At 34.5% G+C, this 131,345-nt stretch overlaps 9 protein-coding genes and 2 long non-coding RNA genes across 19 annotated transcripts; 5 read left to right on the plus strand and 6 right to left on the minus strand.

The window, feature by feature from the left end:
* Window positions 1-14,926: 14,926 nt before the first annotated feature.
* On the minus strand, window positions 14,927-18,446 carry LOC120276450 (WD repeat-containing protein 44-like). 4 transcript variants are annotated; one of them, XM_039283201.1, is made up of 8 exons: window positions 18,209-18,446; window positions 16,937-17,917; window positions 16,762-16,852; window positions 16,366-16,523; window positions 16,216-16,270; window positions 16,055-16,131; window positions 15,865-15,955; window positions 14,927-15,722 (listed from the first exon to the last, which is right to left on the minus strand). In XM_039283201.1, the coding sequence occupies exons 1-8, from the start codon at window positions 18,242-18,244 to the stop codon at window positions 15,241-15,243; spliced, it is 1,971 nt and encodes a 656-aa protein (XP_039139135.1). In that variant the 5' UTR covers window positions 18,245-18,446; the 3' UTR covers window positions 14,927-15,240. The 4 variants fall into 4 exon arrangements, with proteins under 4 accessions (XP_039139135.1, XP_039139134.1, XP_039139136.1 ...); XM_039283200.1 differs by having other exon boundaries at window positions 16,216-16,267; window positions 18,206-18,446; XM_039283202.1 differs by having other exon boundaries at window positions 14,927-15,710; window positions 18,206-18,446.
* A 17,769-nt stretch (window positions 18,447-36,215) lies between these two features.
* LOC120276338 lies at window positions 36,216-38,053 on the minus strand. 2 transcript variants are annotated; one of them, XR_005541215.1, is made up of 4 exons: window positions 37,842-38,053; window positions 37,702-37,753; window positions 36,501-36,602; window positions 36,216-36,409 (listed from the first exon to the last, which is right to left on the minus strand). It is a non-coding gene; the product is annotated as an uncharacterized LOC120276338 (long non-coding RNA). The 2 variants fall into 2 exon arrangements; XR_005541214.1 differs by having other exon boundaries at window positions 36,294-36,602.
* A 10,907-nt stretch (window positions 38,054-48,960) lies between these two features.
* Window positions 48,961-51,159, minus strand: LOC120275998 (putative pentatricopeptide repeat-containing protein At3g15130). The gene has a single exon (XM_039282738.1). It carries the CDS (start codon window positions 51,085-51,087, stop codon window positions 49,030-49,032), a length of 2,058 nt encoding a protein of 685 aa, XP_039138672.1. The 5' UTR covers window positions 51,088-51,159; the 3' UTR covers window positions 48,961-49,029.
* A 10,244-nt stretch (window positions 51,160-61,403) lies between these two features.
* On the plus strand, window positions 61,404-64,536 carry LOC120276441 (actin-like). Its single transcript, XM_039283184.1, has 5 exons — window positions 61,404-61,482; window positions 62,802-62,870; window positions 62,968-63,361; window positions 63,444-64,057; window positions 64,157-64,536. Exons 2-5 carry the CDS (start codon window positions 62,811-62,813, stop codon window positions 64,220-64,222), a joined length of 1,134 nt encoding a protein of 377 aa, XP_039139118.1. The 5' UTR covers window positions 61,404-61,482; window positions 62,802-62,810; the 3' UTR covers window positions 64,223-64,536.
* Window positions 64,537-66,864: 2,328 nt separating this feature from the next.
* On the minus strand, window positions 66,865-67,609 carry LOC120276442 (protein BOLA2). The gene is made up of 3 exons (XM_039283185.1): window positions 67,462-67,609; window positions 67,337-67,359; window positions 66,865-67,262 (listed from the first exon to the last, which is right to left on the minus strand). Exons 1-3 carry the CDS (start codon window positions 67,522-67,524, stop codon window positions 67,079-67,081), a joined length of 270 nt encoding a protein of 89 aa, XP_039139119.1. The 5' UTR covers window positions 67,525-67,609; the 3' UTR covers window positions 66,865-67,078.
* Window positions 67,610-82,989: 15,380 nt separating this feature from the next.
* Window positions 82,990-84,599, plus strand: LOC120276060. The gene is made up of 3 exons (XM_039282801.1): window positions 82,990-83,635; window positions 83,831-84,099; window positions 84,192-84,599. Exons 1-3 carry the CDS (start codon window positions 82,990-82,992, stop codon window positions 84,597-84,599), a joined length of 1,323 nt encoding a protein of 440 aa, XP_039138735.1.
* A 2,589-nt stretch (window positions 84,600-87,188) lies between these two features.
* Window positions 87,189-91,290, plus strand: LOC120276061. Its single transcript, XM_039282803.1, has 5 exons — window positions 87,189-87,384; window positions 87,775-87,943; window positions 89,103-89,284; window positions 90,309-90,583; window positions 91,063-91,290. Exons 1-5 carry the CDS (start codon window positions 87,189-87,191, stop codon window positions 91,288-91,290), a joined length of 1,050 nt encoding a protein of 349 aa, XP_039138737.1.
* Window positions 91,291-93,373: 2,083 nt separating this feature from the next.
* LOC120275452 lies at window positions 93,374-94,392 on the plus strand. Its single transcript, XR_005541108.1, has 3 exons — window positions 93,374-93,410; window positions 94,170-94,267; window positions 94,360-94,392. It is a non-coding gene; the product is annotated as an uncharacterized LOC120275452 (long non-coding RNA).
* Window positions 94,393-100,288: 5,896 nt separating this feature from the next.
* On the plus strand, window positions 100,289-102,540 carry LOC120275919. Of its 2 annotated transcripts, none has more exons than XM_039282650.1 (2): window positions 100,289-100,663; window positions 100,852-102,540. In XM_039282650.1, exon 2 carries the CDS (start codon window positions 100,920-100,922, stop codon window positions 102,264-102,266), a length of 1,347 nt encoding a protein of 448 aa, XP_039138584.1. In that variant the 5' UTR covers window positions 100,289-100,663; window positions 100,852-100,919; the 3' UTR covers window positions 102,267-102,540. The 2 variants fall into 2 exon arrangements, with proteins under 2 accessions (XP_039138584.1, XP_039138585.1); XM_039282651.1 differs by having other exon boundaries at window positions 100,858-102,540.
* A 2,384-nt stretch (window positions 102,541-104,924) lies between these two features.
* Window positions 104,925-107,188, minus strand: LOC120275402 (WAT1-related protein At5g64700-like). 3 transcript variants are annotated; one of them, XM_039281958.1, is made up of 7 exons: window positions 106,918-107,188; window positions 106,781-106,843; window positions 106,566-106,682; window positions 106,186-106,441; window positions 105,951-106,109; window positions 105,684-105,799; window positions 104,925-105,508 (listed from the first exon to the last, which is right to left on the minus strand). In XM_039281958.1, exons 1-7 carry the CDS (start codon window positions 107,097-107,099, stop codon window positions 105,358-105,360), a joined length of 1,044 nt encoding a protein of 347 aa, XP_039137892.1. In that variant the 5' UTR covers window positions 107,100-107,188; the 3' UTR covers window positions 104,925-105,357. The 3 variants fall into 3 exon arrangements, with proteins under 3 accessions (XP_039137892.1, XP_039137891.1, XP_039137894.1); XM_039281957.1 differs by having other exon boundaries at window positions 105,684-105,835; window positions 106,918-107,187; XM_039281960.1 differs by having other exon boundaries at window positions 105,684-105,835; window positions 106,816-106,843; window positions 106,918-106,967.
* A 9,990-nt stretch (window positions 107,189-117,178) lies between these two features.
* LOC120276486 lies at window positions 117,179-118,346 on the minus strand. 2 transcript variants are annotated; one of them, XM_039283245.1, is made up of 4 exons: window positions 118,069-118,346; window positions 117,761-117,965; window positions 117,509-117,679; window positions 117,179-117,417 (listed from the first exon to the last, which is right to left on the minus strand). In XM_039283245.1, exons 2-4 carry the CDS (start codon window positions 117,963-117,965, stop codon window positions 117,308-117,310), a joined length of 486 nt encoding a protein of 161 aa, XP_039139179.1. In that variant the 5' UTR covers window positions 118,069-118,346; the 3' UTR covers window positions 117,179-117,307. The 2 variants fall into 2 exon arrangements, with proteins under 2 accessions (XP_039139179.1, XP_039139178.1); XM_039283244.1 differs by having other exon boundaries at window positions 117,179-117,426.
* Window positions 118,347-131,345: the final 12,999 nt, after the last annotated feature.

Raw genomic sequence — 131,345 nt, forward strand, 5'->3', positions numbered from 1 at the left:
AACTAATATATTACAACTTTTAATATTATTTATTTTAATTTGTACTCTTAAAAATACTACATATTATCTATGCACTTTATATTATGTTACTTATTTTCATCTTTAACTTTGGCAAGAACTCTGGTAGTTTGTGATTTTAAATCCATAAATTTTATATATAAGAAAGTTAAGCAAAAGCTTTAAAATTTTGAATTGATGGAAATACAATTAATCTCAATGATGCACTGACAATTAGAAATAAACCTACTGGAATAAAAGAAATTTTGAAAAAGGTTCTTTGATGGTCATATAAATTGACCAATGGTTTAGAAGAAGAGGAATAAATTAAAATGAATCAACAGAAGATCTCAAGCTTCGTTCAAGAAAAACCAAACATGTGGTAATTTATATTGATAATGATAAAAAAAAACTGGAGCATCTTACCTTTTTTTTTATCTAATGCCAAATCCAAGACATATCTACAAAAAAAAAAAGGAATTTTTTGGTTTGAAAAAAAGGAAAATTATAAAGGAATTTTTTTAATATGTAGTTATATATATATATATATATATATATATATATATATATATATATATATATATATATGCATGTATGTATTAGATTGCTTCTATTTGAATGTATGCGTGTATATATATATATATATATATATTAAAAAGTCTTTTGTATTTAATTGTTGTGGCAAAAATTTACACTCTCCAATAAAAATGCCATATTATTACTTTGTAAGAGTTTTTTTAAAAAATATAAATAAATTAAAATCTCATGCTACTTGATAATATGGTTGGATAATGAAGCCATTTCTCATGCTCATATGCAATTCCATCACTCCCTATATGAAAAATTCTTTGAGAGACCTCCACCCTTCGACCAAGTCAAGACAGTCTTGATGACTAAGTGGCCAGACTTTGGGTAAGTTTTGATCTCAGACCTCCCCAATGGATTTCTGATGATTAGATGCACTTCCCATCATGTGATTCAGTGTCTTCTTTTGGAGGGGCCATGGTGCATCAATGGCAACCTTCTTAAGGTGGACAATCTCACCATATCACTTTCCAAATCCAAGTTCGCTCGGGTTTGTATCGAGATCGACCTATCCAAAGCCCTGAGTAAGGTCTTTTGGATTGGTGACAATAAGCACCAAGTATTTGTTGTTGCAATGTACGAGAGGTTGCCTATCTTTTGCTATTCTTGTGGAGTAGTTAGGCATGGATCCAACACTTGTACCTGAAAGTCGAAAACCAAGAATGGAGGAACCTCTCCACCCCCATAATCCAAGGGGGGTAGGCGGTTGGTTCAAGCTAGGCCTAGGATGTCACTATTAGGTCTACAAGATTTGTTGGTCCTTGCTTGGACCTTCCAATGCAGGAAGTCCTGATTGTTTTGTCATCCCCTCTTCTCGATTCAGAGTATGGGCCCTGGATGCTTGTCTCTCACTGGTGAGGCCGTGTACGAGGTCTCAACAGCAACGCTTACACTGGTTACATAACCTTGACACAATAGTTGTGGGTAGTTCCTTTCTCCTCATGCCACTCATGCGATACTATTGATTATGACTCGACAGCTCTGACAGCTGATCCTAATCCTCCAAATCTTACCGTTGATCCTCCTGCTTTTGTAACTCCTCGGGACCCTACTACATCCAATAGTTGTGAGGCTAGACTCTGCTTCACTTATCCTTCATTCTTCCATTATGGTGGTTCCTCCACTTTCTTCTAAAATCCCTAAAAGCTCTCATCTCATGATCCTGGATAAAGTGTCGGCAACCCATGATTAGGATCTATGGAGGACAGCAATGACCAAGATGATGATGTCTTGGAGGAGTCTGATGAAGATGGCCTCGATAACATGATGATGCTAGACCAATACTAGTAGGAAGTCCGTAGAGAAGTGTTAATCATAAAAGGCTCACATGCAGGAGTTTCTTCCCAAAAAAAGGGGAAAAGTTGAGATCAGAGAGACTAGCTCCTGATCTTTCTTTTCCTCCTTTTTCTTGGTCTCTCCTTTTTGTTTCTTCTGTTCAGGGAGTCATATCTTTCCCTTCATCTCTCAATCCCCTACTTTCCCTTTTATTTATGATGTATGCTAAAATTATTTGCTGGAATTGCAGAGGGATTACCAATCAGGATACCTTTACTCAGATTTTTCATCTTATCGGTCATCATAAGTCTGTCCTTGTCTGCCTTATTGAAACTAGAGGCAACTTCGATAACAGATTTTCCACTATGCTTCCTTGGAATTGGGAGTGGCTGCTATCCTGGCAAATGGCTACTCTGGTGCCATCTTCCTCTGTTGGAACAAGTTTATCGAACATGTGACCCTTATTGTTGTTTCTCACCATGTTCTTTCATATCATTATTTCTCAGGATTCTTATAAAAATTCTATTATTTCAATTGTTTATAACTCTAACCGGTTTCGTTCTCAATGCTCTATGTGGCATGAATTATCTAAAATGTCTTCTTTCCATCTTCCCTAGCTCATTATCAGAAATTTTAATGTTGTTCTTTCCCGCAATGAGCACAGAGGTGGATTGTTTTCTTACTATTCTCATAAAGGTCGGTTTTTCTTGAATTTTATTGAAAACAATAATCTTTTAGATTTAATTTTTTTTGGTCCTACGTTCACTTGGTGTAGTAACCAGTGTGGTTCTGCTTGCCGTTGGGCCAGGCTAGATCTCTATCTTGTAAACCTGGATTGGAATCCAATACTTGTACTTTGGAGATTTCTAATTCTTCTTCTAATTCCCACCATTCTCTTTTAGACAAGTATGCTAAGCTTGCTTCTCTTTAACACCAACTTTCCATCAAATGGGCCCAGCGTGCCCGGTTCCTTTGGGTCATTGATGGGGATAAAAATACTAGTTTTTTTATCATAACAAGGCCCATATTTGTTCTCATTATAATTTTATCTCGCAAGTTTCTGATCTTAACGTAAATATTTTTAGTGATTGTCCTGATATCGACCAAGCTTTTTTAAATTTTTATTCTAATTTACGACCAATTCGACTTCTTTAAAAAATAATTTTATTGAAATCTCAATGCTTTTCCAAATGATCTTTCGAGGATTTCTAATTTGGATGGCTAGCTCCTTACCTGGGAGGTTACTCTTTAGGAAGTTTACCTCACTTTCCTTAATCTCCCCACAAGTAAATCCTCAAGCTCAGATGGTTTACACTGATTTCTATCATTTTTTTACCAATTATTGGAGAGTACTTTTTTTCTGCAATCAATTTTTTTTTTTCCAATTTTGTGCTTCCTTCCTCTGGGGGTAAGACTTTCATTACCCTTGTCCCCAGGAAGGAGAATCCGATATTGGTCTCTAATTATTGCCTTATCTCACTTTGCAACGTTTGCTTCAAAATTGATTCCAAAATTCTTACAAGTCGTCTTAAAATTGTTCTTCCTCACCTTATTGGCAAAGAACAAGCTATTTTTGTTTTTTATCGCAGTACTTTTGATAATATTATAGCTATGACACCTTAAGCTAGACTACAATTCTATTTTATTGCAGTACTTTTTATCACAATACTTTTGTTTTTTATATTGAAAAGGCCTATGACACCTTAAGCTGGACTACAATTCTTACCACCCTAACTAAAATGAATTTCCCTAACAATTGGATTTCTAGGATTAAAACTTTCCTTAATTCCAGCTCTTTTTCTCTCCTTATTAATGGGATTCTCACTCCTTGGTTCACCTCCTTCAGAGGAGTTTGTCAGAGAGATCCTATTTCCTCCTATCTTTTCATTCTAATTTCGCAGAATTTAACTTCAATGCTAAATTTTGCTCTTAGACATAACTTGATACCTGGCTTTAACAGTAATAATCATTATAACTTCAACCATTTAATGTTTGTTGATGATCTTGTTCTTGTCACCCGAGCTTCTAGATGAGCAGCTCAGAACATTAAACTATGTCTTTCCATCTATGCTCAGTTGACAGGTCAGAACTCTAATTTCTCTGTCTTAGATTTATTTTCCTTTCTGGTTTAATAAGAGAGTTTCAAGGAGCATTTGTTCTATTCTCAGCTTCAACCCTTCTTCTTTCCCCTTTATTTATCTAGGTATTTTAATCTCTTGCAAAAGATTAGTTGTGGCTTCCTTCAATTCCATGCATGGTTGGCAAGATTCGAGGAATCTGCTCCAGATGGAAACATTTTAAATTGTCTATGGCAACTAAATCTATTCCGATCAACTCTTCTCTTCTCTCTATCCCATCCTACTGTCTTTCTATCTACCTTGTCCCAAATACTATCCTTAATGAAATCAATAAAATCGTTATGGCCTTCTTTTGGTATAAGGTGGTAATGGAAAGGACATCCACATTGTTGCTTGGAATTATATAACTGATGATAAGACTGAAGAGGGCCTTGGGCTTAGAAAACTTGCTCTATAAAAGCACTCAATTATGGCAAAAAAAAAACGTTTTAAGTTTCTCAATTTTGTTGATGCTATTTGGGTGGATATTGTGCATTTCAAGTATGGTAATTTGAATTTCTAAATTGATTCTGTTCCTCCAAATTGCTTTTGGTTTTTTGTAGTCTTTGTAAGTCTGCTTCTATTTTGAACCTTTTTACTGGATTAGTTCCGTTAATCCTTATTGCACCTTCCTCTTTTTTTATCCTTGGCTCTATTAAATTCCTCTTGCTTTCAAACCTATGTTTTTAAATGTGAATCCAGATTTAGAAATGCTTTCTTTGTCAGACTTGATTTTGAATGGCACTTGGAACATTCACAGTTTGAGGAACCTTTTTGTGGAGAACTTGATTTATCTTACGCCTAACCTTGGTCTTATTAATGCAATTGGAAATAATCATTGGGTATGGTACTCTAAATCTCAAAGCATTAATACTTTCTCAGAGGTGTATCAGCATTTGAATCATAATATAGCCCCACAAGCTCATTGAATTGGTTGGGCCAAGCTTTGGAGAATTAAAGTAGCACCTCATGTTAAATACTTTCTCTAACTTATCTTTCATGGGAGACTTATAACCAGCGACTATCTCCACAGCATTAATATGGATCCTAGAAGCTTGTGCATCTTTTGTAATAATGAGGTTGAGTCTGTTGAACACTTGTTTCTCCATTGCAACAAGGCCCAAATGATTTGGAACCTTCTTAGCTCAAAACTTGGCATGATCCTTTCCTTTCCTAACGGGATTAGCTCTGGCTCCTGGATTAGTGATTATAGTTATCCTATGTTTACCATTTCAGCCATCGCAACAACTGTATGGCTCATTTGGAAAGCACGTTGTGAAGCTACCTTTAAAAATACTTATCCCATGTGGACCCCGCCCTTAATTAGAGCTTGCCTTAGTTGCTAATCATACTTACCTTACCCCTTAATCTTTTTTTTGGTTGGTTGCTTTGAAAAGCTTGCAAAGGAGGAAAACATGGAGGGATTCCAGGATTTCAGTCCCATCTTTGTCTCCTGGCATTATTTCCTCATCCCTTGCATTATCACTACCCTTCCTTGCTTCCTTCCACCCTCTAACCTCACTCCCCTCTCCATTGAAGCCTTAAGAGTGAAGCACCTCACCGAATCACTGTAGCGGCGACGATCAAACCGGGGAGGAGCTCTTCATTTCGTCATCAACCTAGAGGTATTTGTTGTAGGTTGCTCATGTTGTCCGGAAGATAACTTCTCTTTCTTGAATGTTGGTTGTTAGCTTGCTTCTTATGTTTGCATGGGTTGTTGTTTGAAATTTTTTTTGGTGCTTATCCTTGCATGAAAACTCTCTCTTTATGCATGCTAAAACTTGCTCTTGTGCCTCTTGAAGATCCTTAGTTCTTGGCCTCCAAGCTACATAAGTATTTACTCATGGAACTATCTTTATGTTTATGCATGGATGCTTAAAACCCAAGCCAAAATTCTAGGTTTTTGCTTGCCAAATGAATGTTCAGTTTTGTAGTTTTGGCATGTGTGTTGGGCCTTGAAATTCCTGCACCCTTGGCATGACCTTCTAAGGCATTTGTATTTTTTTGGTTACCAGAAATACCAGTAAACTTGATCCCTCTCTTGAGCTTTGCATCCCTACTTGTTTGCATGAAAAACAAAAGACTAGAAGCCTCCAAGATGTGGCCTGGTTGCATGTCATGCTTTGATTATTTAAGCATCAAGTATAGTATATATATTTACATACACATTGACTCTTTGGCAGCCTTCTTAATATGGTAGTATATATATATCCACACATGTAGGTCCTGCTACCTTAATTAATGTGATAATATATATGCATGCATGCATTGATTTGTTACTTGTGCTAGAAGATTTATTTCCATCCTTGTTTCTCTCACCTATTGTCCTTGTTCCTATTAATCATTCTATGTTCCCTTCCCACATCATTGTTATTACCACTAGTATTAGTATTATGTTAGATCTACTTGTAGACACTTTCAAATTGTTGTTGTTTTAATGGGGTATTTTTAGACTAGCTTAGCATGAACTTTTGTGCTTGAACTCTTCCAAGTATTCATGTATATTTGGTTGGTTTTCCCATGGATTTTAGGACCACCTTGAGCATCATCTTGGATTTCTTTTGAATTTAGGATCACCAAGTAAGTAATCCCTTAAACTCTTGTATTTAAATTTTGTTGTTTTGGTTTATTTTCATGTAAAATTTCTGAAATTTTGTTTGCATTTATTCTTTTAAAAAAATTATTGTGGGAATGCCATCTATTTATGTCTTGTGTTTTTTTAGAGGAAGAGAAGTTTCTATACTTAGTTGGAACCATAGTGCTATTATTTGCCAAAAACTTATATATGTTATTTCCTTGTTACTTCCAACTATTTGGCAAAAGTAATTATCCTTTTTGTAACCTTGTTTATTCCCAATAGCAAAAACTTAAGATTTATTAAGTGCTTGAATCCTTGGTCCACCTAACATCAACTTGAATTACCTATATATTATTTGGGTTATACATTTATCCCTTAAATGTCCACTTGCCTTTATGTCCTTGCCTATCTCCTTCCTAAAATTTTTAAAATCCTTGTTTTGACAATATTTCCTTTGAAATTATTTTTCTAGCTATTTTGATTTTAGGTGGGCCATTTTTCTTCAATTGATGAGATACATTAGACCTCGTATTATTACAAATTTTAGTATATTATTGTATTAATGCATTTCTTCCTTGAGATTGGTCGAATAATTATTTATTGGTTTCACTATTATTTATACTTGTGATATTTTATTTCCTTTTTTTTTTGGTAAATCTTTTATTTTCTTGAATTTTGGGAAAATATTTGTGAAATGTTGTTATTATTTCTCCAAAGTGAGAACCAGGGCTTAGGCTTGGAAAAAGTGAGTATTTCCTTTTTACATTATTTATTTATCTGTTTATTTAATTATTTACTTTATTTTTATTAGATGAATTTTTTTGGAAAAATACTTGTGAATATTCCGTATTCATGGCTTGGAATTGTATCTCGAATTTTTTTGGTCTCCAAATGAACAATATGCAACCCCATCGATGTGGGGGTTAAACCCACGACCTTGTCGACAAGTAATTTTTGGAAAAATGAGACTGCAGCTTGCACCGTGTCCGTTCGGTGAAATAATCAACGACCACTGTTATTCGGGTCTCGGGTCACCGAGGGTAAATAAATGATTTCAGTTATTTCGGCTCGGGTCTGTCACCGAGGGTAAACAAATGACCTTTGGCACTTTCAGTGAATTTGGAGTCATACTTTGGATATTGTATTTATTGTTTTACCTTTGATTTTGTTTACACTATTTTGTGCTATTGCATTATTTTTTTTGTGTGTGCAAATTTCAGACCTGAACTTTTGCTTTCAGTTTGTTTTGGATTACTTACTGGGCTAGTGAGCTCATGGATTTACTTTAAATCCTTTTCAGATCAGGAGCAGTAGACCCAGGGATCTTAGAAGGCTTCCAGTAGATGTCTTCTTTGGGATTTATGCCTTAAGACTTATGTCTTTGTATCAGTTGTATTATTGTTTAAAAACCTCCTTGTAGGTCATGCTGTATTTTCATTTACCTTGTATTCGAGTTGGTTGTAAACCTTAAGTTGTACTCTTATTTAGTATTTTGTCAGTTATTTTCTACTCCTAGTCTGTGTTTAGATTTTGAGGCCTTGCAGGTTCACTGGGCACCGCCTTGTGGGTCTGCGGTCGTTTGTCAGCGCACCAGGTTCGGGGCGTGACATCCCAATTACCCCATTATTGCATATAGAGCTCTTGCTCATATGAAGTAATTCATTTAGGCTAATGAAGATCTTGATGCAAGCCCCTTATTCTTAATAATTACTCTAAGGCTAAAGGCCTTTTCTTGTTCTCCTCTGCAAATTGGAACTACGCTAGAGAGGTAGGTAGCACCAGCTTCTTTATTTCTAACTAATTACTTCATCTCTATTGTAGGCTGTTGCACTCACACTGCTGATATAAATCTTGCTGTTGATCTTCATGCACTGGTCATTGCTCTATGCAATTCAATTGATAACTGCTTTCATATCTAGCATGTTTTCATCACCAATCTAAAGATTTTTTATCTGATTAAGCTGTATGATAATCCAGTTGCCTGGTGCATAACTCTGTGGGCTTTCCATCTCAAGCTTCTTCTTGAGTTTGCAGGGATCTCCTCCATTCATGTCATTCCTAGAAAGTGGATGGATCAGCATGCTTTTAAGTTAGTAGATCTGGGAGCCAATTTGCATGTTTTAAATCTTTTTCATCTTGGTTGTGATCTTCCTAGATGGATTATGAAGAGGTTCTCTAATGCTGGGTTAATCTTTTAGTTGTTCTACTTCCCTTCTTTTTTCTGGTTTTCTTGTTAGTTATGGTCTTTTCTATTTGTAATTTCTTTTTATTTCAATAAATTAGCTCCCATGGGTTCTTTATTTCGAAATAATAATAATAACAATAATAATAATAATAATAATAACAACAACAACAACAATAACAATAAAACAAAACTACCATACATAGCTCAATATCAAGGTCATCGCCAAAATAATTAGTGATTGGTATAGATCTATTACAAATGATCATGAAAAACTTTGGTAAAGATAAAATTATCTATTCTAAATCATTGTAAAAGTTTATACCTAGGGTTGCTTCACTACAAGTGGAGATGTCAAGATTTCACTCACACATAGAATAATGAGCTTGAAACATGCCCTGGATATTTACAATTTTAACATTGAGCTCATTCCCAGAGATTGGATCACTCTTCCAAAATAAGCTAGTAGTCTATGGTAGGTAGTCTCATGTATTATCTTTAGTTCATCAAGGTCTGGATTCCCTACATTGGATTATAAAAGCTGCCAAAAGCTCTGGATATTATTTGTAAGTTGTGTTTCCTTGTTCATAGGTTTAATGGTTCCTTTGCCTTGTCTATTCTCCTTTAAACTCTTTGTATTTTGCTTTGCTTTAATAAAATAGCTACTAATATGGCTAACTCCAAAAGAAAAGATCACAGTAAAAAGTGCTTAGTTTATTGTTTTTGATTATTTTTTTAATAAATTTCTCTAAGTGAGTCAAGCGATGATTTTTTTTAATGTGTTAAGATGTATATGATGCATTTTAAGATTACAAATCATCATTAAGAACATTTAAAATATATAATTAAACTTTATTTGTGTAAATCTATATGAATTAATCCTCAAGGAATATATTAACATCTTAATACTCTAGAAAAAGATAGCCGATGAAATGGAAAGTATAAAGAAAAACTTTGGTAGAAAAAACAAATTGTGGCTTTTTGTTTATTACAAGGATAAAGTATAATAGTTTATTATTGTCAAGAGTATTTTGATAAAAAAATAATTGAGGTGAAGAATTCTTTTTATATTGAACTAAGTGGAGAAGGTAAAGAATTCTTTTCAATGATTGCAACCTCCCGTGAATAACAATAAGACAATTTTCCCAAATTGAGGTATCTCAAGTACGATTATTTCGAACAGCTACTTTAACAAATCTTCTACCGCTTTTAGCATCCCTACCAGACTGCTCTACTGAACAGGAGGATGTCTACACTTGGACACTGGACTCCAATGGAAATTTCACGATTAAATCTTACTATAAGTTTCTAATAATGGAGGCACTTGTAGCCCGTTACATTCCAAATTCTGGAAAGTCAAATGTCCAAGTAAAATTACTCTATTTTGTTGGCTAGCATGGGACAACAAAATTCTAACACTCACGAACCTATTCAAAAAAGGTTAAAACTCTCAGAATGCCACAGATACTTGTGTTCTTTGCCACAAAGCCTCAGAATCAATAGAACACCTCTTCATCAATTGTGATTTCTCGAAACGGATTTGGTCCCTCTTTTAACAAATCTTAGAATTCCAGACACCTCTACCTTCAATTGCTACACTTTGGACCTCCTAGATACCATCTTTAAACTCTCAGATTCAATCTCTCTGGGACCTTACTTCAAGAGCAATAGTTTGGAACATCTGGCTTGAAAGAAATAATCAGATTTTTAATTTATCTGTTTTACCTATTAATTCGATTATTTGTAATATTGCTAATATGATCTTTTCTTGGTTATCTACAATTTTTTATCCTCAACATCAGCCGCCAAGTGAAGCTACACAGAGGATTAAGCGCTCCCTCAACTTAAGCGCCAAGGCTTCGAATCTCATAGGTAAGATGATCCAAGATGCTACCTCGAAGTAGGTTACTCCATGTTTAGATTAGGCAGACCTATGTTACTGGACGGTGACTTCGTCAGCCTTTCTGCTTTCCTTTCCCTTTCTATTCCTGGTTGTTTTTTTATTTACCTAAAGAGTGCTTCACCTCTGATGAGAGCCTCTATGTTAAGTTTGTGTTGTTTTTTTTTTATTTACCAAAAGAGTGCTTCACCTCTGGTGAAAGCCTCTATGTTAAGTTTGTGCTGTTTTTTCTTTTCTACTTCTATCTTCTTGTTTGGTTCCTTTTTATTCAATAAATAGTGGTTTATCCACTTTTATCAAAATAATAATAATAATAATAATAATAATAATAATAATAATAATAATAATATTAATAATAATAAAAGGTGAAGAAAAACTCAAATAGGGGGAAAACTTATAATTTTATGTTGATATATAAAGGCATAAAAGTACTAGTGGATTTGAAGAATATTTTGATCGTAATCATTCAACCCAAGTTTCTTTTTTCACCTTTAAAATTGGTTTTCATTAACACCAATTTAGTAATTTTTTAAAATACACTAAAATTGTTATTATTAATTTTATAAAAGTGAATATAGATATGTCAATTTAGCCAAAGCAACATAGTTTAAGTAATTAGCAGCACCAATCCAAATCATTGAGAGGATAAAAAGGACAACACAAGTTTGAATCTTACATAGAAAAAATAAATTCGCGAAAGTTTGGGTTCTCGATTCAGACAATATTAATACAAAATGAGAGCACATGAGACATTAACTCTGCATATATTCCTTGAGTTTTGTCACTTGTCACTATTCTTTAAAATAATAAAGAAAAACTTGTAAATTTAGACCCATAAATGTTGAATTCATGAGAAATGCACTTCTAGATAGATAAAAAATTGAATCCAAACGGGCTATAATCCTTTGCGCAATCAAGCCCTTGAAGAAGCAAATTAGGAACAAAGAAAGCATCTCTCCACAATGAAAATATCTATACATATATTTAAAGTAGATGTAGAATCCGCTTCGAGAGGGTTTTAGGGAAAAGTTTAATTGTTTTTAAGAATTTCTCCAATTACATTTAAGTTTTGGTTTGTATTAAATGTGATATTAGTAATGGGAGATATTTAAATGATTTTATTTGTTTGCATCAAATGTTCCATTATATATAAAGTAGATGTATAATGTGCTTGCTTCAAGAGGGTTTTAAGGAAAAGTTTAAATTTTTAAGAATTTCTCAGATTATACTTAACTTTTGGTTTATATTAAACTAGCCATTTTTCCCGGCTTCTCATCAGAGTTTTTAAAATTTTTTGAGGAGCTTTGAGATAATATCATATATAAAATAATTTAATTAAACAACTCCTACCATAGAAACTATTTTAACCTTAGATTTCAAAAGTCTTATGGCCATTTATTGCATAAATAATCAAGTGTAATTAATGTTTTTCAATTATTAACATTATAAGTAGTATAAATAAAAATTTAAATGTTATAAAAAAAATTAAATTATTCTTTGAAACGCTCTTGGAGTAGATTATACATCTACGTATGTATAGATGTGATATTAGTAATGGGAGATATTTACTTCAATTTATTTGTTTGCATTAAATGTTCCATTATATGTTTTAAATAAATTATGATTATTAAAAAATATTTTTATTTAATGGAGAAAATATATTGATAGTTTGCAAAATGTTGCAGTATAGTTATTAGAACCAATTCAAATATCATGCTCTAGGTATTAGATTAAATAGTTCAATCTTTGGGTCATTCGGGTTTGTTAGGTTAATAATAATGTTTTTAAATATTATTTTAGAATTATAAACTAATTTAATTATCTGATATATAATATATTATTTATTATAAAATAAATAATTTGAACAAAAACTAGCTTGTTAATACTTAATTGTAACTATAAATTAACAAAAAAAATTCTTCATAAAGAAAAGATTCAACCATAGTTATTAAGAAAAGAAATAAACTAAGCACTTTTTTTTACAATTTATAAAATTAATTAAAATTAAGTCTTAATTTTCTTTTTACATAAAAAATAAATATAATGAAAGATTAAAAAATTTAATTAAAAAAAAACAAAATTTTGCTCACTCGGGTCACAGAAATCTCAAAAATGGGTTTGGTTGGTTCAAGGTGGTCAAGATGGGTTACATTGGGTTACATTTGGTTAATTACATAAGTGACTCAAATTAGAGATCTACAATAATTTTAGGTACCAAGTCACCAGGTCAATCAATTTGGGTTTAATAGCTATATGAAAACAAGATGTTGGAGTTTGTGGGTTGTATATTTAAATTAATGGTGGACATTGATTGTTTTTTGGTTTTATGGAAAATGACTAGGGCGATAGTTGAAAATTCAAAAATATCCGAGTGTAGAAAAATTATAGAGAGAGAAATATGAGAAATCAAATAATGGAAGGTGTTGGAATTTCATAAATATATTAAGTTTCTTAACAAAGTGTATTATCAAAAATTTAATGATGAAGAACAATAGTATAATTTAGAGCCTGTTAGTTCCGGATGGGTAGTTGTGTGTTAATTTTTAGCTCAACTCACTAGTGATGAAAGCACAAACACACAATCAAGCTTGCAAGAAAGAGACACACGATATGGTTACCCAGTTCGGCACACCCTTGCCTACATCTGGGGGGCAAAGCCCAGAGAAACAATTCCACTAAAAGTGGTTAGGAATGAAAAGTACACACACATTCTCTCACTCACACAATGACAAAAAAATCCCTCCTAAGATTGTCCGATGCCCACTCTCCTCAACCCACACACCTTGGGGTTTCTCACGCGTGGCTCATCCTAAATCTTCAAGCAGGGTATCTTATATAAATGCACCAACGGCCCAATAGATCCTCCTCTTTTAGACTTCTCCGCGGCTTCCGAACTTGGACATCTTCCAAAGTTAGATGTTGCAACACCCAGTTGCAACACTGCCAACCTTGGTGAACATGACTGAGTTCTAGCCTAGTTGTAACTGAACTTGCGACACCTTCAACCCTCCTGGTTCCTTCAGTTTGCTTCATAGCAGTTGACTCGTCCCAAACTCTTCCTGCCTACAATCGCTTCCTTCTTTATGTTATTTCAGTATGCCCCTCTCCCGAGGATCACACCCACCAAGGCAGGAACAACCATCTCAGTAAAGATGGTCACCAAAGATCTCCAGATCTTCTTCCAAACTTACCCCACGTTTGGTCTTCAATCATGATCTTCAATTGCTCCATAATATATATTGTTGCTAAACTTGATCTTCTTTTATCCAAGTTTAGCCTTCAACATCTCTCAAGCATGATCTTCAATCATCCATGCTTGGGTCTTCAAATCTTCAATCAAATTGCACATATATGATATGTATCCTTGATTAGCTCCACCCATAATTAGGCTTCTTATTATCTTATGCTCCATGATTTTTTCTCAATAAAGAATAATTCCTCTCTCTTTAAAATATATCTCTCGTTAAAGGAGTTTACCAAAAATATAATTTATCATTTTAGATCTGACCAAAGATACATAAAATCATACCTAAGATAAACTTGCTCTTTAATAGAGATCCTTTTACCTTTATGCTCCTTCCAAAAATAGTTATTCCTCAATTGAACCAATGAGAGGAAAAACTCTAAATATAATCTTTCATCATGATCTTCTAGCCCACATCTCTTCATGTGCCATGTCATCACACGTTTGGCCACGTCATTCTCCTTGTCACCTCTCTTTTTTGCCAAGTCATCATTGTCAAGTCACATTCATTTGTCATGTCATCTCTTGGCTTGTCACATAATGTCAATCCAAGTCTTGAGTCCGAACAGAGCCTGTTCGTTGATCATATGATTTAATGCTCAAAATAATAATTATTAATGTATTTTTACAAAAGTTGTGAAATATATTATTGCTTAATTACATTTATTTTACTCTTTCATTCCTCTTCTAAATATTATTTTCATTTTAGTTTTGCTACTATGTATTGTTTCATTTGTAGTTACTTTGTTAATTTTATCCTACATACTCTATGTATAATATTATAATTTAGTTTATTGGATTACTTTGTTTATATTTTGAATTATATGTCTATATATAATATTGCTAGAATTCTATGTCAATATTGTTTAGTTTTTAATTGTTTTGTTACTATTTACTTGCATCATTTTATTAAATTATTAATTGGGAAATTTTCGGATTAATAATATTAAGAAAATTCTATTAAAATTTGTGTCACAAATAAAAATACATATCCCAAAATTATTACAATTGCAAAAATCCGACACATAGCTAGGGAATTTATCTAATCTAGTGGAATAAACAATGCTTGTAATTAATAAGGAAAAAATATATACACAAGCTTGTTCTTCTCTTCCTATTTATTCAACTTTCTGTGTGACGAATACTTTAAAAAAAAAATAGCAACAACTGCTACTAGAAAGAAAAACAACAGAGATACATAGTGATGATCAATGTCAAGGCTCCAATGTCAAAAAACTGCCTAGTTAGCAATGGAAAAAAGATTAACCTGACCTGAAACCAGGAAACCATGCCAACCAGATCCAAATGACAGGAAAACTAATGAAATCACCACCGACAACTCCTCAAACTGTTAATCATATACTAGCAGGCCGGCCATCTACGATTCAGTAAAGTCTTAATTACTCCATCATAACTTGCAATCAATATCACAAGATTTGATGGTTTCTTGAAACCATTATGTTGATGATTCTGGTTTTCATCTTGCAGCATTTCCTCCGGCCATGTGACCGATTTGCTTTGTACATCGGGGAAGAAGCATGCGCCAAAAGAAAACTGGTCTTGATCAACATGTTTCTGTTCTAAAGAAGTCTGTGCATAGCTTTTGGTCATGTTTTCATAGCTCAGGTGCATTCCTGGCCATGGTAGCGCAACCGAAACGCCTTCTGAATGGAATGTATTACAAGGACATGTCAATTTAATACCTCTAGATGACAATGACTTTGATTTCTCATAGTTCCATAGGTAGACTTGAGAATCCTTGTTCACCGAGACGATGTATTTTCCATTTGAAGTGAATGATGCAGTTGATTTGCCTCTTGCCTTCAGACGAGCTGAAACAGACACTGAAAAATAAATGCTAAGGGGTGATTTCTTGTCTCACATTGTAAGCTGCCTAATAGATATTTATTTGTATATGAGTTTTAAGAGATAAAACATCAAACAAGTAGGCCAAGGTGAAAGATAAATTAATGAATGATGGTCTACCATGAAATTTCTTTGCATCAACCCCATCCAAAATGTGAACTGTGGAATCTGCTGATGTGATCATTAAGTTTTGAGAATTATCAGGCGCAAACTGCAATAGAAAAATCCAAGAGCTGATAATTGGCAATTTGTTTACTGAAGGACTACTTTTCACAGAAATGGCAATCTATCATCATTCAAGCACTCTAACCTGCAAGCCAGTAATTCGTTTTCCCAGCTTCTTTCGACTCTGTGCACAAAGTTTTCTGCCTAATTGTAGATTGTCACCTAGAAATTGCATATCTCAGGCATTGTACAAGAAGGTGATGTAATTGTAAAATGCATTACATATAATAAGTAGTAAATTTTTACCTGAATAACTGTAAATCTGACAGTTTCCTTCTATGGAACCTACAACAATTCCCTGCTAAAATAAATCAAATTCAACTTAAGAAAGGATATAAGAGTTCATTTATAATATAAAAAAAAAAAAAAACTTGATAAACTATATTAGAAGAGGACCTCTCCATTGGGCTGGTAACAAACAGCTGTAACTATATCTCGGTTATCCACCCACTCAACTACATGGTTTTCAGTTATTCCCCATATCCGAATTTTTCCGTCTATGGAGCCACTGACAAAGTATTGATCATTAGTGGGATTGAATTGGATGCAAGTCACTGTTCTTCATCCAACAAAGACGTAAAAAAAAAAAAAAGTTATTAGACATAAAGGCCAAAGTTTACAAAACAAGAGTTCACTTTCAATTACGTCATTCATACAGAGTTCTAATAATGGGACTCTTGTGCATACTACCAGCTGAAATAGAGACACATATTTCTTGCACCATTTATTTAACAGACATAACATTAAATCATTGATTATATTTAAGAATTTTGGAGTCAGTTATGTGTTTACCGTAGTTTTTGTGCTGAAAAACACGAAGACATCCGGTAGAACCAACTTTCCACAATCGAACTGTTTTGTCCTTTGAAGATGAGAGAAGATACTGCATACAAAAGTGAAAATTTTCGATATAAAATAAATACTTACATCAGAAAAAAAAAATGCCTTGATTCTTTGGAAAACTTACATCTGATTTAGACCAACACAAGTCCAAAATATCACTGGAATGCCCATGAAATTCTTGAAAAGCTACTTCATCAATCTTGAACTCCTTTTCAGCAATAGCAACATGTGCTGAAGAATCCGAAACTTTTCTGGTAAACTTCAGCACATCTCCTTTAACCTCATTAGCATTTTGACAATTAATCAAGACATCGAATTCAACTTGCCAAATCCGAACAATACAATCCTCACCACCACTTGCAAGATATGAGCCTGATGAATTGAATTTCATAGTCCTAATAATACCCTTGTGAGCTTGAATTTCTTGTGCCAAATGTAAAGCTTCAAAACCTTTACACCTTTTACTATGAAACTGAACCTTTATTTGATTAGTATCAGGTGACATTTTGCCATCTTTGATAGAAACATCATATTTGCACATTGAAAAGCTTCTCCACCATCTTCTTGATTTACTAATTCTTGAATCAAAAGTCACATTGCGCTTTTCTTCCATCTTCCGGACAGCATACAACTCAGTGGATAATGATGCACAATAATCATTTTGCGGAATAAAACAGTCATGGTCCTCAGGGTAGGATGACAAAATACGATCCAAATCATTGTGCTCTGGCATCCTATTGAATACGGTTTCTTCCGGTCTTGGAGAAACACCAAGCTTAATAGAGGTAAATTCATCAAAACCCATGCCAGATATGAAATTGCGTCGCCTTTCATGAATGCTCATCAATTCCTTAGTCCAAGGTTCATATTGTAGCGCTCGTAAATTGGTTTCCATACATTCACTTCCAACCATACCTTCTTCTGATGATGCAGAGTCACTAGGAGGATGAATATAATCATATGAATCAAAGAAGACATCCTCTTCATCCTGAATCAAGCTTGATGCACTCATTGCCAAAGAAAAACTATTCCCCCAAATAATTACAACAGTGAACTCTTCATTTCTTTGAAAAGAATGGATGTTTGCACAGAATTTAAACACTTCCTACATAATGAAAACATGAGTGCAATTGAACCACAAGCACAAAGATAAACAAATTTCATTAAAACATCAACATAGCAATTGAACCACAAACTAGAGTTAGGAGACAATAAACTCAATTTTAAAGAAAATGAAAAGATTGAAAACAATGACAGAAAGTCCAAAGGCTCTGAACCAGAGTAGATTCACCACGATAGAGCACATATAATAAAAGATAGAGAAACACCAACAAAGGTAGCAACTTTGGATGAGTTTTCTTTTCATAAAGGTAAAAAGAGCAAGAAAAATTACAACTTTGGAACAGTAAGAGTCCATGTGGAGGCAGTGCATTTCTCCAAAAACACCATTGCATTGCTTGCAGACCTTGTGAACTGGTTCAACACCGAGAGAGAGAGAGAGAGAGAGAGAGAGAGAGGGGGGGAGTAATGAATTTAGAGAGGATGTGAGATCTGGGTGTGCCAAACAGAGATCAAGAGGAAGGAGAAATAAATTCTTTGAAGTTTACTTTGAGAGCACTCTTTGGACAAAGGAATTGTCATAATGATGCTAAACAATACCAAACGGTCCAAACTAAATAATTTTAAACTAGAATCACAAGCAAAAGGGATTTATTTAAATTTTTATTTAAATTTATTTTATATTATTAATTTGTTTTATTTGGGAGCAAAATATTACATGAATTCATTGGTGTTGATACATTAATTATATGAATTTATTTATTTATTTTAATCCATCACCTCCTATTAAATTAAATTTTTGGGTCGTGATCTTTAATTGTCAAAACTAGTTGATTATGATCTTTAATTGTGAAATTAGACATCTAGCATTTTGCTTATTCAAATTGCTATTATATATCCTTATTTTCGTATATCATCTATGCAACAAAGATTGTCTGTATAAATGTTGTATCCGATAAAATTTTTAAACATCACCTTGACATGGCATCTAATTACATTAGATGCATGAGAATATTCATCTTTTAACTTCAGAGTAAAAATGAATAATGATACAAATTTTAAGCCTATATTGATATTTATTTCTTGAGAGAAAAAACCAAAAATTAATTTTTCTTATATGATATTCTTTTAAATTTCAAATAATTTTGCAACTCGGAGCTTACATTCAACCGATCCTCAATGAGATATCTACATTGTTCTGGTTGAACCGTTGGTGTAATAATAATATACCAAAAGATAGTTAGCCCAATTTATTTTCAATGTCATAGTTCCCATATATCTTGGTCAGAAATTTTTTATTAAAACCCATACTTCCAACTTTGCTATTCTCTTGGAGCTCGAAATGAACATTCTTAGACTTTCACCTGGGGCAGACAACTTTAAAGCCTAGAGCCGGGTAAAAATTTTGGGTGCTCACTGAACTTTGCCCGATTTCAAGTGTGCTCACCGAATTTCAATTTGTATCAGACTGCTCACTGAATTTTAATTTAGTTCCACCGACGAGTCACTCGATCGCTTTCGGTGAATTTTTTTGATGACGTGGCGCGGAATTACATGTCGACAAAATAAAAAAATATTTTTTTAAGCCACGTTGCCAAGCCCACCTCGAGCACTTTGGTCGACGGGCTTTTAAGTTGCCAACTCACCCTCCATGTCACCCTCCCTTTCTTCTTCTACCCATCCACCCTCTTCCCTAACCCGAGCCCCTAACTCCCAAGCCGAGCCCTAAATCACTCCGGATTAAGCAAAGTTCCAGAAGTGCGGATCCTTCACCGGGAAGGGAATCGGTGCAGTCCACTGTCCGACACGAGCCTCCGAGAAGCTAGGAAAGCTGGCAGTTTCATCCATTAGGGAAGACATGAGCATTGAAGAAGAAGGCACTGTTTATGCTGGGTTTTTTTTAGTTGTATTTGTTATTGTTTTCAGACAATGTTTATGTTTCTTTCGAATGTAAATTTGTAAGAGATTAATGTATCAGAAAAAAAATCTATAAGGAAGTGTCTGTTTCATTATGGGGTTAACTGTAAATTGGATGTTTGAAATTTCAAAGAGATTAATTTTACATGAAAAAAATACGATAGAATTTGCAATAAATTAAAAGTGCAGTATGCAAAACTTGTATACATTTTGTTTTCCTTGCAGGTTTCCCAAACAAAATAAAGCTCACAAGATTTCATTGGATAAACATTAAAGTTCATCTCCTACAAAGTGTAGTTCGTATGGGGCATAAAAAAGGGAAAAAAAAAAGAAGTACAAAACTTGAAGCTTCACTTCCTTTGGGGCTGAGTTTTATGGTCTTGTAGATCCATTATCACCTCCAGGTCCTGGTGGAAGCCATGCCTTCCTTTTTTGCCCACCGCCCAGTTTTGTGTTATCTTCAGAAATGTTCTCGACCACTGATCTCCGCAGAATAGGAGGCCGGGCAGGAAATTGCTTTCTTGCTTGGTTTTTGCATCGCTTTCTATCTCCAAATGCTTGCAAACTCGACATCTTTGAGAGAGCCCCAACTGCTTTTGCCACATCAACCTCAACTGACTTTGAAACTGGAACTAAAGAGCTGGAAGTAGCTTGACCAACTCTGACATTAACCTGGAGTTTTGAAAGTAATAAAGTAGTTACTGTCCAAATGCTTTACGCCGATGAAATGGAACTCCCGTATAAATCCTTCGGCCTAGCTTCTCGGAGGCTCGTGTCGGACAGTGGACTGCAGCGATCCCCTCTCCTGTGAAGGATTTGGAGTGATTTAGGGCTCCATTTGTTGGGAATTAGGGCTCGTGGATGGGTAGAAGAAGAAAGGGAGGGTGACATGGAGGGTGAGTTGGCAACTTAAAGCCCAGTCAGCCAAAGTGCTGAGGTGGGCTTGGCAACGTGGCTTAAAAAAATATTTTTATTTTGCTGACATGTAATTCCGGCGGCCACGTCATCAAAAATTCACCTGAAACGATCGAGTGACCTGTCGGTGGAACTAAATTAAAATTCAGTGAGCAGTTTGATACAAATTGAAATTCGGTGAGCACACTTGAAATCGGGCAAAGTTCAGTGAGCACCCAAAATTTTTACCCGCCTAGAGCCTAGAAAGTAAGGGTATCTTTGATATTAGGTTTTTTACCACTTCCTCCATGATGACAGTATAAAATGCCCCTTAGGTTTGAGGGATGGGGAAGGGATTGCACCTTTCAAAAATTAAAATCCTCAACTAGTTGGTTTGGAATAATAAAATTTGTATACTCGATAACATATTCAATTGAGGTTGTAATAAGCTTTTGATCACAATATGTATACTTTGTCACACTATAGAGGAATCTTCTAATCACATATTCCTTAGCTATGTTTTTGCCTTTCGCATATGACAACACTTCTAACACATATTAGGTCTCTCACTATTCTAACCACCATAAAAGAAGTGTGGCCCTTTTGGAGCCTTAATCGTAGGAATCTCCTTCAATGCACTTAACTTTTAGTCCAAGCAATATTTTGGAACATTAATTAGCTTGAGTATGAACGCAACAATCGCATTTTTAATTATAAAACCTTTTCGTTGATTAAATTATTCACATGCTAATCTAGATTTCTACGGCATCAGAGGCGAAAGACTCAAGCTTAAGGATTTCACTTTGATAATCAAATATAGCATACAATTTCTTAGTTCTCTTGACAAAATTATCTCTAGGGAAATAATAAATAACATCGAAACCAGCTAAAGTGTGCAATCCCTAAAGTTTTGCTAATGTCATCTAGGATCGGTGTTTCATTCATTGATCACATTTTGTTTCTTTTTTTCTTTTGTTTATTTTTGATCATCATATTTACTTTTGGTGGATGTTGAGATTTTTTTCGGTTTTATTGGCTCTATTGCCTTATGCTTTGTTCTCATTTATATCTTTGTATAAATTTTTTTTTATATATATATAAAAATTTAGGTTTATTTACTATTATTATATAAATGAATAAATAATCTTACAACTAAGAAATAAAAGAAGAAGTAGGTCTGAGCCATTAGGCACTTGATTTTTGTCTGTATTTGGGGTGTATTGTCCACATTATTAAAAAAAACTAAGATTTAAAATGCCTCCTCTATTGCATGAATTATTATGGGTTTTCACATAACTTTTATTGTGTCTACAACTATACATGCATGAACAATCTTCACCTAAAGTCCTAGTTTTAATTAAACATATATATATATATATATATATATATATATGCAGGGGAAATATTTTTGTTGAAACGGAATGTAGGAGAGTTGTGAAAGTTCTGAAAATGCATAACTCCCACATTGGTCCTTTGTTTTCCTAGCTCGCACACTCAGCAACAATTTTTTAGGCTTTTTTGTTTTATTTTCTTTACTCCGTCTTTTTCCTTACTTCCCTTTATCATTTTTTTTTCAGCTCCCATCTCATGGTTTTATCTTTTTTTTCCTTGTTTAGATTTTGAAGTCTAGACTTTATTTTGAGAATTAAAAAGCCATGCAATTAAAAAATATAGATCAAGGGCAAAATTGAGAATTAAAATAATTTGCAAGGAAAGTATGTTCATACTAAAAAGTTAAATTAACTTTACATGTATTTTAATTATAACTTTCATTGGGCATAACAAACATTGCAATCTTATTTTGTAGGAAAAACTTTGCAAGGAAAGTTTTTACTGCAAACCACCAAATGCAGGGAGCTTTATGTGTGTTTTATCCTATTGTCAAAATCCCATTTATTTTATATTAATTTATGAGTTATAATTATTCAAAATATCCAAACTATTATTTAAAAAAATTTAAAAAGAACTACACCATAATTACTTCTCTACCTTAATTTGTTTTGTTGTTGTTTTCTTTTATAATATGGACAAGCTACTTTATAAAAAACAAATTTTGACAAGTAGTACGAAAAAGTTGAACCGTTAATCTCTTGCTTGGAAGAATAAGTTACCACGATTCCATTGAGGAGGTGGTTATTCTTTTATTTTCAATCATTACAATTTCGGCAAAATTGATTTCAAAATTTTAAAAATAATAACGACAGAATTATTCTGAAGACTAAGGTTATTTTCATAATATCACATACGCCTATTGGTTGATTTGAAATGGGACAAAAAGCAAGTAGTTATATGAAAAAAGAAACCAGGTGATTATTATTTTTAAATATAATTATGATAGAAACCATATATAACTAAAAGTAAAATAACATTTAAACACAAAACATAAAGGATGAAAAGATCTAACCTCTGTGGTGAAAGTTCTGAAAATGCAAAACTCCCACATTGGTCCTTTGTTTTTCTAACTCGCACACTCGGCAACAATTTTTTAGGCTTTTTGTTTCATTTTCTTTACTCCATCTTTTTCCTTACTTCCATTTTTCATTTCTTCTTTTCAGCTCTCATCACATGTTTTTATCTTTCTTTTCCTTGTTTAGATTTTTGGATAAATGTGGATAAACCACAGATTTATTAAGAAAAAGACAACAGTACAAGGAGAAACAAAGAAACAGGGGAAGAGTCATCACTCACCAGAGGTGAGGAGAAACAAAGAAAGCGAAAACAGTAAAAAAACAGACAGAGTAAGAGCTTAGGAGACGGAAGATGTCGTCTGACATCTCAGGCCTACTAAGACGAGCAACAGGAGCATCTACTCCTAAGCAGTACCGATGTCTTGATCACCAGCGGAGGTGGATTCTCTAGCGCTGAGGAAGTTGAGTGCGCGCTTGATTTTCTGGGTCGCTTCGTTGAGGGGTTGTTGGTGCCTATCAGCTGCTGTAGAAAACCAAGAAAGAGTCATATTAGCAGACTTAAAAATAATGTTGAAATGCGGTAAAGCTTTCATTTGAAAAATGCGAGCATTTCTTTCTATCCAGATATTCCACAGAATAGAGCGGGAGATGAGATCCCAGAGAATACGGTGCTGGAGGGTAAGGGAAGGCAGCCAAGAGGTCCAAAGTGAGGGGGTTGAGTGTGGTAGAGAATTAAAGTCTAATGCATGAGAGAAGAAAGCCCAAATGTGTTTAGAGAATTCGCAATTAAGAAAAAGATGATTCAGGCTTTCGGTAGCGTTGTGGCATAGGACACAGGTATCAGAGATATTAAGAGAGATACACCCTTTTTTGAACAGATTTGTAAGGGTAAGAATTTTGTCCTCCCCAGCAAGCCAGCAAAAAATAGAAATTTTGCTAGGGCAACGAATCTTCCAGAAAAGAGGGTAATGCGAACTTCTTAATCCACCGTCAATAAGGTATTTGTAGAAAGATTTGACAGTGAAGATACCATTTTTATCTGGGGTCCAATAGGTGATGTCGTCCTGATAAAGGGAACAGTCGGGAAAAATTTCCATAAGCGATGAAAGCATATTAGATGAGACTGAGGAGAACAAAATCTCCGGATTGTTTAGATGTTGGGAAAATTGTCTGATAGTTATCCAAGGAGATGTGCATTGCGAAAATAAATTCGGCCAAAGATCTTTGAGGAGAATCCCAGAGTGCCAGCGGTCATGCTAGAGAAAGGAATGTGAGCCATTTCTGATAGATTTATTGATGCATGAGCGAAAGCAGGTAAAATGGAGGTCGCGCCAGCCCAAAAGTATGATTTATTTCTTGGTGGTGAATGGTGGAGGATTCCGGCTGTAGAGAAGATGGAGTAATTGGCTTGAAAGATTTTGGCCAAACAACTGTTCGGGTTGGAAGATAGTTTCGATCACCACTTCCCGAGAAGAGCTTTGTTGAAATCATGGAGGTTGAGAATTCCCCAACCTCCCATGTCCCGGGGCCTAGTGATCCTGTTCCAGGCGATCAGTCTGATTCCGTTGGGTCCTAAATCAGGACCTTTCCAAAGAAAATCTCTTCGGAATTTATCGATTTCATTAATAACCCAAATACGAAGTTTGAAAACTGACATCCAGTAGACTGGAACAGTAGAGAGAACTGAGTTAATGAGAGAAAGGCGGCCTCCAATAGACAGGTACTTAGCTTTCCAAGGATTGAGTCTAGAGCGAACCATGTTAGTTAGCTTAGACCAGTCTGAACGTCTAGGTCTTCTGCCGGAGAGAGGAATTCCTAAATAAGTGATAGGGAGGCAATTCCTGGAGCAATTAAGAATTCTAGCAGAAGAAAGATGTGGTTGGAAGCCAAAGTTTGTAGAATAAAGACAGCTTTTTGTGTAATTGATGGACAAGCTAGAAGATCCCTCAAAAAGATAGAGGATAAGTTTAATGATTATAAGGTCTTCTTGTCCTCCAGCAGAAAAGATTAAGAGGTCGTCCGCATATTGGAAATGACAGATGTTGAACGACTGATCTAGAGGAACACCCACAAGAACTTTAGAATTGAGTGCGTGAAAGAACATAGCGCTCAAAACGTCGGCTGCAAGGGCAAAGAGCAAGGGGGATAAAGGGTCACCTTGTCTCAGGCCCCTCTTACATCTAATATATCCCTGAGTACTCCCATTAATGATAAATTGAGATTTGGCAGTACTAAGGATAACACGGATCCAAGAGAGCCATTTGGGTCCAAATCCTCTAGCAGTAAGAACTTCAAGGAGGAAATCCCAATCTAGAGAGTCAAAGGCCTTTGCAAAGTCAACTTTGAAAGCATATCCAAGGGTTTTCCGTTTCCGCAAGTTGAAAATGATTTCCTGGGCTCCAACAATATTGTCTGCAATACATCTACCTTTGATAAACCCAGATTGGGAGTCATCCACCAGAACGTTGATGACAGAGCTAAGTCGGTTGGCGAGGATTTTGGAAAGAATTTTGCAAGTAGAGTTGATTAGACTGATAGGCCTAAAATCCGTGACTTTACCAGGAGAATTATTCTTGGCAATTAGAGCGATGTTTATCCAATTTAGACGCTCTAGATTTAAAGAACCTACAAAAAAAATCTCCACAGAGTTTGACTAGGGAATCCTGAAGGAGGTTCCAGTGCTTTTGAAAGAAGAAGATAGGGAAACCGTCGGGTCCTGGGGATTTATCAGGATTGAGGTCGAAGACAGCTTGCTTGATTTCCTCGAGAGTAAAAGGAATTTCCAGATGAGAGAGATCAACTCTTTCTTTGTGGTCAAAGAGGAAATGCCAGTCGCAAAGAAATCTGCTAGAGATAGGGGTACCAAGGAGGGAGCGAAAATGATCAGTGAAAATTTTACCAATATGGTAATTTCCATCAATCCACCTGTCTACGTGAAAGATGCGAGGAATGTGGTTAAGGTTTTTCCTGCCGTTAGCAAACTGATGGAAAAATTTAGTATTGGCATCTCCTTCTCTAAGCCAAGTAATCCTGGATCTTTGTTTCCAATAGATTTCCTCCCGATTAAGGATAGAAGATATCTCAATTTTGACTTGGGATAAACGAGTGGATTCATCCTCAGAAAGGGTTCTACTTTCACTAGTAATATCAAAAGAGTTTAGTTCGGAAAGCAGACGGTTTTTTATGATTTTGGAAGCCCTGAAAGTGTTCTTAGACCAGAAACGAAGTTTGGACTTGAGATAAGAGAGTTTCTTGGAAAGGATAAATGCACCACAACCAATTGGGTTAATTTCCATCCACCAATCTTGGATGTGGGAAATAATCTGGGAGTCAGTGTACCAGAATTTCTCGAGTTTGAAATGTCGGGGACGAGTAATGTGATCACCAAAATCAAGACAGATAGGGGAGTGGTCCGAACCAATTCTGGGAAGAACGAATTGAGTAGTTCTAGGAAAAGAAGTGGTCCAAGAATAAGAATGAATAAAGTGATCAAGTCTAACCCAAGTAGGGTTGGATTGACCATTGGTCCAGGTAAATCTTCTCCCACTGAGGGGTGGATCAATTAGGTCGAGTTCACAAAGGAAATTTTGGGATGCAGATAAGTCACTTGGGTTAAAAATCCCATTATTTTTTATCTTCAATAGAGAATACAGTATTAAAATCACCGCAAATAACCCAAGGAAGAGAAATAAGATTCCTTAAATCTCGTAGTTCGTTCCAGAAATCAAATCTAGTGGTGCGGGAGTTTGGGCCATACACACTTGTACAGGCCCAAGAGGAGTTATTAAAACGACAAGTGAAATTAATGGAAATAGAGAAGGTTCCCTTATGAAAAAGGTTACCTAGTACTTTTGAGCCATCCCAGGCAATAATAATGCCTCCCACAGAACCCTGGGCAGGGAGAAATTCAAAGGAATCAAAAATATTCCCTCCAATTAAGCGCCAGAGAGAGATGTGAATATCCTGGAGTTTAGATTCTTGTAGACACACAATGTCCGCTTTAGAGTTTAAAATGATGTCCATAACTAGGTGGCATTTTGAAGGTTTGCCAAGACCTCTAACATTCCAGCAAAAGATTTTCATGGAAAACAGTTAGGTTCTGTTCTTGGATCTGGGAGAAGATCCAGGTGACTGAAGAGACTTGGATGCTCTTTCAGATTCAAGTAAACGAATTTTATCTAGGCATTTAAATTTATGAGAAGGCGACCCTAGGAATTTAATGCCACAAGAATTACTGTAATTAAGGAATTGTGCATCAGACCAAGAAGAAAATACAGTATTAACAGGGTTAGGCGTACCTTCTCTTGGGTCATCCGGAATTTTTTTCTTAGTGGATCTCGGGGGAAGGGGAACAAAACCTGCTTCTTCGTTCCAGCGCCCGGATGGTTTCTTTGCTCTATCACTCCATCTGATTTGCTTAGGTTCGAATGGAGGGATTTTAGGTAAGGATATGTTGGAAGTGATGACAGCAGTGGAGCATTCAGTTATGACATCAGTCAATTGAGCATCAACAAGTTCAAAAGAGTTCGGAACTTGTTCAGAGGTGTTGAGACATTCAACCACATGGAATGTATCGTCTTCTGCCAATTCATTACCTGAGAGTTCCTCATCTTCACCCCAGTCAAGAAGTTCTTCATCAGATTGGTCTTCTAGTGGTGAGCTCTGGAGAGTGGAGTCTAGAGCATAAAATTTCTCTGAATTTATGCTCGCGACCAGAGTCCATCCATCATGAACAAAAATCCATTTGTATCCGTCTGGGATAGGAATTGAAGGTGGAAGGGGTTTGAGGTGAGTAGGTAAATTCCCCTGATCAAGAGGTATAGATGAGTCCTGAATAGGTTTAATAGGAACAATAATACTAGTTGCAGGAGCATCATCATTAGATAATAACACAAAGTTTTGAGTAGAATCATGTTGTTTATTGTCTTGGGGAATTAAGTTGCTATCAGATGGTGGATCAGGGTGATGTGGATCACGAGATAAGCTAATCAAATGAGGTGATGAAGAGGCGGTGAGCTTATCTCTAGGCGCTTGATCAGCCAACGGATCCAATGGGATATTAGAATCAATGTTATCATAGGGTGAGGGATCATCTCGAGGCAGAGTGAGGGTATCAATGGCTTTGCAGGAATCTAGTGAATCACGATCACGAGGCAGATGAGCCGGGGGCAAGGTTCCAAAAATAATTGGAGTGTGCTCATCCCGAGGCGATTCAACGGCCTGTGAGAGAGGGGCCATCACGTTGCCACTGCGTGGCAACAGTTTGTCCCCTTTCTTGGGATTCTTCCGTGGATTCACCGGGAATTCAGCCAGCCCGTCAAGTTGCCGGGTCGGCGGTACGAGGGAGACCGCTGGTGATTTCTCTCGTCGGTTGGCCGAGACCGGAGCTGAGCTCAACAGTCTCGCCAACAATGGGATCAGCGAGAGAAGGGTTAAGAATTCCTTTGCCCTTGTTCTGTATGGAATCGGAAGCAAGGTTGCGAGTAGCCAGAGCGGAGGGAATAGAATCCGGGCCTTGAATGATCTTGGATCTAAGTATGTGGGCATCATCGTCTTCCAACTTGACAATGAAGCTTCTTACACCAACGTCGACGGTGATCTCTAGCGGGAAGAGAATAGAAGGTTTCAGTCTAACAAGGGTACGGAGGTGTTCGAGCGAGATGTGCTCCTTTTTTTGGACGTAAATCAGATCGCCGATCGGACGAAGGACCTCGACAATGGAATCCCAATTCCAACAGTGAAGAGGGAGGTTGGTGATGCGGATCCAGTTGTAGTTCCCGGCAGCGATCGCATGCGATACGAATTCCGCAGTCCAGTGAGAAAGAATGATGCTACAGGGGCCGATCGGGGAAGAAAGAGATAGTGGGCTTCTCTTCACAACCAAAGCTGTGTCTCTCGCAGTAGCCATCGTGAGAACAAAGTCGTTGTTGAAGGGAGTGATGTGCTCACATGAATCAGGGTCTAAACATTGAGAAAGAGAAGAGTGAAGTGATCTAACACTTGCATTCCCAGAGATGACCTTAATAATCACCATTTTTTTGAGATCTTCTTTTGATTTAAGAATAGCTTCAGATATAGGTAACGAAACCCGAAGAGAAGCAGGTGGAGTCCGGGCAGGAATCCGGAGAAGAGGTTTTAGAACAGTAGGATTATTCGGAGAGAGGTGTTTCGATCTGGTCCTGGCTTTTTTAGGGTCCGATCTGGGAGGGGGGGTTCGGAGGGGACAGTGGTAGGCAAGGTGGCCCGATCCAGCACAGCGTTTGCAAGTGATAAGATGCCTGCAATCCTCTATCTTATGCCCAGTTCGGAGACATTTTTTGCAGAAATCACCAGAGTCCGGCGAGCGGCGGCGCTTCAGGGAGGGAGGTTCAGGATGGGGTGGAGATCGGGCTGCGTCCGCATATGTAGTTCCTTCCCTTACCGGGGAGGCTTTGGGGGGCGCAGCTCCTGGAGCGCTCTGAGGGTGATGGGGAGAGGAACTAGGACGAGACTCTATGGGTCGAGGGTTTCTACTGGGTCTGCCGCGATAACCTCCACGATAACTACCCCGATGGTGCCGGAATCCACTAGATCCATTATTGGAGTTGTACGAGCAATCCCGAGAGCTGCCGAGGAAGCTCATCGCTATCGGAAACACTGTTCAGTCTTCAGGCGAACGGGATAAAATTCTTATCGGTTTGGTTCGAGTGCGAGTGTTATAAATCGGCGAGTCACACTCGTCCTCAGAGGACGAGTCATGGGCAAGTAGATTTTGAAAGCTACTTGTCTAGACTTTATTTTGAGAATTAAAAAGCCATACAATTTGAAAAATTAGATCAAAGGCAAAATTAGAATTAAAATAACTTTGCAAGGAAAGTATGTTTATACTAAAAAGTTAAATTAACTTTACATGTATTTTAATTATAATTTTCATTGGGCATAACAAACATTGCAATCTTATTTTGCAAGGAAAAACTTTGTAAAGAAAGTTTTTCACTGCAAACCACCAAATGCTGGGAACTTATGTGTTTTCATCCCATTGTCAAACTCCCTTTTATTTTATATTAATTTATGAGTTATAATTATTCAAAATATCCAAACTATCATTTAAAAAAAATTTAAAAAGAACTACACCAAAATTATTCCTCTATCTTAATTTGTTTTGTTTTGTTGTTTTTTTCTTTTATAATATGGACACATTACCTTATAAAAACAAATTTTGACAAGTTGTACGAAAAAGTTGAACCGTTAATCTCTTGGAAGAATAAGTTACCACTCTTCCATTTGCGGAAGTGGTTATTCTTTTATTTTCAATCATTACAATTTTGACAAAATTAATTTCAAATTTTTAAAACTAATAACCACAGAAATATTCTGAAGACTAAGGTTATTTTCATAATATCACGTATGCCTATTGGTTGATTTGAAATGGGACAAAAACGCAAGTAGTTATATGAAAATAAAAAAAGAAACCAGGTGATTATTATTTTTAAAAATAATTATGATAGAAACCATAAAGAACTAAAAGTAAAATAACATTAAAACACAAAACATTAAGGATGAAAAGTTCTAACCTCTGTGTAACAACAAAACCTCACTCAAGTTCTCCTATAGAGAAAGCACACATGATATAAGCTTAGTGTAAGGGTTCTTCCTGTGTGACCAAGAGGTCGCCTGGATCCGTGACATGTATGCTATGAGAAAGTGTTCCAAATGCGAAGTAAAGTGGCATGTATGCTATATATATATACATAGATACATAAGTCAATGCTTCATCTTCCATACTATTTAATTTGTCTTTCTAATCAAGTGGTCAAGTTGAAAAGACTTCACACTCTTTAATTAGGGCTTCATCTCACATGCCATTCATTAATAAAAAAAAGGTTAGTTGCGCCATAATCATTTCAAGTGTCTTATTTTGAAAGCCAACCACACAAAATTAAAGGACCCTTATCCCTGAGATCTAGGACAAGTTCTTTACTTTAATGGTACTGAAAAGTTTATGTTTTTTTTATGAGGTCTTCACTTCAATAAGGGACAGCCTTGCCAGCGCAATGCCTTATTGGAATCTCAATTAAATACTGTTGAACTATCTAAACTAGGGATGTGTATATTACAGGATGATTGGTTTGTTATGACCACCTAATTTTTAAATATAATTAAAAGAGAGAAGTAGTAGATGATGAAAATTTGCTGAAGATTTATTTATTGTTGATGGTTTGTTACAAATCATTTTGGTTTAGTCTTATTAAGTTTTAAGGAGTTTTAAATAAAAAATAATATGTATATCAATTATCATTTGATCTATTGGCATCAAGTTCCCTGCATAACATGTTCATATTTTATTAAGGAGGTGAGTTCGAAAAATGATTTGGTGAAGATTTATTTATTATTAGTGGTTTGTTACATATCATTTTGATTTGGTCTTATAAAATTTTAAGGAGTTCTAAACAAAAAATAATATGTATGTTAATGATCATTTGATTTATTGGCATCGAGTCCCCTGCGTAACCTGTTCATATCTTATTGAGGTGGTGAGTCCGAATCTTAACCTGTGTAGAGTGAGGGCACAAGTGTTATTGAGCTTACGGTTGTGCTCTAATTAAATGTGTGCTTACCTTTGACGGGGTAAATTTTTTGGTTGGGGATCATATTCTAGTCATTTTGTCATTTTAATCATTAAACTTTAATTTGTATCATTTAAGTCACCCAATTTAAATTTGTGTTCACTGAAAGGGTACCAAGGGGATTTTTAGGAGAATTTGATCACATATATGCCGGATTTATCATTTCAATACCAGTTTGCACATCATCTGCATATGTGGATGTCACTTCATCAAAGAGAGCCACGTAGCTATATTTATTGCCCAGTTCGTCGGGCCGATGTGGGATGTGTCATGTTAATAAGAGTGGCCACATGGCCCTCTTTAATGATATGTTATGTCCGTGTATGCAGATGGAGGAGTGAACTAGTGTTAACATGGTAAATCCAACATACATGTCATCAAATTCTCCCCAAAATCCTCTGGATACTTCCTAGTGAACACAAATTAAATTTGAGTGATCAAAATGATATAAATTGAAATTCAACTTAAACAAGAAAAAATGATAATAGTATGGCATCCCTCAAGATATTTACCACGCCCTTTGACACATGACTTGCATACATTCAGAAAATAAAATAAAATAATATAATATGTATGAACCAATGAGTTAAGGGTGCCTTAAAACTTTAGAAAATTTGGAGGATTGTAGGATTGCCTATGAAACTGATTTTGCATTGAATAAGTTAATTTTGAGGACTTGTTTCAATGGCATGCAAATTATGTTCACCGAAAAATCATAAGGAATTATGCATAAAAAATCAAAATAGTGAGCAAATCTTATTTAAGCCACATTATGAGACATTCATTAATGATATTATCTATTAGACTATGAACTAATTGAAATCATTGTCAAAAGTTAAAATTTTTAGGGGGAAAAAATCTATATTTTGTTAAAGAGAATGTATTGAACAAAAAAACGAGCAATTCAAAACGTGTAAGCTTTTCCACTGCAGCTTCATGTAACTATCATTTTGATAATTAATGAACTAGTGGCTTGTCCATTGTTATAAAAAAAAAAAAATTATAAACCTTCAAATAGAAAATAAGATAACAGTAAAGAAATAAAAGAGCAGGGTGGCTTAAGGCTTATAAAAGCCTAAAGTCCAAGCATAAAATGGGAATTAATTAGTTAATAAAAAAAATTATTAATAAAACCTACAAAGTAAAATAAACAACAACAAAATGATAGACACCAAAAGCAGTTTTCGAGTCAATTAGCAATTGGGTCGTTTGTGAGGTCTTTTCATAGTTGGTGAGGGATCGATCCCACAGGGTGAGGACACAAAGAGGTGGAGGTACTAACTCCCTGTTAATTTCCCTTAAATGGGGGATGCTTGTCGTCTATTTGTGGTAATAAATAAACAAATAAATAATAGACACCAAAACAAACAAGAAAAGGTAATTAAAAAGATTATAGAATAAAGGTAGTTCGGAAAGAAAAGCCTTCTTTTATATAAACATACATACAGTATGTGTCATTCAATTAGGTAGATCAAACCTTTGGGTTTTATGCTACCAGATTAAGTAAGTTTATTTGCTATTAAATTTTGTTGTCTAGGAATGAGCTCCTACATTAGAGATGTCAAAGAGGTTGGGATTCATCGGGGTATACATTCCCTGACCCCGGCCCCGGCCCCGGCCCCGACCCTAACCCTAACCCTGAAATTATACTCCCATCCCCGAACGTGGTCCCAAACCGGAATACGGAGAACTTTTTTCCCCGTCCCCGTCCTGCGGGGCTTTTTCGAGTTCGGGGATTCTCCAGCCCCAATTAATAAATTAAAATATTATTATTATTATTTAAAATAAAATTTATAAAATAATTGCTAAAAATACCATAAATATTTTTAATAATTGAGAAACTCATTTGCAAATACGACTTAACACAAAATACCAACATACACAATCACCAATAAATTATTTACAAAATTTAAAAAAAAAATTAAAAATGCAATATAGTTAATATAAGTTTAGACTTTATTTAATTTTTATACTAATGTTTATTTAATTATTAATAATTTGCTAATTAAATAAATAAATATATGGGTTTTTTTCTAATTTTGATTTAGATATTTATATCATAAAATAATATATATATATATATATATAATATTTAAATTAAATTTTTAATACTTCGGGGCCAGGGCGGGGAGGATATTCCCTGGCCCCAACCCCCGAAAAAATTCCCTGACCCCGGCCCCAACGGGGTGGGAAATCGGGTTCCCCGTGGGGTCGGGGCCAATTGACATCCCTATCCGACATGACCTTGGACCAAGTTTTTAGAAGTTAATTAGCTGACTTAATATCATTTTTGTATCTCCAAAGCACAACCATTTCTTCATGTTAGAAAAAATCCGTGAAGCTCAAATAATTTGACTAAATACTAATTGATCAAAGACTCCTTTGGGAACACAGCTTAAGCTTCATAGCAATTGCAAAATGTTTCATTTTAGCTAGTCGGCTTGAAAAGAAATCCACAGCTAATGCAGTGATGAGTATCGCAAACAAGAATTTAATAGCAATTAACAAAAATAAAAAGCACTGACCGTATAAAATATTAGAATCATGATTTATAGTAGAAATTAGAAAATATGACCGTTAATTACTCACACCTACAATTTTATTCTTTTTTTTTTTTGGAATAGATTGGTTAGTTGGGAGAAGATAGAAAATGCACTGAAGCTACATTTTTTAAAATAGATTTTTTTTGTTGGGAGAATAAGAGAATTAACTAAGCATTAAAGTAAAAATAATTAAGAGCTTAATTTATTAGTTTTTATTTTAAAAACCTAGTTGATGAAAGATTTGAAATCGATACAGTATTAAATAAAAAAGTTTAAGTATGAGTTAATTATACAATAAATAATTATTATGATTACAAGAATAAGATTTCAAAATTTTTATAATTTAAAGTCGCAGCAAATTAAATTTATAAGTTATTATTATAATCATAGTGATAAGATTTGAAAAACTAAATTGGTTTAAACTTAGATGAAGCCTCCAATTTTCAGGGTCCTAAAGTTGTTGCTTTATTGGTTTTACCATTGAGCCGCATTGTAAAAGAGCACAATAATGTTTTACATAATATATTATTAAATCAAGCTAAGGATAGAGAAGATTATGAGTAAATATATTATCAAATTTAAATATTATGATCAACAACTATATATATAAATTTGACAGTAACCAACAAATGCCTTCCCCCATTGAATATTTTCATATATAAAATATTTTGTAATAATAATAATAATATCTAAAAAAATTGCTTTTAATTAAAAATTTTATATTTGTAAGGATACAAGTAAATTTTTAATAATTATTACTTTTTAAAAGGAAAAGAGTGGATTCCTAGATCGTTGATAATTTGATCTAACAAATGCCATGTCGGAATTAGTTGATTACAATGTGACGTTTTGGAAAGATGCCATTAACAGGATAGAGCCGCGAAGAAGAGTGATCATTTGTTTGCCGACAATGATGCTTTTTTTGTTTAAGTGATTAAAGTATAGATCATTTGTTTATTTCGCTTTTATTTGCATATTATAAGCCTTGTCAATATTGGTAATCATATTGCATTTACCAAATGTTGGAATTGGGTTTATTAGAATCAACGTGCGTCGTAAGAGATGATACATAAGGCGCATCCTGATAATCCCCTCCCATATATACTATAAGTGCATGGGTTATAAAAAAAGTATATTGCACTCAAAGAAAAAAAAAAGATGATGGCCTTAAACTAGGTTCATGATCCATAGACATTGACCTACCATCACAATTCCAGCTTTGATCAGCATTAGAGTAAAAAGCATCCCTGACCATATTAGCATATGGATTTTCAACTTCCACACTATATAATTGTTCAACTTCCTCTCTAACTCTGGATGATTGCCCAACACCAGACAATGAATTACAAAAAACATTATAGTATAAGTGTCTCCACACATCATCGTGTTTAAGAAATGAATGCTTTTGACATTTCAAACATGGGCACCTAATTCTATCACCACTAGTAAACCATTGATCGTTCATTGCAAAAGTTATGTACTCTTCAACTCCCCCCATATATTGGGCTGTGATATATCCATTCTCGTCTAAACGAGCACATGCCCAATATCCATCTTTAGCCATTGTACAATCCTAAATGATTTAAAACACCCTGAAGTAATGTTTAGATTAATAATATTTGATATGAATGTTTCTTGCTCTTTAGAAGTGTTAGTGAGTTATTTCATCTCTTATGAAATATCAATCATTTTATCAGATTTTATTAAGAAAAATATGAAATACATATTTTCGAAGGTACCCAACAGAATAGTTCCAAAAATACAAAATTCTGTTTTTTCAGTGAGACATGATTCATATGCCTGATATTCCCATCAGTCTATTGATCAAAATTACCATAGCATTAAAATTAATCATAGAAGTCTCATATAGGAAAGAAAGTGCATATCTAAACGAACATACACTTACACTGACATTCTTAGGCTTATGATCAACAAAATTACCATAGAATGAAACCATTGTTTTTAGCATCAATATTTCTTTGAAACGCCATTAAATTCATGAGCCAAAATTTATACACAATACAAAACACACTTTCCATGCATTGCATGCTAAATGAAAAATACCAAAAATAATAATAAAACAAATAGTTAAACATACCTTGAATCACGGATGGGTTCCTCTCAACCAAAATCTTGAACAATTACAAAAATAGAGTGTACAAACATGAGACTGAGGAACAAGAGAAAACCACACACTTCATCAGATTATGTAGATGGTCACTAAAAATAGAAATAAATGGGTGTTGTGGAAACACCCATACCTCCTGCAGCTTTAAAGTGCAATCTAGTGTCTGCGTAGATGACAAGATTCAAATTTTGATTATGTTTGATCAACCTTTGTGCTTGAAATGCTAAATTAGGACCTGAAAAATTAAATAATAGTATATATAAGTGCTAGTATATATATATATATATATATATATATATATAATAGTCTGTTCGATGAACCAAATTGGTTAATTTATCATTCATTCGTTTTGTGCTGACAAATGAAATGGTATAAAACCAAACCTTCATTTATTATTAATTAACATCTTCATGAGCTTTATAATGTCTAACGTATATATAATAGTCTGTTTGATGAACCAAGCTGGTTAATTTATTATGCATTCATTTTGTGATGACAAATGAAATGTTATATTTATGAGAATGTCTACTTTGACATACATTGAATATATCCATGCATGTGACGATGCATTCATGACTTCCACTCCTTATCAATCATTTTTAATAAATGATGACTTATTAAGTTGTTTAATGTCATGCTTTAATCTCTAATCATCTCTAATCACTGATTACTAACTAAAACTCCATTATATGGAGTTTAGTCTGGTCAACAAAGAGTCAACTCAATAATTTAGATTAATTAATTTCAACCATATAATTTATAATTTATATGATGAAGTTAGTTAATTTCAACAAACTTTATAGTTTATTAAAAAAAACAAATTTTATAGTCACCTAATCAACCAATATATAACTCAAAACTAGCTATTAATATATAGTTAAGGTCATGCACATTGGCCTTATGTTATCTTATAAAGAACTTGAAAATAATTATCTATATTTGCATTTTTTCCATGCATGGTTATAGACAAACTTAATAATTTAAATAATTTAAAAGTACAAGAATTTAACGAAAATACCAATACCTTGTTATGGTTTGAGAATTAATTAAACACATACTAATCCTCTATCAACACTTATCTCATTATTTGCATGAATTCATTTAGTTCATCATCACTATCATCATCCTGAGCATCATCTCTCATCAAGAGACAAATTAACTTTTTAACATCAAGCTTATATCACCAAAATTGATTGATGCTTGACTTAAACAAGCAAAACAAAACAAATCAACAAAGAGGAAGAACAATGTTCCCAAGATTTTGATCATCAAATTGAAAGAAGATAGAGCTTGTGAGAACAATGTTCCTCATTAGCAGCAGCAACAAAATTTACCTGCAGCCTCTAGCTACTTCTGAAGCTCCAAACCTACAACTTCATTCTCTGCCTGGATTATAAGGTTCAAAAGCATCAATATGAGCACAAAACCATGAGAAATAGTATAAAATTACACAGATAAAAATATAAGTGCATACCATCTCCACATTGGAGAGTTGGTATAACACTCCCTCACAGATCAGAGTTTGAGGTTTGAGTCTCCTCCACCACTAAGCATGAAGTAGAGATTGTGGTTGGTGATCAAGAGGGTTAAGGGAATTGGGCGATTTAGTCTGGTGATTTCCGCAGTAATGGAGAGATCGTGGTCCGGGCGGTGACGGCCCGAGGAAGAAAAAGAAGGAAAGGGAGAAGGAGGAGAATAAGAAGGGATAAGTGGTAGTCCTAGTCTTTTAATGAGATTAGGCATATTTTTTTAATATGATTTTATCATTTAATCCTTCATTAAAAATCTAATATAACAATAATAAATATAGGAGGTTTAAATCAACACTATATATTACATTCATATTATATTTTCTTATAATTACAAGAAATAAAATAAATAAATATTTTATAGATGAACATTAAAATATTTTATAATTATCTTTTGATAAATTGATGTATTATAAATCTATAGTAACAATAATTAAAAATAAATTAATATCTTAATAAATATCATCATAAAATTGTTTTCTAGATCAGTATCTTATCTTTTTATTTTTTATATATAATATATTTGTAATATTTTATTTTTTAAATATTTTGTTATAATTTAAATATAATCAAAAATTAGTTTTTAGATATTTTTAAAAATAAATTACAAAGTATTATTATTATTATTATTGGTATTAGTATTATTAATAATAGTAATGAATAGTTTTAAATAGTGTACATTCCATTAATTGGTGATAACATGCAATCCGTTGGTGATCAAATAATAATTTTTGTTGGTGAAAGCAAAACAAATCCGTCGGTAATAATAATCAATTCCATTGGTGTTAATTCAAAATTCCGTCTGTAATAAATTCTAATTTCGTCCCTAATATATAACAACTTGTTTTAAATCATAGAAATAAAATTAATTCTTTTCACCAACAGAATTTCCAACGGAAACTATCACCGACAGAATTTTCCGTTCATGATATAATTATATTCCATCACTAATATGTTCTGAGGTGTTAAAAACTGTTCGTTGGAATTCCATCACAAATTCTGTCAGTGATATTGATATTACCAACGGAAAAAAAAAATTCCGTTGGAAAAATTCCATCAGTGATGCTTATGTTTTCTTGTAGTGTTATTTAACCTATGAAACGAGATTGATGTTACTAGCCCTAAATACAAAAATCTAATACTAAGACGGAGAGAGAAAATAACTTGGGGTAAAATCAAGGTATGAAATGGTGTCTAGGCTCACTTCTCTCAAGACACTTGAAAAGACTTCCTATATTGACTATTGGTAGAGCACTCTTAGGCCATGGAGATTCCTAGAGTGGTTGATCCCTTTGGTTTAGGCAATCAATTTTAATCCCATATGGTAATGATGCATTACCTTATAATTGCATGACATCATGTGAATCCCTCTATTAGGTTTAACCCTAATCCGGAGAACTTGACACCATGCACCCTAATTCTAGAAGTGCACTCAACCTCCAAAGAGTTCAACACCATACACCCTATCTCTAGGCATGCACTCAACCTCTGAGGAGCTCAACACCATACACCCTACCTTTAGGAGTACACTTAACCCCTATCTTCTATATGTGGCCTAACATGATGGATTTCTCAATCATCATCACACCAATCAAATATGCAATTAAGGATTTTGAACAATGTAAATTGCAAGCATGAAGCAACATAAAAGATTCTTAAGAATACCCATACCCAATGCATAGAAACAAAGAAATAAAATACAATAACTCTTGATATTCATGACCCCGAGGCATTGAATGACGGTTTAGTTTCTTATGTTAAACAATAATAAGATACAATCCAAGATTAAAGGCAAGAAGGAAATTATAATGAAAATCCCTCAAGCTCATCTCAATGGTTGCAATGGAGTCGAAAGATGAAGAAGGTTGATTCATCAAATGCTCGCCTCTAGACCTCGAGCGAAGCCTTAATCTCCCCTTGATTGATGGTCTTGGGCCCTCCCTTCAAAACTCTAGCTTTTCTCCTCTATTCTTGAACCAAAATTCCTCTCAACAGTCAAACTTTCGGTCTTAAATATGCAAGTTCAACCGGTGCACGGCCGTGCTCATAGTTGTGCACTTTACTAGTGAATTTCGGGGCTCGAATCATGTGAAAATCCATCTCTAGGGATTTACATGAGCGAAGCACACATGTGTAAGGAGCTGGTTACCCTTGTTTCTTTAATTATTCAAAATTTGTAAAATGCATAAGCACAAGCATGGCCATGTAAGGACCTACAAGGCCGTGTTGGCTTAGTAAACTCTTGAATTCTCAGCTCTTGTGATCTACATAGCTTAAACATGGCCTAAGCATGGCCATACTCCTTTTGGATTGCTCTTTTTCCCCCTGCTTAGCTTCTATTCACACGTGTTCTCCTTCTTTTGCCCCGAAACTTGTCTTCTTGCTCATTAATGCACAAAATACCCAAAACAACCCTAAAATATGGAAAATCATGCAAGAAGACAAGTAATGTGCATGCAAAGTATATATGTACATCATGTATATAATATGCACTCATCACAGCCCTAGGTATTCATAGAACTAAAGGCTTTTTGAATTATATTCAATGTGATGGTTAAATTCAAGGAAGTTGCTGAATGATTTTTAATCTCAATAATGACCACAAACATGCATAAGATTTGGTTGTCTATCTTTAAACTTGAAAGAAGCAAAGGACTTTAATATAGAAATTTTTCCATTTGGTTTAATAAGTATTTTATAGATCGACTTGTGTGTAACAGCATCATACCACTAACTATTAATGTTTAAAAAATAACAAGATGAAAAATACAATTGACAAAATGACTCTTGTATGATGCTGGAGATAATATTGTTGTAGACCAAATTCTTGTTTTGAAGTTCAAAGTCCTCATGCACAAAAAAATGGTAACCATGAATTACGACTAAACTTTCTTAAAAGGACTTGCTTTGGAAAGTGTTAAATTCACTAGAAGAGAACATTGGAGTTATCAGTCAATGAACGGCAATGTGCGTTTGATTTACCTACCTAAAGGTCAAGCTGTGGATGTCTCGATGTGCCACATTGCTCCTATACGCAATGAGGATAGGGATTTCCTATGGACCTTCAATAATGATGAGGGAGACATAGGTGTGTTGTCCACGCTGTTGGACCCAGCTTCATGGAATGTGGAAAAACCTCTGGAATACCATGTTTTGCTCTTCAATGATGACGCAAAATTGCTATAACTCTACGACGATGTTGAGGGAGGCCATGACAAAGACATTGTTCACCACGTCACACAGGTGGAGGCGCTGGCAAACCCTCACCCGCAGGCCATGGAACGTTATGGCTAGCATCAAAATAGAAACCTAATAAATATCTCACGGTTGAGGACATTAACTCACACTCATCTTACCAGCTCACCCCAGCTCCAACCATGATCCAGAAGTCCATTGGGTCGACAACACCACTGGGCATCAGACCGATGGTCCAAGGGGTGGGTTGTTAGGGGAAAGCGGGTAATCCAATGAGGTTCATATTTTTTTCTCTTGCAGAATAACAACCTTTTAGCCGACGGATATCAAGTCTACAAATGAATGTCCAAGGTGAGGTTGAGGACATTAACTCCCATATCACTAATCTACTAACCACTCCAATCATGGCTGGTAGGATCACCATATCAACACCGAATTCCAATTGTTAGGCCAATTGTCCAAAAGGCTTGGCATCGTTTGTAGTGCCCCCAATTTATAGTTCACCATATGTTGCCATTGATTCGCTATTGCGTCTCCAAGAAGCAAGCGTGGTTGTCAAAGCCATGCAAGCCAATCCTTGCTAGTCTAAAAGGGCACAAGTTTGATTTGGGCTAAGCCATCTCACCTAGTAAAACCAGACCCCTTCTCTTCTTGAACTAAACCTAATCTAATCTGACAAATTGTTAATTCAATTCAAAGCCCAACTGGTGGAATTGTTTGTAACCAAGATGGCCTAGCTTATAATATCCCACAATCTGGTGGGCCTGTAAACTCAATTGAACACAATTTTAATCAAGATGGGACTAAGGTTGTTTTGAATAACTACATAACTAAGGTGATACAAACTGATGTCTGGCAGGCTAGGATAATGTTGAAACAAAATAATGATCCAACTCATCAAAAGAAAAAAAAAAACTAGTTCACATGAATTGAATATTATAAAGACTAAACGAAACTTGAATTTGACCCAAGCTGATGGGCTCTAGTATACCTTGGAGTCCAACTTGGTTTCAATTGAGCCTAAAATTTCACGATCGATTTAGGTCTTTTAAAATGTCATTTGACCAACTGACTAGTCTGATGGCTTGAATAAAGTGCCAAAAGCCTATTTTGATGCTTCCAAACCATTTAAACCAGAAACCATTATTCCCGGTTATATATGGCACTCTGCCAAGGGAGCTTAGTGTTTGATCTCAAAAAATGACTCTGGTTACTTGGAGCTAGGACGACCTTCAGACTTAAACCCTCTTAAAGACTAGTAGAATGAACAGATCTACAATAAAAACCTGGCATAAGATATCACGAAAGATTTGGGAAAAGGAATTATTGTTAATGGAAAAACAATTACTCCTAGACATTAACAAAAATTACAGGACGTCCTTAGATGAATCAGAGATAGATTTCATAGATAGAGTCAGGCAACTATTTCCTGATTTAGCAAATGAAACAAAGTCGGCATAGCTATCACAACAAGCTCTTCAGCTAATCCAGGTGTTAGGAGAGTGAAATATAGAAAAAGTCCTCCTCCAAGTGGATAAAGAGGCAGGACATGAGGCCCTCCTCCCCCATTCTTAGCAAAGAAGAAGGGTAACGGAGCTAGCAGGCATCCTCAAAAGCGACCCCAAATTCTAAGAAGTCCAAGTCAGAAGACTTAGTTGTGTTGGCAAAAGCACAATTCAGAGTTTTTTTAGACACCACATCAAATCAGTCGATCAAGAAAAGATAATAAGTTAACATGGAGCTATAGTGCCTAACTACTCTAACTTCTTGTTGCCCTGGGGTTCTTAGGCTAGGTCCTTCTTCCTTTTCACCATTGTATCTATGTTATGTTTTTATGGTCTGCTTTATCTATGTTTTGTTCACATTATATGTTCTTTTTGTTATTTAGTTGTTTCCAAGTCTAGTAGGCTGATTATATTTTTTCTATTTATATTTTTGTATGACACTTTTATTTGAATGAACATATATATATATATATATATATATATATATATATATCAAATTCACTTTCATTCTCAAGCTAAACAAAACCCTAAACTTGGAAACAACATGACAAACTATTCATCCGAAACAGTGGGCCGAATGACATGAATGCCTATGTGGCATCAATGTCATCCCAATATCTCTCACCCCATTTTAAAAGTTAAAAATAAACAAATAAACAAATAACCCTGACTTTTATCAGTCTTCTTCATTATTTGACCGCCACAATCACACCTCCCACACCATCCTCGCCATCTCGCCTAACTCCACTGGCACCGTCGCTGATGTCGCCACCGCTAACGAAGTTGAGATCATCAGCTATCTTCGTTACCACAACCTCATCCCTCTCCATGGCTATTGCATAAAAAATTATTATCTGATGCCTGCATTATTTATATGATTGGTTTTGATGGTAAATTGTAACTATAATCTAGCGGAGCAAATAGTGACTTGTGAGAATACTTTTAAGAAATGCAAAGAGGATTGTAGAAAAAACCTGCTTTGAAAAGCATCGTTTGCACCATGGGATGTGCTTTGTGGGCTCATCCCTGCCCAAATGCACGTAAAGATTTCTGAGACAACGCTTGACTGATTTCGGTCTTGTAATTTTTAACTCAAATGTTTATTTCCATCTTCATAATAATTCAGATTTGAACTTGTTACTAGATGCTACATAGGAATAAATCATTGTTCAATATATTTCTATTTAGTCTCTTTCATTTATTTTTGTTCTGAAAACATTAGACTTTTGTTAAATGGAGTTTGAGTAAGATGATAAGAAAATACTTCTTTTTTTTTTTAGGTTGTTAGATCCAACCCAAATTTATTATATGAGTTGGATTCAATTTAAAAACTTAAGTTAATATGATGAAAAACACAAGCTTTTATATCTAAATTCATATTTTCAAATTAACTTTGATATCAAGTTACATGTTTTGGGGGAAGAAGAACAATCAAACAACCAAAAACTGACACACTTGATAAAGTATGTACACTATGTTATAGCTGCGTTTTCTTGTGCGTGGTACTACAGCAATAGTGTCAATGTATATGGTCCATCTTAGACCCATTGAAACTCTCAACAATTTGGCCATGAGGGAGACACAGCCTCCATACGGGGCATGTTCAAGCCTTGCATCTCCCATGAATTTCGATATAATCTCAACACAAATGTATTTTGACCCGTGTTACTCCCAGGACATTCAACATACTGTGGCCTCTACACAAATGTATTTTGACCCATGATACCCGCTGGATCATATGCCGAGACCTAGCAGCGCGCACGACCGAGGCGCGCGCGGGTGAGTGCGTTAATATGGATGCTGGTGCCCAACACTTAGCCGATTTTGAGGCTAGTTTCATGTTACCGAGAGAGGCACTCGACCGTTACTGAGGGACTCTACCGTTAGGCAGGCTGTTATCGAGGATTGCCGGTATGGTTGGGATGGCATGCTTGCTACCTAGGCTAGATGTGCACAGCGGCTGGATACTACTGAGACTTAGCTGGGCAATGGAATAGTGAAGCTAGGCGGAACTGTAGCTTGATCCTTGTGGCTGGAATTGTAGTTGGCACTGAAGTGGGAGACTGTGGTGCTTGTTCAGATGGGACTGTTGACTTCTTCTCATTCCTTAGATATGGTCTTTGTGTGGTCATCCTTGTATGAGAGTCCTTATATAAAGTCTCTTGTTTCCTTGATGTAGAGGAGGATGAACTCTTTCTCGGTTGAGGTCTTGGCCATGGTTATGTAATCTTCTCATTCTGATGGAGAGTTTAATTTTTCTCTCTAAGACTTGTCTTCTTGTGTTTGTATGTGTATGTTCTTGCTTGTTTACTTGATTGCTTGCTTGCGCTACGTGTATTAGGGTTGATTTTGTCCCTAACCATCGGGAGGCTGGCTTGTCAAGCCCTGTACATTGTGATCAATAGGTCGATTGTGAGGCCGTGACAATTATCACCATAAAAGCATCAACATATTAGCAAGAGGCTCATAACAACAAGATGTACATCATCATTAATGACAAATATCAAGATAGCATCAAGGAGGATTATATAAGAAATCAAACCTACTAGATGACAGGAGCTTCTTGCAAGGATTTACCACTTAGAATTGGGCGAAATCTAACACTATTTTGCCATCCGATTATCTTTCTATGGCTCAAAACACTAACCCCTCTTCTTCTTCTTCTTCTCTTTTTCTTTCTTGGTTTCTCTCTTTCTGTTGCCCAAAAAATGACTCCACTATTGACATAGCTTTTTTTCTTATTTTTTATTTTTTTTGTTAATTGCTTAGGCATGAACCCACACTTATTCACGAGTCTCCTAAAAGAGCAACATCCAACAAATATGAACCAAACATATTGTTTAGTTCAGGACCATTTCAATTTAAAAACTTAAATTTTAAGATAAGAAATCAAATCTTATATGTTTAAATTCATATTTTTCCCAATTAACAGATCTGGCACTATTAACTACTCCAATAAGGTAATTTTGGATAGAAAATCCTTGTACACAACAAGGACTTGAGATTGATGTAAAATAAACAAATATATGATTCTAAAAATCATTGTATGAGCTTAAGATGTCACCAAGAGAGAGGGCGGTTCATTTATAATGAGTATTAGATTTTAAGATGCAATTTTGGTGCGTTTTTATAATTAAATAACATGAGATGTATTTTAGATTCACTTATACATAATGTATGTATGAGATTCTGCTTATATATAAATATTTACATATATAGGCAAGAGTTTTATTTATTATATATCTTTATATACATTGAAAATCAAGGTAGCTTTGCTTTCAACAATTGGATGGAAATCTAATGGTCATAATCATGTTTTTCATTTAATCAATCACAACCGTTGGATTCTATTTCTACTAGACTTACAACAACCTTACTAAAAACCAAACCAAAACTAATCAACCAAAACTAAACCTAATTAACCCATGCAAGTGTCTGTCTCTCTCCATAATTTTCACTGTGCTCAACTGCGTATGTTCTATGAATGCCCACAATTAACGTTTCCTCTCTCTCTCTATATATATATGCCCTACTCTTCAATTGCCATGTAGTATTTTTTTTTAAATAATTATTCTAATCTAACAAATGAACATGCCATAGATTTTTTCTACGTCTCTATCCTTGGTAGACCTTGCATGTGTTTTTCTTTTTTGTGTTCCTTTATACTCTTTGTAGTTCTTTTTTAATGAATTGTGATTTAATTTTTCTTTAAAAAAAGTGCAAGTAGTAATTAATTTGTCATTATCTTATCTATTTTATGATTTCATTTTATTTTCCCTTTTAATGATTTCAATCCCCTACATTCCATATTTCTTTCCATTAGCTTTCACATAAATATATATATATATATATATATATATATATAGGACCACTCTACTAGGGATGTCCGTTGATAACAATTCTATTGGCATCCTTTGATTAAATCCAACGACTTCAGATCATTCATTTTTATGAATAGTGACATCAACAGTAATCGTTCAGCAGTGTTAGTCAACATTGCTATGAATAGTGTCAAGTTGGAGTTACACCGTTAGAAACAGTGCACAATAGGAAGTAGGATGTACAATACTCTCATCTCAACCATTCGATCAGCCACCCCACTCATCCGTTTTCAACCCAATAGAATCTCGGCCACTATACTTCTCTATTATTGCTCAGTCTCTCTCATCACCTTGCGTTCTTTGTTTCTCTTCTATTTTCTCTCCCTTATTTTTGCCTTCTCTGCGGACACTCTGTGAACATCTACAAAGAACGCATTGCCTATATATATATATACATAATGCTTGTAGAGAGGACCATGACATTAATGATTAATATTATAATTTCATCTTTCTTTGAAGATTAGAAAAAGGAATGACAACCACTAGATGGTTTTGTGGCAAGTCATCCAACTAGTGGGTGAGTGGTACAAGATTGAATCCCCTGTGTTGTAGTACTGTGCAGTATTATGTGCAAATACTGTAAAAATATTGTAGCAATAATGTTCATTAGTCTTCATGCATGGGAAATTAGCCGTATTCTCCACTCCTCCAGGGTTACAAGGCATGGAGGATTTATCATTGTAAAGTTGTGGTCCCTGATATATATTATTTTAGGCACACTTGACAAGCCGTTATTACCGCATGTGTTAGCCCACCTGACATGTAAGATGGTCATTAAGCCACTGCAACTACATGACTATACCTACCTATCTCTTTGACAACTCTCTTGTGCGGAGGAGCTTATTGTTTTGTGACTTTTGTCATAAATAAATAATTAATTAATTAAATAAATAAATCATACGATCGAACAATGATGCACATCCACCAATCCCTAAGAAAATTCCAGCATAAACAGGCACAATACCCTCCTCTCTCATTTGCACAAGTCACACGTTATGATGCAACTCTAGGAAGAATTGAAGAGCTGTAGTAGAGGGAGATCGCAGGTAGAATAGAGACAGGGGGAAAAGAGAGAAGGAGAAGATGAGAAGATGGCAGAGATAGAATAAAGATGAAAGAAATTAGAGAGGATTATCCATGCTCCTCTCCATTGCTTATTTCATTGCATATATATCATCTGTTCATAACCATGTCATACAGGCTCTGCCATTCTGACAATTGTAACAACCATGTCATACAGGCTCTGCCATTCTGGCAATTGTAACAACCATGTCAAGACTCCACTATACTGTAATCATACTACTTAATGCGATGCATGCAATGCATTCAACGCATTACATATAATGAAATCCTAGAATTATGAAGGCTTCTTGTTTGTGCGCTTAATTTCTTCTTCTATTGACTGCACCCATTGCTTCTTCATTGACTGCATTAATTGCTTCATTTGCATCACATTAGGAGATGAAATTAATGGAATTGTGCCTCACTGATGGCCCTGAAGGTGGTATTGGCATTGCCCTTGGCAAAGACTCTTGGAGGGACCCAGAACTCTTTTTTGGAGCCAATGGGAGCTTAGTATACCTAACTTCATCAAGCTTTCTTGTTCCATAACAACACAAGAACAAGTAGAACAATATTACCACAAATAAAATTATGGCTCTAGACATATTGTGATGTTTGTCACTGCCCATTCAGAGGGGGATAGTTATTAAGGACATGCATGTCAAGTGTGCGTATATATATAGGGAGGAGTTATGTTTTGGATTAGCTTGTAATTTGGGTAGTGTTAGAAAACATTGGAGGGATGCTTTGGAAGGATAGAGGGAAATGGCATAAATAAAGTAAAAGAGCAAGGGATAGGGTTGGAAAGGAGGGAAGGAGTCAAAAAGGGCTTCTTTTTTTTCCTCGAAATAAGATTTAGATTTAAAGAGAAGGAATTTTTATTTTTTCTTAATTGGGTTGTGATTAAGAAATAAAAAAATTAGTGATTTTAGACTGTTTGTACATTAACCCATGTATCTTTTGTAAATGTTATAATTTTTTGCATACCCAGTAGAACTATATTTTTTGATAAATAAAGAGTTTACCTTCATCATGTATGGCATTCAATGAGCACAAGATTTTATATGCAACTTAATTTAGTTAGTGTATATACACGTAGGGACGACTTCTACTAGAATTTATTGTCAATTTATATATTAAATAAAAATATTATCAAATTATATGATAAAATCAATTAATTTACATATTAAATATAACCAGTGATTAATCTTTGAAATTTTAATTAATTGGATAATAGAGAACGCTGTGAAAGTGAGGATGACTAATGTAATTAATTTTTTTCACAATCTGACTCACCAATTTCTTATGAGTTAATCAACAATTTTCGCAATGCACACAACTTGTTGATGCATCTTATGCTTGATAACATGACACAGAAAATGAATCAAATTTAATGATATCTTTAAACCCAAATTAATCAACACTAAAATAAATACAAATCCTAATTTTTCAATCAAGAAATGTTTACGTTGGATCAAACCTGAAATCTATCACCAGTAATCTCCACAAGAGCACACCCCATGCTCAAATCTATGAAACCTGTTTGCATCCCTGACCACAAGCACAATGTCAAGAACCTTTGATACTCCCTTAATGAATTCATGGCAATCACCACAAACTCTCAAGTTCTTATACACTCTAATGGCCTCTCCCTTCTCCTTTTCACCATTAACAACAAGCCACAGTCCAATGGCCAGCTTCTCACTGTGCATTCTCAAGTTCTCTTCTTTACTCTCATCCTCAACATCATGCATTGCATAGCTCACTCCATGAACATAGCCTAGTTCTTCATTCATCTTCTTTTCAACTTCTTTAAGTACAAAATGAATTTTTTCGGTCTCTGGGTGTGTGTTATAGCCACCATAAAAGAAATGCACTTCTTTATTTATCTCTATCCAGCTGCATCCTCCTTGTTTCTTCATCCCTTTCTTTTTCATCTTCTCTCTTAACTCTGCGCATTCACTCCATTTTCCGGCTTCTGAGAGGATGTTTGACAAAATGACATAGTTTGCAGGGTTATCGCCATCTATTCTCAGCAGAATTCTGCCTACTTCTCTACCCATGTTTAAGTTTCTATGCACTCTACAAGCACTCAATAGAGTTTGCCAAATACCTACATTGGCTTCTAATGGCATGTTTTCTATGAGTTCCTTGGCTTCCTGCAACCTCCCTGCACGACCGAGGAGGTCTACCATACATGCGTAATGCTCAACTTTGGGCTTTATTTGGTGATCACTAATTAATCTCGAGAAGTAATATTGACATTGCTCAATGAGCCCGGCATGGCTGCAAGCTGACAACAAGGCTAGATAGGCAACATCATCTGGTTCAACACCTTCAAGTTGCATTTCATTGAAGAGATTGATTGCTGCCTTGCCATGCCCGTGCTTTCCATGACCGTTGATCATCGTCGTCCATGATACTACATTTCTCTTGTGCATTTCCCTGAAATGAACCTCAGCTTCATCAGGGAGTCCACATTTGTGGTAAAAATCAATGAGGGAGTTGGCTACTGAAACATCTTCGCCGGACGGAGATTTGATCGTATAAGAATGAACTTGTCTTCCTTGCACTACAAGTGCAAAATCAGCAAACACACCTATAACACTTGATAGAACATGCCCATCTATTCGTGTCCCTGAGACCCAAAACTTGCTAAACAGATCCATGGTTTCTCTCACAAAACCTTCTTGAGCATAGCCAAGTATCAATGTTGTCCACTGCACCACATTTTTCTGCACAGTCAGATCAAACACCTTTCTCGCCTCCGTTAGACATCCACATTTGACATAGAGGTCAGTGAGAGCGCCTGAAAGTATTGAATTGTTTGTATTAACAAACCCATTTGTGATCAATGAAGCATGAACTTGAGTTCCTTCCCGGCCTGCTCCAAGGCCACTGCAAGCTTTCAATAAGCTTGCAAACGTGAACTCATCTGGAACCTCTTGTTTTTGCATCTGTTTGAACAAACACAAACACTTGTTGCCATCACCTCCATAAGCAAACCCGGCAATCATTGCATTCCAACTCACAAGACTCTTAACCGGCATTATTTCAAACATTCGCTCCCCTTCATCAACCATTCCACTTCTTGAATACATAAAGATAACAGAATTACCAACCACATCATGCAACTCAAATCCAGACTTAATGCACACTCCATGAACCTGAATCCCAGCTCCATGCCCAGCAGGACCAACAAGGCCACAAGCTTTCAAGGTAGTCGAAAGAGTGTACTCATTCGGCTGAAATCCTGAGACTATCATCTCATCAAACACCTTCAAACACTTTTCAGCATTACCATCCTTCAAGAACCCAACCATGAAAGCTGTCCAAGACACAACATTTCTTTCAGACAATTCGTCAAACACCTTTCCGGCAAAGTCAAGCCTGCCACACTTGGCATACATGTCAATGAGGTCATTGCCAATGGTGAGAACACAAGCAAAGCCCATCTTCAAGGCATTGCCATGGACCTGGAGTGCGCCACTAAGCAAGGAGCCCTTGGCGCAAGTTTTGATTAGTTCTGTGATTGCTCCACGATGCATTTGATGGTAAATTCAAGAACAAATGTATGCATCTCGCTCTGTGTCAGAGTCGGAACAGAAACGTATAAAAAAAAAAACACAACTACTCTAGTCATGTCCATAATTCTACCATTTTCAAATATACATACATACCAAAATATAACTAAATGGAGTGGTAATGCGCTACATATTAAGAATTGCTGCAATAAGTGAGTGATAATGCAATTAACTACTAGCACGATTAATTTTTATTTTAAAGTTTGGGATATGTTACAATATTAAAGATTTGGGCTGTGTATGGAGTGGCTTATTAATTATTATCATTGTTTAAATAGATTAATCATAATAATAAATAAATAAGTAAACATTAACATTATATTCATCTATATAAATATATATGTATAATATATGAAAATTTTAATTTCATTTTTTATATGTTAACAATGATAAACAAAAACAAGCCAGTGCTGCTAGGTCAATTGGCATCGGGTTCCTTGCGTAGGGCTTTCGTTTCGGGGAAACCCGTGTATGTCCCTAACTACCTTTATATGGGGGCGCTTGTTGCCTATTTGTCAGAAAAAAACAAATATTAAAAATTAAGAATTTATGAGGATTTAAATTATGTGTGCGTAGCTTATCCACATTATAAAAATCATATATCAATGATACAAAGATATATATATATATATATATATTTCTTTAGTGACACTCTAAATATATATACATATATTTAAAGTAGTTATACAAACTAATTAAAGAGTGTTTCAAGTAAGATTTTTAAAAAATTTTTTGTAGAATTTACTTATTGCATTTAAGTTTTTTGTTTGAATTAAATGTGATATTAGTAATGAGAAATGTTTAATTCTATGTATTTATTTGCATTAAATTTCTATTTAGACATTTCAAAAATAATTATAATAATTCAAAAATTTTTAGGGGAATAAGCATTGTTTGAGATATAGTTATTAGAAACCAGCTCAGACATCAAACATTTTTTTGGTTAAATGATTCAATTTTCGAGTTATTCCGATATATGATGGGTTAATAACAATATTTTCAAATATTATTTTAGAAATATAAACTATTATTGATTACATGATAGGTAATATATATATATATATATATATATATAATATTTATTACCATTTGTTAGTTATAAATAAATAATTTGAAGGGAAAAAAATTGTTAATCAATTTTGTTTATATTAAATATAGTATTAATATTTGAAAAAAAATATTTGCACTTATTTATTTGTGTATTACATATTTATGAGACTATGCCAATAGTTTTCATAGGGAGTTATTTAACCATGATTTTTCTATTGTATGTCGACGTATGATATTACATTAATTAAAACCCTCAAAATTGTAACTTGGCTAGTAGTAGTAATAATAATAATATATAGCAAGGTGTTGCAACTGTCATATGACTTTTGGTTATTTGTTACATGTGTAACTCTTCACTCTTCGTGTAGTTATGAATTTACATGAATAAAAGCTTGTTATGCCAAACACATTAATAATATGAAGATAGTAGCACACAGATATTTACGTGGTTCGGTCTATATGACCTACGTTCACAGGCAGGGAGATAGAGATTTCTTATTCTTCTCTTTCGAGAAAAAAACTCCACTAGATGATACAGATAAAACCTTATATATATCCAAATTAAAATAAAATAATATAACCTATAATGGATCAGTCCGTTGGGCAGGCCTAAGCCAAAAGCCCACATCAGATTTTCATTGAAATCTCTAATTTAGGGTTAACTCCCTAAATTAGGGTCGAGTCATAATTTGGAAAGGGTTACAATCACAATCAATTTCAAATTCAAAGCATCTCAACAAATCTCCACTTTGACTTGAATTCTCCCATGCATCAAGAACCAAGAACATCCTCCTGCCATCCACACCCCGAAGGGCCTCACGCTGTGCGGATATTCACCAAGTCCAAGCTATGCTTCATCTTTTCTGTAGGTAAAGGCTTCGTCAACATATCTGCTGGATTGTTTGTTGTGGCTATTTCCTATATAGAGAGCCGTTTGTCTTTAATAACATCCCGAATGAAGTTCAACCTGACATTAATATGCTTTGATCTTTCATGATAGACTGGATTCTTCGCCAAGCTTAATGCACTCTGACTATCACAATAAATAATTGGTCTCTGCACATTCAAGCCCAAACTATCAATAAGCCCATGCACCCACATGCCTTCCTTCACCCCTTTTGTCAGTGACATGTATTCTGCTTCAGTGGTAGACAAAGCAACTGTAGACTGAAGTGTTGTTTTCCAACTGATGGTACACCCAAATAGGGTAAAAATATAGTAAGTCAAAGATCTCCTCTTAATAAGGTCTCCGCCATAGTCAAAATCTGTAGAGCCAACAAGACCACCAGTACAACCATCAGTACCATATAACATAATGTCAACAAAATTTCAGTTTCCCAGTTTCTGCACCACCCAACAATCCTTGTTTGCTCAGCACTGCAAGCCCTTTCTCACTCATGTGACCCAGTCTGTAATGCCATAATTCTGTTCTATCATCATGCTGCTCCGAGGAATGAGATACATCCACTGTTCCCACCACTAAACTGCCTATCAATAAGTAAATACCATTTCATACATCTTAATCTGCACAGAACCACTGCCTTCAACACTAAGCTCCTCACCATCACTCAAATGCACACTGCCTTTCCACATCGAATTTTATAACAGAGTTCATCTGCCAGTGAAAAACTCGCTCTGATACCACTTGTTATGCCAACACAGCAATAATATGAAAAAAAACAAAAGAAAATAGTAACACACAGAGATTTACATGGTTCGGTCTATATGACCTACGTCCACGGGCAGGAAGATAGAGATTTCTTATTCTTCTCTTTCGAGAAAAAAAACTCTACTAGATGATACAGATAAAACCCAATATATATCCAAATTAAAATAAAATAATATAACCCACAATGGATCAGTCTGTTGGGCAGGCTCAAGCCAAAAGCCCACCGCAGATTTTCATTGAAATCTCTAATTTAGGGTTAACTCCCTAAATTAGGGTCGAGTCATAATTTGGATAGGGTTACAATCACAATCAATTTCAAATTCAAGGCATCTCAACAAAGCTAATATTAAATATTAATAATACGTTTAAATTACGATAGATAGGATATATTCTTTATTTGTTGAAGACCAGTAGAGTATAGTGGTAATTTTGTGTGAATGATATGAGGACTAGGTTAACAATGAGGCATACAAGCTGGATTAACTTCATTGATTATCTCAATGAAATTTCCTCTTATTCGATTTTACTGTTTATCATTATATATTTGGATTAAGATTCGAATTGGACTTTAATTGTTTAAATCAAATTAAATTCAAAATATTAAAAATAAATAATAAAAATAGAATTTGGAGTTATTATATATATTTCAAACTTTGAGTATATATATATATATTAAAATAATACAACTTCTCATGCATTTGTGGAGATTTAACAAAAGATGGGAGATATCTAGATCAAAAGAAAATATCTATCACCAAATGATCTGAGATATTCATGAGATATAAAAAATAAAAGAAAAACATCTATTATAGTTTAAAACAAAAAAAAAAATTAAAAAGAGAAATAAAGGAGAAGAGAAAAGAAACAACCCAAGGACTAGAAATCTAGGAGCATGCATGGCATCTTTAAAAAAAAGCTAATTGCTGAGTATATGAACTTCTTCTAGGGTTTTATTCTATGTCGGTGGGTTATTAGGGTTATATAAAAAAAAATACGGGATGGCATTCTACGTTGATGAGTTTTTAGAGTCGATAGAAGATAAATGGAATGTTTGTTGTTAAGAATTTCAGATTGTTAAGAGTCTCAAAAATTTAATAATAATAATAATAATAATAATAATTATAATAATAATAATAATAATTATTATTATTATTATTATTATTATTATTATTATTATAATAGTGTAAGAAAAATGAATGTAAAAAAAGTTAAGAGAAACATTTTTTGCTTTTAATAAAATGGACAAATAACTCACCTCAATTATTAGAAGAGAAAATTGATTTCTTAAACCTGTTGGGGGTTTGGACAGTATTTGTAACAGTGAAAAACTCAGTAGAAGTCACTTGTGTGTTCTGCGTGGCTAGTATGCGGCCCACGCACCTCATTGACGATTCTACATGGCATGTATGTGGCCCGCGCACCTCACTGGCGATCCACGCACTTCACTAGCAACCTTACGCGGTAAGTATGTGGCTTGCGCTTTCACTGCCAATCTTGTAAAGCTTCCTTGAGGCTTCAAAGATCTTTTCAAGGCTTCTACAAGGCATCAATGCTTTAAACCAAGCATAAAACACTACCAAACCATTCAATTCTTGTTAGAATGAGATGAACAAACATACAACAACGCAAGAACACAATTTTAGTATGGAAAACTCTACGAATCGAGGGGAAAACCACGGAACTTCTTAGAGCCTCTTAAACATGTATCCACTATGTCAACAATGGGTTACAATGGTTCTTCTCTAGCTAACTAGAGATTTACATGCATGAGAGCAACAACATTCATAAGAGAGGGTTTTGTATAACATTAACACCATCATCATTACCAAGGATGGATAACAAACAACAAATAAGGGTAAAGGAAGGATCAAACCTAATCAATAGGTAGAGCTTCTTGCAAGTAATCTCCTCCCGGAGTTTGAGTGAGATCTGGCGATGTTTGGCCGTCCAATCTCCTTGCCCTAGCTCCCTCTCTTCCCTTTCTCCCCTCTTGGGTTCTTGGTGGTAGCTTCCTCTCTCTCTCTCTCTCTCTCTCACTCTCTCACTCTCTCTCTCTCTCTCACTTCCTCATGCTGCACATTACCCTCACACCTTTTGATGAATCCTTCTCATTTACAATAAATGAGAGATCCTTAGCATGCAAAATTACCATATTGCCCTCCACTTTTTCATTATTGACATAGCTTCATTTTTTTTATCATTTTCATATTAGGCCAAAGCCCAAGCTTTATTTCTCTTTGCTGGTAGCCCACCAAATGGGCTGAAACCCAACAAACCTCCCCCTCAGCTCTATTTGGGGGGCTCTTCCAAGAATACCCTTTGCCTACATGCCTCAAGCTTCTCGTTAGGCAAGATCTTTTGCTTGTACACTCGCTTGTACTTGAGTGTCTTCTTGCCCTTAGGCAGTTTCACCAAATCATCATTGTGGTTCTCATACAAGGAACTCATTCCTTCTTGCATGGCTTTAAACCACTTCTACTTCTTGTCATGTAGCTTAGCCTCTTGGTAGGTTTCTGGCTCTCCACCGTTACTAAGCATGAATGACTCCTTAGTACTACATCTACTAGAAGGATAACGCTTTCTAGTAGTTCTTCTCAACTGAGGCTTCATTGGTGGTGTTGGTGATGGTTGTACTTCTTCTTCATCAGTTGGTTCTATAGCATCAATTGCATAAGATTGTCCTGCCCCTTTAATTAGTCTTACTCCATCAGTTAGATAGGTTTGTACTGATGCCCCGTCAACTAGCTTTGCTTCATTAGTTGGATGGGCTGAAATTACCCTTATCTCATCACCATCTTCTTGGATATCTCCCCCTTGATTTACATTCACCATAAGAGGGGATATAAGATCCAAATTGTCAGAAACTCCAACAGAGGAACTAGGAGATTCACCTTGGTTGCCATCGTCTGTCACTTGGCCTTCAAGGAATACCACATCTCTGCTCCTGACAATTTTCTTCCTCACTGGATCGACAACCTTTATGCAAACTCATCATGGCAATACCCCATGAAAATACATGGCTTTGCCTCAATACCATCAAGCTTGGACCTTCCATCTTCAGGAACATGAACATAGGCCTTGCAACCAAACACTCTCAAGTGATCATATGAGACATCTTTTCCTATCCAAACCCTATCTGGCACATCACTGTCCAAAACAACTACTGGAGAAGAGTTGATCAAATCAGTTGCAGTCCTCATTACTTTCCCCCAAAAGGGCTTAGGCAGCTTTGCATGAGAGAGCATCCATCTGATCCTCTCAACAATTGTCTTGTTCATCAACTCTACCACACCATCCAACTGAGATGTCTTGGTAGGTGTCGTCTCAAGCCTGATACCACTGAGTTTGCAATACCTTCCAAACTGCCCACCGTACTTACCACAATTATCTGCCTTGACTACTTTCAGCTTTTTCCCTGTCTCATTTCAACTTTGAGATGAAACTCCTTGAAAGCATCAAGCACCTAATTTTTGGTCTTCAGAGCAGTGGCCCTCACTTTCCTTGAGTGATCATCTATGAAGGTTACAAAACACTGTGCTCATCCAAGGGTTTTCTCTTGCATGAAACATACACCAATATGAATCAAATCAAGAATACATGACTTTGTACATGGGGAACATGAGTGAAAAACAACTCTATGCATGTTTCTCTCTAAGAAATCATCATAAGCTTTGAGTGTCATACCTTGCAAGTTCAGTAGACATTGGTTCTTAGCGAGAAGATGTAATTCTTTCTCACCGATGTGGCCAAGTCTCTTGTGCCAAAGATCAATGTCTCCATCCTCCTTAACTGTATTCACCTCTCCTTTGTGAACCCTTGCTTGTAAACCATAGAGTGTGTCTGTCTTCCTTCCTCTAGCAACCACTAGGGAGCCTTTGGTGAGCTTGTATTTGCCTTCACCAAACCAACTGATGAACCCTTCATCATCAAGCTTGCTTGTGGATATTAGGTTTAGGCTCATGTCTGGAATATGCCTGACATTTTTAAGTAGCAACCTATACCCAAGGTTTGTCTCCAACCAAACATCTCCAACACCCACAACCTTTTGATGTAGCATTGTTCCCCATCTTCACATTCTCAAAGTCACCACTAAAGTAAGAAGTAAAGAGCTCATCATGAGGAGCAACATGGAATGACGCTCCTGAGTCAAGCACCCAGTTACTCTCTTGGCTAGCAAGACTGATATAGCTATCATCACAGACAACACAAATGTCATCCTCTGCGGCTACTGTATTTGTCTCCTGCTCTTCTTCACTTCCTCTATCTGTTCTCTCCTTAGGAATCTGCACTCCTTCTTCATATGACCAACTTTATTGCAGTGAAAACACTTGATGTTCTTCCTGCTTCTTGGCCTTGCTCTGGATGTTTCTCTGTCCCCATAACCTTGTGGAAGTATACTTGCACTTCTTCCACGATGTTCATTGGTTTCTGATATGAGTGCTTTAGAAGAAGATTCACTTTTCTCTTTTCTTCTGGCTTCTTCACTCAATAAGCTTTCATTTACCATCTCCATTGTCAACAATCCTCCAGGGGCTGAAGTACTCAGAGATACTACTAGTGTTTCCCACTTATCTAGTAGAGAACTTAGAAGTAGCAACGCTTGCAACTCATCTTCAAAAGTCATCTCCATAGATGTCAATTGGTTCACCAAGCCCTAAAAGTCACTAGTATGCTCAGTCATACTCCTTCCATCTCTGTACTTCAAATTCACCAATCTTTTGATGGTTGTGGCCTTATTTTTGAAGGTATTCTTCTCATACAAGACTGCTAGCTTTTTCCATAGCTCATCTGCCTTGACATCTTCAGAAATATGGTGGAAGATACTTGCATCAACCCATTACCTAATTATGGCAGCTGCCTTCAAATGCAATATCCCCCATTCATCATTAGTTATACTCCTTGGCTTTGTCTTCCCCATAATAGGAAGATATAGATCTTTCACAATTAACAAGTCTTGCATCCTGCTCTTCCAAATTGAATAAATCGAATGGGTTAACTTTATCATTATACATGTATTTTCTCCTTCCATTTGAGCTCACATGGATTGCCTCTGTCAACCTGGCGCTCTGATATCACTTGTTGGGCGTTTGGACGATATTTATAACAGTAAAAAACTCAGTGGAAGTCACTTGTATGTTCTGCGTGGTCGGTATGCGACCCACGCATCTCACTGACGATTCTACGCGGCCTGTATGTGGCCCACACACCTCACTGGCGATTCGCACACTTCACTAGCAACCTTACGCGGCCGGTATGTGGCATGCCCGCTTCACTGCCAATTTTGTAAAGTTTTCTTGAGGCTTCAAAGATCTTCCTAAGGCTTCTACAAGGCATCAATGCTTCAAACCAAGCATAAAACATTACCAAATTATTCAATTTTTATTAGAATGAGATGAACAAACATACAACAATGTATGAACACAATTTTAGCGTGGAATACCCTATAAATCGAGGGAAAACCCGCGGGACTCCTTGAAGCCTCTTAAACATGTATCCACTATATCAACAATGGTTACAATAGTTCTTCTCTAGCTAACTAGAGGTTTACATGCATGAGGGCAACAACATTCATAAGAGAGGGTTTTGTATGACATTACCACTATCATCATCACCAAGGATGGATAACAAATAACAAATAGGGGTAAAGGAAGGATCAAACCTAATCAATAGGTAGAGCTTCTTGCAAGTAATCTCCTCCTGGAGTTTGAGTGAGATTTGGCGATGTTTAACCGTCCGATCTCCTTGCCCTAGCTCCCTCTCTTCCCTTTCTCCCCTCTTGGGATCTTGGTGGTAGCTTCCTCTCTCTCTCTCTCTCTCTCTCTCTCTCTCTCTCACTTCCTCACATGCTGCACATTGCCCTCAAACCTTTGGATGACTCTTTCTCATTCACAATAAATGAGAGATCCTTAGCATGCGAAATTACCATGTTGCCCTCCACTTCTTCATTATTGACATAGCTTCATTTTTTTTTTTTTATCATTTTCATATTAGGCCAATTTTTTTGTGGTTTTTGGGGGCAAAAGGTGAGGATCTCCACGGTACCCAACTCTTTTCGAGTTTGGATGTGGGTTGAAAACCTGATGGATATTGGGGGCGGGTGATAGGGATTGAAGTCACCTATTGTATGCAAGTGTACGTGTCAGTCAAGTAATACAAAGTGTTGTGGAGCAGAGTTATCGATCAGCAGGGAATTAAAGAATACTAGTACTAACTCTAAACCTGACAATTAACTCAATCAAAGAAATGGAGTGTAAATGTGAAGTAAAAGCAAAGAACCAGGAACACATTGAAAATACAACAAAATAAACATGAAGGAAGGGTGTCTAGGTATAGACTTCCCCTAGGGTTTGTTAGATTTTAGACAATGGTTGTGCAAAATCTTGCAATCTAGTTGAACCAAGAAATTATCTAATACATAATACTCCCTTTCTCAAGCTGAATAGTAACTAATCCCATACAACGCTCATATAGATTACCCTATGACAGTAATGCATTCTATGAACTCTTTATAGTGAAAATACAGATTCAAAAGATTAGACAGTTCTTTTCTAGAAGCAATTACCCCTAATCCTACATGAAGTAAAATCAGAATATCCTAAAGCTTACTCTTTACGATTGCATTACACATAAAATCTTATGCTAACTCATTCGGAAAGATTACGAGAGAAAGAAATCTTAACTCTAAAGTGTTATATTTTAAGTGAATTTATGATCCCCTTCAATTACGGTATATTTATATTAGGTGAATCTCATTTGTCATGCAAATACAAAACCTGGGCGTGTCAAAACCGATCCGATGCTATCTCTTCGGCGTGATGCCATCCTTGTGGTGAGGATGTATGCAATAAGCAAGGTACTTTTGAGGATATTAAGAGGAAGATGGGGATTCAGGACTTCAGGGGCCATTTAGAGTTTATTTATTTTACTCAATATCCTTTAACATTGATGTGTGACCAAAATATCTCTATTTTCGAGCCAGCTCTAATTGGTTGGCGTCAATGCGTCATCTCACACAAGCTCATACGGCACGGGCACCCTTCTCGAAAAATTGACTCAAATCCAACGGCTAATGCCTTACTGCCCGTTGGCATCTGACGGTCCTGATTTTCCATAGATTGTGAATGCCCACGTCAGCGTCGTAAGTCCCAAGTTTCTCTATCTCACGCTAGAAAAAAATGACCTCAAAATAGAACATCATGTTATTTACGAATAAAACTTGGCCACCTGTTTAAGTAACAAATATCAGTTGTATTTCTCAGGTCCAAATATTACTTTCATTGCATCGTGGTCAGAATGATTCCGAAATGGTATTTGATAATTTAAAAGAAAAACAATCAGTGAATGTTTCACTGTAAAGAGACAAACAGAATCATTTTCTCTCAAATCATCTTAGCCGTTAAAACTGGCTACCTGAAATATAGATGCTAATCGTGAGGCAATTTCAATGGTCACGATCGATAATATTTGCTGTTCGCTGTGTAAACCACAGCAGCCAAAATAACGTTTCCAGATATATATATATATATATATGTTGCTTCGTATCTCAAACTTCATCGCCATTTCGAGGAATCCAAAGCCCTTCGTCGTTGGAAAGGAGGGCTGGTCGTCTTGGTCTACTCTTCGATCTTGCTCTTTTTCAGGTTCGATCGAAACCCTAGCTACAAATTGTTGTTTATTTTTTGGTGATCGTCTTCGAAGGCGAAATCGTTTGGGTTTTGTTTGGACTAATTTGGATTTTTGGCGATTTTTTTGATGTTTTTGAGATGAAATCGTCTTAATTCTGGGAGAAGTTAGTATTAATGTTTGTTTTTGTATGTGGATTTACTTGCTTTTTAATTAGAAATCGTGGATTTGTTGCTAGAGTATTCACGGATTGATTTTAGAGTGATTTGAAGGATTCTTGGGGTTTGATCTTTGATGTATATATATATATATATATATATGTTGTTGTTGTTGTTGAGATGAAACCGTGTTATTCTGAGAGAATCGGGTGTGGAAGCGACGTTTGATTTTTTTCGAATGTGAAATCCTGAAATTTTGGCTAGGTTTCCATGGATTGTTCTTGGGATGGTTTGGAGGAGTATTTCGGGATTAATGATCGGATTCTCGTCTGTCTGTTATTTTTCTTGAAGAATAAAGCAATTCTAGGCCTTTAAACAGCATGTCATGATCAATAATTGTTCTAATGTCTTGAATCTTTGTGGCATGTGATTTCATTAAACATTCTAAATCAACAGAGCATTTCAAGGCTGCAAAGGAGCTGGCTTTATGGTTCTATTTGTGAATATGTCATTTAAAGTAGCTGGTTTTGGTGAATTGATTTGGCTAAATACATGACAAAGACCTTAAGTTCTTGTTATGTATGTTTCAAAGTTTATTTGGAAGGTTTCATTATTAGTAAGAAACTATATTTGGTAGTATTATTATTTAGAAATAATCTTTATGTTTAAAGATATAGCTAATAGGAAATTCTTATGTTTCAAAATAATGCAAGCTATATAAGCATTTGTTAGTCAAGTATAAAATTTTCTTGTTACCTTCTGATATTTTCAATAATATTCTTCTCTTGTTCTTTATTTCCTATTCCATCATGACAGCTAAAATTTTTCTGTGAACTATTAACTATTACTCTTATTACTATAGGTAGATAAATGTTGTAGCTTCAAGTGATGTATATCAACTTATGCTTTTTCTCTGCATTTTAGCTCTTGTTTCTGTCTCGAGAAACAGTTTCCAATTGAGATACTATAGACCAATTGCCAAGCATTTGAAACTAGACCAGATAAAGAAAGTTGGAATTAATTGACGCTTGAATACCTATTGACCAAGCACACTCTATCTCTTTACAGTGTCAGTTATATATGATTAGATACCCTAAGCATGCAAGTAAAAATTAGATAAGAACACAGTCAAAAAAGCGCTTTGCAATGTAGGTAAAATATGGTTCTTGTTTCTATAGGTAAAGAAAATGGCTGACAGTGAGGATATCCAGCCTCTCGTTTGTGATAATGGTACTGGAATGGTTAAGGTATGGCACAGCCTCATCACATTAGCCAAACTCCTTTTTCGTTTTTATCAAACACTCACCAAATGACAATCTATACATGTCCCTATTTATCATATAGGCTGGTTTTGCTGGTGATGATGCACCAAGAGCAGTATTTCCCAGTATTGTAGGCCGACCTCGTCATACTGGTGTCATGGTTGGTATGGGCCAGAAGGACGCTTATGTGGGTGATGAGGCGCAATCTAAACGAGGTATCCTCACCTTAAAGTACCCAATTGAACATGGAATTGTCAGCAATTGGGATGATATGGAGAAGATTTGGCATCATACCTTCTACAATGAGCTTCGTGTTGCACCTGAGGAGCACCCTGTATTACTTACTGAAGCACCTCTCAATCCCAAGGCCAACAGAGAGAAGATGACTCAGATTATGTTTGAGACCTTTAATTCCCCAGCTATGTATGTTGCAATCCAGGCTGTGCTGTCCTTGTACGCGAGTGGTCGCACAACTGGTCGGTAGAGTTTCCAATCGCTTTCTCTGAAATCTAGCAACTTATCAGCTAATTACAATTTGTTATATGCCAACATGAACAGGTATTGTGCTTGATTCTGGTGATGGTGTGAGCCATACTGTCCCAATCTATGAGGGATATGCCCTTCCACATGCCATACTCCGGCTTGATCTTGCTGGTCGTGATCTCACTGATGCCTTGATGAAGATTCTCACTGAAAGAGGCTACTCCTTTACCACCACCGCTGAGCGGGAAATTGTAAGGGATGTGAAGGAGAAGCTTGCGTATGTTGCACTTGATTATGAGCAGGAACTTGAGACCGCCAAGACCAGTTCTTCAGTAGAGAAAACTTATGAGCTGCCTGATGGTCAGATCATCACTATCGGTGCAGAGAGGTTCCGTTGTCCAGAGGTCCTCTTCCAGCCATCCCTGATTGGAATGGAAGCTGCAGGCATCCATGAGACCACCTACAACTCCATCATGAAGTGTGATGTTGATATCAGGAAGGACTTGTATGGCAATATAGTGCTCAGTGGGGGCTCTACAATGTTTCCTGGCATTGCCGATCGGATGAGCAAGGAGATTACTGCCCTTGCTCCAAGCAGCATGAAAATCAAGGTAGTTGCACCACCTGAACGCAAGTACAGTGTCTGGATTGGAGGATCCATCCTTGCTTCTCTGAGCACCTTCCAACAGGTGAGTTCTTTGGAGTTGTTCATTTTTCATTTCAAGAGAAATCATCTCTTCCTTTTTTGTCTCATGCAAATAATTTAACATATTTATTTGTTATGGCAGATGTGGATATCTAAAGCTGAGTATGATGAATCTGGTCCTTCAATCGTCCACAGGAAGTGTTTCTGAGCCGCTGAGTTCTTCCTTAGTGTTGTTCTTTTTGTATGGTTTGATCAAATTATGGGTTTTCTGGTTTGTCGGTGGCTTGAAGAGTTTGCTTGTTCGATGTGCTTGTAGTGGTACACCCTTTGTAGCAGCTTTTCCCAATTTAGTTGAGGTTGTAGCTGTTTAAGTGTTTGCATTTTATTTTATTTTATTTTATTTTATAAATTAATTTTATTTTATTTTTCCAATTTGGTGGGCGTTGTAGTTTTGGCGTTAGCTGAATGGTATGTAATTTCCATTATCATGTCAATGTAATTTTCTAGCGCGAGATGTTTGAAGAGCCTTGGATTGCACAGTATCATCTCCTTCTAAATTGGAGTATTTAATAATGCACACGAAAATTAATAAATAAATAATCTTGTGTTAGAAATTAATGTTCATTTGTAAATCATTCGACTTTTTCGCTAAATATGTGTAGATAAAATAAAATCCATTTATTAGGTTTACTCAACGGTGAATACATCCCCGTTGAGTTCGGGGACAGGGTTGGAAATGTACTTGACAAGTTGGGACCAGGGAGGAATACATCCCAGACATAAATCCCCATCCTGTTGGCATCTATAGTTGCATGTTTTCCCATTTTTCATTTAAAATACAAACATGTGTGCCTACTTTAAAAACGTCGCCTCATATTTCTTTCTTAATTTAAAACTTGTCCTGGGAAACAAGTCAAACAAACATGTTTTTCAAAATTACAAATTAAAAATGGAAATAAATTATAAAGTAAATAAATAAATGTTTAAATAATTGTTTTTAGAACAAATAGAAACAAACAGGTCCTTAATATAAACAATCAATTTTGAGATGTTTAGTCATTGCCATAAGTTACATTTTGAAATGGAAATGTAAGTTTTATTCTACCTTCACCAACCAGAATCGTAGCTTCCAAATCAGAAATGAAACTCATCTTGCATTAAAGTCGGCGCTAAAAATCATAAAAATGTATTTTCCATTTCAATCTTTTAATTTCCTGAGACTATAAAGTTACTCCATAGCTTAACTAAAATCATTAAACTTATTTCACCTTAAGTCATGTCAAAACGGAATATAATAGTGCAAAGACAACAATTTCACCATAAACACCACATACATTCATCTTAGTTTGAGATGCATACACAATAGAAACCTGCACAAATCCTTTGTTTGATACGAGACTAACACTCTTTAATGGCACTATGCTCAAACCATTTATCACTATCTGAAGACATGCTACTAAGTGAATATGTTTTCTGTTTCAGTTGATACAAGATCAATACTCTCATTATCATTTGTGCTAACTATTCAAAATATTATACTTCAAGACAAGTTATTCGATCAAAATTGCAACATGATGACAAGTCGACAGTAAACAAGGGAATAATATTCTCAAAGGCATCACTTGCCCTGCTCATTCAACATATTCTACCACTAGGGCATGCATCCAATAAAAAAAATTTCAAAATGATTCTCATAAACTGCAGTTATATGCATCAGATAAATCTACCCATTCTCACCACAAAAGGGGGAGAAAAAGAAATACAAGTGTTCTTTTTAAAGCCAATATAGAATTGAACATTCTTATGAACTCTTCAAACTTTGAAATCATATCTAACACAACCAATTACCCAGAGCTCAAATCTCCCACTCAAACAACATACCAAATCCACATAGACCACTAAACATCTCTTCATGGTTTCCTTACTATTATTATTTAGTATCACAACACATAGCAGCAATGACCACATGTTAGTGCATTGTATGAATTTAAGCTAAAATCAGTGCATTAAAAGGAGCATCCAAAGCAAAGGGAAAAAGGATCAAGGATCACAGAGCGGATGAAAATTCTACAAAGAGTGTCATATTTATACTGCAGTGGGAAAAATCTCAAGACATGTATTTAGTAATAAAGCAAGAGTGGGAGAGATGTGGGTGAGTGCATTTCTTGCGCAGGGAGGGTAGGGGGACCAATGGAATTGATCATTATTTTCATAAACTACACACATATCCATCAGTTAAAACTACCTGCTCTGACCAATAAACCTAAGTTGCAAGCCATGCAAGTACTCCTTTTGCAATCATTACAGGATTATCATTCTTAGAAACTCTTTGAACTTTGAAATCATATCTAACATGACCAATTACCCAAGGTTCAAATCTTGCACTCAAACACTTTACCAAAACCACCAAATTTGCTAGATTTATCTTCATAGTTTCATTACAATCATTATTTACTATTTCACTTTACAGTAATAGTCATATATTAACACACTATATGAAGTTCAAGCATAAATCAGTGTCAAAAAGAAGCATGAGAACCAAAGGATTAAAAAAAGATCAAGATTCATAGAGAATGCAAATAAACAAGAGTAATGGATTTAGACTGCAGCAGGCTCAACAGAAAAATCTCAAGACATATATTCAATAAAAGAAATCGCAAAGAGATCATTGTTTCCATAAACTACACATATATTCATTAATTAAAGCTACCCAATCTAACAAAAAAAATGCAAATATTCTTCTTGCAATCAATACAGGATTAACATTATTACAAGCTATTCCAACATCAAAATCATATCTAACACAACCAATCACCCAAAGATCAAATCTTGCAATCAAACAACATATCAAATCCACATAAATCACTATAAATTATCTTCAAACTTCAATTATTGTTATTATTATTATCATCATTTACTATCACAACGCAGAGCAGTAATGCTTGTATACTAGTGCAATCATATCAAGTTAAAGCTAAAACCAGAGGCACAAAAGGAGCATGAAAAACAAAGGAAAAAGATAATATATCACGGATTGAACGGAGATAATACGGAAGTACTAGACTTAGGCCGCAGCAGGCTCAGCAGGAGGAGGGAGCTGAGATGGGGCAAGGGCCTTCTTGATGGAGAGAGCGTGGATGCTCTGCATCAGCTCAACCAGCGCAGCATTCACCATCCGGTGCCTCTCCAGCAGCCTCTTCCCTTCAAACTTCTCGGAAACCACCTCAACCTCAAAGCTCGCTCCGCACCTGCGATCCAATCTCTTTTCAGCCGATAAAATACACAAAAATAGAGAAGAAGAAAGGATGAGAATTCTCATTACCCTCCGGAGGTGTCAATGACTTCCTGAAGAAGAGAAGAAGAAGCAAGAGATTAGATAGTTAGGGCTTGGGAAAAAAAGGGAAAATTAAGGGGAGAGGAAGGAGAAGAGAATAGGGATTAGATTACGAGATGAGAAGGATTGAAGGTGGAGGTGAGCGCCGCCTCGACGTCCGCCTTGGTGACCCCCATGGCTGGAGCTTGATCGTCGGAGTCTCGCCTTCTTGCGAGAGAACGAACCAAAGAAGACGAGTGGAGACGAGATGAGAGAGGGAGACCTGCGATATATATATATATATATATATATATATATATATTCATTATATCTTAATATTTGTTTTGGATTTTATGTGAAAACAAAAATTATTTTGATGCATGTAAAAGTAATTTAATTTAATTTATTAATAATGTTACAAGCTACAAACTTTTACCTTTTGAGTTAAAAAGTATTGAACTCTCCGACCCTTGAGGGGTAGCCTAAAGTTTGGCGGGGAGTTAAGAGTTACGAAAAGTAAAAGGAAAAAACAAAAGAAAGCTTAAAAAAAGATGTGTTTATTCTACTCTCTCAAATTTTTTTTTCTACAAAGAGAATGTTCTTTTTCTTATTTAGAAGAAAAGTCCGTTGCATGGATATAAACAAAAGACACACATCTTTTTTGTGTTTGTTTTCATTTGCTTGATGTGATACTTGTGACGAACCTGAGTTTGACTGGCAATAAGATTAGATGGTGTCATGCCATTATAGTCTTGATGAAAGAAAAAAAAAAACTAAGTAGTGAGAAAGATAGCCTTCCTTTAGTAAGGTTGCGACGCTAAACTTTTATGGAAACTTCTTTCCCGACAAATTTCCCTGACCCTCCTTGGTTTATTATCTTTTCATTTCAATGGGGATTAAGTTACTTATTTTTTCCCCCTTTTTGAGAAGGTAACTAAGAAAAATATTATCTGACGGCTGATGGGCTGTGAATTTGAGAAAAAATATCAAGGCTGAATAGCATTAGCTGACTTGTTGTAGGGGCAGTAACAATTTTTATTATTAAAATATTTCTTCATGGCTTTTTGAATAAAGTATAATACTTATGTATCACATTTCCCGCTATTTAATTAAATTTTTTTTTAAATAAAAAAATGCATAAATTCTTCTGTGTAATTCTTAAAACTTTTTAAAGGTTTCACTCAAACCTTCAGTAACAATTGAGAGTGAGGATACAGATTTTGCCATGTTATATTTTAAAATTAATTTATTTAATGAATCAAAGAAATGTGGAATTTTTTTTAAAAATTATTGTCATGACAGCATAAAAACTATTATAATATTTTGCAAGGTGCAAATACAATTTTTTAGAATTATACACATAAAGACAAGCATTTTTTGTGGAATAACAGCCTTTCAATCAAATGGTTATTGGATGAATGATTCTTCTTGGATAAGAATGAAAGGTTCGCTTTGGATATATTTCAATTTTCGAGAATCATTAGCTCTTATCATTTAGGCTTGTTATTCTGTAATGCTTTATTTTTATCATGTCCCATTTAATGCTTTTATATAATTATTTTAGAATAAAAAAATTAGGGAAAATTATTGTTTAACCCCCAGAAGTTTGAAAACTTTCCAAACAGCCCCTGTAAGTTATGAATACCCTGAACAACCCCTCCTTTTTAGTCTCAGTTCCTTTTTACCCATGCAGCTCACTCCGTCTGTCTCCATATTGTGAAATTCCATCATTGCTCTTGAAAATTGTGAGAAAAACTGCCCAATACATCATGTTCATAAAAATTGTACTTTGAGCCATCACATTTCCATCCTTTTTGCTCAACTTTTTTTGTCTCTTGTTAAATAGACTTTATAAGACTTTTATCACCTTGGAGAGTTCTTCAATTCCTCCCCATTTGGTGTGTTGGAGTTCTGCCGATTGCCCGAGAGAGAGAGAGAGAGAGAAACAATTTATTATTGCGTAGGTCTACCACGAAGAGTTTTTGTGCTATGTTCGTTTAAGATATATATTAAGCTATTACGATGTCATGATTTCGCTTAACTTAGTCTGTTTCTGCTTAATAGTGTATGTTTGTGTTTAACTAACCTAGTTTCCTCTTAAGTAATCCAGTTTCCACTTAAAATTGTATGTTTGTGCTAAACGAGACCCTGTAACTTAAACATGAACCAATATTATTAAATAGGAACAAAAAATTTTTAAACAGTTTATACCCAAGCTATGCGAAAATGCGTATATTTAAATAGAAATAGGGGAACTCTCATTGCACATATGCTGGCTAAGAGTACAAGAGACCCACTGGGACACTACAAATAGACCTTTCTTACAATTAGTTCACCGGAGGCATCGATGAGGACATTGGAGAGTTACCGACGATGGACACAATGGAGAGTTTAGTGTGGTCAGACAACCCATTGGGTGGGAATATTCCGGTGACGTTGAAGATGATGGAGAATCTCAAGGTGGTGCCCATGGCGAAGAATGGGTTGACCAGTGGTGTACCGACCGGAGTGCTGGACCTTGGCAATCTAACGGAGTTTGATGTCCCTGACAACTAGCTCACCGAAGAGATTTTGACACATACAGCCAGTGTTGCGGAGGCCGGGTTTAGAGGTAACCCAGGGTTATGTGGGAATCCACTGTCGTCCTGTCGCCGTGCAGTTCCATGAAAGTCGGAGAAGATTTTTTTTCATTTTCTTTGTTTTTTTTAAGAAAAAATTGATCTTTGTTTTTGTGTGCCTTGTTGTTGTTGTGTTTGTTATTTGGGGTTTTGGATAAGAAAGAGTTAAAAAGAGGAATTTTTAACTTTTATCGAGTGAGAGGTTGGTGATAACAAAATAGAAGCATCTTTGGTTCTTCCAAGATATTTTCTTTTAAATATTATTTTAAGCATTGATTAAAATGAACAAGTTGAATTTGAGTTTGATTTTTATTTTTATTTTTAATCTAATAATTTCTAAAGAGTTTTGGGATCTAAATTAGTCAAAATATAATGTATTATTGTACTAGCAACTTAACTTAGTCAGTTTCCGCTTAATAGTGTATGTTTATGTTTAACTAACCCAGTTTCCTCTTAAGCAATCCAGTTTCCGCTTAAAAAGCACTAGTGAAGATGGCTCCATCAAAGGAAGAAGAAGAAAAACTCTTAAGTTATAAAGGAGATCTCAATGACTTAGATTTAACGGAGAAGTTTATCAAGGCATTAGTAAACATACCATTTGCTTTTCCAAGGATAGAGGCCATGCTATACATCAAAACATTTGAAGATGAAGTTTTACATCTCCGAAAATACTTCAAAATGTTAGAGGTAAGTAAAGAAGACAATAGATTTGATGTCATGTTAAGATATAACTAAATATATCTTAACTCTTTAAAGATAAACGTAGACATTTAAAGATACATGTTAACATATTGTGATTAACATAAAAATGTTAACTTAAATAGGAAATAAACCAGTAACTTAAACAAGAACCAATATTGTTAAATAGGAACAAGTTTTTCTAAACAGAAAAGACCAAAGTTACACGAAAACGTGAAAACTTAAACATAAACAAATTGTGTATCGCTTTTTGGTGTCGGTGTTACATAGAAACTTGAACGAGAACAATTAAATATTTAAGGATATCTCAGAATGATAGCCACATCTTTCGGCTAGGAAGATTGCACAACAAAAGACATTTCACGGCCAAAAAAAGGAATTCCTTAAACACACAATTTTCTTTTGGTTTGTTTGAGATGAGTCTTCAAAGTTGTAGTGGTTTGAGATGAGTCTTCGAAGTACATAGAGCAAATATAAACCTAAACCCTAGGAATGCCTTCCTACTTTAGAGCATGATCATTGGCTTGTATAGTTTGAGATGAGTCTTCGAAGTTGGAGCAGTGTTAGGCAGGAGTTCTCCTGTGCAGATGTGGTCGAATGAACAACCGGTCAAATAGATGGTGTTCAAGAATTTGACACTTCGCGAAGAAGAGAAAATATTTCAGGAGTTTTAGTACAAGTAGATGAAGGCCTGAAGAAAAAAAAAAGACTACACTAGTAGATGAAGGTCATTATTGTCATTCCCAACTGACTCTGTGTATGCCCTTTTAACGGCTTGTGGGGTTTAAAAATAAGTGGAGGGAAAAGGAGGGTATTTTTGGTGATAACAAAATTAAAGAGGGCCAAATGTACATTAGCGAAACTTAAGGGGTATTTGGCAATTAACACAAAAAATTATATAAAGAATAGATAATTAAAAATCATAAAAAAAAAATGATAACTATTTCCATCTTGAGCTTTCAGTAAATGGCTTGGCATTCGACATCAAAGTAATTTGCCTATTTATTATCGTGTCTCATCGCTTATAAATTGCCTATTGATAAGCCTATTTTTTATATCATGAGGAACATAAAAAAAAATATATCCATCATTTTTGCTGGAGCTGTGAATAGGTGGGTTCTGAGGGAAAAGGAAGAAAGAAAAATAAAAATAAGAGTATATATCAACGATCAAAGGAAAAAAAGAAAAAAAAAGAAAAAAAGAAATTAGTGAGAGAAAACAATAGCTAGAAAGGGATACAAAAAATAAAATAAAATAAAATAAAATAATAATAATAATAATAATAGAAGATGAGTGAAGGAAGTGAGGTTTTGAGATAGGGCAAGAAGATCATGCTGAAATTATGGTGGATTTTGTGCAAATTTTAAATGGTGAATTTGTGAGAAGTTCTCCTCATTTACAGGGTTGATTTCTCAATTGATCTTTCTTCTTCTTAATGCTATATTTTAGTATTTACATACCCCTTGCGTGTGTATACCGCAAGTGTACGGGTCGTCGAAGTAATAAAATACCCCGGTGAGTGGGTAGTCGAATCCACAAGGAATAGTTGCTCATAAACACAAGTATTGCTACTTAACTATAGTGAATGCCAAGTTATAATGTTGATTCAAAGTGTCAATGCAAATAAAAGTAAAGAGAAAAGAGAACAAGCAAAAGGAATAAGGAGAAGCAATCGATAGTAAAATGGGGTACTCGGACAATGCTCACCCTAGGACTATTATTTCAAGTGGAAGACTAGTATTATACCTCCTAATTGAAGTTTAATGAGTCGTGGAAATCTAAAGACACACGGTCCCAAACCTAAGGTCAACCATGACTAACCCGTACACTATGCTCCGGTGGAAAGGGATATTCTCGACGCCTCACACTGTGTAAGGTTGCTTGAAGCTCTAGGGATTCCAAGTGATAAATCCTATTCCCAAGCACTAAGGATTACTTCAACACTTCACTCTGTTGCTCGTGCAACTAAGCCCTAGTGGAGTTTGTCTCTTAGCACTTCACTCTATCGCGACTGCAAAGAACTCTTGGAACGTGGAGGTAGGATAAATCAAATCAGAAGAGAAAGAGGACGTTCAACTACCTCTCGACTCACCCTCTCGGCCCTCTTCAACCTTGTTTTGTCTAATCCTAATGACACACCCCTTGCGAGTGCGTATTGTAAGTGCACGGGTTATCGAAGTAATAAAGTACTCTGGTGAATGGGTAGTCGTATCCATGGAAAATAGTGCTCAGAAACACAAGTATTGTTGTTTACCTATAGTGAAGATGATTTAAAAGTGATGTGAACAATATCAATACAAAAAGAAATAAAGTAAACAAGAAAGAGACGTATGTGGGCTCTTTTCTTTCCACCCGGCCTTTAATTGGGATATGACCGGTTAAAAAGCATGGATCACAAATCAACTTTTAATTTTTTATGACTTCAAGAGATTATGGGTTCATGACTTCCATTAGGGGCAAGCCCTTAATGTTAATTACCCTGGGCATTGTCGCAGGAACCTCCGATTAAGGAATTAGTGTGAAAAAGAAAAGAAATTGTAACAATTAATTTTATTTATTTCAATAAATATGAATTCATAGATTTCATTGAAAATACAAGAAATTTGAAATTATCTTGACAATCATATTGACTTATGAACTTGTACCCGAACTTGTGTATTGGACGTTTTGCATTTTGGATTTGATTTGCATCTTGAGTTTGATTTGTGTCTCAAGTTATGTCTCCTCCATGTTGATGAACCATAGACTTGATTTTGACTTTTCATAAGCTTCGGCTTTTATGTTTGTGAAGCTTCCTTCTTGACTTGTGAAACTCTTTGGGTCTTTGACTTATGATGTCTCGAGACTACTGAGTTCAATTGTTGATTTATATAAATTTTTAAATATTGACTTGTGAAACTCTTTGGGTCCTCGACTTTTGATGTCTTGAGACCACTGAGTTCAATTGTCGATTTATATAGATTTTTTAAGTCTGGACTCTCTTCATATTTTAAGTCATGACTTGGTTGCTTTGGTTTTAATTATATATATATATATATATATATATATATATGTATATCATAATTTGTCGTTGCACACGTGTCATCATTGCATTGCATGTCTGATTGCTGTCTTGAAATAAATATCTCACGACCGCCTTAAAATTTATATATTTTTATATTCTTAATTTTTGCAGCCATCTCGAAATGAATAAGTCACCACTACCTGTGCCTTATCACCACGTTGCATACTTTGCTGCCACCTTAATATATATATATATATATATTTATTTATTTTTATTCTTTGCCTTGAGACAAATTAAGTCACCACCTCAAGATAAGCACCCTTATTACTTTGCTTCGAGATTAGCATTTATTATTATTTTTTATTTATTTATTTTTTTGGTTGCCCCAGGGATAAGTTTTTATCCATGCATACAGTGCATGTTTCCTCTGCTATCCATTTGCTGCCATATCATTTCATTTTTTTTATTTATTTTATTCCACACTTGTCATAGTGGGTTCTATTCATTTATTTATTCTTTTAGAGGGCATGTGAGTATATAGCATGCACACTTCTCATTTTCCATTTCATTCATTTTTTTTTAATATTTATTTTATTTTATCATGCCCATATGCATGCTTTCTCAACTTTATCTCATGCACGTGTGCATGTATATAATGAATTTTTCCTTTTCTTTTTTCTTTTTATATCATGTGGCATGCTCCTATTTTTATTATGTTTCTCATTTTTTTATTATCATCATTTTTTTTATTCATGCATATAATAATTTTTTTAATCTTCCCATATATATTTTTTCATGGTGGGCCCTACTCTTTTAAAATCAAATGATAACTGGATTTGTTCTTTTGAATTCGTTATATATATATATATATATATTTTTTCTGTCAAGCATGTGTGCATGCTTTTTTTTTAATTATTTTTTTTTGTATTATTTTTTTTTATGTCATGAATGCTCTAATTTTTTTTCTATTGTTTTTTTTAAAATCATTTGATGATTGGCATACGTGTCTCTTTCATGGTGTGTGGGACCCCCTTTTTTTTATTATTATTTTTTTAATTTTAAACATGCATGTGAATATGTATGCCTCTCATTTTTTTCTATGCACATATGCATGCATGACTTTGAGTTCACATAATCACTGTTTGGAATATTCTGAACCAATGAATGATGGCATTCTATCTTAATTAATTAATCACCATGTGGAATATGTATGAAAGCGAGTCACTCATCTTTTCTTTCCATAACCATTCATCAAAATATCAATATTTCCATTCTAATCTTTTATACATATTTCTCCATGCATTATCATTATCAGCTTCGTTAGCATCATCATTAGCATCATTAGCATTTTCTAGCATCTCTTTTCTTCTTTTGAGATTTTAAAGCACTATCAGTTCCAATATATTGCCATATATTCCTTAACTCTTCCATGCGTACAGATTTGATCAAATAAGCCCCATGTCTTATTTCTTTCATCACAGCATTAGTGCTTCTATCAGCAGACAAAATCAAAACCATCCTTCCTTTCCCTGAGCAAAGATAAAGACTTCGAAACCCGAGTACAACTTGTGAATCGATATGAGCATTTATGAAGCATCTGCTCAAGGATTCTCAGGCAAGTAATATCATCATCCACCACGTAGTTACAATGCTCAACCCCTGTGACTGCATGTAAAGAGCACAGCAACAAAGCCCATGCGCAACCTTAGCAACAGTAGGCGCAAGTGGATGGTTTGCGATAGAAAATCATATGCATTTCAATCTCGCCACCACAAGTAAGATGACCGGCCCCTTCTCTCTTTCAATCCCACATGCTCTTGGTTGTCAGCGCAGAAGAGCGGCGTGGTGATCCATGTACAGCGTGCCAGGCTTCAAAACGCAGTAGATCTCGCGGTAGACGTCTTGGAGCTTGGGTGCGCAGCAGGTGGCTTCAATGGAGTAAGCGGCATCGAAGGTTGCGTTGGCCAAGGGCATCGAGAGTAAGTTGTCGCACACCGCGTCACAGATCGAGTCAAGACCAGTGTTCCGGTTGCGAGCGCGCACACGGGCGACTTGATACTCGTTGATGGTAATTCCCTTAATGTTTGCCCGGGAGTTAGCCGTGACGGCACGCATCGGACCGCCGATGCCTTACCCGATGTCGAGGACTTTGAGGCCTGGCTGCGCGTTGATAAGATTGGCGGCGCGTTCTTCGTGGATGCGCGTGGCGTCGCAGTGAGAGAGATTGGGGATGGAAGGAGATAAGTGGAAGCTCTTGCCCCAACCCTACTCATAGATGTCGGTGATGAGGTTGTAGAAGGTGTCGTCGTCTTCGCCGCCGATCAGATCCGGGGTTTTGGCGGAGAAGATGATAAAGAGAGCACGAGGGAGAATAAATGCATGCATGTGCGTGCATGTGGTTTTTTTATTATTTATCTTTCTTCTGATTTTTTTTATTCTTCTTCTCTTCTGATTTTTTTTCTTTCCTTTTTTTATTTATTTTTTTAATCTTCTTTGTTTTCGAGGGCTTTGGCTTCTTCCCTTTGTCTTCTCCTTCTTCTTTTCAGTTGGCAGCAATTATGGTGACGCAACATCAACACGACAACACTAGTGAGCATTAGCAGTGACTGCGGCAAGTTGCTTTAACAACATCAACGGTGTCAAGCTGCTTAGCGGCATTATCTCAGCCACTCAAGCAGCCATGGCGGTGAGCAACAGCAGCGGCGAGCGGCAAACGGCATGCTTGGCGGCATTATCTCAGCCATTCAAGCATGCCACGGCGGTGAGCAGCGGACGACCAAGGCAGCGACGACAATTCTCTCTTTTTTTTTTCATTTCATTTTTTTTCCTTTTTTTTTTTTAAATTCCTCCCCCTCTCCTTTTTTGGGCAGATCCTTCCTTTTATAAGAATCTTCTTATCTTCAACATCCGAAGTATCCGAACCACCCCGTACAATCATAACCTTCATAGACCAAGCGAGAGAAAAAAAGATAAAATCGAATTTTAAAATTTAAATTTTGAATTTTTTTTTAAAAAAATTTAATTAATAAAATTTCGAGAGAGGATAAAAATCAAATTTTTATCCTCTCAATCAAATTTTAAAATTTTAATAAATTAATAAAATTGAATATGCCCCGGGATATGTGTTTGGGAGCCCCAGGATTTGCATTTTCTCATGTTGCCTTGAGATTTGTTCTCAAGCTACATGAAATTTAAAATTGCCTCAAGATATCTATTTGGGCTATCCTAAGATTTGAAATTACCTCGAGATATGTATTCTCAAAGGCAATCTCGTAATTTGCATTTTGCCTTGAGATTTGATCTCAGGGGCAATTTTGTAATTTGCATTTTGCCTTGAGATATCTTCTCAAGGGTAATTTTACCATTTGCATTTTGCCTCGAGATATGTTCTCAGAGGCAATTTTGTAATTTGCATTTTTTTTTGCCTCGGGATTTGCATTCTAGTCCAAGACAACCAAATAATTTATTTTAAAGAGAGAATCCAAAATCAATTAGGATTAGGACATTTAAATGTTAATTCTAAATATATCTAGGATATATTAGAATTTAAATTAAATTAGGATTTGGGTTAAATTAGAACACTGGGTTCTATTAGGATATATGTTACATAATTTATATATAAACAACGTAATAGAATAATAGGAGAGGGAATTAATAGAAAATGGGGCACCCGGACATTGCTCACCCTAGGATTATTGTTTCAAGTGTAAGACCAATCATTATGTCTCCTAACTGATGTCTAATGAGTCATGGAAATCCTAAAACACACGGTCCCAAACCTAAGGTCAACTGTGACTAACCCTCACACTATGCCCCGACATAAAGGGATACTCTCGACGCCTCACATAGTGTGGAGTTGCATGAAGATTTGGGGATTCCAAGTGTTGAACCCTATTCCCTAATATAGATCTAACCCTTTGGTCCAGGTGAAAGACCCCTAGTCACAATTAAGCCCCAACACTAAGGATTACTTCAATACTTTACTCTGTTGCTGGTGCAATTAAGCCCCGGTAGAGTTTGTCTCTTAGCGTAGAGTTTGTCTCTTAACACTTCACTCTATTATGACCACAAAGAACTCTTGGAACGTAGAGGTAGGATAAATCACATCGGAAGGGAAAGGGGACGTTCCGCTACCTCTCGACTCACCCTCTCGACCCTCTCCAACCTAGCTTTGTCTAACCCTCATGGTGTATCACTCATCCACAAGGATTACCAAGATAGATTCTCAACCCTAGTGTCACTCTAAAGGAAAATCAATTCACCAAGCATTCAAGGTTGGAACTCTAAAAACATCAGTTAAAGAAACATAATGAGAGATCAATGAAACAAAATCATCCTAGGGTTTACAAGTCCAAGCACCCACTAGGGGTTTAGCACTCCATGGAGAAAGATATAATCAACAATGAAATCGAATGTAAAAGTATGCAATCTATAAGAAAAACCCCCTCGTAGTCCGTGTCAATGGTCTTGTGGAGTCGCCTCATCTTCTCCAAGAATTCCTTCGTCAAGATTAGGGTACACCTTGCTGAATTAATGACGATGAAAGCTCCCCCAATAACTATCTTCCGAAGGAACGAGATGTCGAAGGCCGTAGAGCCACTCCAAAGACCTAGCCAAAGCTTCTCTAAACCCTAGCCGCGAACGCGTCCAAAGATGGGGAAAATATGAGAAAAAGATTCTTTAAAACGTCTGAAATCGCGGCTTTTATAGGGGATGGAATCGGGCATTTCCACACGCCCGTGTGAATTTCCATTAACCTGTTTTATGCGATCTGTGAACAGTAACTGCTACAGTAATTTTGCTATAGTGATTTTCTACAGTACTTTGCCAAAATACTCCCGAATCCACACTTTTCATCGAGGCCATATGAATGAGCACACATCCATGTGGTAGATCGCGTTGTGTATTTAATACAAGCCACATTGACAAAGATCTTCCTAGTATTGCACAAGTTGAAACACATGAGTGTATTATTTGCTAAACTTGGAACAAACTTCACATCATGGATCAATTTTATGCTACCATCACAGGATTTAACTACAAATGAACCTTTGCCACTTATTTCCACCTTCTTGTCATCTCCCAATCTAACTGAATGCCTCACTGACTCATCTAACTGGTGAAATAAATCCTTTCTACCAGTCATATGACTAGAAACTCCACTATCTAACAGCCAGGCTTCAGTATGAGACACATCTAACCCCTCATGCACCACAAGTTCTAACATCATTTGGGCATTGATCACCCCTAGAACCTGATCCTTTCTCAAAATTCCTGTCTTGTGCCCAACAATAAGATCTCGTATGCCCAAACAACATTCACACAACAAGTAGTTCATTGTATTGTTAAAAACCATAATCCAAAATCAAAAGTACAACAAATTGGAAACAATTCAGTTTGCAAAGGTCCACAAATGAAACTTGCACATATTACAAAGCAAAAAAGTAAAGGCTAAATGAACTACTATATAACTCCATTGAGTACACTCTTCACATAAATCAAGTTGGCTTTGTCATCTGGAAATAAAAAGTATGATTCAATCTTGCCTTTGTCAGCAGAAATTATGCCAATCGCATGAACCACCTTTTCTTCTGTTAAACCATTGAGTTTTATTATGCTCTTATAAAGAAGTGTCCTTTTTTCCAGATATACATTCAAATGTTGGAAATAGGTTGCCACTTTACCTATTTCTTACTTTGTTCCATCACAAATATCATAAAATCTATCCATATGCTTGGAGAATGTATCATCAACTTGATCCTTGGCAGATCCCTTTTTCTTCCCTTTCTTCGAAGGCACACTTGACTCAACTTGCATTTACAGTGGCACCTTCCTCCTTTTATAAGAACCATTCAAGGGATCATTGCATGCATTTTGAGATATAAAGGCACATTCATTCATATCTTCCAACTCAACATCTACACCAAAATAGTTATCTTGGACCATATTGTTCATTGATTCATAAGCTTCAAAAGATGCTTTGGCTGCAGCAAATGTTGAATTCTCTCTTTCTATAGCTTTAACTGATTCACCTGCAAATTGTGCTCCATCTCTTGTCTCTTGGTCTTTTCCAAATATGATTTCTAGCTGATCAAAATAAGGAAATGCCTTGTTTCTAAGACCCGAGGCATCTTTATGACTCTGCATATATAAGTTGTTATTAGTAACATTGTACATAAAAATATAATTTTATAAAATAATTAGCATAGGCCTATGTCATATTACCTTAAGCCATGAAAACCACACATCATCATCACAAGTAACAACTTGATTAGCTTCATCCCATCCAAACCCAGACTGACCCCGCATATCTTTAAGTTCTCTAAATTGTGCTTTAAGTGTCCTCATCCTAGATTTAATATGAGGATCACCCATAATTTGCAGTTAGGTATCTTTTCAACCATCTATTCTGGTAGTTGAGTCAAATACCCTGTCTTGAAGCCATTATTTGCTCTCCAACCTTGGTTCACAAGCTCTAAGTAACATTCAACCAAAACTTTATCCTCAGCTAGAGTCCATTGATGGTTGTTCCTCTTGTTGGTCCTTGCACCTATTGGATTTGTTAAATTCTCCATCTGACATCAAAGTTAAAAGTAAATTTTTTTTTTTTTTTTTGCCAAGGCTAGGAAGTAGAGGATCTCATATGATAAACAATTTAATAGATACATATCCAAAATGAGAGTATATTAGCATAACAAGGGAGAGTTTAATTGTCATAAGAGAGTTTGTTTTTCAATTATCAAAAATAACATAAATTGTCCAAAAACAAAAGTGAAAACCAAAAACAAAAAAATTAATCTCCAGTTGCTTGATTCCTAGAAGCTTGTCATTAATTTCACATTTCTTGAGCCAAGTTGTCTCTAAAAGTTGTCCATGCATTGGAGGTCTCAATGTACTGGATACTTTGTGCATCATACATAGGGTCAAAATCCACATATGACTCATCCAATTCTGCCTCTAGTGGATCAAGAGCCATCTTCCTCCTAATATGATTGTGTAGGTAATGCACATGCACTTAAAATTCGGTAATGTGTTTTAACGGGATACCAAGACCTATCCCTAAGTATTCCCCATCTCATTTTCAAAAGTCCAAAACATCTTTTAATGACATTGCACGCACTTGAGTGTTTGTAGTTAAATAATTCTTCTTGTGATCGAGGGAGATTGTTTTGTTTCCACTCATTTAAATGGTAACGTTAACCTCTATATGGAACTAAGAATCCCTCTCCATTCGTATAACCAGCATCACAGAGGTAGTAAATACCTGAAAACAGAAAGTCCTTTTAAGTTTTTTTAATTACATTGATAAATATTATACTATGGTTTTACTAATTTAAGAACATTTGATATTATTACCTTGAGGAACTTTTAATCCATTTGGCCTAAAAATTGCATTTCTCAATACCTTAGAATCTGCTGCAGAGCCTTCCCAACTAGGCAATATGTATATAAGTTGCAAATCTTGTGAACACACACCAAGAACATTAGTGCCAATTTCTCTTTTTCTTGTCCTGTATATTGGCTTTTCCACTTCCCGGACATTGACTTTAATGTATGTCCCATCTAAGGCACCTAAACAATTCTGAAGTTTAACATAAAACACATTAATTAGTATATCAACTAGTTTAAATGAATAAATGTTAAATTAGAGACATTTGTATAAATTTCTTTTACCTTAAACCATTTCCATCGAAAGTCTGTAGAATTCAGAGGTACAAGATCTGGCTTCTTAAATAGTTCTTCATGTAACCCAGTGGCGGCGCCGGGGTATGGCGAGGAAGGACATCCGCCACACCCTCCGCCGGGAAAAAAAAACCTGTTAGCTTCTAAGGATTGAGTTGTGCAGCAGACGGGGTCGTGTAGAGTCACGAGTGGTAGCAGCAGCATATGCATGGCACCATTCATTGCTACTTTGTGATGGTTTAGCTTATAGGATAATTAATGAACTATTTTTTTTTCTCAATATCTATCTATTGATGGCAAGAAGTTATGCTATAAATAAGGCTAATTACTAATTGGATTTATGTTATGTGGTCCATGTGGATTAGTCATCACTAACTGGTGTTGGCATAGCATATCACATGTTTGTAGAAATGCTTGATAGGGTCAGTCATATGAGACTCATCACTAACTGTTGCTGGCATAGCACATGTTTGTAGAAATGCCTCATATGGTCAGTCATATCACATATGAGCTATTATCCTATTACCACTTTGTAATTGTAGTAACTTGTCTCCTTATATTTTGTACTCATGCATTATTAGAATGAAAGGCAACCATTTAGAGATTTGGCATTGACTCATTATATTTGTTTTTTTAGAAAAATCTCATCTCCTGGATTTGATATCAAGATTTGGCTTTGCACATAGAAAGATTGGCCATATTGGTAAGTGTTTGTTTAATTGTTTTTTTTTTTAGAATTCCATCACCAGATATGTTGTTTTTTATTTTTTGACTTCTAGTTTTTCATGTAATATTTTGTCAATTGACTTCACCATTAGATTCTTGGAGGTTTTACATCTATTTGCATGCTTATGATCTTTGATTTGTTTATTTAAATGCATTGATTGTAAATTGTTATTGTTATTAATAGGAATTACAAAAATGAAAAAGGATTTCATGCCAATAAACCCGAGTCCTTCATCAACTCCCAAACCATCAACAATGAATAATGAAACTCCTATTGACCAAGCTAGTGGAAAAAGACCTCGTGTAGAGGTAGAAGTTTCCGATAATGATATAGTTAGTGATCCGGGCTTGAGAAATCCAATTGATAGCTTTCCCTTAGAGATGAGGGATACATTGAGAAGGAGATACTTAGCTAAAGGGCCTTGTCAACTAGTTGGGCATCAATTTCTTCAAACTAATAAAAGGAGGTTTCTCCCTAATTGGTTTAAAAGATTTGCTTGGCTAGAGTATAGTGTTTCCAAAGATAAAGCATTTTGCTTATATTGCTACTTGTTTCCCAATAAAGGTAATAACAACAATAAAGGTGGCGGCAATGCTTTTACGGAAGTTGGGTATAGTAATTGGAAAAATGGCATGCAAAATTTTATTGCTCATGAAGGAGGTCCGGAAAGCCCACACACATTTGCAACAATTAAGGTTGAGCAATACCAAAACCAAAGGGAGAATATTGATTTTGTTTTTTCTTCAAAGAATGTTGCTAATGATGATGAGTATCGTGTTCTGTTGACAACAATTGTAAGAGTAGCTCGATATCTTTTGGGTGAAGGATTGGCTTTTTGAGGACATGATGAGTCACCAAAATCAATGCACCGAGGCCATTTTCTTGAACTTTTAAATTGGTTTTGTAAGTATAATAAGAAGCAAACAAAGTGATGCTATCAAATGCTCCTAAAAACAATCAATTGACTTCATCTACCATTCAAAGGCATATAATTGAAGCTTGTGGAAAGGAAACTAGCAAAGTCATTTTGAATGAGATAGGAGACAAGTTCTTTTCTCTTTTGCTTGATGAGGCCCGAGATAGTTCTATGAAAGAGCAAATGGTTGTGGTTTTGAGATTTGTGAATGATGTAGGAGAAATTGTTGAACGCTTTGTTGGAGTGGTTCATGTAATCGAGACTTCTACACAGTGTTTAAAGAATGTTGTTGATGAATTCTTTGCGATGAATGGGTTGCCACTGTCAAGACTTAGAGGTCAAGGTTTTGATGGAGCTTCTAATATGCGTGGCGAGCTCAATGGATCGAAAGCACTCATTCTAAATGAAAACAAGCATGCGCATTATATTCATTGTTTTGCTCACCAACTCCAGTTAGTTGTTGTGTCTGCTGCAAAGGAAAATCATGATGTGAGTCAATTCTTTGATTATGTTTCTATGATTGTGAACATGGTTGGAAGTTCATGTAAAAGGCATGATGCTCTTCGGCAAGCACACCATGATAAAGTTTTGCAAAAACTACAAAGTGGTGAGATTTCAAAAGGGCAGGGTCAAAATCAAGAAATAAGCTTAGCTCGACCAGGTGCTACTCGTTGGGGTTCTCACTATAAAACATTACTCCGGCTATTTGATATGTGGGATTCATTTGAATAGGTGCTTTTTGCAATACAACAAGATGGTGAGATAAGGAAAAATCGAGGCACTGCTAGGGGTTTGTTGGATAAAGTGGGTTATTTTGAGTTTGTATTTCTGGGAAAGTTAATGTTGTATATTTTAGGAGTGACGGATCCTTTATCAAAGATTCTAAAAGCCAAAGATCAAAACATAGCCACTGCTATTCGTATGGTTGAAGCATTGAAATGCAAGTTACACGCATATAGAGAAAATGGTGGGGAAAATTTGTTGAAGGAAACCACTGAATTCTGTCTAAAGCATAAAATTAAAGTACCAAGCATGGACAAAATTATCGAAAGCCGTCGTATTACACTTGTTGATGGAGAACCAATGACTTATATTCATCATTTCCGTGTGGAAATCTTTGCAAAGGTATTTCATTCTATTTTCATTTTCTTATAATTGATAAATATGTATGTCATTGGTTTTTATACTTGAAATGAATTGTGTTTTAAATATGGTAGTTAATTTATGAGGTTGCTGAAGAATTGAACAATCGTTTTAATGAGGCAAACACTAATTTGCTTAAGGGTGTATTGAGTCTTGATCCTTCCAACAACTTTGCTCATTTTGATCATCATAAAATACTCCATCTTGCTAGATTATACTCTAAAGATTTCTCTACTGCTGAGCTAGCTGAGCTTCACTACCAACTTGAACTCTACATTGATGCTATAAGAGGGGATCTAGATTTCTATAATCTTGTTGATGTTGGAGCTCTTGCAATAAAGATGGTGAAGCATAAATATCATATTTGTTTTCCTTTGGTGTATCGACTCATTGAGCTAGCATTGGTGTTACCAGTTGCCACAGCTACTATTGAGAGATGTTTTTTAGCAATGAATGTTGTGAAGACCGATTTGCGCAACTGACTTGCAGATGAACTACTGTCAGATTGTTTGGTGTGTTACATTGAGAAAAAAATATTCATTAGCATTGATGAAGAACAATTATGCAACGGTTTCAAAAGTTGGCATCTCGCAAAAACTATTTGAAACCTCTCAAAGGTTCCGGTGCTTGGGGTACTCCATTGGTTAGGAAAAATTAGTTGTTATTCATGTACTTGTGTATAATAATGGAGTTTTTTTAATTAATTTGACTTTCTTGTTATCGAATGGATCAATTAACTTTTGATATGTTTTTTATGTATTTATGTTTCATGTTTGTATGCTAGATTTTTTGTTGACCGGTCAAAATGTTTATTCGACCGCTGGAAATTTTTTTTCCGTCAACTTTTGCCCCACCCTCTAACGAGTCCTGGCACCGCCTAACCTTAACATAGAGAGTAAGACAAGACCAAACTGCCTATTTATTGTCTCTCCACTTCTTACAATTTCTCTTTTAACAATTCTATTCTTAGCATGATGAGAAATGATGTAGAGAAACAAGGCAACCATTTCTTCAATGTTCATATTTTTCGTTGGGACAAGCCTACCAATGCTTTCAAGTATATCACATAATTTGTAAAAAGCTGCTCTATTCATCCTAATGTTCTCCATACATGTCAAATCTGAATCAAACACCATTCTTCTAAAATTCACTTGCCTAATGAGATGCCTCTCATAAGTATAACTTATCCTTCTCTTTCGCTTTCTATTTTCAATCTTAAGTGGTAGAATTCCAACATTGAAGCAATGACAAAAAGTAGGTTATTGAGATGGAAAGCAACAGTATAAGCAACCAAGAGTATTGCATGTTCTTCTTCAAAAAATTCATCCAATTCAGCAACTATAATAAAATTTATACTTATAAAAATGTATGACATAATCAAAGCCTTTAAAAAGATTGATGAAATCAAAACGTATAACATAATCTCAAATAAACAAAAAAAATATAAAAGCATATGAAATAGGGTTCAAGAAATAGACTGTGCTTACTAGAAGCACACTAGTTAATCATGTAATTATGTGGCGGTAAAATATGTTTGCATCTTTATTAATACTTGTTTTCTCATATTTATTATGCATATAGTCATTTAAATACTACTTCATATTGCACCCTTTAATTTACTAGGTTTTAATATTAATTAATTTTTTTGTGTATTATTGTGTGTGAGAATCTATTACCGTAGTATTAGATGTTGTATTTATTTGCACTTCAATTTTCTTCTTACTTTCTCGAGTTAGGTAATCTAAATATTATATTTTTGGCTAATTCTATAGCAAGATTATACATAACTTCTATTTACAATGATTTAACAGCATAAAAGAAAAAAATATGAGAAACACAAGAAACCCAATGAACATCAATTGTTTTAATTTTCACATCAACAAAAATAACATGATAATAGTATAAACAATCAAGAAATGGTGGACTCAATGAACCTAATGAACACCAGTGAATATCAATTAATTTAATTTCTACTATGTTTCAATTTTAACATTAATCAATGGTTTATATATAAATAAATTAAGAAAGTTGCTTATATACCTGGCAAAAGTAGATATTTAATTCATGCTTTTCTATTATGAAAAATATGATTACCTGAACTTGATCCAAGAGACACGCTTCGTATATGAATTCTAGCAATCTTTTTGCAGATAGATCTCACCTAAAGAAAAGGTATTGCGCATGTTTCTTTCAATGAATTTTAAATAAAAATCTATTATCAAATTAAACAACATCAAAGGCAATATGAAAAGATTCTTAAAAAAATTACAAAAAATTATATGACTTACCGAGATTGGCTTGCGCTAGGGTTTTGAAAAAGAAGACAGTGGAGAAGTTCTTCGCTATTGTTAGGGTTCTTAAAAAGAAGACATGATAAAAGAGAAGAATTTTAATGTTAGAAAAGGGTGAAATTGGAATATTACATGTCTCCCATTTTCCCACCCACGATGTAATCTGTTTCACACCCCCTCCCCCTGTGAATCCTTTTTCACTGGTCAAAGGTAAACTAATTACAATTTGACCATTATTTTATATGGTTTTTTTTCAACCAAACATATGAAAGCTTTTCACAACATCAACTTTCCCTGCAAAGCTGTTACTTTCCCCTATACCAAACAGCCCCTAAGTTGATGCAATTTATGCTCTTTGAAGTTATTTTAGCCTAATTTGGTTGAATTACTTTGTTTTGCACATTTTTGCCTAATTATTGTTTTTGCCATTAACTTCATTCATATTTTTGTTATTTTAAAGTTTACTTTTGAATGGTTTTTTTTATTTGTTCCATTTGTAAAAGTTGGCCATTAGGACTTGGCAATTATACTTTGGGAATGGAAGAAACTCATGGCAGCACAACGCCATCATCAACTTCGACACCATCAAGTCAAAATTTATTGAGCAGTCTTACAGATTTATTTGTTCAAAATTTGATCCTGGATAGGCTTATATTAGTGAATCAGGAAGTAATGATGGGAAAAAATGTTAATCTGTAATTTTTGTGCTAAAGTAGTGAAAGGTGGAGGCATTCATAGGATGAAAATGCATCTTGCTGACCAAAGGGGTGAAATAGGGCCATGAAGAAAGTTCCCAGAGATGTTCGCCATAGATTTCAAGAAAATTTAAAGGAATTTCAAGCACAAAAAATGGGCAATGAACGGGAAGCAATAAATACATTTGGGCCTAGTATGCATCCATTTGAAGGTGAAATGGAAGGTCAAGATAGTGAAAGTCTTCAAGATAGTGGGCCTAGCGATTTATCAAGAAAAAAAAAAACATGAGTTGCATCTTATTTTCCTAGTGGTAGCAAAGTTGGATCACAACCCTCCATCAAGGCGGCATTACCAAGTGAAGAAAGGTGGCATGAAATGGATTTAGCTATTGCCCAATTTTTATGTGATGATTGCATCCCAATGAATGCTTCAAATTCATTTTATTTCCAACCAATGATAGATGCTATAGCATGTATTGGTTTGGGATACAAAGGTCCTACCTATCATGCTTTGCGAACCAATTTGTTGGAGTAGTCAAAGATAGAATTGCAATTACTTGTTGACACTTATCGAAGTAGTTGGGAAGATTGTGGATGCACAATAATGTGAGATGGTTGGAAAGATATTCGACAAAGATCTTTGATCAATTTTCTTGTGTATTCTCCGAAAGGAATATCTTTCATCAAATTTGTTGATGCATTGGACCTAATTTCTGATGCTCAAACTCTTTGCAATTTGTTTGCTGAGATCATGGAGATTGTTGGTTGGCAAAATGTTGTTCATATGATCACAGATAATGCAGCTAATTATAAAGCTGCAGGAAGAGTACTTAATGAGAAGTATCCCAATATCATGTGGACACCTTGTGGAGCTCATTGTTTGAATTTGATGTTGAAGGATATTGCCAAAATGCCACACTTGAGAATTTAGCGCAGCATGCCTCTTCTATTATTGTTTTTGTGTATAATCACAAATGGACTTTGGGTTGGTTAAGAAATATAAAAGGATGGACAGAGATTCTTCGACTTGGTGATACTCTTTTTGCCACAAATTTTATTGCTATGAAGAGTCTTCATGATCATAAATGTGATTTGCAAGCTATGATTACTTCTAGAGACTTTCTTGGTTGGAGTGGATCTAAGACAAAGAGAGCAAAAGAAGTTCAAAATATTGTCATAGATAATTAATTTTGGAATGATTGCTTAATAGTTGTCAAAATTGTTTCTCCACTTGTACAATTACTACGCATTATGGAACCTGATAAAAGGCCTTCTTTGGGTTATGTTTATGAGGGGACGATTAGAGCAAATAAAGCTATAAAAGAGACTTTTAAATATATAAGGAGATTGTATCAACCTTATATCTCAATTTTGAAAGAAAGATGGGAGCGTCAATTGCGTCAAGATATTCATGCTGCTGCATTTTGGTTGAATCCCATCTTTCAATATGATAAAGACTCTGTTTGCTAAGCATTGGATGTCATGGATGGGCTTATAACTATAATCAGCAACCCTCATACTGCACCGAATCATAGCAAAATGATAGTTGAATCTTCTAAATTCTGAGAGTGACTAGCAGTTTTGGAAATGCTCTAAGCCAGTCTTCTAGCAGAAATACAAGGCCTGGAATAATAGTATATTAATAAAAAAATTAACAAAGTTTTACATTTTCATCAATAACATGAAAATTGTTTTATTTTTCTCATGTAGATGAATGGTGGAGGTTCTTTGCACATAGTGCTCCTAATTTACAAAAGTTGGCTATAAGAATTCTTAGTCAAACATCTTCTTCATCAGGTTGTGAAAGAAATTGGAGTGTGTTCGAGAGAATACTTGCAAAATAGAGGAATAGGTTGGAACATGAAAGGTTAAGTGATCTTGTCTATATATATTACAATCTTCGTTTGAAGAATAGGTATGTAACTAATTTATATGTTTTCATTTATTTAATTGCATTGAGCCCTTATTATAAATTTGGCAAATTGTTTTCTATTTGTAGGAACTTCAACAAGAGCAACTCTCGAGATCCTATTGATTATGAGTGTATTGACAATATTGATTCTTGGGTTGTAGAGAATGCGCCTTCATGGGAACCCGAACTTAATCTTGATGAGTTTGAAAATATGGTTGCTCAACGAGAAGAAGGGCAAGAACAAAGAGGAGGGCAAAACGAAGATATCCGTTATATTAATTGTTATGACTAAGTAACTAATATGATTGCAATTTGCAACTTAATTTTATGTTCTATTTAATGTTAATTACTTACAAAAAATATATTTTTTTTATAGATACACCAAATTGTGATGATGAGGATGTGTTGGTGGTTCAAGATGGAATTAATTTTTCATCCTTTGATGTCAACCAAGGGAATGAGGGAGATGAAATTTATGGAAATGATGATAATGAATGAGACAAGTGAATATGAGATTCATAATTCATAAGAAGTGTGTATCCTTTTATTTTTCTTGCTTGTGTTTCAATTTGGTGAAGACATGACTTTCTTGTATTGTTGTATTGTATTTTATTTTATTCCTTATCCATGTGGACTTGTTGGATTACATTTTGGTTTTCTAATTTGAGAACGTGAGTCTTTTTATTTTTGTTGTTGTTGTTGTTGTTGTTGTTGTTGTTGTTGTTGTTGTTGTTGTTGATGTTGGTGTTAATGTTGTTAATGGTGGTGGTGTTGTTGTATGCGTGTATTTTATTGTTGTTGTTGTAGTATATTTGTATTTTATTTCATTCATCATTTTTTGAATGATATTGTTGATGTTGGTGTTGTTGGTGGTGATGGTGGTGTATGCTTCTATTTTATTGTTGTTGTCGTTGCGTTGTTGTTGTTGTTGTTGTTGCTTTTGTATACTTATATAGTTATATTTTATTTAATTCTTTATTTTTGAATATTTGTTGTATAGTTGTATCCTTGTATATTTGTAATTTGAAATTTTCAATTTTATGTAAAGTTGACAGTGACCTTATAAAGGTAATTTAACTTTGCAATATATAATTTTATAATTTTTTATTTATTTTTTCCCTTATTTTTCCTTATTTTTAAATTTTTTTTAATTCTTAAATATTTATTTAATTAAGAAGTATTAATAATTTAATACCGGTTGAACCGGCCGGTTCAGCTAATTCAACTGGTTGGATCGTGAACCGGTTGCCTAACCGAGTGGACAACCAGTCTAGTTATTAAAACATTGCCTAGTCTTCCTCCGTGAGCTCGTCGAGCGAGATCACTCCGATCCCGTCCTTTTCTCAAAGCTCGGTCACGTCCGGCTCCAGATGGGGGACCTGGACGGTGCCCGTGCGACGTTTGCACGCATGGAGAAGCTCGTGAAGGGGCACGGGGTGGAGCTTGAGAATCTCGCAGAGAGGAATCGGGCTTTAGAGCATCCGGTGAACAAGGATTACGCATCGGCTGTGAGGGAGTACGACAAGTGCATTGAGAGGGATCCAGGCAATGTTGTGGCCCTGAACAACATGCTGTGTATGGCTCATATACACAAGTAAACTACCAGATGTGGGAACGGAGTGGAGTGGCGTGACAACATCATCGTATCAGTGAGAACATCGGGTTTGATAGGTTGAGACGTGGGAAACGCCCAGCGGTAGGATCTAAGGGTAATTTGTATTTTTGTTAGGATTATGATTTGATAATCTTGTAATTTGTATCCGGATAGGTTTAAAATATGGATATGTTTAGAATCCAGATAGGGTTAGGATCCAAATAGGTTTGTATTTGGATAAATTTAGGTTTTTACGTATAAATTTTTGTAACCCTAGTCTTTTGTCTCAACCGTGAGGAGAGACAAGTGAATAAGAGGATTACGGCTGCTCCACTCCCGAGGACGTAGGCACATTGCCGAACCTCGTAAATCTTGTGTGCTTTTATTGTCTCATTGCTCTCTTGATTTCCCCTGCGGATCCTCTATTTTACCTAACTATTTTCCTAACACAACAAAGCGTTGTGCTTGCTGTACTCGCGCGACCTCTCAGATTCAATCAAAAGTGCTGGAAGGGCGCTGGAGAGAGTGCCTATGGTGGCGATGAAGGAGACTCTGGTTGTGAACTTGTGCAGAATGTATGAACTGGCGTATGTGAATAATGGTGAGGTGGATAAGAGCCTTAGTAACTGGATTGCTGGGGTTGCACCATATGATTTTGATCCTTCTTGCACGCGCATTTGAATCCAGGTATCTTCTTCTTTATCCAAATATTGCTCTACTTGTTTAGTTTCTAAGTTGGAATGCCTTATGCTTGCTTTGAGCTTAATGATGCGATTGACAGTATTTTGCAATTGTGCTTCTTATGGTGCCGTATAAAGGGTGTTTAGATTGAAAGATAACAGGTGGAAATAAAAGGATAAAAAAGGGATAAAAAGAAAAGAAAAAATGGATAAAAAGAAAAGAAAAAATTGCTCTTTTTTTTTTGTCAATTTATCTTCTTTCATTTGTGTCTCCATGTTATTTTTGTCATTCAACTAAACAAAAGTGGCAATTATGAATTTGCTTCATGTGATAAGATTTAGGGGTTGCTTCATGTGATAAGCCTATTTTTTTAAACTTCTGCTCCAAGTGCTGTAATGGTTAGGGATTTGCGTCTTGAGACATTATTTTGTTCAAAAAAGGATGCTTTTATTTCGTAAAAGGATAAAACTGATATTTATTTCAAATAATTTATAGCTTGAAACTATATTATAAACTTATTGGATATATCCTCATTTTTTCCTTTTCTTGACATTCTTTAGATGCAAAAGAAGAAGTTGCAAGTTTTTTTTGCTAAAACATAAAAACTGGAAGCCTGTGGACAAAGACCTATCAGAATCTGAGGATGTTGTAGTAGGTTGCTCTGTGCCATCCATCTGAAGTTATTCTTATTCCAGTTCAAGAACTAGCTCGGATAACTCCCCTTTTAACTGAATGTACTTGATATCTTTCTTAGAATTCATTGCAATTTCTGCTTGCTTATTTAACTTGCTATAGAACTGTCTGTCTTTATCTTAATCATTCTTTAAATATATGTGGCTTGTGGCCAGACACATTTTTACCCATTCTTCACTTGAATATACATTGTGTTCCAATGTGTGGGTGATTATATATGTTTCATCACTATAATTGGTGACAGCAGGATAACATAATTTCTTTTCTTTTATTATGGGATGCAACTATAAATTGTTCTATTTTGGATCTTAAAAAATTCTTCATGCCCCACTTTTATTTGAATATTGTTGAGCCCTTCAGAATGCTTGATTTTGAGAAACAACACTTGTGGCACTGCACCTATATTGAGTCTCTACTTAAAAGTATTTTGTCTGATCATATGTTGTAGTTACTAATGTTGGAAGGTATCTGTTATGTTTTGCTTGGTCTACTGTACATCTGTAGATGATATAGTTTCTGGATAAGTTTTGTTCTTTTGGATAACCTGTTAGGGTTTAGGATAGAAGTTCCTTGCGAGAGATGTTCCTGATTTATTTCTGGCTGCATGTTTAGCCTGGTTACCTCTTCGATAAGGGTTTTGTTTGCACATGCAACCTTTCATATCTTTCTTCCAGAAGTTTTAATCCATTTGTTTTCCATGCAATTGAATCTATGTGTATTACAATATTATGTTAGGCGTTCTGTAAATTGTAGTTCACCTTTGAATCCGTGTTATAGTACTATTTATAATAATGACAACTGGCCATTAATTCTGATAAGTTGTCAGCTGTGCTAATGATATACTTGTAAATAACTATTTTGGGTCAAGTGCCAAATTTATCTCTCTTCTCACCTTTGTCCTATGCAATTGTATTCGTTTTGATTTTTTGCTAATTTTCCATTCCTTCTCTCCATTCACATGAATTTTGGCTTTAATTTAGGATTTGACTGAACCAAAATAGGAGATCATCTCTGGTTTAGTGTAATACTAGCTCCATTGAGACATATTTTAAATTCATAAGTTTGTTAAATATTTAAATGCTTGATAATGTAGATGAAATAAACAAGTATTCTTAGTTTGAATCATATTATTTCTTTTTATGGTGCATTTGTTATTCTATGATTTGTATGATTGAGCCATATTAAGTCTTCACTATCATTTCTTTTTGAGCTGCTTGTTTACCAATATTTTGACCAATTGGTATGCCATATTCCAGTGTTTTATAGATTACTTTGTTTACTTTATCTACATACTGTCATTTTAGCTTGATGTGGATGATCATACTTGTGTAGGATCCCTTTTTTGGCATTGGTTCTGATGTGCTGCCTCCTTGCAAAGTCGGATTTTGAGCTTAGAAGACAGTGCCTTGCAACAATGCAAACTTCTGGTGAGAGTTACTTGGTTTCATGTGGTACCTGGGAAAATAGTTTCCAGATAATATCACTTAATGATGGAAGGATTATGCGAAATATTCGTCAACATAAGGATGTGGTTAGCTGTGTTGCAGGAAAGTGTCTTATATGTCAGCAGAATTTTCTAGATTTCTTTTTCTTTAATTTCTACTGGCATTTAGTCATTTTATAGGTGAAACATCTACCAGCCTGGTATAAACTTGCACTCCTGTCAGCTAATTATTTTCATGTCTCTAGTAACAAAAATGCTGCTATTAGAATGGAAGTTATATAGAAACAAGATCATTTTAAATTGCTTGATAAAACTTTGGCGTGTCATGAAAGTAATACTTATATATATATATATATATATATAAAAGTTAAATGCTACCCTAAATTTGTTTATGTTATAAATTGATTAATTATCTGTTGAAATTTTCAGAAGTATTTCAATTTTAAAGAGAAGGAAAATGGACAATTAAAGCACTAATAACTTGTCATGTCTGATGGGGCCATGGCCATAACTTGTAAATAATAATGGAAAGCAATATGTTCTCAAGCAAAAAACATCATTTGCATTTATAATGGACATGTTTGTTGAATTATACAAATGTTCGCTTTGTATCTGTGTGAAGATAGCAAATGATAGAACTAGCCACCAACAAAGGTTGGTCCAAGTGGTAGAGAATAAAAATGTTTGTTGAAAATCATTGGTCAATTGGAGAATAAAAATGTTTTCATGTCTTCTTTTGTAGCTCTGTTTGTGCTGCTTTTCAGGCATGCTTGTTCAATTCTGCTTGTGAAATGGTAGTGCTGTTTGAGGAAGGATTTGTTCAGCCATCTTATAAACCAAGTGAGACTAATATTATCATATGTAGATTAATTATTACTATCACGATCTCATTGCATTGGGATTTATATTGATCCCTCAGAATTGTTTGTCAGGAAATAACATTCAATGATGTGACGCAAACTGGGAAACTGCTAAGTAGGCTATCTGAAGAAAGAGACCTTCTCTCTAGTATCAAAGAAAGCCTCATTGAGAATTTGTATAGCTTTGGTGGCTCATTATGATTTGGAGCTTCACTAAATGGATGTAAAGACTGTTTTTCTTAATGGAAATTTAGAAGAGGAAGTTTATATGAACCAACCAGAGGGGTTCATAATCACTGGAAATTAAAATTTAGTGTGTAAAATGAACAAGTCAATATATGGACTAAAACAAGCTTCCCAACAATGGTTTCTTAAATTTAATGATACTATTACATCTTATAGATTCACGGAGTACACCATTGATAGGTGAATCTACATGAAGGTCAGTGGGAGCAAGTTTACAATATTAGTTATATATGTTGACAATATTTTACTTTTTGCTAATAATATTTGTCTTTTACATGATGTGAAAAGGTTTCTCTCTAAGAACTTTGAAATGAAAGACATGGGTGAGGCTTCCTATGTTATGAGGATAGAAATAGTCTGTGACAGAACACAAGGATTATTAGAATTGTCTTAGAAAGGATATATTAGTAAGATCTTAAAAAGATTTAGAATGGAAAAATGCTCCACAGCGGTAGTTCCAATTCAGAAAGAAGATAAATTTAGTCAAATACAATGTCCCAAGGATGATTTGAAACGAAGGTTTATGGAACCAATTCCCTATGCATGAGTGGTTGGGAGTTTAATGTATGCTCAAACATGCACTCAGGCAGATATAAGCTTTGTTGTTGGAATGTTAGGCTGATATCAAAGTAATCCCGGAATAAATCATTAGAAAGTCGCAAAGAAAGTTCTTAGGTATTTACAAGGCACCAAGGAACACATACTTATGTATAGAAGTTCTGATGATCTTGAAGTAATTAGCTATTCAGATTCAAATTATGCCGGATGTGTAGACACAAGGAAATCAACATTCGGGTACTTCTATTAGCTGAAGGAGCAATATCATGGAAGAGTGTAAAAGCAATCTATCCTTGCTACCTCCACTATGGAAGTTGAATTTGTGGCATTCTTTGGGCCTACTGGTCATGGATTGTGGTTGCAGAACTATATCTCATGACTTGGGTTTCTCGACAATATAGCCAACCCACTGAAAATTTATTGTGATAATTTCACAGCTTTTTTCTTCTCAAAGAATGATAAGTACTCTAAGGATGCAAAAAATGGAGTTAAAGTACTTTTCTGTTAAAGAAGAAGTGCATAAATAGATAGTATCTATTGAGCATATCAATACATAACTTATGATAGCAGATCCGTTAACTAAAGGATTAACACCCAAGACATTTTCTGACCATGTTGAAAGGATGGGCATTATGGATAAGTCATTGTTAGCTTAATGATGGTATGTATATATGATTGCTCTACTCATGACATTACGATACTTTGATTTCAATTACAGTTATGTTTTGCTTATTAATCTTGTTATCCATATGATAGTTGTCTACATGTATTGGTTAATGTGATAACAAGATGGGCATTCTAGAAAGACATTATAGTTGAGACTGAGTATTCCTTCAAAAAAAAAATAATGGAATGATAGTGATACATAGAAGGAATTATATCGACTAATGATATGTGACTACTATGATCTTATCAATTTCAATTCAATTAAAATTTATTGACATAAAGTGGATTTAATGTATGTTTCATGCTTGTAGTTCTTAATAAACCAGCAAGTCATCACATGAGCCAAGTGGGAGAATGTTAGAATAAATTATTCTAACGTATGTGGCTCATGTAACGAAAGGGCTTAATGTAATATTAATCAGATACACATAATGTTACAAAGTTTTAAATTAAGGTTTCCTCATATACGATGGTAGAAGAGGGTTAAGTTGAAGTTAAAACTGGGTATAACTCCCCTTCTCTCTGCCTATAAATGCTCATCACAGTGAGAAGCTTTTTACCCATCAAGAAAGCACGAAAAGGAGAAGGCAAAAGGAGAAAAGAAAAATAAAAGAAAGTCTTTTATTCTTTTGCCACAAATTTTTTTAGTTTTCTTTCACAAGTGTAAGCATGGATCAAGGTAAGTTTTATGTGTATTTTATACCTTCTTTGTGTGAATCAAGCGTGCAAAAGTTCTGGTTATTAAAGTGGTTTTTCGGATTTTCATTATAGTTGCAATGGAGATTTTTTTAGAATGTTATTAGATTTTTCTCAAAGTTGAAATGAAAAACTTCCAACATGATATGTGTCTATTTATATATATATATACATATTTCTTCTTGTGACTGTTTATTTGATGAAATCGTGTTATTAAGAGAGAATTGGGTGTGATAATGAGGTTTGATTCTCTGTGAATAAGAAATCATGGGGGTTTTACTAGCTAGGGTTTCCACGGATTGGTTTTAGTATGGCTTCAAGGAGTATGTGGGGATTAATGATCGGATTTTCATCTAACTCCGAATTATTCATGCACCACTAATTGATGTAATATTAGTATGTAATTTTCATTTATAAGAAATAATAGTTTTTTTTAACTTATAAAAAAGAATGTCATGATCAATAATTTAACTAATTTTTTGAATTTTGTAGCATGTGATTGAATCTATATCAACAAAGTATTTCAAGCTTGTAATGGAGTTGACTTTATGTTTCTATTTGTGAATGTCAATTAAAGCAAGTTGATTTTCTGAATTTATTTCATTGCTTTTAGCAATACATGACAAAAATTAACCTTAACTCATTTTCTGAATCTATTTCACTATTTTTAGCAAAGCATGACAAAAACCCTAACTTCTCATTATATATGTTTCAAAGTTAATTCAGAAGCTGGTTGTTTTCCTTTAAAGATTTTTAAAATAAAACAAAAAACTTGTAAATCACTTGCAATTTTGTGTGAGTTATGTTAATAAAATATAATTACCTTAATAAGGACCTTGTGGATCTTACCTTTTAGAAATACTTACTTAGGAGTAACATAACAATACTGCTTCTCATATGGGTTAAAGTTGCCTAGAATTAAATTTGGGATACACACACACACATATATATATATTTGGATAATAATTGTAGACAAGCTATGACCTGTAATAATTATTGTTAGAGAGTGTTGAACACTCAACCTTTCATTTCGGAGAAAAAATGAGCTATCACTCTTTTATTATGGAGATAGTTGTATTAACTTTAATAAAAATTCATACATATATATTATTAAAAAACTTTGCATAATTGGAAGGAATGTCAAAATACCACCTTCACCAAGGTTTCAAAAGATCAAGTATCCATGAATGACCATGTAAGATTCCGGAAATCTTACCTACCAAAAGATAACTTGTCTTACGGTAGAGAAACCCCAAATCATATAAAAAATATCAATAAAAAACCATGAATCAAACTAGGATATTACACATTAGAAAAAGCTTGCATATCCTCTACGAGCAAAAAATACCACTTTACCACCACCTCAATAGGTGAATAGTAGCACGATTAAGTTATATGTTAAAGATTGAGGGTATGATTTCTTTCTAAAGTATGGTTGTTGATTTGAGATGTGCATAAGAGGTTTGTTCACATTATCAATAAATAAATTAATTAATAAACATATAAAAATGACACTTTCTATATTCATTCTCATAAAATCAAATTTTATTGAAAATAAATGAAAATGGTTATGTCTAACAAGTTATATTACACGCACTAGAAGTTGTTATACCTTAAAGGAATATAAAAATACTTTTTCCTACGAAGGTTTCATAAAACCAAATATAGAAAAAAAATATTAAATAGAAATACATGAAAACAAAAAATCCTACCAACTCTCCCAAAACCGTTCAAAGAATTAAATTTATTTGGGAATTTAATAAAATCTATGAATCAAATATTACATATTTAAAAAGAAAAATTCATAACTAAAATCCATGAGAGCCTTTTTCAACTATAGTCCCTCCCCTTATCTCGATTATTAAAAAATTGATTACATTTTCATTTCCTATATCACCACAACTTCGAATTCAAAGATAATCAAAATTGATGATTTCGTCTTCATTGTCAAATGTAGCATCTACTTTTTTCGGTTCATGCAATTTTAATTTAAGAGAACAATGATGCCCAACTCAGCTACTGCCCAAGGCACCCACTATTTATTGCTACCTCCAATGCCATCCTCGACGATAAATTATATAGGGGTCATTTGGCATTGTTGTCAATTCCTGTGTTTTGTTTTCAATTTTATATTTTGGAAACAAAACTTGAAAAACATGTTTGGCACCTTATTTTTGGTTTTTAAAAATTTTGACAACAATCTTCATGTTTCCAAAAAAAAACACAGCAATTTTATGTTTTCAATTGTTTTGGAAACATTTTCAAAACTCTTCCTCCCACAATGAAACCCTTCCTCTACTACTCTTCTCTCTCTCTCTCTCTCTCTTTAATTTTTAATTCCTTTTTTTAAAAAAAATATATATATTTTTTTACAAATTAATAGTAATAATTTTAAAAAATATATTTTTAAGAAAAAAAATATTTATAAAAAGTTATTATTTTGGCTTGATATTTTACAAATTAGTTTATATAGTATTAAAAATTATATTTTTTTCAATATACATATACATATATATATATATATATATGTTGACATATATATTGAAAAAATATTTGTAAAAATCTATTGTTTGAGCTATTGACTTTTTACTTTATCTAAAAAAAATTTTATGACTATGGCTCTATATTGCCCCTCCTCTCCCTTTATTTATTTATTTATTTTATTTTTTATTTTTTTTATTTTTTTGCAATCTGATGGATCTAATTTTAATATATATATATATATATATATTAAATTTTTTAAGGCAAACGCAATTTTTTTGTTTCAAATAGTGCAATTTTTATGAGATATTTTTTACCCATACAATACTAGTCTATGTTATTAATTTTATTTAATAATATAATCGAGTAAACTAATATGAAAAATAAAGTTTTATAAAAAAATTAAAATATGAATTAAAAAAACAATATAAAAAGCATTATAATTATTTTGTGCTAACAAAACATGTTTTTGTTTACGGCTTTTTAAAATGCACAACAGTTAATGTATTAAAACATGTTTTTGTTTTTAAAAAAATTGAAAATAAAATGAAAACAAAGCAAAAACAAAAACAAAAACCAAAAAACAAAAAAACAGAAACGATGTCAAACGTTCTCTTAGTATATTTGTTTGCAAGTTGCTTGTTTTGTCTCTTAGGTAACACCCTACCTCCACTATCATTAGAATTATAAGTCTTAAATATCATTTAATCTGACTCGTCTATTCTTTTCCTTTTATATAATATAACCATTCCATGTTTTATTTAGTAAAATTATAATTTATCCATTTAAATAAAAAAATCTACCACAAACTCGAAGGCTAATAATGGTTTACTTTTAAGTAAAAAATAGCTAAATATGGTTTTGATTACAAAAATAATCAAAACCGAGGATTTCGTCTCCATAGTCAAACGTATCTTCTACTTTTGGAATTCATGTAATTTTAATCTAAGAGAAACAGTGATATATTTAACTCTGCTATTAGCTAAGACACCCAGGATTTATTGCTATCTTTAGTGCCACCCTTGACGACTAATGATATTAGTAATTATGTTAGTAAGCTGCTAGCTCTGCATCATATGTAACGCCCTACATCCACATGGTTGGAACTAAAAGTCCTAAACATCATTTAATCTGCCTTGGCTATTTTTTTTCCTTTTTTATGATATAATCTTACACCATGTTTTCTTTAACAAATTAAAATTTAATCATTTAAAAAAAAAAATTGGCCAAAACTTGAAAGTTAAAAATGGTTTAATTTTAATTAAAAAAAAAAGATGACATAATTTTGGAAGTTTAAGTATATCTTTAAAAATTCACCGTCATTTTTGCCAAAATTTACTGTTTTGTAGCGCGCGTCAGCTCACGACATAAACGATGGCGGCCAAAGGCTGCGAGACACGCTCTCTCCATACATCGAATCCGGCACCTCTCCCAAAGATCTCGCCTTTGTTCCACCCTTGAAATTCAACTCCCCCTCTGCGAGATTCCCGATCTCCAATTTCCTCTCCCCGCCCAACCCTAATGCGCTCTGGATTCCTGATTTCAGATGAGTTTATTGTCATAGCCCTGTTTTCTTCTCATTGTCCTTTCCTTTTCCGTTTGTGTTTTTGATCTGATGGATGAAGTCCAAGAATTAGATGAGAAAGCTTAGTATTGGAGCAAAGTTTGATGCTTTGATTGATTCCCTCTGTGATTCCGATGGAGTGAAGTCATGCTTCTGTGATTTAGGGTATGATGTTTAAATTTTGCCTCTTTTTGTTTTCGTGGTTTTATTGATCTATTTTGTTTGAGAAGCTTTAAATTCTTCTTTTTTGCTTTTTTTTTTGTCCGATCAAAGATGAGATACCCCTAAAGTTGAGATTTTTATGTATAAATTATTGCTGTTATTTATCACTAATAAGATCCCAAATCTCTAAGATGTAGAGCAAGAAGAAGAATTCTGAGGGTCAAATCTATAGTTTTGAAGAAGAAGTGCTTGATTTATTATGGAGGGAAACGTATCTAGTGGGAATATGATGCCAGGAGCTGCTTCTTATGGTGTTTTGGATTTACACAACTCTATGCATCTTCATCACCAAGAACACCCACACCAATCTCTACATCTTCACCAGCAACAGCCCAATCATCCCCACCACCAAGCCTCGATTGTTCACCCACCAATGCATGATGTTTTTCCATTGACGTCAATGAATCACTTGCATGATTCTGATAAACAACCCATGATCATGGATTATAACAAGGCAGAGCGAGGGAAGAACTCCGGGAGTGATGATGAAGACCGGAGCTTTAACACTGAGGATGGTGTTAATGGCAATAATGATACTGGCAAAGGGAAGAAAGCGTCACCCTGGCAGCGAATGAAATGGACTGATGCAATGGTTAAGCTGTTGATAACTGTGGTCTCATACATTGGTGAGGATCTTTCTGAATGTAGTAGTGGTGGGAGGAGAAAGCTTGCACTTTTGCAGAAGAAAGGGAAGTGGAAGTTGGTTTCAAAAGTCATGGCTGAGAGGGACTGTTACGTGTCGCCTCAGCAGTGCGAAGACAAGTTCAATGATCTTAATAAGAGGTATAAGAGGCTAAATGATATACTGGGAAGGGGTACCTCTTGTAAGGTTGTAGAGAATCCTGCCCTCTTGGACTTGATGAACCACATCTCAGATAAGGCAAAGGATGACGTGAGGAAGATATTGAGCTCAAAGCATCTTTTCTACGAAGAGATGTGCTCATACCATAACGGTAACCGTTTGCATTTGCCACCTGACCCTGATCTACAGCGGTCCTTGCAGGTGGCTCTTAGAAGCGGTGATGAGCATGATACAAGGAGGGTTCTGCATGAGGATCTTGATGAGGATGATCATCAAGGAGCAGAGAGTGATGATAGGGAAGATGATGTGGAGGACGATAGCATTTTGCATGGTGATGTTGGAAGTACATGTTTTCAGAAAAGGATGAAGCTTGGGAGTGAGTTTGGAGATTTTAGTTTTGGGAATATTTTGAATGCCCAAGATGTTAACAAAGGGGGGCATCCAGTGGGTTCATCTGTTGATATGAACCAAGCTTTTCCAGATAGTTCAAAGCCTACCTGGGCGGCAAAGCAATGGATTAGTTCCCGTTCACTTCAGCTGGAAGAGCAAAGGTTGCATATTCAGGCAGAGATGCTGGAACTTGAGAAACAACGTTTCAAGTGGCAGAGATTCAGTAAGAAAAAAGATCGGGAATTGGACAAAATGCGGATGGAGAATGAAAGGATGAAACTTGAAAATGAACGGTTGTCATTGGAATTGAAGCGCCGGGAACTGGAGATTGGGCATAATCAAATGTCAAATTGAAGCTTTTAATTGCGAGGCCAGACTTTTATTTGTGTAGCGCCCTGAAATGTCTGATCATCTGAGTCCAGAATATGTATTTTGCTACCAAACTGCCCTTCTAATGCGTATGTGGATTTTCAATTAGATATTGGAACATATGAGCATAAATTCTTTTGTAGAGAAGTCGATGAGATCCTCTGTTTGTCTGAGATTTATGCTCTTGTTTCTTACCTTTTTCTTGTCCAGCTTCAAGTTAATGTGACATATTCGCAATTCCATGATTCAAGGTTTCCAACTTGCCTTCTGCATTATCTATTTATTTTCAACACAATTTTGTTCCTCTTGTTTGTTTTTCCACGTAGAAATTTCTTCACTATATTTGAAGGTGATTTTTTGGATAATGATGGAATTTATCAGCTTAGTAAACTGTTTCTTGGATGGTAAATCTAGTTGCTAAAATTTAATTTTGTAACTCATAATGCAATAAAATTATTTGTTCTTAAATATGACAAGTATATAATTAGTGATACTAATGCTAAATTTTGTATGTTTACTATAAGGTGCTTTCTTTTTTTGTTTGTTTCAAGTATGTGATGATTTAGAATTATCAAGTTCAAAATGGAAGTCACACAGCTGAAAAATATGTCGGAATGTCTGGTCGTGTGATGATATTTCTTTGGAAATGAACAAAAGCACACGATTAGCTTTTGCTTTTTTTTTTTTTTCTTTTTTTGTCCTTTTCATCCATTTTCTCTCAACCCACACACAGATCGAGGAGCATAGTAACTATTATTCTTCATGAATCATGATAGACATGAATACACTATAATTGTGGCCATTCGTGAGTCTTGTTTCTTGGCTTTCCCTTGAGTTAGCCTTAAAAAATTGTCTTTTTCATATTGTTTCATATTTTTATTACAAGCTTTGGTTTTTTTCATTTAACTTCCTAAACGTTTTTTTTTTTTTAATAATAGACGATAAGCGCCTTTTTTTTTATGAATATAAACAGTACTAAACAGTACTGAAACCTGGATGTACAGTATATGTACAGTATGAGAATATTATAAAAATCCCGGGTGAACAGTGTATGAACATTACGGGAAACAGTACTGTTGGGGGAAAGATTTGAACCCATGACCTTCCCCTTACACTTTGATGTCATTCCTAAACGTTGGTGCGTGATAAACAACGCCTACATATATTACTTTTTGAATTTGTGTTATATTGGTATTGCTTATTATCATACCTATGCTCCATGTGATTGTCGCTTCAATTGTATGTCACCAAAATGCACGGAGTTCTATACCTTAGCGTCTTGTCCCTTCCTCCATAACTTTCCAGCTGAATCTGCTAATAGCATTTGTGCTTCATTCTTTTTGAGGGAAGAGCTCGGAGAGCTTAATTTATTGATAATAAAAAGAAGGTTTACAAAAGTCTCGGGATTACAAAAAGAAACGAAATAACAACAAGAAAGAACAAGCTAAAGAAAATACAACAAATCAGAAAAAATAAAACAGACTAGAAATCAAAACCATTATCAGAGAAGAGATCCATGAGCCATCTGGGCAAATCTCGGCCAGAGAGGAAGAGGCTGAGGGTATGATTGTTGCTGCCGACAGAAGCAAGAGCAGATGCAGGGCCGTTCCAGCGAGCAGGTATTGCTACCAGAGTGGGATTGCCAGCAAGTTGGAGATGATGATTCGCAGAAGAGATGTCCTGAGCAGCATGCCAAGCAACAGGATTACGAGCACACTTCAAAGTTTGAGGTAAATCATAGCTGCAATGAAGAATACTCCGAACGACCAGCTGCCGATCCAAAGAAGATTGAACAGCAATACGGAGAGCTTTGAGACCAGCTTGAAAATGCGAATCCGCAGAGAAAGAGCAGCAACCTGCACAAAATACTCTGTAAGTATGAGAGGAGATAAAGAATCCCAACTTACCAATGTTGCTGCTGCCAATCCATCTGTGGGCAAAGAAAAGAAATGGTCCAGAGGAGCTGGAAAAGTTGTTGAGGAGTAACTTCCGTCCCACTAGAGACGCATTTTCCTGCATAAAATCCTTGACATGGGCGATAGCTTTAACTGAAATGTTAGTAAAATTGGGAATGATATTGTTAAAGATGGCATCACAACGAGCCTTCCACAGGTACCAAATACATGCTGCAATGACTGAAATAGTATGAGTTGAATAATTGTAATCAGTGATCCAGAAACCAGCGGAAATAAGATCAGGGAAAGAAATATTAATACGCAACCTATGATTCAATAAATTCCAGACCATCTGAGCACACTGACATTCAAGAAATAAGTGCTCAGAAGATTCACAATCAATGTGGCAAAATACACATAAAGTTCCGGGGCCAATGTTGATGCTGTTAAGGAAATCAGTAGTAGAAACTCTACCATGAAGCATGAGCCAAATAAAATGCTTGACTGAGGAAACTCTACCATTTGTGCTTCATTCTTGACTGAGGAAACTCTTCAATTGCAGAGCTTGTGCTATTGTTTTATTATAATAACTTGTTATTAAAGTTGCAGAGTTTCATTTGTATTTGCTGTGCTTCTGACAATGATAAAATTTTAGAATGATTACTCATTTCCAGTTATCATCCAGGTAAAAGGTATATAAAAGAGAGCATTTTGGATGGATTATCATTTGGAAGGATGATGTATCCTGTGCTCCTTGAGATCATTTATTACGGAATTTGTATTTGCTGCATTTATTTTTTGGCTTTGTGACACGTGTATAATCCTTGTTTTGGAATCGCTCTGCAGAAAATCCATCATTCATGTTTTGAAGGTGATAATGTCAATCTTCTTCTTGAATTACACTGAAACTGTTGAATAACAAGAGCTTTGAGCATGGAGAAGCAATGAAACCTCTTGATTGCGTTCACCCTATCCATATTTTTCTTTTGTTAAATGTTTTCCTTCGGTTTCTGCCTTTCTGGTACTCAGTAAGCTATGCATTATTGAATCTGCACACATCATGGACTTCATTCTCAATCATAGTGCATAATAACTGGTAAGTCACAAGCTTGGCGTTGCTTACTTTAGCTTATACATATTGATATACGGAGTAAGCTAGGCATATAAGCATACATATGTAACTATTCTTTTTGACGATTAACCATTTGAGTCTCATCAAAGCATGGACTCTCCGTTGGTGCAGCCACTGGTATTGTGCTTTCTTTCACCTCCTTGCTCTTGCCCCAGAGAACACTATAGAGTCCTGTGACCATGAGAGCTCCACCTAAAATACTGTAAAAACACCATCAAATTTTAGAATTGATTTCGGATGCCCTTCTAATTCATTCGTAACTCTTTGGTATCTTGTTTGTATCAATTTGGTCTATTTGGTTCAGCTTTTAAATTTATGTGTTCGGTTTGATAATGTTTAGCAAAAAAATTTGATCTTCTGTTTGTTTAAGATTACCTTCCCAAATTAATGACATCTCCAAGGAAAAGGAAGGAGCAGGCCATGGTGATTAGCAATGTCAGTGGAGTGAACATTGATAAGAAAACCGGGCCCCTCTTCTCGATGCACCATGACTGTAAGTAAAATGATACTCCTGTAACTATAACTCCCTATTCAGCACATTATAGGAGAGAAATTATATTTGAATTAGATGCTTTATGTCAGACTTGTGTAATTGATTCCAAGAAAAACGGAAAGTGAAGACTTTATGTTTAATGTGTTTACACAATAAGCAACAGAGATGAAGCTCATCCCCGATGACAATTTCCATTTAGAAAAGTCCCTTTCCATTGCCAGAGCTACAAAAAAGGATTGAACTGTGCTGAAGATACACTGCAGAGCAGTAAACATGAGCTTCGCTGGGTACTCCTTCAGCACAGCCCCCTGTTGAAATCAAATGCAAAATGGCCTTGTAGAGATAATACTCCCACATCAGTTAATGAAAAATCAGTGTATTTACCTGCAGTACCAGCCAAAGGGCCCATGTTATGTTGGTGATAGTCATTAGGGAGGTGCCAATCAGCCAAAATTTCTTGTTTTGATTGGCTTGGCCTCCATTTCTCTCATGATTTTTGTCACCAAAGACGTAGTGTGGATTTAAAGATTTTATAAATGGTCCAATATACAAGGCAATCACCACAACACCAGCCAAAGACAATACTACTCCAATGATCTTCGCAATCCCTGAGAGCTTCCTTGGTTTCAGAGACTCCACTCTGCAGATTAGATTTATCAAACACAATGGATTATGTGATCAATTCCTCCCGACATCTTTGAACTGTTCAGATAATTAACTTCCTTTCTGAAAAACATTGTGGTTTATAAGATAGTGTTAATTACCTGAGAATTACTGACAAGATGAATGTCATTGCAGGAATGGAGTTGATTATTGCTGATGCCAAGGTTGGTGTAGTGTAGCTAAGTGCGCGCATATGGAAATTCATCGACATAGTTGTTCTAATAAAAAGTTCAATGAAAGATCAAAAGTACACAACATTCCTTGAGGTACAATTGTATCATCAAAACGCATTCAAATGAAAGCATGGTGTTACTACCCAAGCAATGCAAGAATGAAAATCTTGAAGCCGACCTTGAATCCAAGTGGTGGAGCACTTTTCCTGAACATGACCACCACCATTAGAAATTGTTCAAAATGATAGAAAGACGATGATCAAGAAGCAAAGTGAAGAACCATTCAACGAAGAAGGCGACAGGGGACATGATGACACTGGCAAGTGCTTGTCTATAGAACACAAACACTGCAGTGTTCATACCTCCATCAAGTGCAGCCTTGCCAAGGATTTGCAAACCTGCATATATTGTTCTTATTAAGATGATAGCAAGATAGAGCTTCAAGCTACTTGTTTTCTTCATGTTTGGAATGTGCAACTCTGAACTGATAGGTTTCACATATAAATAGTTTAGGCCAATGTAGATGTGTTCAAGTTGTGTTACATGTCAGCAAAACTTTGGCAGCAACTTTCAAATTTGTATTTTGGAACGCACTGATGCAGAATAAATAAATTCCGCATTTTGTTCTTATTATGGTTCTTTATTGCCTTTAGCTTTTGTTTTTTTTAATGAATTTTGTCGAATTTGAGGTATTAATTAGAAATGTATGAGAGCAGAAAAAGCATGCGGTCTATCCAGTATGATGGGTTAATTGTACATTGTTTATCAGAAGGTGGAACAAACTTTCCGAAACATTTATATCTAGTGCTTTGCGTGCTTCATTTAGTAAACAAAAAGAGTTTTTAGTGTGTTGTGAGTATAGTTGCAATTCAGGTGATAAAAGTGCAGAGGTTGAGTCCTTTATTTTCTTGTCTTTTGTCTTCTTCTTTTTTTGTCTATAATTTTACATTAATTAAACCAATTAAACCAATTTTAATCGATGATTGAATAATGGCATAGCCTTGATAGAGTTATACTTTTTCTTTTCTTTGGACTTTTGTAGTAAATGTTTATTGACTAGTATTTTGTAAGACCGTTGCAAGGTGTACCTCTACCCAAATTGTATTAATATTTAAAAAATAAAAAAAATGATGTAGACATTGTTGGTCATTTTTAAGAAGACCTCAACATCTATCTAAGTCTTTTGATACAAAACATCATTTTTTTATCTAAAAAAAGAAAAATATTAAATTTTATTTTTACAAAATTAATATTTTATCCATCACCATTTTTTTTAAAGATTAAAAAAAACATTTTGAAAGCTGAAAATTATAGAGTATTAATTATAGTCATTTTGGAAAGTTTGAGAATGATGTACAAGTCCAATTCACTATTTACAGCTAAAAATACTAGATTATAAACATTATATATTTATATGTTAGTGTAAGAAAAAGAAAACATTGCATAAACATCGTTTGCGAGTATTTAATCAATAGCTTTAAACATACACTAAGACATATATAATTATCATTCTAAATAAATCACCTAGATTATATAACCTTGAGCATCTTATTTGTTTTTGAAATAAAAAAATAATACAATAGTAGTCTTTTTTTCGCCAAAGTAAAACAATCAAATGAAGGAAATAAAAGAAAATTTTTATTTATTTATTATTTTTGATAAATATGAGCAAATCATGAATCTTCAGCGATTAAGTTAGAAAGAAGTCAAATATTTAATCTTCTATTTGAAAAAAATGAACTACTATTCTCTGATAATAAAACTAAATTTTATAGTAAAAGATAATTTTTATGGAAATAAGATTTTAAAAAAACAATGAATATGGAGATAAAAGAAATTACTTGCATAGATTTATAAAAAAGAATGATTTGCTAATACTCTTACAAAGATCATATTTGCTTGTATATAAAAACGTTGTTGTTATTATTATTATTATTATTATTATTATTATTAATATTATATATCTTTATAGTTAAATGTGTGTATGGGTAAATTTTTTAGTAGGTCACTAAACTTTGGTTCATTTTCACTTTGATCACTGAACTTCAATTTGTATCAATTTGATCACTCAATTTTAATTTAATTTCACTGGGTTGTAAATCAAGGGATTTCGACCTCCAAATGAATGATGTAGCTGTTTTTCAATGACATGGACACCTCTAATAGACTTAATAATGTGTCATGGGGAAGACTGATTTAGATTTTTAGACAGCCATGTAATCAATTAGGGGTTGAAATTCTTGATTTATTGTCGGTTGAAATCAAATTAAAGTTAAGTGACCAAATTGATATAAATTGAAGTTCGGTGATCAAAGTGAAAATAAATTAAAGTTTAGTGACCTACTAAAAAATTTACCCGTGTATATATATATATATATATATATATGTTTGGAAACCAACTCACAAATTTACAAAAGTATAAATTGATCTTTTTTTGCCTTTTTTTTTTAATGATGAATGAAGATGAAAGGCAAATGATTGCTTTATTTTTTAAAATATTTTATTTGATTTTAATTGTAGATGTATATAAACAAATACAAATAATTTTTAAAGATAAACAAACAAATATCATTTTCCTAGAATATACTGTTAAGTCTGATGACGTAGGATTGGCATTATATGACAAGCCAAGTGGTGACATGGCAAGAAGATGATGACGTGGCATGTGGTGACTCATCAAAGGAAAAGATGACTAGGATGATGATGTGGCAAAAGATGTTATCATGACATTTAATGGAGATTAAGGTGGAGATTTGATTAAGGTGCGAGATGTCTTATATAGACGCACCGACGTCTACAAAATTACCTCTTTTAGAATTCTCCGCGGCTTCCTAACTTGGACACCTACCAAAGTTAGATGTTGCAACACCCAGTTGCAACATGGCCCACCTTACTGAACATGACTGAGTTCTAGCCAGATGCACCCGAATCTGCGACCTTCAACCTCTCGGTTCCTTCAGTCCGTCTCGTAGCAGTTGACTCGACCCGAGCTCCTCCTGCTTGCAGCTGCTTCCTTCCTCACATCACTTCATAAGGTCTCCCTCTCCCGAGGGACGTGGTCCACCAAGGCACACGTGACCATCTCACCAAAGATAGCCACCGAAGATCTCCCGATCTTCCTTTCCAAACTTGGCCCAAGTTTGGTCTTCCAAATGATCTTCGTTTGACTCATGGAAATATTGTTACTAAACTTGATCTTGTCTTCATCCAAGTTTAGCCTTTAATATCTTTAAGCATGATCTTTAATCATCCATGCTTGGATCTCCAAATCTCTAATCATATCTTATGCAATCTTCAATCAATCTCCACACATGATTAGTCTCCATGAATAGTTCCGCCCAAAGATAGCTCTTGGATCTTTCTTCAATTAGTGATGCTAAATATGGTCTTGATAATCTCCTTGCATGTCTTTACCTTATTTAGTTTGTGTCTTCAAATAGTTTCACACCAAACTAAATCTTGTGTCTTCAAATAGCTTCATACCAAGTTTAACTTGTGTCTTCTAATATAATCTTCATGATCTTGAACCCTTGCCAATAATAGAATATTCCTATCTTTTCAAATAGATCTTTCTAAAAAGGAGCTCTATCAAAGATATGAATAATCATCCCGGATCTTACCAAGGATAGATAATCATACCTAAAATAAAACTTACCTTTCTTGAAGAGATCCTATAGTTTTGATGCACTTACCAAAAATAGTTTATCATCACATGATTGTATTGAGAGGAATATCTACTAAATAAAGTCTTCAACCTTGATCTTCATAAAATCTCCACCTAGATCTTCATCACATGTCATGACCTCATCCTTTGCTACATTATCATCCTAGTCACCTTTTCTTTTGATGAATCATTTCTAGCCACGTCATCATTCTCATGCCATGTCACCATTTGGTTTGTCATATAATGCCAATCCACGTCATCAGACTTAACTCTTTATTTTTTTTACGTAGGATTTAAACTCATATTGTCTTTTTTTTCTCCTAAAAGACTAAATTTATATCGTTAATTATCCAAACGGAGTGGCTTGGTATGTACAATATTATTATATAAAACATTAATATATTAAAAATATTATATAATTTATATTTTTATTGTGAAAAAAATATAATACTATAAACAACGTTTTAATTTCAACATACATTTTAATTTAAATTTAAATCAGATTGAGTTTAAATTTTGAGACCAAACTACTCAATATTGATTTATTTATATATATATATATATATATTTATAATATTGATAAATCACCCTACAAATATTTTATTTAGTGCTCAACCATGAGAGGATCAAACTGTCGATCTCATAGGAAAAAAACTAAAATATCTTATTTGCTTGAACATTGTGATCATGCTCAGCTACTCGGATTAAATTTAGCTTGTTTATAGGCCCCACCACCAAATGACTCATTATCAGCCCAGTTATCACCTGTCCAATTCTTATTAGTCTGAATAAGTCAAAGAAAACTTTTAAATGATTATTATAAAGAGCTCTATCTGCACCCCACTTACTGGAAAGGAGGCCCATATATAATTTTGTCATTTATAATCACAAAAACTAAAAGTTAATTGCATACATTTAAGATTAATCGTATAATATATTCCAAGATTAACATATATATATATATATATTATATGCTTTATGCCTAATTAACTCTCTGTTTAACTTAATATAGAACTTCATGTTGCTATTACGTGTCCCAAAAGCTTTAACTTTCCTCTTTGCTTTAAATATAGCTTAATATAATAGTGTCTATTGCCAACTGATCAAATTTTTTATTAAACCTTATGCTGTTTTTTCTTTTTGTTGTTTATTTTCTTTTTTTATACTTTGGTAATGTCTAATTTGGCTGACACTTTACACACACACATATATATATATATATATATTTCTAAATAAATATAAAATTTGGGTAAACTACATATTTAGTTACTAAACTATTCATATTTTCCAAATTTGGTCACTAAACAAAATAAAATTTCAATTGGGTCACTAACATTAGCATTTCATTCCAATCAAGTCACTCGCCACAACACCGTTACTCTGATGCTGGGCTGACAAGCCACGTCACCTGACACATATTAGACTTTTTGTTGGGCTGCTGACGTGGCATTTCACTTCACCATTGAGCTTCACATGATGATATGATTGGTCACAAACTCATCATACTTTCCCCTTTTCCCTTAGGGGAAAAAGAAAAAGGTTCAAGGGTGCTCTTTCCTTATTTGATCTTGGTCCTCGCTGTTTGGTTCAAGAGATCGCAAAAAGTTTATGGTTTCTCTAACAAGGTATGGATCCCAATCACAAGAAATCTTCAGGTTCTCAGTGTACTTCTTTTTTGGAAGAATTTTAGGGTTCTTGACTTGGATTCTTGCTTCTAATTGTGTTCTTGACACGAATATGATGGATTTGTAGTCACTGGAAGGTTTATGGATTCATTCTTGAATGATCGTTGCAGGGTTTAATTCGTTTTTCTTGAATGTTTTGTGGTTCTTGATCGTATTCTCTTTTTTGATTGAAATTGATTCAATGCTATGGTAATTGGTATCTTTCTATCAGATTTATTTTGATTTCTTGATGAATTTTTGGGCAGGTTTCTTCTCAAGTGCTTATTAACACACAACAATCTTGTATCAATGCAACCATTTTTGCAAATACTCAACCACATAGCTCACATGGAAGGCTAGTGGCATCAAGGCATATGGGAGATTCAACAAAAAATGGAATTGCAGCCAAGGGGAAGAGGCATATATCAAGCCATGATGGAAATGCACAGTAACATAAAGAAAAGATAGCATCAAATATGAGACATGAAAAGAAGGGCTGTTATTGGTCAGGTTGCCCTAATTGTGTAAACATCATCTATGTTTTTTGTTCTTCTGTAATAGCTCAGAAAGCCAAAAAGGGTTGGCAATTTTTGTTGTGTTCAGCAACTGGAAACTAATGTATGTCTTTATGTTATGTTATAATAGTGGTGTTTTTGGGAGAAAATACTGGTGTTTTGTTATGTTATAAATAGATGTTGCTTTTTGAACAATGTTTCACTAGTGTTTTGTTTTGTTATGTTAATGGTGTTTTGTTTTATTATGTTATGTTGCTTTTCATTTAAAAAACAAATATACATGATACTAAAATAATCTACATATTTAGTCACTAAACTATTTGTGTTTTTCTAATCTGATCACCAAACTAAAATTTTTTTTTTATTGGGTCATTACTGAAATGGAATGCCACGTCAACAACCCAACCAAAAGTCTGACACGTGTCAGGTGACGTGGCACGTCAGCTCAGCATCAGGGTAATGGTGTTGTGGGGAGTGACTTAATTGGAATGAAATGCTAACGTTAGTGATCCAATTGAATTTTTTTTAGTTTAGTGACTAGATTAGGAAAATGTGAATAGTTTAGTGATAAATATGTAGTTTACCCATAAAATTTAGAATGGAATTGAATGTGAGATAACTCATCAAAATAATTAGATTATGTCATGTTAGCATGTCATAAATTATTTTAAGTATAAAAAAGTAAAATCAAAGAAAATTGAGTAATAACAATATATTTTGGGTTATACGTCAACTAGAAGCATATTGAACATGTTAAAGCTAAAAAAAAAAAAGAAAAAAAAAATGAAAATCCAAAAATGAAGTGACCAAAAATGGCCTTATATCAATTGATAGCCATATTAAACTTTTTGAAAGTAGATAGACAGAAATAAACAAAATGGAAAAGTATAGATACTAAAAGCGGGTATATGCCAACTCAAAGTTATGTTGAGCATTTTAAAAATACAAGACTGAAAATGAATAAAAAGTGACACATAGTGACCAAAATTAGAGCTGTAAATTTGGGCCTAGCCCGCCGGATCGGCCCGCCCCGCCAACTAAAATAAATGGGTTGGATTGGTTTAATATAGGTCCATTTAGAGGCCGGTCTAAACGAGTTAGTCCGTGTGGGCCACGGGTTGCGGCGGGCGATGGGCCCGCAACCCTTAATTTATAAAAAAATTTTAAAATTAAAAATTATTAAATTAATTATAAAGTTAGAATAGGTAAATACATGTTTATACATAAGCTTCTATGTGAAAGATATTGATTTTTTTAATATTTTGATTTTTTTAAATTTTGTTAAACTTCACAAATTTAATAGGATTAAGATAATTTTGATGGATTGATGATTTTTAATAGTAATTGATGTTTTTATTTTGCAATTAGTTTTTTAGATTTTGTTAATTTTTTTAGGTATTGTGGCAAGATTATGTCAAACATATAAATAAATATATGAGAACTATGAAATATAATTATTTTTTTATTTTTTATTTTTTTGGCGGGCCGGCCTGCCCAACTCATAACCCAAAGTGGGTCGAGTTGGGTTGGCATTTTGGCTGGCCGGCTCGCCCCGCTCAGTCAGAAGGTGGGTTTTGGCGGGCCACATATTGGCCCGCCCTATCAGTCCAAATTGACACCTGTACCCAAAATCGCTTTATATCAATTGGAAGTCATATTTAAAAAATTTGAAAATTTATGACCAAAAACACAAAAATGAAGTCTAATAATAGTTAAAAAAAAAAAGATTTTATCCTTTTTCTTTTATTTACTTACTATACATGATGTGAAATTTAAGGCGAAAGCTAGCTACGAGTAAATTGCAAAATCATCTCAGTCAAATGAGATTTTACTATGTTAGCAAATTATGTAATTTGAAATATTTTATCTTAATTAAAAAAATGATAAATATTTTATATATTTTAGGCTATGTATATCTAAAGTCACTTCTAAAGACAAAAGGGAAAAATTAAATTAAATTTAAATTTAAAATTAAATTGAAGATTTTCAAAGTGCATGAACCAAAGTGAATAGCAAAGAATTTATTCTTTTTACGTAAAAACATCAGTCATAGTTGTCTCAATGCCATATCAAAATAAACTATAATTAATTTTAGTATTATCAAAAGTGCATAAATCAAACTAGTTAGATTAGATCTAAATGATTCAAGCAAATGGTTTTAAGTTTGAGTTCTTGTATCTATAAGAATATCCATTTAGAGAAGTATACTTTTTTTTTTAAAGGATTTCAATATTTCATGATGCTTGCTTTGGAACCTGTAACTCCTAAAAACCGGTGGATAAAATAAAAAAAATATACTAATAAAAATGAAAGTATATATCACTTAAATAAATCAATATATACTTATTTTGGTTCAATACTAATTCAAAATAAACTACAGTTAATTTTACTTTCTTCTTCCAATGCAAGATTCGGGCAAAGATATATTGAAGTATTAATTTCATATTTTTACATATTATTGACTTCTCTTAAACAGGAGCGCTTACCACCAACTTATCTATAAAAAAAATTACTTTCATCTTATGGTTCTCTGAATAGATATTTTCAAAGTTTGTGAATCCAAATGCGTACATAGGAATTTATTTCTTTAATATGCAAAAATCACCCATGGTTCTCTCAAACTTTCTTTTTCTTGTTTCCGTACCATATGATAACAAAAAATATTGCTACCTCTACTTTTGATTCTGTTGCGGTCTCAATTCCAAATATCTTCATTAAATTGATTCCACATCACTTTATCATCTAAGCTTTACACAATATGAAATTTAAAGGATCTTTTAATAACTTTTTATTCCACTGATGATATAATCTACTTAAATTAGAGTCACATCATCACCTACACTTTCAAACTTTTATAAAATTAGTTTGATCAGATATTGACATTTGTACTAATTTAAATTTTTGTTGTGAAGGTGCTCTGCTAAATATTGCTGCAATTGTTTTAAATAATTGCTAAACAAAATCTAAACATAATAAACTTTAACGTTTCAGTGCTTATTTGTCGTCAAATCTTGCTTTAATTAACTTCGATTTGCAGCAATTGAGTATATTGGTACAAAACATCTTTTATGATTGCCTAATTTTTCTTTCTTTTTTCTCTCAATTTTTTTTTATTTAATTAGTAGATGAGAGTATATAACCAGGAGTCCAGTTATTGTATTGAGTGCAGTGAAATATAATAATTATGAAATTTATTTATTATATTGTCTCTTATAATCCATCGATTGTTTCATTCTGATGTAGATCATCAATAGTTCTTTATTTTATTTTTTAATAGTTTTATATGGACCTTCCAAATATATATATATATATATTTAAAAAAAGCTACTTAGAAGCTATTTATTGAAATAAAATGATTAGAAATAGAAAAGCTTCAACCACAACGAAGAAAACAAAGAAAAAAAAATGGAACTTGAGCTTTAAATAAAGTGTATGCATTGCATTGTTACAAGTGGCATAAATGAACTAGCTTTAAAGTCCATTTAGATAAGATTATGAAGTGCCTTTTTTTTGAAGTTTTAAAAATGTGTTTCCAACAAAGGATTTTTCTTGTAAGCAATTTTGAATTTTTGATGAATAATCATAAATGCACCTCTTGCATCCAAAATATTTTGAAGTGTATATAGACCAGGAAATCAGGACCACATTATTTAAAAAAAAAAAAAATTTAACAGCTGCCATGCCTGTTCATTTGGATTGAAGTGAGGGGAAGTGATATGACTTACCCCTACTTGTATTATTCATTTATCCTAAACCACTTAAGCATTTTTTCTATCGAAGTGAGTGAAAATGAGCCAATTTATAAAAACTCACTTCCAAAGTCTTTTTGAATTCATAGAACTTCAATAAACACCTAAATTCTCTGGTTTTATTCTCACTTTTTGACAAATGAACACCAAAAGTACCGGAAGTAATATCACTTCTCTCCACTTTCCCACAAATGAACAGGATGGTAGTTTCTCAAAAACATCATCATTTATATATTTATTTATTATTTTTTAGAAGGGTAATAATATAAAGCTTCAAAACTTAAGTATTGTGGACAAAGTTAATGCCTCACACGCCCTCACTTGGGCTAATGAGTCTGTACAAAGAGTCCAAATTCATGCAGAGTTATTTACTCTGCGTGAGATTTGAACTTGCGATGTCTTCCTAGGGACTGGTATTTCCTTTACATGTGATTTAAATTCGCATTATCTCCCCAAAGACTAGGGTACCACTCGAACTATGTGGATTTGGTTACTCTTTTGTTATAAATTAATCTAAATAAAATCAAATGACAGCTTTTTTTTTATTATAAAATAAACATTAAGAGGATATTACATGTTTTTTATGTATACCAATGTTTTTAAATCCGGACCTGGAAGTGAACCGGTCTCATCATTGGGTCATGGGTCAGTCAGTCCGACCGGATGAACCGTTTTGGTCGGACCGGATGACGTCATAAATATTTTTTATATATATATATATATAAATAATAACATCCACTATAAAAATATTTTTTGTACTTTATTTTTCTGCATAATACTGACATAACAACATCAAAATTCATGACAAAATACATAAAAAATACAACTCTATAAAACATAACAACAATAACAACATAACTCATAACAACATAGTTCATAACAATATAATAAGTTAATAACAAACCATATAAAAGATACATGTCATGTTTTGAGAAATAAGAAAACTCCACAACAATGCAACATCATATCACATACCAAAACATAACAAAAGTACATAATAATGTTTTGAGAAACATCAAAGTAAAAGCCACCGATCCAACAATATATAACATAACTAAACATATCAAAACATTTCAATTTAATTTTTTGGAGGAGATGTGAGCCAATCTTCTTCATCTAAATCATTGCTAGTCATTCTTCCAACATCAATCATTGCATTATCATCCTCCTCAACGGTAACCATGTCATCTTCAATACCTCAAAATATATATATATATAATTAAGTATGAAAAACATTAGTTATTAAAGGATAATATTTCAAAAAACTAATAAAATTTACCTTTAGAAAAGTTGGTTGATTCTTCACTAATTCTTGGTTGCTCCTCCAACATAGACTCTAACTCATCAAAGGCAAGTTCTCCTTCAACCTCCTCTTCCACCACCCAAAATTCCGTTTTATCAATGCATTCATAATCAATTGGATCATAAAGACTTTTTTTTTGAAGCCAACCTAATGAGAAAAAAAAAAAAAATCAATCTCATGTATATTTTTTTCTTTTTTTTATCAAAGCAATAACATAAACTTACTTACCTATGTTGCAACCGTAAATTGTAATGAACATAAACCAAGTCATTAAGCCTTTGATGCTCCAACCTATTTCTTTTCTTGGTATGTATACGTTCGAATACACTCCAATTATGTTCGCATCCGAAAGAAGAAGCCGTTTGACTAAGAATTCTAATAGCCAACTTTTGCAAATTAGGAACATCACAACCAAAGAATTTCCACCATTCATCTAAGAAAAAAAATGCACATGTTAATATGTTGAACAATCAATAAAAAAAACTCAAAAATGAAATATAATTATTCAAGTTAAAATAAAATAATTTCATTCTTACCGGGAGTTGTAGTCTTGCTAGTGCTTAAAGCAAGTGGTCGAGCAAAAGTTTTTTGCCTTTCCCTAAATATTTTCATCTCTTCCATTAAGTCACTTGCTTTAAACAATGTTTGTTGCTCAATCACATCAAGTATGCCCCGTTGAACTTCTAATTTTTGGCACAAGTTGTGCTCATGAAATTGAAATGCCGGATTCAACCAATATGCCAAGACATGAATACCCGTTCGTAGAGTTCTATGCCACCGTTCTTTGATAATGGAAGTGTAGGGCTTGTACAAGTGTTTTTTTCCTTTAAATAATTCCTTGATGCATTTCCGGGCCCTATATATGCCGTCATACACATAACCCATTGCCGGTTTTTCATCAGAATCACAAATCCATAATAAACGAATTAGAGGACCCATTATCTTCACCATTATCAAGCAATTTCTCCAAAAATTTTCATCCAAAACAATTTGCTTAACTTCTCTCCCTTTTGGAACATTGAGAAACTTTTTAAAGTCAGAAGATACGACCAAAGATTGTAAGTAATCTTTGTGGTCATGCAAGCTCTTCAATGCAATAAAAGTAGTAGCAAACCGAGTATCTCCGGGAAGGATAATTTCTGTCCATTTTGGTTGCGTTCTCAACCAATTCAAAATCCACTTACGATTATAGACAAATACCGTTATCTTTGAAGTAAGAATTGCCAAACTATGAACTGTTGTCATTTCGGCAATGTCTTTCATTATCAAATTTATTGAATGAGCAGCACATGGAGACCAATAAATGTCAACATATTTCTCTCTAATTTTCCTTCCAAAGAGCCTTTATAATTTGCTCCATTATCTCGTCACCATATGAACAACATTTTTTTAGGCCCAACCATTTCAATAATATCGAGAAAAAAAGATTGCATAATGTCTCGGCATTTGTAATAAAGCTTGAAGCATCAACTGACTTAATAAATGAAATCCCCTTAGGAGAGTACACCAAGAAATTGATCAAAGATCTTTGTCTATTATCTCGTCCATCCATCACCCATGATAGTGCATCCCTGTTTCAGCCCAAGTTCTTTGAAAAGTATCAATAATTAGCTTCACTTGTTGCTTGCAATCTCTTAATAAATTAACCCTTAGTGCATGATAACTAGGACGAATATATCCATGGCCCATACTTGCTATCTTGCTAATTGCAACTTGGGAAAATGGAGAATTAATGGCATTCAATGGAATACAAGCATGATAAAACCACATAGCAATGGACATATCCGTATCATGCCATTTCTCCTTACTTTGCAAGGAAGCCTTTATGCTAGGTTGGGTAGGATCCGCAATTCCATTCTTGAAATATGATTCAATACTACAAGAGGCCTTTCTTTTTCCCTTTTAGAATTTGCACCCACACAAGGAATTCTTTTGCTAACTTGATCGGAAACATCTTCAACATCATCACCTTCAAATTCATGAATTGATTCACCAAAAAGATTGACATCACCAAAACATCCTTTCTTTTTCTTTTGGCCTTTTTGAGCATTCTCTTTCAATGATCCTTGCATTAAAAAAATCGAACATCTAAAAGGTACATATTTGCATGAATCAACATTGCCTTTTGATCCCTCGCAAGATGTTGTTTCATTCGGTTGATCCCTCCACCCGCATTTTGTTTATGACAAAAAGTGCAAATCAAAACTTTCTTTCCTTGAGAATTGTTGGGGTTTAAACGGGTTTTGAAACAGTGAAAAACTGTGGAAGTTACTGTAGTAATGTACTATTCACTGGCACTGTAGCACTGTTACTGTTCGCATGCGGCCGGTATGCGGGCGCACACTTGCCCGTGAAGTTCACTGGAAAATCACAGCACTGTAGCAAAAACACTGTTCACATACGGGGGTCATGCGCCCGCATACACCCCGTGAAGCTCACTGGAGATTCCGTGCGGCCCGTATGCAACCCGCATAAGCTGCAAAATGCATTCAAAGTCTTCCTTGAGGCTTCAATGCTCCTCCCAAAGGTTCTACAAGGCTTCAAAGCTTCAAAACAACTCATAAAAAGCTATTAAACCCCCCATTCATGTTAGAATGAGATGAACAAACATATATCAACACAAGAAACGATTTTTTAGCGTGGAAACCCCTACAAATCGAGGGAAAAAAACCACGGGACTCCTTAGAGCCTCTTAAACATGTTTCCACTATGTTGACTTATGGGATAACAACAAGATCTCTCTAGCTCACTAGAGGAGTACATGCAAAGAACATGAATTTCACAAGAAAAAAGAGATTCAACACTCATACATCATCCATACACTAGGATGGTTCACAAAAGGACCTTAAGGAATGAGAGTTGAGGGATCAAACCAAAGGATTAGGAGAGATCCGGCGATGAAGCCTTCCAATCTTGCCTTCTCCAAGAACCCTAGCTCCTCCTTCTCTTCCTTAGATTATTCTTCTTTTTCCCTAAAAAACCATGAATAGTCACACCCTCATTCTCATCAAAGATGAGAGCATTTACCCTTGTGAAATTCCCTTTAAGTCCTCCTCCATAAGTCAACATAGCTTCATTTTTTTTTTTTTAAACATGGTCCAACCCAACAAATGGGCTGGACCCAACAAGAATTTTGTGCCTCACTAATATATCTCCATGCAATATCTTTTTTTTGTCGAATATGTGCACCGGTTGTATTTGATTGCACTTCATTTGACGGTGCCGATTCCGTTTCGGTGGTATCCATTTTGTTGTATCCTAGACTAGAATTAGAAGAAAGAAAAATTAAATAAATAAATATATCTTGAGCCATTCATTCAAGTAATCAAACAAAAAACTTCACTAATATACTACACAGAATGAACAATTTAGCAAAGAAGTGCTCTTCAACATCCTGCAACTTTATTCTCCAATTCATCTACAATAAAATTTCCTTTCTTTTCCACCCAATCTTAGTTCACGCTAATAATCAAAATCAATGAAAATGAAAAACTTGAGCAATTAGTTCATAAATTGGACAACTGAAGATAGAAAAAGAACATCCAATTACTACAAAGCACTAAATTTCATGCTCTTCAACATTCAGTAACTTCAAAGTACATAAATGCCATGCTCTTCAACATCCAATGACTTTATTAGCCAATCAATCAACAATAAAATTTCCATTAGCTCACACTAATCAATCAATAAAATTTCCTTTAATTCATGCCAATAATCAAAATCAATCCAAAAACACAAAAATGAGTAGAAAACAAAGAGCAAAGAACATCCAACAACTTCAAAGTATTCAAAAATTCCATTCTCTTTGTCATCCAATAACTTTATTTTCTAATCAATTAACATCACAAATCCCTTTTCTTTCCTCACAATCTTCAACTCATACCAAGTTACCAACACATAATCAAAACCCAAAAATCACAAGGCAATTCATTTAAATATCAAAGAACTCACATTCCCTCGAACTTAAAAACCAAAAAAACACAAACTACAACAAAAAAACAAAATCAACGCCCCCACCCAAAAGAAATAAAAAGAAATAAAACACTAAATCACAAGCCAATTCATTTAAAAATTTTTAAACAACAAAGAACTCACATTTCCCGAACTTCAAAACTAAAAAAACACAAACTAAAACCAAAAAAAACAAAAAGAATGAATCAATAAAACAACAACAACGTTACAACAACATGAAATAACTAAAAAAAGAAAAAAAGAAAAAAAGAGATCTAGATCTAGGGTTTTCGCTTTTTGAGTCACCTCCGCGGTGGTCCGGTGATGGTCCCGGTGGCTATCGGCGGCTACTAAGGTGGCTATCGGAGGTCCGATGATGGTCCGGTGGGGAGAGGCTCGGCCAAAGAGGGAAGCTACGGAGACGGGTGGAGAAGAGGCTTATAGTTACGACTAAGTCTCTCTTTTATTTTTTTGATAAAAAAACAAAAACCAAAAAAATAGCTGAACCGGGTTTTTGACTGAGTCCCGGTCAAACCGCCGGTTCACCGGTTTTGAGTGGGTTTGACCGGTTCAAGTTTTGGTCAACATTTAATAGAAACCCTGGATCGGATCGCGACCCTGTTCCCCGGGTTTGCCGGTCGGACCGGCCTGTCCGGTCCGGGTTTAAAAACATTGATGTATACCAATGCTTGAGTAGTGCAGTGATAAGACACTCAGCCAGTGGCGGAGCTAGGGATGGGCAAAGGGGGGGGGCCATGCATGGCTCCCTCGGTTTTTTATCTTTTAAATAATATATATATATATATATATATATATATCAAATTAATGCATATAATATAATAATAATATTTTTTTAAAAAAATCTTTGTGAAAATTTTATTGTTTTAGCTTTAATATTTTACAAATTGATTTATATAGTTTTTATTTAGTATTTTTGGCAAAAATCTATTGTTTGATTTTTTTTTACAAATTAGTATATATAGTCTAAACTATTATAATTTTAGATAAACGTATTTATAAAATTTTATTGTTTAGTCTTTTGATATTTAATAAATTAGTTTTATAGTAACAATTTTTTTTTGTAAAATTTATTATGCAATAACTTGATTTCGAAAAAATTATTATATATATGCTATTTAAAAAAGTATAATTTTACAAAAATATTTATAAAATCTAATATTTTCTTCATTCAATTTTTTACTTGTCCTCTAAAAATTTTTTTATCTCTTTTTGAAATTTTTTTTGGCCCCCTAAAAAAGTTTCTCTCTTTGAAAATTTTTTTGTCCCCCATAAAAAAAAATTCTTGGCTCCGCCCCTACACTCAGCAATGCATGGGATCTAGTAGAACTATTCATGCATTGTTTATTGGGATCTAGTACTATAAAGCAATGCTCATTCACTGCTCATTGATTTTAGTGTGGGTCCCTGTTAGAGTGAATCTTATTATTGCATTTAGGACCCTATGTTATTTATATATTACATTTAGGCATTGTTGCATTTATGCATTTAAGTTTGCAGTTATGACCCTCCTTGTTTTATAAATTGCATTTGTATTTAAAATTATGTTAGGATTATGTTTAGATAAGTTTGTTAGTTTGAATCTGTTTAGTTTCTTGGTGGCTAAGTAATTTAGTTTGAATTCAATTATCAATATCAATATAAAAGATAGAAAGGTGGGGAGTTTTGGTGGACCGTGTCAAAAATATTCTCTTCTTCTTTGATTGCTCTTTGTGTTTTTTCTCTGTTTATTCCTAACATTTGGTACCAGAGCAAGGTTCGGAGTAGACACCAAAGATCATGTCAGGTTCATCATCAAAGAGTGAAACAACCGTCGGTACGACATCATTGAAGGCTCCAACAAGAGACGGGACGGTGACCCTCCAGTATCCGTTGCTCACGAAGAGCAATTACTCGGCGTGGGCACTCAAGATGAAGGTGTACATGCGTGCGCAAGGTGTGTGGGATGCTATTGAGCCTATTGATCCGAAGGAAGAGATAGAGACGAGTAAGGATTAGATGGCCCATGCTGCCATCTATCAGGGTATTAGCGAGGAGACGCTCCTTGTATTGGCTGAGAAGGAGACGGCCAAGGAGGCATGGGAGATGTTGAAGACAATGCACATGGGCGCCGAGCGCGTTAAGGAGGCAAAGATCCAAACTCTGAGAAGCGAGTTTGAAGGTCTACGCATGCGTGAAGCGGAGACGGTTGATGACTTTGCAACAAAGTTGACCACAATAGTCAATAAAATTCGTGCATTGGGCGACAAGGTGGAGGAGGCCTACGTCGTCAAGAAGCTCCTTCGTGCTGTCCCTTCCATGTTTATTCAGATTGCATCGATGATTGAGCAGTTCGGCAATCTCCAAACGATGACCGTGGAGGAGGTCATCGGGTCGCTTAAATCCCATGAAGAGCGATTGCGGGGTTACGAGGATGAGAAAGAAGAACACATCCTATTGACAAAGGCCGAATGGAAGGCAAGAGAAGAAGGTGAAGGTACATCGAACTCGTTGAGAGGACGAGGAGGAAACAACTGGTGTGGCCGTGGGCGTGGACGCGGACGCAGTGATGATAGAAGTGGAAATGAAGGCACTCATTAAGAGAAGAAGTTTGACAAGACCAAGGTGAAATGCTATAATTGTCATTATTTCGGTCATTATGCCTATGAGTGCAGATCCAAGAAGAAGGATGAGGAAGCCTATCTTGTGGAGAAACAAGATGATGATGATGAGCCGGCGCTACTCATGACAGAAGTATGTGAGCGCTTGCAAGACATGAAGCATGCGGCAGAGGAGATCAAGTTGCATGAGGTGAACATCAAGCCTAGTGTTAGAACTAAGGAAATAGTGTATGGGAACAACTTGTGGTATCTTGACACGGGTGTGAGTAACCACATGACCGGGAGCCGAAGCCAGTTCTCAGAGTTGGACGAGACAATAGTTGGGAGAGTCAAGTTCGGTGATGATTCCGTCGTAAACATCCAAGGAAAAGGCACTGTAATGTTTCAGTGTCAAAATGCTGAGCATCGTCTTCTCACAGATGTTTACTTCATACCTAGTTTGTGCAACAATATTCTGAGTTTGGGCCAACTTGATGAGCATGGATGCGAGTCGGTGATAAAAGGAGGATACTTGTGTGTCTATGATAAAGGTGGAAGGCTATTTGCAAGGGTGAAGAGATCAAAGAATAGATTATATATACTCAGTGTTAAGGCAATACATCCTGTGTGTTTGCTTGGAGAACATGGAGATGTGGCATGGCTATGGTATGCTTGGTATTATCATTTGAATTTTCGAGCATTGATCGTCTTGAAGAAGAATCTAGTACATGAAGAAAAGAATAAGCACATCGACATTAAATATCATTTCATTTGTGATTGTGTTCAAAAGGATGACATCGAAGTTGAGTACGATAAAAATGAAGGAACGACTTTGAAGACGTCCCCGACAAAGCCTTTCATCAAGTTGCGAGATAAGATAGTCTCGAAGGACATGAGGAAGACATAATAAGATTAAGGGGGTGAATGTTAGAGTTAATCTTGTTATTGCATTTAGGACCCTATGTTATTTATATATTACATTTAGGCATTGTTGCATTTATGCATTTAAGTTTGCAGTTATGACCCTCCTTGTTTTATAAATTGCATTTGTATTTAAAATTATGTTAGGATTATGTTTAGATAAGTTTGTTAGTTTGAATCTGTTTAGTTTCTTGGTGGCTAAGTAATTTAGTTTGAATTCAATTATCAATATCAATATAAAAGATAGAAAGGTGGGGAGTTTTGGTGGACCGTGTCAAAAATATTCTCTTCTTCTTTGATTGCTCTTTGTGTTTTTTCTCTGTTTATTCCTAACAGTCCCAACTATTTATTGTGATATTATAATTCTTGGTATATCATCTTGGGCGCATGTGGAATGATCTTCATTGCCTCGCGTGTTCGCCCACTCCATATTTCGTAAGAATCATTAAGCCACTGTAATCAATACACCTCCATACCTATTTATCCCTTTGACAAATCTTGTAGCTTTTATCGGAAGCAATAACAAAATAAATAAAATAATTTCATGTACTGTAAAAATTCTCCAAGCACAGTCATCGATAACCAAATGCATTATTTTGCAGGAATTGCACTGAAGAAAAAAATTTTTGGCCAAAAAGTCTGTTAACCCAATAAAAATCGACAATCATGGGATGACATCATATATGAGAAACTCTTTATTAATGAAAGCAAAAAAGATATTTACATTCATTCATTCATTCAATAATTTCAATGTTTTTTCTTCATTTAATATTTTAAAATATGCTTGTTTTAATAACTTAAGCTTTTCGAAGCTATATTCACACTATTTGCTGTTGAATGCATTATTATTATTGAATTTTACTACAATTATCCGGACTTTATTTCAAGAATATAACATATAATGATTTATAATTAATTTGTTATATATGCTAATTGTGATAAATAATTGATTACGTTTTTTCATAATTTTAACTTATAATCATTTCTTTATGTACAGTTATTAAAGTCTTATAAATATGCCAATTATATACACATTTTAGTTAAAGGGAAATCCTATTGCAAAGTATTTATGTTTATGAATTCTCCTCTCTGTTATGATTATATAAATATCAGAGAAATTATTTGTTTGATTCCTATTGACTATATCCTATAATTTTATCTTTCATTTTCTTAATTGCATGTTCCTTTAGATTAAAAAAAATAATTAATATTTTTATGAAAGATTCATAATCACCATTTCTCTTTTTGTGATTTAAGTTAATAGTTCGCCTATCTCTGTTGTTAACTTGCATGAGGGTGCTACATGTGGGTTCAATGTAAAGCATTATTCTTATTGTTAGAGGATTGTATCCTAACAATGTTGATTTATAATTTTTTTTATATATGCTACTAAATTAGGTTTTATTTTATTTTAGTTTTTATTTACAATTATCCCTCTACCTAAAAATTACTATATACCAATTTTATTTATATTTTAGTGAGAAGGAATTTATTGTAATTATTTTTTTATCTAGAAATGTTTGTTACTTGACTCCTATCAAGTTTTCTTAAATTCTAAATTTTTTTTACTGGTAATGAACAAATAGTCCTTTTCAAGTTAAGGTATTCACAAAAAAACCCCATGACTTGTCCTTTCTTTTTCTGACAAGTTATTTTTTAGACTTTTTCTGCCATAAAGATGATTGATGTTGACATAAAGGTAACTGATGTTAATTGGGTTGGCTCTTAGTTTTTAAGCGAAAACGCCAAATTTTAAGTGGAAACCCATAATTTTAACAGAAAAATTAAATTTTAAACGCAAATGTACTATATGTTAAGTGAAAACTTATATGGTTAAACAAAAGCACGCAATGTTAAACGAAAAATATATATTTAAGTGGGAAGTACATATTGTAAGATAAAATAAACTAATAGAGTGAGCTGTATTAATTGAAAAGTAAACTGTCAGAATTGAAAAGTAAACTGTAAAAAAAATGATTGTCTGATAAATTTAAATATCAGAAGGTCTGTCTCGGATGTTTTGAAACTTTCACGGAGTTATGATTCATTTTTCTATTTTTTTAATATTATAATATGTTTTGAGAAAAAACCTAAAAATGTAAATACGGTCCTTGCTAGTAGTAAAGTGATAGTTCAGTTTCTTTTCCAATGGTAAGTCAAAGATCCGATTCGCATCAAACGTAATAATTGGGGTTTTTTAGTTTGCGTATGTTGATAAAAACAAATTAAAAAATAGAAGAAAAAAAATGTAACTTTAGATCATGTTGCTTCCAAAGCAACTTATTTGGAATCTGATTGTAAAAAAAAAATTCAGAATCCAATACCAAGAATGTGAGAATCTTTCTCCACTTTTGATTAATGCTTTGCCACCAATTCATCACGTTCGATATTCTTTAATAACTTAATGCTAGTCCTAGTTGTTAGAATATAATAATATTATTCATATCTAGTACTTTGGATTAATGCTTCACCACTAACTCTTCACGTTGGATTTTCTTTAATAGCTTAATTTGATGACTTTAGAATATAATAATATTATTCATATCTAGTACTTTGGATTACTGCTTCACCACTAACTCTTCACGTTGGATTTTCTTTAATAGCTTAATTTGATGACTTTAGAATATAATAATATTATTCATATCTTGTTATATATCTTGTTTTAGCTTGATTTTGTGTTACTTCAATTTTTTATCTACCTATGATTTATATATAGCAAACGTCCTCAACCAACGTCTGTAGAGTGAAAAAAGTATGTGAGAGAAAATAAAAGAGAGAGAAAGGAGAGAGAGAAACATGTAGGTGAATAGTAGCAAAAACAGTATCAACTTGTTGTACTGGGTTTGGGATGGGGTAGTTGGGTGTAGAGATGGCAATTTGTACTCCTACCCTGACGAGATATCAGAGCCAGCTCCCGGGTCAAAGAGGGTACTACCCTCTTTGACCGAGTACTGCACGTGCATGTGATTACCCTGGTTTTTTTGAGCTGCACGGGCTCGGGTAAGGGTATGCCCCTACCCCTACCCTGCACTCTTACCCCTTACCCCTTACCTGTTGAAGAGGGTACTGCAAAAACCCTGCACCTGCATTCCTTACCCTCTCATATATATATATATATATAAATTTTTTATAAAACTAAACATTTACTCACAATTTACTCAATATCTATTTTCATAGTGATTAATTTGAAAATAATACTTCAAATTTTCTCTTAATATATTATTTTAAATTTTATTTAATTTCTATATTTATATTTGATAATATTATCAAAATTGAATTTTAGATATATATTAAGAATCATAATTAAATTAAAAAATAAACAAATATAAAAATTATAAGAACATCATGAAAAATAAGATACTAATAAAAAATCAATTGGATATAACTTATGAGAACAAAATATTACTAGATATTATTACTAGATATTTATAAAATTTGAAGCTATATAAAAATATAAATAGTAGATATATGAAAAAAATTTTTAAACAAAAACCAAAATGGTTAAACATGAACAAAAACAAAAAAGGTAGAGTTACCATTGAGTCCCTAAATAGACGCCATTTTTTTATGTGATTATATAATTTAAGATAAGCAAATATATATATCAACTCGTAATTTTTGAATTTATGGATGTGTTTAAAGATTGTAATATAATGTATAATTAATTTATTTTTTTATTATTATTTAAATTTAATTCGATAATTTGAACAACGGGTAAGCTGGGTACACTGCGGGTATACCCGTACCCTGCGGGTAAGGGTAAGGGTATGATTTTTTTTACCCTGAAGGGTACGGGTAAGGGTACGGGTATGGGGTAGGGGTTACGGGTACGGGTAAGGGTTTTGGCATACCCTACCCATACCCTACCCGTTGCCATCCCTAGTTGGGTGTGTTTGGATATTAAATATTGTACATCTTATTTTCACTGTGCTACTGTCCATAAGCACAGTAACACTGTGCATGATTGTACATCTACTCAATAACATTGTTTATGCTATGATCAAGACCGTTGGATTTGAATCCAACGGTCACGATGAATGTTTGTAGATTTAAAATCTATGAATGTTCTTATATTATATATATATATATATATTGTAAATAAAGTAAAGAATCCAATGACAAGCATTAGTGGAGCATGTTTAATGATTAATGTTTTATTAATAACTCTTCATAGGTATAATTCTCTAATAAGTTCTTTTACTTTTTCAAATTTATTTTTTTAAGTCTCTTTACTTTGAACTATAACTTTTTTGGTCATTTTACAATTTTAATTTAGCCATGTCAGTCCTCCTATACCCTAAACTCTAACTCTAAACCATCAAAAAGAGGGACTAACATTGCTCACTTAAACGTAGTAGAGGGGCTAAAATGTTACAATTTTAAGTGAGAAACTAAAATGGTAAGTTTGAGAAAAATAGAGAGACTATTTAGAGAAATTTACCCTCTTCATATGGGATAAATTTAAAATTATTAGAAAAGCCCCTGTATCGCCAGAGTGTGCCCTTTTAGTTGCTCTACTTCAATGTTTTAAATCCCTCTACTATTTTAATTGAAAATTTTCAGTCCAACAACCAATGGTCATTATCTTGATTGTTTGTAGGTGTTGATGTGGTGCCATGTGGCATTCTTTAATGCTTACATGGCAATAATGACATTGATGTGGCAAATTAAAAGATCAAACTAGGTTAAAAGATCATCCCTTTCCTTTAATAATCATTCTCCATCTTCCTTTCTACTAGTCCTAGCTACCATCCTCTCCCTGACCAACCCTCAACATCAACCTCTCCCCTTGATCAACCATTGCCATTACCCTCTCTGCCTTCCTCATCTGGCTCCTGATATCATCAAACTTGTGATGCCATGGCGGCCACCCCTCTTCACTAGCGTTGAAGTCCAACTTCAAGTGATCTATGGCACATTACCTTGAGAAAGTCTCCTTCTACAACCAACAATGTGTAGGTTGCACGATTAGGAACCAGTTGAGTGTAGAAGATGGAACGAATGAGATGGAATTGGTGTTGAGTTTTGCAATTCAAAGGAATGTTCAATTAGGGTTTTTTTTTTCACATATCACCTTGTTGTTGGGCAAGCTTGAAAGTTGGGTCTTTATTTTCCTTTAAAAAGTTGTATATGGTTTCTTTTAATAAATCACAAATGAAATCTTATTTTTCTTTAATTCTATTTGTATCCAAGTTTTGTCTATTTCCAATATCTATGTATGTTTAGGTGTTTGTTTAATAAATCAACTAGCAATTACTTCATAAAAAAAACAAGAAAAGTTTCACAATAGAATTTAGGCACTGCACTTCAAACTAGCAACAGTATTTTACATCATCAATTCTTTATACATAGTTCCCATACTGAATAAAAATATAATGAATGCAAGTCCAACTTCATTAATTAAATTGAATATAAAGTTACAAAATTCATTCATATTGCTTGTCTCATCAAACAAGACAACAAAGAATGCCAGCACTACCGTACAGTAATGACCGAAAAACATTACATACTGCATTGATATATTAAACCTTCAAACAAATCAGAAGTTATTCTGAATACATGGGAGGTAGTATCAAAAGTACAGTAATGACCAAAAGACATTCCTTATTGCAGTTTGAAACAAAATTGAACCCATATAATAAAAAATTGCCCTAGAAATTGTTTTAATCTTGAGGACTCAAGGTCTATCACGCTTTGTTGTGTTAATATATCTGGGAATCTAGTGCTGTAGATGTTTCCTGGCATGCTTTTTCTATGTTTTGTGCACCATGTTCAAAAACCCTTCTATTCCTTGCTGCCTAAAAAATTATAAATTCAGCAAAAAAACACAGATTAGTGACAAAAAAATATAAAAAAAAATCACTAGTATAATAAGTTAGGTTCAATAGGGAATAATATTACTATTAGTTTACTGGCATAAATGATTGAAGAACCATGTTGCATTTCTCGTTCTACAATAACTCCATCATTGTAGGCACCCTACATTATATAAGAAACACATTTCATGAAATATTTTAAATAATAGACTTGTCTTCATGAAAATTATTTCAATAAATTACTTCCTCTCAGAGTACTTATTTTTGCTTGAGTGGGATCAACTCCCAATTTTTTCTTCACTGGTGTAGCATTTGTCTTCTCTTTCCCCTTTGTTGTAGTAGACATGTTTTTACCCTTTGATTGTTGTGCAGCACCTAAGTTTCTTCCCTAGCTAATTGAATTAGAATTTTCAATTATTGTTGTTGAGGGTAACTCAAGATGGGTGCCTTTAGATGTGACCTGCATTAGCACAACATTTTTTGACCATGCCCAATTAATTAACATAGGGCTAAAGACTTTATAATATA

This window comes from Dioscorea cayenensis, chromosome 14 (assembly GCF_009730915.1).
Source record: "Dioscorea cayenensis subsp. rotundata cultivar TDr96_F1 chromosome 14, TDr96_F1_v2_PseudoChromosome.rev07_lg8_w22 25.fasta, whole genome shotgun sequence".
Lineage (NCBI taxonomy): Eukaryota > Viridiplantae > Streptophyta > Magnoliopsida > Dioscoreales > Dioscoreaceae > Dioscorea > Dioscorea cayenensis.

Coding starts and splice junctions, on each gene's coding strand:
- LOC120276450 (XM_039283199.1), bottom strand. CDS start 18,244: ATGCACTGCCTCCACATGGACTCTTACTGTTCCAAAGTT. Junction 16,524..16,761: donor TTTTCAGCACAAAAACTACG/GTAAACACATAA, acceptor GATGAAGAACAG/TGACTTGCATCCAATTCAAT. Junction 16,132..16,215: donor TCAGATTTACAGTTATTCAG/GTAAAAATTTAC, acceptor TGCAATTTCTAG/GTGACAATCTACAATTAGGC.
- LOC120275998 (XM_039282738.1), bottom strand. CDS start 51,087: ATGCATCGTGGAGCAATCACAGAACTAATCAAAACTTGCGCCAAGGGC.
- LOC120276441 (XM_039283184.1), top strand. CDS start 62,811: ATGGCTGACAGTGAGGATATCCAGCCTCTCGTTTGTGATAATGGTACT. Junction 63,362..63,443: donor CGCGAGTGGTCGCACAACTG/GTCGGTAGAGTT, acceptor CAACATGAACAG/GTATTGTGCTTGATTCTGGT. Junction 64,058..64,156: donor CTCTGAGCACCTTCCAACAG/GTGAGTTCTTTG, acceptor TTGTTATGGCAG/ATGTGGATATCTAAAGCTGA.
- LOC120276442 (XM_039283185.1), bottom strand. CDS start 67,524: ATGGGGGTCACCAAGGCGGACGTCGAGGCGGCGCTCACCTCCACCTTC. Junction 67,360..67,461: donor CCTTCAATCCTTCTCATCTC/GTAATCTAATCC, acceptor TCTCTTCTTCAG/GAAGTCATTGACACCTCCGG. Junction 67,263..67,336: donor GTCATTGACACCTCCGGAGG/GTAATGAGAATT, acceptor ATTGGATCGCAG/GTGCGGAGCGAGCTTTGAGG.
- LOC120276060 (XM_039282801.1), top strand. CDS start 82,990: ATGCTATCAAATGCTCCTAAAAACAATCAATTGACTTCATCTACCATT. Junction 83,636..83,830: donor AATAAGCTTAGCTCGACCAG/GTGCTACTCGTT, acceptor TGTATATTTTAG/GAGTGACGGATCCTTTATCA. Junction 84,100..84,191: donor GTGTGGAAATCTTTGCAAAG/GTATTTCATTCT, acceptor TAAATATGGTAG/TTAATTTATGAGGTTGCTGA.
- LOC120276061 (XM_039282803.1), top strand. CDS start 87,189: ATGAAGAAAGTTCCCAGAGATGTTCGCCATAGATTTCAAGAAAATTTA. Junction 87,385..87,774: donor CGATTTATCAAGAAAAAAAA/AAACATGAGTTG, acceptor ATTCTCCGAAAG/GAATATCTTTCATCAAATTT. Junction 87,944..89,102: donor GGAAGAGTACTTAATGAGAA/GTATCCCAATAT, acceptor TTCTATTTGTAG/GAACTTCAACAAGAGCAACT.
- LOC120275919 (XM_039282650.1), top strand. CDS start 100,920: ATGGAGGGAAACGTATCTAGTGGGAATATGATGCCAGGAGCTGCTTCT.
- LOC120275402 (XM_039281957.1), bottom strand. CDS start 107,099: ATGAAGAAAACAAGTAGCTTGAAGCTCTATCTTGCTATCATCTTAATA. Junction 106,844..106,917: donor GTCGCCTTCTTCGTTGAATG/GTTCTTCACTTT, acceptor GGTCATGTTCAG/GAAAAGTGCTCCACCACTTG. Junction 106,683..106,780: donor TTCATTCTTGCATTGCTTGG/GTAGTAACACCA, acceptor ACTTTTTATTAG/AACAACTATGTCGATGAATT.
- LOC120276486 (XM_039283244.1), bottom strand. CDS start 117,965: ATGAATGGTGGAAATTCTTTGGTTGTGATGTTCCTAATTTGCAAAAGT. Junction 117,680..117,760: donor AATTTACGGTTGCAACATAG/GTAAGTAAGTTT, acceptor TTTTCTCATTAG/GTTGGCTTCAAAAAAAAAGT. Junction 117,427..117,508: donor ATCAACCAACTTTTCTAAAG/GTAAATTTTATT, acceptor ATATATTTTGAG/GTATTGAAGATGACATGGTT.